Here is a 144,179-nt window from a genome sequence, read left to right as displayed (position 1 = left end):
TGGAGTTCAGAAGAATGAGAGGTGATCTTATTGAAACATGTAAGATTGTGAAAGGGTTGGATCGGGTGGATGCGGGGAAGATGTTCCCGATGATGGGTGAAACTAGAACTAGGGGGCATAGTCTTAGAATAAGGGGCTGCTCTTTCAAAACTGAGATGAGGAGGAACTACTTCACTCAGAGGGTGGTAGGTCCATGGAATATGCTGCCCCAAAAAGCTTTAGAAGCTACATCATTACATAAATTTAAAACAGAAATAGACAGTTTCCTAGAAGTAAAGGGAATTAAGGGTTACGGGGAGCGGGCAGGAATTTGGACATGAGTCTAGGTTCAGAATGGTCATGGCCCTGTGGGTAGCAGAGCGGGCCCAGGGGCCGTGTAGCCTGATCCTGCTCCTATTTCGTGTGTCTAATTCTGTTAGATTCAGGAGATGGTTCTGTGATAGTGGATTGGCGGTTAGGATCAGATCAGCTATGATCTTATTGAATGGCGGAGCAGGCTCGAGGGGCTGATTGGCCTACTCCTGCTCCTATTTCTATGTTCTTATGTACATTTTAAGTGAGATGACAGAAAATTGTGTCCTACAAAACACCAAGTAAGTTATGTCCACTTTTACTTCACCTCCACATCACTGTAGTCCAGCAGCAGTTTTCATGAGACTGGAATGGTTTGGCATCAGAAGTTATACTGAGAACTGGGAAGCACGAGTGAAGCACAGGTGCAACGTGCCAACTGTACTTTTAGATTTCTCCCAGGCTGCTCGCTTACAGCAGTGCCCAGGAAATCATGGGTCCCCATTTTTGTCTGGGTCCCTGGGTGCGGGCATTATAGGCACGTGTGTTAATCCACCCTTACTCCCCTCTCTACTGGCCGCAGGGGTCCTATGTGAAAAGGGTTTGAGCAATCTCCACTAAGTCCTGAGTAGGTACGGGTTCCTACATTCAAAACAATCACTAATTCAGCACTAACTAGCAATATTATTCAGATTGTTGTAAAGGATAACTGGTGTGAGAAATGATAAACTACCACACTAGTGCAGTAGAATATGCACATCTGGGATTATTGTTGAGGCAAGGTAGAGAGAGCTTTACTTTGCATCCAGCTGTACTCTATCTGACTTGAAAGTGATGCGATCATTGGGACCTAGCTTTTCCTTTCCATGTGCTGAGATGCAGAAGTTTTATTGGATGGAAAATCATGAGCAGCTTGGGCCTGTTTTTATCATAAGGGTTTCCACCCCACCAAACCCTTACAATAAGAAGCAGAATCTTCCCATGTGTGCCTGAAATCAGCATGAACATCCCTCAAATTGATGAGCACGGAAATGTTTTTTTAAAAATTATATTTAAAATCTGCAGTCATGATGCCCATAGGTATGGGTAGCAAATTTAGAAGTTTACATGCATCTTCCAAATGCTCCTTTGAATATTCTATTTATGTCAAAAATGGTAGTGTCTAGTTAATATTTTTAACTTCAAAATTAACAGATATTTTAATTTAAAAAAATATTGCTGTAAGAAAACTTAGAGGTAAAGTAAATGATAAATATTCAGCAAGGCAATCTGGCCATCATATCCTGAAAAGTTACCTGAACAGTCATCAATTGAGACTACAAAAGTTATCTACATAGTATTTACAGCACAGAAACGCACCATTCGACCCAACAGGTCTATGCCGGTGATTATGCTCCACACAAGCCTCCTCCCACCCTTCTTCATCTCACTCCATTAACATATCCTTCTATTCTTTTCTCCCTCATGTGTTTATCTAGCTTCCCCTTAAATGCATCTATACTATTTGCCTCAACTACTCCTTGTAGTGCCAAGTTCTGGTATCATCTTAGTAAATCTTTTTTGCACCTTCTCCAGTGCATCTATATCCTTTTTATAATATGGAAACCAGAATTGTTCACAGTGCTCCAAGTGTAGTCTAACCAAAGTTCTATATAAGTTTAACATAACTTCTCTGCTTTTCAATTCTATCCCTCTAAAAATGAACCCCAATGCTTTGTTTGCTTTTTTATGGCCTTATTAACCTACGTTGCTACTAATAATGATTTGTGTATCTGTACCCAAGATCCCTCTGCTCCTCTACCCCATTTAGACTCTAATTTTCCAAGGAGTATATGGCTTCCTTATTCTTCCAATCAAAATGTACCACATCACACTTATCTATATTGAATTTCATTTGCCAATTACATGCCCATTCTGCAAGTTTATTAATGTTTTCCCTGTATTTTGTCACAGTCCTCCTCTATATTAACTGTACCACCCCCCAGGTGTCGTCTGCAAATTTTGAAATTGTACTTGCGATTCTGGAGTTCAAATCGTTTATGTAAGTAGTGAAAAACCGTGGTCCCAGCACCGATCCCTGTGGAACATCACTTCCCACCTTTTGCCAGTCTGGGTAACTACCTTTAACCCCTACTCTCTGTTTTGTAGCCAGCTTGCTATGCATTCTGCTACTTGTCTCGTGGGCGCGGCGATATCAACGCCTCCCGCTAAATTCGGTGGGAGTTTTGCAACAGCGGTAAGACATTGCACCCCGATCTCCTGTGCCCAGAGATCGTGACATCATTGCCATGTGCAGCGTCCCGGTAGCGCCCCGGATGAGAAATTCCCTCTCGCCCCCTGCTTGTGCACCTGCCGTTAACAACGACAGGTAGAGGAGGCAGCTTTCAGTCGGATGTCCCCTGGAGGAGTGCTATTTAAAGGAGTCCACATACGGTTTCGTTTTCGTCGGCCGACAATGCTGCATTGTTAGTTTCACATAGGAAAAGAGGCCTTTTGACCGACTTGAGCATTTTGCATTTTAACAAGTTTCTGTCACAAAGATTCTTCAGTTTCATTGAGGGGAGATTTGAAAGTGCAATGTTTGGATCCTTTCATGGGGGCTGTACTGGCACTGGACCTCACCCTAAATGCAGCGTCAATGTCGGAGGCAACTGAGGCACAGAGAAAGAGTGCAAAATATGGCCAGAGGTAGAAGGGCCAACAGGGCTCTCAACAGGAGGCCTTACCCACCCAGGGTATTCCAGCACCAGTTTTCCTACATTAATTTCACTGATCAAATCAAATCAACTTTTATTGTCATTGTTAGTGCACAAGTGCAATACAACGAAATGTAGGCTTGCGGCTCCCGAGAGTGTACATTTAGATTAAGACATTTAAACATTCAACATACATTTGGCTTGTAATACATTAACATAAGCATACCATAATAAAGTGCATTGGCAGATGTGCAGGCTTTAGAGTTTATTTGTGGAGTTCAGTAGGATGACAGCCCTGGGAAAGAAGCTGTTCCTAAATCTGGTTGTACGGGTGCGAATGCATCTGTAGCGTCTCCCAGATGGCAGGAGGGTGAACAGACTGTGGCTGGGGTGGGTAGGGTCTTTGATGATGGACCGTGACCTCAGTGTATTAGAAGGCTCCACTTCAGCAAGGATGTGGTCACAGAGCTCTGCCACCTCCTGCAGCCAGACCTCGAGCCTTAGATCAGGACCACCACGGCTCTCACAGTGGCAGTCAAGATCACCGCCACCCTCAATTTCTACACCAGCGGATCATTCCAGTGTGCGACAGGCAACATCTCCAACATCTCCCAGTTTGCCATCCATTGCTTCATCCGCCAGGCCATAGATGCTCTGTACAGAAGGAGAAGGGACTACATTTCCATCCCCATGACCAGTGAGAAGCAGCGCGAGCATGCATGTGGCTTTGCCAGGATAGCAGGCTTCCCCATGGTGCAGGGCACCATTGACTGCACCCACATCGCTGAGGTATTCCGTAACTGCAAAGGCTACCACTCACTTAATGTGCAGTTGGTGTGAGACCTCACATGGCGAATCTTGACCATCAATGCTAGCTATCCTGGCAGCAGCCACGATGCCTTCATCCGACTCCAGACCGGCGTGCCAGACCTATTCCTGCCACCACATCAAGCTTGCGGCTGGCTGCTGGGAGGCAAGGGCTATCTGCTCTCCACCTGGCTCATGAGTCCCCCCACTGCAACCCCAGCACTCATATAATGAGAGCCATACTGCCACCAGGAACATCATCGAGCAGACCATCGGAGTGCTCAAGCAACAGTTCCACTGCCTTGACCGCTCGGGAGGAGCCCTCCAGTACTTGGCTGAGCAGGTGTCAGTTTTCGTCATCATCTGCTGCATGCTGCACAACTTGGCCATTATGAGGGCGCAGCTGTTGCCACCAAGCATAACTCCACCACCTCAGGAGGATGAGGAGGAGGAGGAAGAAGAGTAGCAGAGGGAGCAGGAGGATGAACAGCAGCGACGGAGGAGGCAGCCACTCAATCGGTGTTCTGCAAGGTCTGTCCGTGACCGTCTCATCAGACTTTGTTTCCAGTGACTTCGAATCCTCTTTCCGGTTGCTGAGCACGTCGCCATCATTCCATCACTTTGTGATTCCATACCACACCCCAAAACTGAAATGAGACACAGTACCAAATCTGCAACATTCCAGTAATAAATTTATCAAAAACCATTAACCACATATATACAACAACAATATGTGGGTGAGACATGCAGTGACGCGGTGCTTTGCTCCTCCTCCTCTTCTCCTTCCTCACTCTCGCTGGGAGGCTTAGGGATAGGCTGGTCATCTGGTTGCTGATTATCTGAAAGCATAAAGGCACAACACTCGTGTTAAGGTGAGGGCAGGGGGACAGGAATGGAGCAAGGAATGCAGACATTCTCAGGAGGTGGAAAGTGAGAAAGATTTGTGGTGTGAGGAGGAAATGTGAGGAAAGAAGGAAAGGGGCTGAAGATACCATTTTTGCCCCCAACAGGGTCAACATCGCTGACAGTCATGGCACCCACCACCTGCTGCCCAATGAGTCGCAGCACTCGCTCCTCAAGATCTGAGAGCTGCTGGAGCTGCGCATCACCCCCGTCTATTCTCTGCTGCTCCCTCTTATTGTGGGCCATCTTGGCCTGCAAGAGAAACAAATGTGTTTCAGTCAGAGTCCAGCTATGTGTTTGGGAGATATGCCTGCCGTCGTTGAATAGCTGTGATAGTAGGCAAGGCGTGAGATGTGGATGTGAGTTTGAGTAGGTGAAGATGTTTGGTGGGTGAGTGGTGGCTGTGTGGTTCTTTGTGCAGTGTGTACAGACTGAGATTCAGATACTGGTATGTAGGAGCTGTTGAAGCATGTACTCACCTTGACCACCCGACTGAGGTTGAATTTCTTGCGGCACGGTGTCAGGCTGCGTTCCACCACACTACTGGCCAAGACCTCCTGGGACACTTCCCTCCACATTGCCCTGAACACCTGAGGCGATGGCCTCCTTCTAGTGGCTGGGAACAGCATTGCCCTCCTTCGCTTCGCTCCACTCCAGCCACCAATGCCTCCGATGCCACGTCTGTGAACCAACGAGCTCTCTCTTCCTGGGAGTGGGAACAGCCATAGCCATCAGGGGATTCACTTGCTTGCAGGTTGCCTCAAAGCCAGCAATGCTGAAAATCAGCATCTGCACAATGATGCAACCTCCCCTTTAAGAGCTGGAAGGAACCAGTGTGAAGGATCATTGCTGAATGCATTGCACCTGAAATTCATTAGCGCTCTGCTGGTAGCACCCCACTGATGTAATTAGCGCTTGATTTAGCACCTCACTTCCTTCTCGGGGTGCTAACACCCAATTTAATAGAAGTTCAGAATCCTTAGTGCCTGATGCTAAATTTTCAAAATTTAAAAAGTTAGCGCCCCAAACGGGGCGATACCCAATTTCACCCCCTATATTTCTTGTACTGATCAATTGCTTCTTTCACCAAAATACTATTTCCTGAATTTGCCAACACTATTCATCTCCACTGCATCCTTGGCAACCTGTTCCACACTGTCACCAGTTTCTGGGTAAAGTAGTTGAATGTAACTTTGATACTTTATAGGATAAGTTACTTCCCCTAGTTACAAGCAGTAGTTATATCAAACTATTTATCACAGCTTCATTTATCTTTACTTTTTAGAATCTTGAAAACTCCATTAATGTATGCCCAGATCTTTTTTTCTCCAATGCAAACATTCCCAGATTCCTTAGTTACATAGGAACATAGTTCCAGGAGTAGAGCTTGAGTCTGTTCCAGCATTCAATTAAATTATGGCTGATCTGTACCTTAACTCCATTTACTCATCTTTGATCCATACCCCTGGCCTTGATTCTTTTACCTAATAAAAACCTATCAATCTCAGTCTTGAATATTTCAATTGACCCAGTATGCAAAACATTTTGGAGGAGAGAGTTCCATATTTTCACTACTCTTCATGAAAAAGTGCTTCCTGATTTCACTCCTAAATAGCCTAGCTCCAATATTAAATGTATAACTAATCTTTGTCAATGGCATATGATGCTTGCTATGTGAAATCTGCAGCCACAGAACACAATTAACACCTTAGACTCATTGGCCAGAATTTTAATCAGCAGGTGGGTTGCGAGGAGAGGGGGGTGCGGGTGGGAATCAGTGCGGGGAGGGGAGGGGTCTTCGGAAATGGTCGGGAAACCCAGGAGAACGGGTTTCTCACAGGCCCTGCTAAATTTAACAGCAGGTCCTGATTTGCATTTGAATCCTCTGTTTCCGGCCCGCAGCCAGCCAGTCTCTCTACCTGGCACTAGGCCACACAGAGGAGGGAGGGATCGAGTGGAGGTTGGGAGCGGTTGGGGGTCGGACTGGAGCACCAGGGGTCCAGAGGAGCAGCGGGGTAGGGGAGGCAGAGAACAACAGGGGGCCAGAGGAGCATCGGGGGGAGGCAGAGAACATAGGGGGGCCTGAGGGGTGATCGGGGGGAGAGAGATCATCGCCGGTCTGGAGGTGAACGGGGGGTGGGGTGGGAGGGAGAGAATCATCACCGGCCTGGAGGTGATCGGGGTGCGAGTGTGGGGTGGGGTGGGGGGGGGGGGAATGGAGAGAATCATCGCCGGTTTGGAGGTGATCAGGGGGTGGGGTGGGAGGGAGAGAATCATCACCGGTCTGGAGGTGATCGGGGTGCGAGTGTGGGGGGGGGGTGGGGAATGGAGAGAATCATCGCTGGTCTGGAGGTGATCGGGGTGCGAGTGTGGGGGGAGGGGAGAATGGAGAGAATCATCGCCGGTTTGGAGGTGAACAGGGGGTGGGGTGGGAGGGAGAGAATCATCACCGGCCTGGAGGTGATCGGGGTGCGAGTGTGGCGGGGGGGGGGGGGGGAATGGAGAGAATCATCGCCGGTCTGGAGGTGAACGGGGTGCGAGTGTGGGGGGGGGGGGGAATGGAGAGAATCATCACCGGTCTGGAGGTGATCGGGGTGCGAGTGTGGGGGGGGGGGAGGGGGGAATGGAGAGAATCATCACCGGCCTGGAGGTGATCGGGGTGCGAGTGTGGGGGGGGGGGGCGGCGGTGGGGAATGGAGAGAATCATCCACCGGTCTGGAGGTGAACGGGGGGTGGGGTGGGAGGGAGAGAATCATCACCGGCCTGGAGGTGATCGGGGTGCGAGTGTGGGGGGGGGGGGAGGGGGGAATGGAGAGAATCATCGCCGGTCTGGAGGTGAACGGGGGGTCGGAGGGAGAGAACATCTCTGGCTGGGTTGCGGCTGGGGAGCGGGGAGGGGAGAGATCATCGCTGGCCTGGAGGTGATCAGTAAGAAATAGCTGTTAGATTCAAAGATGGGTTTTAATTCTTAGAGCAGAGACTGTCAACATGCAGCCGGGAACAGATAGCAGAAATACCAGCAAGGTCAAATAACAAACATCAAAAGACAAATAGAAGTGATAAGGGAATCGTAAAATGCAAAACAACACAGGATGGTGGGATAATAGACAAAAATGGAGCCGAAAAGTCATAAAATGTCCTTAAAGGAACATAACAAAACATTCCTCAGAAAGGTAAGAGGGAGGCCTCATCAGTCATGCAGAAAGGGACGGTGAGGGTTGCCTTCTCGCTTCACAATTGGACAATAGGATGGGGGATCAAATGATTGACACCAGGTGATTACCAGCCCACCGAAATAACTATAAATATAGGCGACCGAGAGAGGAAATCAGGCAGTCGGGCGAAGGCTTCCCCGAGGTGGCTACGGCCTAACACCTTGGTCGGGTTTAGCCTCTGAGGTGGCTGATGGCCTAACACGTCCAACAGCTTGAGGGATGACCTAACGGAAGTTACCGCTGCAGCAGACTGCAGGAATCCACCCAATCCGAGACCACTGTACTGCCTCCCCATCCGTCCAGTCGTGGCATTCCAATTCGGGAGTCGTAGATCGCTTTCTATTGCCAGGGGTTGTATGACTATTATACTCAGCTTAAACCATATGTAATATCTGATTATGCTTTAAAACTGTAGCTCTTTAATAAAAGCCTTGCAACTCCTAAAACCCTTTGGGTAATGTGTGTGTGGCCTATGATCCTAATCTTACAGGGAGGAGAGGGAGAGAATCATTGGTGGCCAAGGAGTTACATGGGGGGGTGGAGGGCGAGAATGAGGCCGGCCTGGGTGTGGTCGGGTGGGGGGAGAGGCAGAGAATCATCACCGGACTTGAGGTGGTCGGTGGGGGGAGGGAGAGATTGGGCCGGCCTGGAGAATGATCGGGGTGAGGAGGGAGAAGGCCAGGTAGGCGAACGGAGGCCTGGGGGTGTGGGATCAGAGACCTCGTGGTAGGTCTCCGATCACGGGGGGTGGGTGAGGCAGGAACACTGGATCCAGGAGATAAGCGTAGAGGCACTTACCTCCTGGATCCAGCAGCCCTCACCTTCCATTAGCTGTTGGGTTTCCTGAGGCCTGCGAAACTTGACGAGCCACGGTCAAATTTAAAATGCTGGTTAAATCTGAGGCACGTCAGCCTCATTATAATATTTAAATGAGCGACTCGCCTCCTGGCAGTGGCTTGGCTGCCCGCCCCCATCCCGCCTCCGTTAAAACCGAAGTGGGTGGGTTAGAGGCGGGTTCTGGTCAAGATTCAGATTTTTAACACTTTATCTTCCCACCCGACCCCAACCCACCCGTTTTTTGGGGTTAAAATTCCCCCATTGTGTTTTCCAAAACACCTTGTGATGCCTGTCACAGTGAGCCTGTCAGGTCTCTGAACTAAAAACAGAAAATGCTGGAAATACTCAGCAGGTTAGGTAGCATCTGTGGAGAGAGAAACAGAGTTAACGTTTCAGGTCGATGACCCTTCGTCAGAACATCTACAGTATTTTGCTTTTGTATTAGGTCTCTGAACTCATTGCTTTTCTTTGAGAAATACCTAGGGTACGATTTTGCCAGTGTAGGCGGACTAGGGCGTGTCAGGTGGTTTTCGTGTCAGGACTCCGACTCCGAAGTGAAGTGGGGAAAAAGTGCGATTTTGCCCTAATTGGGCAATTGATTTCCAGCGTGTGAGAACCCCTGGCCCAATGAATCTTTTCATACAGAAAGTCGCCTCCGACGACATCATCAATGCAGCTGGATTTAAGGCCTGCAAGCAGCCTTGCTTCTTCTGGAGACTGCAAACTTTATGGTGATTGTAGTAAGGACTTCATTGATTGACTATGTCCACCAGCAGGCAAAAGTGTGCTCCACTCTTCGATGAGGCCTCCCTCCAAGCTCTGGTGGAGGGAGCAAGATCGAATTAGGAGGTGCTCTTCCATTCCTCAGGGAGAAAAAGCCACCCCAGCAGATTAAAGCTGTGTGGCTGCAAGTGGCCCAGGAGGTCAACTCCATATCGACGAGCCGCAGAACCTGGCTGCAGTGCAGGAAGAGGTTTCATGACCTTCTCCGCACAGGAAAAGTGAGTATGACTTTCCCACCACCCTCAATCTGATCCCCATCGCCTCTCCTCACCAGCACTCTGCTTTGCTAACCTCTTCCTCCACATCCCACTTGACACTTACATCACTGCACCCTTACCCATTGCCTCACTCTCTATGGTCACATTCACTTAACTATTCGACCATGTAGCTCTCACATTTCCTATCACTGTGATGCAACAACAACAACAACTTACAACATACAGGCAGGGCCCTTTGTATCCTTCTAAGCATCTATGCTATGCATTCTCTACACTCACTCCTTTATTCTCACTCAAACTCCACTTGTGTGTGTTGTGTATGTACCTTTAAGGGAATAACTGGTCTTAGACTGCAGTACCAGCAGTGACCACCCCTGTATAAAAGGCCCTAGCAGGCTTCTGTATTTTCAGTCTGACGCTGCCTCCTGTTCAGTAAAGTACCTGTTAAACTGTTCTCCCGAAGTCCGTGTATTATTGAGGCGCGGACTTTACAGTGGCGACGACTAAGTTCGAACTCACCTGCAGTGTGGCATCATCTCACGGGGATCTCGCCTGAAAGGAAGGTCCTGGAAGGTCGTAGTCTGAGCAACGGGCGTCGACCGAGGGCAACCGCCCAAAGAATCCATCGGTGTTTGGAGAATTGCGGGAGAGACTATGGTTCCAGCGAATCGTGCTGGTAGCAGGTAGCGCGCTGACCCTTCCGGACTGCGGCGGGCTCAAGCTCGATTGAGCGGCTCTGCAAAACGGGCCGCACAGCGTCGCTGGGAAAAGAAAACAAGAGAGAGAGGGTGGAGCGCACAGGGCGTGGTCGGTGCTCAAGAACAGGACAGCGGAGAGAAACTAGACGGGGGGGGTAAGGAAAGCGAGACGCGCCGAAGCTGCGGGTCGCCGCCATTACCCCGTAGAACGCTAGGAGCAGCGTGGCAGTAAGGGGAAGAAGCAAAAGTGCGGGAGGCGCCATTTTATCCCATTGGGGAAGAAGCAAAAGCGCGGGAGGCGCCATTTTAAATCGCCCAAGATGCCGAAAAGTGGCAGTATCACTGCTTTCGACAACGAGGTAGAAGACTGGACCACGTATGTAGAAAGAATCAAAGTGTACTGCAAGGCAAATGAGGTGGCCGATGGAAAGAGGGGGTCGGTATTATTAAATCTGATGGGTGCGAATACGTACGGCCTATTGCGGAATTTAATTACCCCAGCTAAACCAATGGAGAAAAGTTTTGAGGAGATTGTTCATATCTTACAGGAACACCTAAGCGCTACACCACTGCTGATAGCAGAAAGATTCAAGTTCCATAAAAGAAACCAGCACAAAGATGAGAGCAATGCTGACTATCTTACGGAACTACGCAAGTTATCGAAGCACTGCCAGTTCGGAGCAGGACTGGCAGACACCTTACGGGATAAGTTTGTCTGCGGGCTCCAGAGTGAAGGAACCCAGAAATGATTACTTTCAAAAAAGGATCTGACGCTAGAACAGGCTTTCAGCGTGGCAGTATCCTACGAAGCAGCAGCACAGGGAGCTGTGGAAATACAACAGAAACCACAAGAATACAGCGCTAACGAAATGGCGTATGGAGCCGAAAAGTGCTATCGCTGCGGCAGAACAACCCATGAGCAGAAGGACTGCTGGTTTAAAGACAAAATATGCAGGCAATGCGGAAAAATGGGACATATAGCAAGAGTCTGCAGGTCGGGAAAGAAGACCAACATGACAAGAACTACTAAGGAATAGTACAGGAAAGTAAAGAAACTGAAGATCAGGAGAGTGATAAGGACTCCGGGAGCAGGAGACTAAGTTGTTTAAAGTTACACAATGTGATCGCAAAGGAAGATCACCGAACCATTTGGGTCACCCTCATGATAGCAGGGTCCCCAGTAAAGATGGAATTGGACACAGGATCAGCCCTAACTGTCATGAATCGACGAGACTATGAGCGGCTATTCTCACACATACCCTTAAAGGACACGTCCATTGTATTGAAGACATACACGGGGCAAAAGGTCTACCCCAGAGGAAAAATAAGGGTGCCAGTTGAATATAACGGAAAGGAAACACAGAAACTATACATGTATATACTATGAGATGTAGGACCACCATTATTGGGACGTGAATGGATCCGAAAACTACAATTGGATTGGCATTCCATTCTGGCACTAACTGTGACTGACAAAAAAGATGATGACGTCGCACCTGGGCATCTGTCACAGATTCTATCTGATGCGGAAGAGGTGTTCCAACAAGGACTTGGGACTCTAAAAGGAGTAAAGGCAACCATAAAGATTGAGGATAACGCAACCCCAAAATTTTTCAAGGCCAGACCGGTGCCATACGCGATCCGCCCAGCTTTGGAAGCTGAACTGGAGAGTCTGGAGCGTTCGGGGGTGCTGTCTAAGGTGGACTGGAGCGAGTGGGCCACACCCCATCGTTCCTGTAATGAAGAAAGCATTGAGCAGCACGCCTGGGGAGCCAAGGAAGGTTCGCATCTGCGGGGACTTCAAGGTGACTGTGAACCCAGTCCTGCACACAGTACAGTATCCGCTTCCGCGGATAGAAGATATTTTCGCCTCACTATCTGGAGGGAAACGTTTTACGAAGGTTGATCTGGCCCAAGCGTATCTACAAATGGAGGTGGAAGAAGCATCTAGGAAATACCTCACGATAAACACTCACAAAGGCCTTTACCAGTACAATCGACTGGTATTCGGGGTAGCATCGGCCCCGGCTATTTGGCAGAGGGCAATGGAACAAGTCTTGCAAGGGATCCCGGAGACCCAGTGTTATTTGGACGACATCCTGGTTACGGGCAAAAATGACAATGAACACCTTGCCAACCTGGAACAGGTGCTCACGAGATTGCAGGAATATGGGCTACGAGCCAACCGTCCCAAATGCAAGTTCTTCAGGAGACAAATCTCGTATTGTGGCCACATGATTGATGAGGAAGGGTTGCATAAGTCGCCGGACAAGATTGAGGCTGTAGTCAAGGCTCCAGCACCGGAGAATGTGTCGCAACTGAAGTCGTTCCTCGGGTTGGTGAACTACTACCATAAATTCTTGCCGAATTTATCCACAATTCTGCACCCACTGAATGCCCTGCTTCAAACTGGTGTAACATGGAAATGGAGTGATGAGTGTAAGCGTGCCTTTCAGGAATGTAAATGCCTAATCACTTCAAAAGAAGTATTGGCCCACTACAACCCAACACTGCCGATTCGGTTGGCATGTGATGCGTCACCTTACGGCATTGGAACGGTGCTGTCACACAAATTCCGTGACGGTTCAGAGAGGCCAATAGCCTTTGCATCGCGCTCGCTAACCTCAGCCGAGCGTAACTACGCCCAGGTTGACAGGGAGGCCCTCAGCCTGGTGTAGGGGGTGAAGAAGTTCAATCACTATCTGCACGGGCAGAAATTCACCCTACTGACTGATCATCAACCCCTGGTCTCAATTTTTAACCCAAAGAAGTGCGTTCCAGTGATGACGGCGCAACGGCTGCAAAGATGGTCACTTTTTCTAGGGGCACATCAGTATGACATAGAGTACAAAGGTACAAAGCAACATGGAAATGCTGATGGGCTGTCGCGCCTACTGTTGCCTACGGCGGAAGAAGCACCTGCAGTGGACCCTGTGGAGATATTCCATGCGACCATAGTCGAATGTTTGCCTGTTACAAACGCAAGTATTGAGAAGGAAACACGAAATGACCCGACACTCTCTCGGGCCTATGATTTGACGGTGAAGGGATGGCCAGCATATGGTGACTCACTGTTGCCAGCATTCTCGCCAAGGAGAGAACAGCTGTCAGTGTGCCGGGGAACCTTGATGTGTGGATCCCGAGTGGTAATTCCACCCAAGTTGAGAGATAGAGTGCTCAATGAGCTTCACGAGGGTCATCTGGGAGGGGTAAAAATGAAGAGCCTAGCCAGGGTGTTTGTGTGGTGGCCGGGAATCGATAACGAAATCGAGGATATGACCAAGAGATGCACAGGATGCCAGAAGGCCCAAAACGCTCCACCACAGGCCCCGCTACATCCATGGGAGTGGCCCTCATCTCCATGGCAACAGGTACACATTGATTTCGCTGGTCCATTTATGGACTCAATGTTTCTAATCGCTGTGGACGCCCATTCGAAATGGCCAGAGGTCATAAAAATGTCCTCCAGCACCACGGAGAAAACTATTGCAGTCCTAAGGACCATCTTCACCAGGAATGGGTTGCCAGAACAGATTTGTTCCGACAATGGCCTACAGTTTGTGTCTGAGGATTTCCGGAGGTCCCTGAAGAATAATGGGGTGAAACATTACACATCTGCCCCATATCATCCAGCCACAAATGGATTGGCTGAGAGGTTTGTTCAGACCTTTTAAAAGGCCATAAAGGCAATGTATAATGACGACATACCACTGCAACACAAGGTGGATAACTTCTTGTTTGCTTACCGGAATGCGACACATGCAGTAACCAACCAAACTCCAGCCGTACTGTTTTTCAACCGGAGACTAAGATGTCGCTTGGATTTGCTCAAACCAAACATAAGACGAGATGTTGAGGATAAGCAGTTCCAGCACATAAATGGGAAGCCAACCAGGAGCTTCAAGATAGGGCAATCAGTCTTGGCCCGCGACTACCGAACAGAAAAATGGCAGCCAGGAACGATATGCACACAGCAGGGACCACTAATGTACACAGTGGACATTGGAGAGAGCATCGTGAGACGCCATGCTGACCAGATTCTAGAGTCACAGGAACAAGCCAAACCTATACCACAAGCATGTGCACCTGGTAATGAGCCTGAAGTACAGATTGCGTCTACCTCAGAAGCAGGGGTATTGGAAGCTGATGAACCAACCAATGACAATGAGCCAGAATTGACTCCACCGCCAGAACAGGATACTCGAGAAAGGCGCTATCCAGTCAGGATCAGGAAGCCTCCTCAAAGACTGAACTTATAAATGACTATTTCAGTTGGTGTATATATTACTGAGAAAATTGTAATTGTAATTAGTTATTATTTAGTTGTTACATGAATGTTATGTACTGTTTATCTAAAAGGGGAGGAATTGTTGTGTATGTACCTTTAAGGGAATAACTGGTCTTAGACTGCAGTACCAGCAGTGACCACCCCTGTATAAAAGGCCCTAGCAGGCTTCTGTATTTTCAGTCTGACGCTGCCTCCTGTTCAGTAAAGTACCTGTTAAACTGTTCTCCTGAAGTCCGTGTATTATTGAGGCGCGGACTTTACATTGTGTCCCTCATTGCAGGAAAAGAGAGCCCACAATAAGAGGGAAAGAGCCATGACAGGAGGAAGGCCAGCCTTAGTAGCCAAGCTCACCACCTCGGAGGAGGTGGCCTTGGTAATCGCCGGAATCGAGGAGGATTCCCAAGTGGGGGATGGACAGACGGGCACATCACAGCAAGCTGGTGACAGAATAGTTTGGCATCTCTCTCATTGACAATGCATGAGGCACTGATAATGATTCTGATGCTCCAACAGATTGACTTATGATCATCTGCACTATTCAATGTGCATGTAACCTTGACCACACATCTCTAACTCTTTCCTTTACTCCGCCACAGGACCATCGAGTGCCCCCATCCCCACTGTCCAGGAGGAACAGCCTGAGCTTCCAGACTCCTCTGAGGAAGCTACAACCTCTGAGGGTGCAGTGTCAGCAGAATCCAGCGCACCCAGCACCAGCGCAGACACTCACACCTCGGTGGGACCGTCGCAAGATAAGAGTATTGTTGGCATCTGGTATATCACAGCTCACAAGTGAGCATCAGCAGATGGTGGAGACAGGGACAGCAGTGGAGAGTCCTCGTTGGAGGGCGCAGGACTCTGCCAGCTCGGCTCAGCTGTATGTCGACCCTGTGCCTCCGGGTCCATCCAGAAGGAGAGCGGTGCTGGAACTCCAGGAACAGGTGCAGGAGTCTCTGGCAGGTTTTGTCTCCAGGGTCACTGCGAGTGTGGAGTGAATGGAAGAGTCCATTGCGAACATGAGCAGAGCCTTTATGGAGGCTTTGGCGCATGAACACATCACCACGGAAAGGATGGCAACCTCCGTGGAAAGGATGGCTACCTCTGTGGTAAGGCTGGCTACCGTAGAGGAGCGGATGGCTACGATAGAGGAGAGGATGTCTATGGCCATGGAGGAGCTTAGTCGCCAGGGTCTTGAAAACGTGGTGATTGTTCAGAATAGAATGCCATCTCTTGAGGAGCAATGGTCAGCTATTGAGTAGAGAAACCAGATCTTCATGGAAGTCCTCTGGAGTAGGACTTCCAGTGCAGAAACAGGTGCTCATGGCCCCCCTGAAGTGCAGCAAGGTGCTATCAAGCCACTTGCTAGCTCTGAAGTGGGGTTGACCCATGAGAGGGATGTTGGTGGCAGACAACAAAGAAGTGGGGTCTCCTCTCCAAACGCTCACACGACCATGCCACTGCAAAGCCCTCGGTCAGAGCCCCACCAGAATCCTCACCCAACTGAGATGGGCATCTCAGCCCCTGCACAGCTGCAGGAGCAGCAGACTGTTGGCGAGCCCTCACAGGCTCGCCACCCCAGAGGATGCTCACCAAAGGTGTCAAGGCAGGAGCAGCAAGAAAGTGAGCCATGTCTGCTGAAGCCACAGGGGACGCCCCACGTAGGAGCACGCGTAAGAGGAAGATAATGCACAAGTAGTTACAAGGGTAGTCACTTGGGTGCTGTGATGCATTGTATTTGGACCAGCCATCCTTATCATGGTATTGTGGCAGAGCCACTGAGGGACTCTGAACAACTGTACATAATTCCCTTTAACGATGTGTTAGCTACAGACTAAATCTGTACAATTGTATATATTGTTTGCATGTACAGTGCGCGGTCCCTTTAAGAGCGCAGGCAAACACGATGACGTCATGCCGCTAATCACGTGATCACCCAAACGCAGGAAAAACGTGATGACGTCATGACGCCATCCACGGGACCGCCCTGGAGCCTCCGACCTGTTAAGACCTGTATTCATAGTTCTCTCGCATCAATCTGTTTAAACTCATTAGTTTGACATTAAAAACCTTTTTGATTGATTGCTTGCGTCGAACTCAATCTCTAGATAGGAATTTGACCATTCCTACATTGGTGACCCCGACTTTTGTGAATGGATTTCGCAAAAGGAACACAGTATGGAGGCAAACGCCGTTTCATTGAAACTGCCGCAGTTCTGGGAGCAACAAGCGACCTCGTGGTTCATCCAAGTTGAAGCCCAGTTCGCCCTGAGAGGCATCGTTGAGGATCAGACCCAATACTTATACGTGGTCTCTGCACTCGACGGTTCTACCGCCTCGTGGATCGTCAGTCTTCTCGGGAACCCCCCAGCGGACCACAAGTATGAGACCCTCAAGGCGCGGTTGCTATAGGTTTTCGGGCTCATGAAATCAGAGCGCGCCCGTCGGCTGCTCGCTATGCCCGGGATCGGCAACTCCAAACCTTCCGAGATGATGAGCCAAATGCTCACACTTCTCGGTTCCGAACCGGAATGCTTTCTCTTTAGAGAGTTATTCCTCAGCCAATTACCGGAGCAAGTGCAAGCGGCCTTGGCGAGATCCGAGGTCGAAGACTGCGCAGCGCTCGCTGCCGAGGCAGACAAAATATTCGCTGTTACGCAACAGTACTGCGCTGCCACGAGGCGCCCATCCCCAACAGACGCCGCCCCAACTCCTCAGCCCGCGGGGCTGTGCTTCTACCACGCGCGGTTTGGCGTGAAGGCGAGATGTTGCCGCCCTCCCTGCAGCTTCTCTCAAAAAAACCCAACAAATACGTCCAATGAAGAACGGGTCTAACGGGTGCCCCGCGGCCGCGATGGCAATCGGCAATGCAGGCAAGCTGCTCTTCATCACAGATACCCTCTCCGGTCGTCGGTTCCTGTGCGACACCGGAGTGCAGTGCAGCATTCTACCCGCGTCAGCTCTTGATGTACAGGCTGGGAGGCACGGCCTCCCCCTCAAAGCGGCTAATGGCAGAGCTATTCGGACCTTCGGCAGACGGCGGGTCCAGGTGTGCTTCGGCGGCCAGCGGTTTTTCTAGGAATTCGTTACGGCCAAGGTTTCACAAGCCATTCTCGGTGCAGATTTCTTGTGCGCCAACGGCCTCCTGGTCGATGTAAGGAACCGATGGCTGATCAACGTGGCCACATTTCACTCTATCCCTTGCCACCGTAGTAACACCATGTCGCGCACCGTCTCCTGCGCTTTCTCCTCCACGGCCACGAAACATGGTGTAGAACACCACATCACCACCACCGGCCCCCCCCGTCCACGCACGGGCCCGGCGCCTCGAACCTGGCAAGCTAGCGGTCGCGAAGGCGGAGTTCGCAACAATGGAATGCTTAGGGATTATTCGCAGGTTGAATAGTCCCTGGTCTTCGCCTCTTCACATCGTACCGAAACCTGGCGGTGGATGGCGGCCCTGCGGCGACTATCGGCGCCTAAACGACGCGCCACTCCTGATCGATACTCGATCCCCCACATTCAGGATTTCTCTGCCCATTTGGCAGGAAACACCGTTTTTTCCAAGGTTGACCTTGTCCGAGGCTGTAGTGTATGTGCCTTTAAGAGCCCAATATGTGCTGTATTGCCGGTAATGGCCACTCGGGCTACATAAGCCTGTATATTGTGTTATATCCGTTAGTACCCCTCCAGACTTTGCTTAGTAAACACCTATGAACCAACTCCTGTCTTCAGTGTCTCTATCAACACACGGACACTACAGTGGCGACAAAGTGGAAACGGACTTACCTACAATTCGGCAGCACCTCAAGGACATCGATTCCTCTGACGTCCAGAAGAATCAAGAAGTGAAAGAAGCTGTTGTTTCACCAGCTGGCCAAGCTGGTGGCAGGTACTGCGGTAACCTTCCTGGGCGTCAGGCTGGGGCTCCAGCGGCTGGCTCTACAGCTGGGCCAAGCAGCAAAAGCGGAGGCAAGCAGTAACAGACTGGAAGGGAGCACTCGGGAGACGGCCACGGCTGCAAGCAGGTCGGCGTTCAGACCTACAGAGAGAGTCCGGCGGGAACGAGTCTCCAACTGTAAATAAATAAATAAATAAAAAGAGAACGGAAACCGTGGGAAACAGCGTTGTCATCGGCAGCAGCAGCGGGAAAGCGTGGGAGGCGCCATATCTTTTCTGCAGAAAAGAAAGAAAAGCGTGGGAAGCGCCATATCTTTTCTAAGATGCCTAATTCTGGCAATATTGATGCTTTTGATAACGAGATAGAGGATTGGACCACATATGTGGAAAGAGTGGAGGTATATTGCACCGCAAATGGAACAGAAGATGAGAAAAAAGCTTCAGTACTTCTGGATCTAATGGGCACAAAGACATACAAGCTGTTACGAAACTTAATCACTCCAGCCGAACCGATGGACAAGAATTTTGAGGAGATTGTTGATACCCTACACTGCCAATTCGAGGCAGGACTGGCAGATTCTCTGCCAGACAAATTCGTCTGCGGTCTCCTAAGTGTAGGAACACAAAAAAGGCTATTTTCTGAGAAAGATTTAACACTGGACAAGGCTTTCAGTGCAAGAGGAGCTGCAGAGATACAGCAAAGGCCACAGGAATTCGGCACCCATGAAATGACACGGGGTTTCGAGAGATGTTATTGCTGCGGCAGATCCACCCATGACCACAGGGACTGCTGGTTCAAGGACAAAGCATGCAGGCAATGCGGAAAGATGGGACACATTACACGTGTGTGCCGATCTGGAAACAAAAAATCCACTAACAGGAAAAGAATCAATAAGGAAAAGCACAGGAAGGTACAAATGATGACGGACAGTAGCTCCGAAGACCAGAAGAGTGATAGCGACTCCGGGAACAAGAGACTAAGCTCTCTCAAATTACATAATGTAATTGCCAAAGAAGATTACCAGACCATTTAGGTTACCCTCACAATAGCAGGGTCCCCAGTTAAAATGGAGCTAGATACAGGATCAGCTCTGACCGTCATAAATCGACGGGATTACGAGCGGCTATTTCCGCATATACCTTTAAAAGACACATCCATTATCTTGAAAACATATACGGGGCAGAAAGTATACCCCAAAGGAAAAATAAGGGTGCCTGTTGTATACAACGGCAAGGAAATACAGAAGTTGTATTTATACGTTCTACAAGATGGTGGTCCACCGCTGTTGGGACGTGAATGGATCAGGAAGATACGTTTAGACTGGCACTCCATTCAGGCACTGACTGTGACCAGTAAGGAAAAAAATGATGATGACGTCATACCTGAACGATTAAAAGACATCTTGGCCAACGCCAAGGAAGTGTTTCAAGAGAAACTAGGAACCTTGAAAGGCATCACCGCCTCAATAAAAGTGGAAGATGCTGCAATTCCCAAGTTTTTTAAGGCAAGACCGGTGCCATACGCAATTCGTCCAGCAGTCGAGGCAGAGCTGGCGAATTTGGAAAAGGCAGGCGGATTATCTAAAATAGATTGGAGCGAGTGGGCAACACCCATCATCCCAGTCATGAAGAAAGCATTGAAGAATGATAAATCTGAAGAACAGAGAAAAATTTGCATCTGTGGAGACTTCAAGGTGACTGTAAACCCGGTCCTTCACACGGTACAGTATCCTCTTCCGAGGATAGAAGATATTTTCGCCTCACTATCCGGAGGGAAACGTTTCACCAAAATTGACTTGGCACAGGCATATCTACAGATGGAGGTTGAAGAGGCCTCTAAAAAATATCTCACGATAAATACACACAAAGGTCTGTACCAGTACAATCGACTGGTTTTCGGAGTAGCATCCGCTCCAGCTATCTGGCAAAGAGCTATGGAGCAAGTCCTCCAAGGGATTCGGGGACTCAATGCTACCTAGACGACATCCTTGTAACAGGAGAAAACGACAACGAGCACCTTGCCAATTTAGAGCAGGTGCTCACTAGGCTGAGAGAACGGGGCCTACGAGCAAATCGCCCCAAGTGCGAATTTTTCCGAAATCAAATATCATATTGTGGCCGCATAATAAATAAGGAAGGGTTGCATAAGTCACCTGAAAAAATTGAGGCGGTCATAAAAGCCCCAGCACCTGAAAATGTTTCACAATTAAGGTCGTTCCTGGGATTAATAAATTACTATCATAAATTTTTACCGAACTTATCAACTCTTCTACACCCTCTTAATGAACTGCTACAAACAGGAGTAATTTGGAAATGGAATGAAGACTGCAAACGTGCCTTCCATAAATGCAAAGACTTAATCACATCCAAAGAAGTTTTGGCTCATTACAACCCATCACTGCCAATCAGACTGGCATGCGATGCATCCCCTTACGGCATAGGAGCAGTATTATCGCATAAATTCCCTGATGGCTCGGAACGGCCGATAGCTTTTGCGTCACGCTCATTGAACTCAGCTGAGCGTAACTATGCCCAAATCGACAGGGAAGCACTCAGCCTGGCATGGGGAGTGAAGAAATTCAACCATTACCTACACGGACAAATATTTACCTTGTTGACTGACCATCAACCCCTCATCTCCATATTCAGCCCTAAAAAGGGTGTTCCCATTATGACAGCGCAAAGGCTACAGAGGTGGTCCCTTTATCTAGGGGCACACCAATACAACATAGAATACAAAGGATCAAAACAGCATGGGAATGCTGATGGTTTATCGCGCCTACCGTTGCCAATGGTAGAAGAGGCACCAACAGTAGACCCAGTGGAGATGTTCCACTCTACCATAGTGGAATGTCTACCAGTAACAAATTCTGCCATTGAAAGGGAAACAAGAAATGACCCGACTCTCTCACGGGTCTACGATTTAACAGTGAAGGGATGGCCAGCACATGGCGAACCACTGTTGCCAGCATTCTCGCAAAGAAGAGAACAGCTGTCAGTGTGCCGAGGAACCTTGATGTGTGGATCCAGAGTGGTGATTCCACCCAAACTCCAGGATAAAGTGCTAAAGGAGCTTCACGAGGGGCATCTGGGTGGAGTGAAAATGAAGAACCTAGCCAGGGCGTTTGTATGGTGGCCAGGTATCGATGGAGACATCGAAGAAATGACCAAGAGCTGCCTAGGATGCCAGAAGGTCCAAAACGCTCCACCACAAGCCCCTCTACATCCATGGGAGTGGCCCTCATCTCCCTGGCAAAGGGTACACATCGACTTTGCTGGTCTATTTATGGACTCAATGTTCTTAATCGCGGTTGATGCACACTCCAAGTGGCCGGAGGTAATAAAGATGTCCTCCACCACCACGGAAGAAACCATCACAGTATTAAGGACCATATTTGCCAGGAATGGGCTGCCGGAACAGATCTGTTCTGATAATGGACCGCAATTTGTGTCCGAAGAATTCAGGAAGTTCTTAAAAAACAATGGGGTTAAGCACTACACGTCCGCCCCATACCATCCCGCCACCAATGGATTGGCTGAAAGGTTTGTCCAGACCTTCAAGAAGGCCATAAAGGCCATGGGTAATGAAGACATAAAACTTCAGCACAAGGTGGATAACTTCTTGTTCGCATACAGGAATGCAACACATATGGTTACCAACCAAACTCCCGCCATGATGTTCTTCAATAGAATCCTAAGATGCCGGCTGGATTTGGTCAAGCCCAACATCAGAAGGGACGTGGAGAACCGGCAGTTTCAAGGCATGAATGAAAGGCCAACTAGAACCTTCCAGATAGGTCAACAAGTTTTGGCCCGGGACTACCGTACCGAGAAATGGCAGCCTGGAACTATCTGCACACGACTAGGACCACTGATGTATACCATGGACATCGGAGAAAGCATAATAAGGCGCCATGCTGACCAAATCATAGAGTCATCCGAAAAGGGACAACCTACACCACAACTCTATACGCCGAACGATGAAGTAGAGATACCCATATCTACCTCCGATCCGGTGATACTGGAACCCGATGAACCCGACACTGGCATTCAAGCCGAATCAGCCTTGCCAAAAGAACCTACTACACCACCAGAAACTACTACACCACCGAGGCGTTATCCGGACCGAGTCAGGAAGCCTCCAGAGAGACTGACTTATAATTAATTAACTACAGCAATGTGTATATTATTTTTCTTATAACATGTAATTAATAATTACTTAAAATATGATGCACTGGTTAGCTAAAAGGGGAGGAATTGTAGTGTATGTGCCTTTGAGAGCCCCATATGTGCTGTAATGCCGGTAATGGCCACTCGGGCTATATAAGCCTGTATATTGTGTTGTATCCGTTAGTACCCCTCCAGACTTTGCTTAATAAACACCTATGAACCAACTCCTGTCTTCAGTGTCTCTATCAACACACGGACACTACAGAGGCTACCACCAGGTCCCGGTGCACCCGCAAGACGTCCAGAAGACCGCAGTCATCACCCCTTTCCGTCTTTTTGAATTTTTAAGGATGCCGTTTGGGTTGAAGAATGCCGCCCAGGCTTTCCAGCACCTCATGGACTCCGTGCTGCGGGACCTCAAGTTCCTTTTCATCTACTTAGACAATATTCTCATCGCCAGTCCTAATAAGGAGGAACACATCTCTTATCTACGCACCCTCTTTCGACGCCTCAGCCAACACGGCCTGATTATCAACCCAGCCAAGTGTCAGTTTGGTCTGCATCAAATTGATTTCCTGGGACATCGCATTACCGCAGAGGGAGTGGTTCCTTTGCAAGCGAAGGTGGAGGCGGTGACATCCTTTCCACGCCCGCAGAACATAAAGGCCCTGCAGGAAATCCTCGGCATGGTAAACTTTTACCACCGTTTCATGCCTAAGGCAGCACTGCTCATGTAGCCCCTGTACGAGGCCCTCAAGGGCAAGTCTGGCAAGGATCCGGTTGGCTGGACGGGTGACATGGACCGGGCATTCACCGACACCAAGAGCGCCTTAGCCAACGCAACCATACTGGCGCACCCGCTACCAGGAGCCACCATTGCCCTCACCACCGATGTGTCAGATTACGCAATCGGCGCCGTTCAGGAGCAGTGGGTGAATGGGACATGGCAGCCGTTGGCATTCTTCAGCCGTCAACTGCGGTGTAACGAGCGGGCGTACAGTACTTTCGACAGGGAGTTACTAGCCCTTTTTCTGGCCATCCGCCATTTCTGGTTCTTGTTGGAAGGATGTCCTTTCACCGCCTTCGTCGACCATAAGCCACTGACCTTTGCCATGGCCAAGACCGCCGAACCGTGGTCATCTCGACAACAACATCAGCTGACATACATCTCCAAATTTACCACAGATATTCAGCACGTGGCCGGTAAAGACAACCTGGTGGCAGAATGCCTCTCCCGCGCGACCGTGCATGCGGTCCAGCTGGGCATCGACTACGCCCTCATGGCAGCAGACCAAGTCTCAGACCCAGAAGTGCAGACTTACCACACCAACACCACTAGCCTCCAGTTGGCCGACGTCAGATTTCATTCGGCGGGTACCACGTTGCTGTGTGACGTCTCCGTTCGGGACCCTCGCCCTATTGTGCCAGTCGCCTGGCGCCGCAAGGTGTTTGATGCCATACATGGGTTGTCACACCCAGGAATGAAGGCTTCTCAGAAGCTAATGTCATCTAAGTTCGTTTGGCGGGGCATGCATGAAGATGTCCGCGACTGGGCCAACACCTGCGAGGTCTGCCAAAAGGCCAAGGTACAGCGCCACATCAAGGCTCCATTGGCCACCTTTGCAGTTCCTGAGCGACGGTTTGACCATGTTAATGTGGACCTGGTAGGACCACTTCCACCTTCCCATGGTTTTACGCACATCCTGACCATAGTAGATCGCACCACCAGATGGCCGGAGGTGGTTCCCCTGTCATCTACTACTTCGGCGGACGTGGCCAGGGCGTTCATCTCTTCATGGGTCGCCCATTTTGGAGTGCCTGCTGACATCTCTTCAGACCGGGTACCGCAGTTTTCCTCCGAACTCTGGAATGCGGTGGCTCAACGACTCGGTGTCAAGTTACACTGCACCACAGCCTACCACCCACAAGTGAACGGTCTGTGCGAACGTTTTCACAGATCGCTTAAGGCCGCACTGAGGGCCAGCCTCCAAGACGCTGGATGGACAGACAAGCTGCCGTGGGTCCTGTTGGGCCTTCGCACGGCCCCCAAGGAAGATCTTCACTCTTCCGCGGCAGAGCACGTTTATGGTCAGCCGCTGCAAGTGCCAGGGGATTTCCTGCCAACACCAACGGAGCCATGGTCCGCCTCACGCCAGCTTATCAGCCACCAGGAAGCAGCCAGATGTTTCGCACCGGTTCCCACATCGCATCACGGGTTTCAGGGCTCTCACGTTCCAGCGGAGCTGAAACAAGCTGACTATGTGTTCATCCATCACGATGCTCACTGGGATCCACTCAAGGCCCCATACACTGGTCCTTTCTGCGTGTTAGAGGCAGGAGACAAAACCTCCAAGGTGGATGTCGGTGGTAAACCGGACCACATTTCGGTCGACCGTTTGAAGTCAGCACACCTGGACCTTGACCGTCCCGTCGAGACCGCACAGCCACCGAGATGAGGTCGGCCGCCCACCGTCGTCACGCCAGAACAAGTGCAACCACCCGCCAGACCGCCCGCCGCCCAACAGCTTCCGCTTCGGGAATACAGGAGTCGTTCTGACAGGCTTGTCAGACCCCCTCACCGTTTGACTTTTTCCGTTAAATACAATTCTGGGGGGGCGCATGTGGCAGAGCCACTGAGGGACTCTGAACAACTGTACATAATTCCCTTTAACGATGTGTTAGCTACAGACTAAATCTGTACCATTGTATATACTGTTTGCATGTACAGTGTGCGGTCCCTTTAAGAGCACGGGCAAACGCGATGATGTCATGCCGCTAATCACGTGATCACCCAAATGCGGGAAAAACATGATGACGTCATGACGCCATCCACAGGACCGCCCTGGCAGTCCTCGTGGAGCCTTCGACCTGTTAAGACCTGTATTCATAGTTCTCTTGCATCAATCTGTTTAAACTCGTTAGTTTGACATTAAAAACCTTTTTGATTGATTGCCTGCGTCGAACTCAATCTCTAGATAGGAATTTGACCATTCCTACAGTATCATAAACAGATCTGATGGTAAACTGTTGAAGTTGTGGCCTGTGTAATTTCGCAAATGGGACTTCCACAGTGAGGGCTTAGGGCGACTTGCAATTGTCAGTATGATGGTCAGAGTGATAGGAATCCGCAGGTTCTTGTCCATTGTCGATGCTCTGGTAAGAAGGTGCGAAACAAAAGCATTTGATTGTGCAGGCTAAGCAAATCTGGCCAACATGAGTGCATCCCTTGCATCCCGGGCAGCAATGTGGTCGTGCGCTGGAGCCTTCCGGCCTGTGCAGCTTCAGGTGTGTGAGCAGCAGCTTGGGCGCTCCTGCTGTTGGTGCTGCTGTTGTTCAGGGTTCTGCTGCTTCCACGGCTGGTCTTCGTCTGAATCTGATGTCCAGGAGGAAAGGAAATAAATGGTTCCCATGCTTCTACTATATACCTCAGTTGAGGAAACGCTAGGTCAAAGTGGGGAGAGGGGTTTCCGAGGAGGCCACACTGGAGATGGGTGTCAGGCTCCAAACTTCCATAACAATGAGTAGGCCTGCTAAAGCTTCCCCCAGACCTGAAAACAAAGTTCTGCCGCCTGCAAATGATGATTGCTGAAAACTCCTTTTTAATGCTGGAGCTGCAGCTGTTAGTAAGCAATCCACTTGTGAGGCCACCAAGATTACTTGGCACGTTCCAGAGGAGTTGTGTAGGATGGTGGAAATGTGTTAAAATCAGAAAGGCCTCTCAAAATGGGATTATAGAGGCAATTACGTGGTTGTTAAGGGCCTTTAAGGACCTTTCCCGCCTCTTGAAGGAGGGATGGAAACGGGGTCTGAAATCCCGATTCTGGGAAAATTGCTCCGAGGCGGGATGGAGGTGGGATTGGGCCCGCATGCCATTTTTTTGCGATTTTACCACCTCACATGCCTCCAAACCCTCCTCCAAACCCGCCTCCTCGTGCCTGGCAAAATCGAGCCCCCAGTGTTTAAACCCATCAAATGCTGTTTCTTGCATTAAAAATTCAACATAGATTAAATCCATATTCAATCACAACTACCAATTGAGATCCTCCCTTCAGTGTTTTATGTATTTATGTTTTTATTCCAATAGAAAAAAGGAATGGTGTGTATTTCTACTGCTTAGTCAGAAGGTTGTGGGTTCAAGTCCCACTCCAAGGACTTGTGCACATAAAGCTAGGCTGACACTCCAGTGAAGTGCTGAGGGAGTGCTGCACTGTCGGAGGTGCTGTCTTTCGGATGAGACGTTAAACCGAGGCCCCGTCTGCCCTCTCAGGTGGACGTAAAAGATCCCATGGCACTATTTCGAAGAAGAGCAGGGGAGTTATCCCTGGTGTCCTGGCCAATATTTATCCCTCAACCAACAAAAAAAAACAGTTTATCTGGTCATTATCACATTGCTGTTTGTGGGAGCTTGCTGTGCGCAAATTGGCTGCTGCGTTTCCCACATTTCAACAGTGACTACACTCCAAAAATACTTCATTGGCTGTAAAGTGCTTTGAGACGTCTGGTGGTCATGAAAGGTGCTATATAAATGCAAGTCTTTCTTTTCTTTCTTTTAGGTCACAGGACATATGCAACAACTTGTTTCCACATGTCAGGACTGGTTTTGAGTTGTGCTGTTACTAAGCAGGGTTACTCAAAAAGTGCATAAACTGTAGATTGAAAAACACAGCCACACACATCTTCTCTTCTTCTTAGGCAGTCCCTCGGAACCAAGGATGACTTGCTTCCACATTAAAAATGCGTTTGCAGGTGACTGATGAGTCCAATGCGGGACCTACAGTCTCTGTCACAGGTGGGGCAGATGGTAGTTGAAGGGGTGGGTGGGGTGCTTGGGTTGACGTGCACTCCTTGCGCTGCCTGCGCTTGGCTTCCGCTTGCTCCCGGCGAAGAGACTCAAGGTGTTTGGCACCTTCCCGGATGCTTCTCCTCCACTTTGTGCGGTCTTGGGCCAGGGATTCCCAGGTGTCGGTGGGGATGTTACACTTTTTCAAGGAGGCTTTGAGGGTGTCCTTGAAGCGTTTCCTCTGCCCACCTGGGGCTCTCTTGCCGTGCCGGAGCTCTGAGTAGAGCGCTTGTTTTGGGAGTCTCGTATCGGGCATGCGGACAATGTGACCCGTCCATTGGAGCTGATCACGCGTGGTCAAAGCTTCGATGCTGGGGATGTTGGACTGAGCAAGAACACTGTCGTTGGTGCGCCTATCCTGCCAATGGATTTGCAGGATCTTGCGGAGGCAGCGTTGGTGGTACCTCTCCAGTGCTTTGAGGTGCCTGCTGTACATGGTCCATGTCTCCGAGGCATACAGCAGGGCGGGTATCACTGCTGCTCTGTAGACCATGAGCTTGGTGCTGGGTTTGAGGTCGTGGTCTTCAAACACTCTCTTCCTCAGGCGACCGAAGGCTGCACTGGCACACTGAAGGCAGTGTTGGACTTCATTGTCGACGTCTGCCCTTGTTGACAGTAGGCTCCCGAGGTATGGAAAGTGGTCCATGTTGTCCAAGGCCTTGTCGTGGATTTTGATAATCGGGGGGCAGTACTGTGTGGCGGGGGCAGGTTGGTAGAGGACCTTTGTCTTACGGATGTTTAGTGTAAGGCCTATGCTCTCGTATGCTTTGGTGAAGGTGTTGACGATGGTTTGGAGTTCGACCTCCGAGTGAGCACAGACGCATGCGTCGTCTGCATACTGTAATTCAATGACAGAGGATGGGACGACCTTGGATCTGGACTGGACGTGACGGAGGTTGAACAGTTTCCCATTTGTTCTGTAAATTAGCTCCACTCCAGTGGGGAGCTTACTGAGGGCGAGATGGGGCATTGCAGCAAGGAAGATCGAGAAGAGCATTGGTGCGATGTCACAGCCTTGCTTGACCCCGGTTCATATGTGAATTGGGTCTGTGGTGGAACCGTTGGTCAGGACCACGGCTTGCATGTCGTCGTGAAGCAGGCGGAGGATGGTGACAAACTTTTGAGGGCAGCCGAATTTGAGGAGGACACTCCATAATCCCTCACGGTTGACAGTGTCGAAGGCCTTTGTGAGATCAAAGAAGGCCACGTACAGCGGTTGGTGCGGTTCCCTGCATTTCTCTTGTAATTGACGTGCGGTGAAGATCATGTCCATTGTGCCCCTTAGTGGGCGGAATCCGCAATGTGACTCTGGGAGGAGCTCTTCGGCCACTGGGAAAAGGCGATTGAGGAGGATTCTTGCGATGACTTTCCCTGTGGCAGACAGCAGGGAAACTCCTCTGTAATTACCGCAATCAGACTTGTCACCTTTCTTGAAGATGGTCATAATTACGGCGTCTCTGAGATCCCCTGGCATGCTCTCCTCCTTCCAGATACGAGAAATGAGTTCAAGAATTTGCGCCAGTAATGCTTCTCCACCATGCTTTAGTGCCTCGGCAGGGATTCCATCTGTTCCTGAGGCCTTGTTGTTCTTCAGTTGTCGGATGGCCTTTGCACTCGAGGCCTCCATAATCAGCACCTGTGAAGAGACGCTCGGCCACTCGACCAGGAAAATCCAAGACTGGTTCGACGCAAATGACCAGGAGATCCAGGAGCTAATAAGCCGCAAGCGCAAGGCATTCCTGATCTGGAAACAGCAAATGAACTCGAGAGCAAGAAAGTAGCTCTACAGAAGCCTGAAGGCCGAGGTCCAACAAAAAACTCGCGACCTAAAGAACAGATGGTGGGTGGAGAAAGCGCAGGAGATCCAGCAGCTAGCCAACAACCACGATGTGCGTGGATTCTTTAGCGCAGTCAAGACCATCTACGGCCCAAGCACCCAAGGCCGTTCCCCACTGTGGGCCAAGAATGGAGAGGTACTCATCAAGGACAGAGAGGCAGTCAGTGCCCACTGGAAGGAGCACTTCAAAGATCTCCTTGACCACAACTCTGTCTTCGACATGAGTGTCCTCAACACCATCCCACAGCATGCTACCCGCCACCATCTCAGCACAACCCCAGCCCGGCATGAGGTTGAAAAGGCCATCTGACAACTGAAGAACAACAAGGCCTCTGGAGCACACACATAAATGAAAGTGGGTTACATAACAGTACAGAACAAAAATACTATTTTGGCAAAGAATAATAACATTAAACTAAGGATTGATATAAAATGTGCATCAGGGATAGCAAATGTTGTGGAAGTTATGTAGATCATTGATTGCACTTTATTTTGGATCCAAAAAATGATGTTGTCGTCATTGGTTTCCAGTTGGAGTCACACTCTGTGAACCAACCGGACTGAGTGCAGTGGGGAAAGCCCGCCGGAAAGCCCGCTCCTATAAATGTGGCAGGATCGAGCTTCAAGTCAGGGAGTGAAAAGTCAGCTCGATTCCGCTGATCCTGTGCAGCCTGAAGTCCCGAGTCACAGCGGGTTCAACGCAAGTCACTGGGTCTGACAACATCATGGAGCTGAAGCTTTTCACCATGATCTGCGGCATCTTCCTGCTGGCCCCACAGCGTGGCACGGCGCTGAAAGGTAAAAGGTTCAAAGTAGTCCAGTGCGCAGAAGTTGAGTTTTTTTCTTTAATTTTTTTCCAATAACAATGCTAGGAACATTTGTAACGTTACTGGAAAAATTATGATGTGCCCTTGCGGGACAAAGCCAGGACCCAAAGTGACAAGTTTCGGAAGGTAAATAACACTTTTCGGAAGGTAAGTAACTGAATCCCAGCGGGGTCGTCAAGATTATGCTGCTCGAGGGCTGGAATTTATCGTCAGCGTTGCTGGGAAAGCCCCAGAAATGAAAAATGGACAAAAATGTGGAGTGTTCTTTAGTGCTTATTTATAACTTTTAAAACATGGTGAGACTTTACTTCTGTTTCATAGAACATGATAAGGATACTCAGAGGGCTGGCTAGCAGAATTACTGTGAAGTTCAGCAGCAGCACAGTTCTGCAATTTACATCCAGTAGGTTTACTCAGAATATTGGGAGAATGTTCAAGGAGGAAGAAAGTCAATTAACATCGTCCTTACTTGAATCCACAGTAGAGTTCATCTAAACTATGCCACAAAAATCTCCATAATCGGTGGAGGTTTTTGAGGCACAGTTCCGACTAATTCTATTGGCATGAGTTCACACTTGGAGAAGATTTCCTGTTTGTTATTTGTAGTTTTTTGTAGTAAAAGTTTTCACTGCTTTTCCTCACATTCCTTTTGGAATAATTTTCCCCATATCTTTTTTCTCTGTTTATTCACCCCGAAAATACTTTGTTCCACAGTGTGTATTAAGTTTCCTGTATTGGAGAGACTTTTCCCAGTGTAAATGCAGCTTTAACCAGTCATAAACAAGAAGGCACTTGTAATACAGCTAGTTTTAGCACCTGGAACAATGTTAGCTTGCTGATGTGATGAAACTTAGATTAAAAGCATTGCATTGATGGTTTTACTATTCTGATGTCTGCAGGACTTGTAGTTACAATTGCCTGGCCTACACGCCAGAAATTTCAGATGACCCATTTTAGATATCTACATCTTGACTCCAGAAGCTATAGCCATCATCGCCGATTCTAGCTCAAACTGCCCATGTTGGCTTTGGATGTGACTCAGAATAGAAGTCTGTCAACTCCATTCTGTGCTTGGTATTTTTTATTAGACTGGGACAGTATTGCATTAGTTTGGGACAAATCTAGAGGATGATTAATACAACTAAATTTAAATAAATTTTGTTATATTAAAATGTTTATAACTATTGTGTACCCTTTCCCAACAACTTGATTAAATATAACATAGAAATGATGGCCATAATACTCAATTTTGTAGTGGAAACATTTCTAAGTATCCTAACTGTAGGGTCAGTTAATGTATTTTAAGCAGTCATCCCTTTATTTCAGCCCTGTGTAATTAAAGGAAAGTGCCAGTTAAGTACTGTACAACCCACAATATATGAGGCAATGGGTGGAGTACTTATCTGATACTTCCTATCCTCAAAATTATTTTGTTTTGACTGTCCAGAGCAATCCACAGTGGAGGTTATAAATGCCCAGATTTTGCTGTCAAAGTAATGGTGCTTGCCGTTATTTATGAGCAAATGGTAATAGCAACTTCAGACCAGGAGCAGATACATGGTTAAACTCAAAAATCTAAAGTTGCTGTCCGAGTTGCGAATCTTCACTGTTAGCTTCATGAAAGCAACATCTCGCTGTCTGCCTCACCATTGAAATGCATTGAATGGTGCGAAGTTGCTGTATTTGCATGGTAGATACGAACTAAACCCATCACAAAAAGTTGTCAAGTCATTTCAAGTCTAAGTACCCTTTTAACAATGTGATAAGTGTTAATTACTGTCGGTCAACCTCTCTGGCACTGAAAATTAACTATTACAAGTGTGGCGTCTCATTCCTTCAGGTTTTAATTGTTGTAGGAGATTTTAAAAACGTAACCTCTCTACCTCCTCTCTCTCTTAATCCAATCTTTCTTTCCCTCTTTATTTCTCTTTCTGTACCTGATATGATATTGAATTCACCCCATCAAATTTACACTTCCCTCCCAGTCCTTGTGCTGTTAATTTCACAATCCTTCAATCTGATTGGTTAATGAGATACACAGTTGCTTGCTCTGTTCACTCAGGTTCTAGATGCAGCACATCTTTCAGTCTTTAGAATGCTTCCTTGAGCTCATTTGTGTTGGGAGCAGTGGCAGTAATGAGACATGGGTTAAAACAGAGAGAACTAATGGTAACTTGTTTGTATTCTTTACCTTTACATTATGCTTCTACAATTAAAAATAACAAGCAATGGCTTATAATGTAACATTTTTATTAAGTGGTAAAATACAGCAATGTATTGCATATTGTTTAACATATTTGCTTTGCTGATGCTGTGCCTGGCTAGATCAGCGATTTATTTCATCTAAAGAGAATGTATTCCTTAAGATTGTGAAGTCATGATGTGCACTGGATAATGAAAGATTGTATCTGTATCAGTATCAGCATTGTAGTCTACAGAATGTTACTGTACCATCTGACTTCCATTTTTTTGTAGGTGTCAATGGAGTTGACACAGTTAGAGCTACTTTGGATTAAACAGTTCTGTACTGGCATTTTTTGTGCTGCATTAAAAACATAAACCAGACACAACAAGCCAAATATAACAGGATTGCATAAATTCTGGGCTGAATGAGGAATTTGTAACAAATCAATTACTTCATTATCGTTTGATTGCATTTAAACAACACACAAGGAATAAAGGGTCATAAAACTTACCAAAATTAACATTAGATGCCCTGTTATAGAAAGAATGACTTGCATTTATATGGTACCTTTCACAACCTCAGGACATCCCAAAGTGCTTTACAGCCAATTAAGTACTTTTGAAGTGCTGCCAATTTGTCCACAAACACCAATGAGATCATGACTATATAATCTGTTTTAGTGATGTTGGTTGAGGGATAAATATTAGCTAGGACTCCCATGCTGTTCTTCGAGTAATGCCATGGGTTCTTTTACAGCCATCAGAGAGGGCAGACGGGGCCTTGATTTAATGTTTAATTATCAAGGCCCCGCCTGCCCTCTCAGATGGCCGTAAAAGAACCTCTCAGTACTGCACTGGAGTGCCAGCCTAGATTTTTGTGCTCAGGAGTTGTGCTGTTACTAAGCAGGGTTACTTGAGCCCACAACCATTTGACTCAGAGGAGAGTGCGATCACTGAGCCACAGCTGACACCTGTTTACACTAGATCTACAAGTTCATGTTTGTTTCATTTTTGTAGCTCAAATGGTCTAATGTTCCCAGTACGCAGCTATTTTGTTATGGTTGCTCAGATGTAAAAAGTTCAAATGCTTAACTTTAAAACTGAGTAGGGCTACAAAGCAGATTTGTGTCTAGATTGTATAAATGGCAGATGTAATCTCCTGCCATTTTCTAGGGTGAGGCGAGGCCATGGAGGCATTTCTACATTGGGATGAGGATTTTGAATTCAATTCATTGTGGAATGGGGAGCCAGTGGAGATCAACAAAGACAGAGGTGACAGCGCTGAACAGGTTGTGGATGGCAAGAGTTTTGGATGAGTTGATATTTATATAGCATGGAGTGTGGGAGGGCAGTGAGGAAAGCATTGGAGAAGTGGAACCTGGAGGTAACAAATGTATGGATACATTTGTGAATAGAGTTCCCATAATTGGAGCTGCTTGCGATTCAGCAGTATTTTTCTACTTTCAACCTAACAATAAATGAAGCACAACATTTCAGACTTAAGAAGGTCACTATGACCCACAGAGTCACATTCTAATGAGGTCTTCCTGAGATTTATAGTCAGACCTGCTGGATTCAGTTCATATCTCAGCAAAATGTATTAAATTACCTTCCAGAAATATCTTCTGATTTTTAGTATAAAAGGACATAAGGATAAATAGAGTGTTGCTAGCCTTCATAATGCTAATCTTTCTCTAATAGTTCATTTAACACTTATCCACTTATCCAATCAGAGCAAATGTGCAGCACAGTCCCTTTGGGCTCTGTCATGGCCACAGAAAATCTACTGTTTGGCCGTGTCTCTGATTTCTGAAGAGTTCATATTTGCCTGGATTCTCTGCTCTGTGTTTGTACAGTGGATTATATTGATGTTCATTATACTTACTCCAAGTTAGAAGATATTTTAATAATGCATCATTATTTTTATCAAACACTGTAGAACTGGAAATGTGATTTGTTGCTTAAAGCCTTATGAAGAGAGAAACTATTCCATTTGCAATCAATGTTTTGTGATTATGGTAAACCATCACAGAGCATTTGTCTTTGATGTGCCCTAACACCTTTTAAGGCAGATCGTTTTAGTACACACTTCCCTTCACACTTCAGCATCAAAAGCTATTTTCATATCATGCTCCAGTTATTCTGTCACAACAAGTTGCCTAACTGTTTAGTTTTACCCAGCATTGTTTCTCCAGCTTGTCCCTCAACTCCATGACCATATTTATGTTGCGAGCCCTGCATGGAAGTCAGAACATTGGAAAGACCAAAGCCATCTTATTCAGCTTCTACAGCTCTTGCCATAGGCTCCATCCTTCTCCTAGCTACTATTTCAAACCCCATATCATTCATCCCAAGATCACTTGCTTCCACAACCTGTGTCTGCTTTTACCTCAAGCCTTCTGCTGTTGAAACCCTTATCCACACTTTCGTTATCTGTAGACTTGACTTTTGCAATGTCCTAATCATCAGCTTCCCATGTTCTACATTTCACAAACTCCAACTGGTCCAGAACACTGCTGCCTGCAGTCTGTTTTTCACTAAGGCCTTTTCACCCATCACCGCCATTCTTGCTGACTTCCAATGTATTGAATTGAATTGAAAATCCTTGCCCTCTTTTAGAAATTCATGACCTAGCCTCACCCGAACTCTGCAACCTCTTATAGCCTAGTCCACACCCTTCAATTCTCTGACTCTATAGTGCAATCCCTTTAACCCTTTTCAGTCTGTTATCAATGGCAGAGCCTTCAGCTGTCTCTGGCCTACCCTTGGAACTCCCTCCCTAAACCTCAGTGCCTCGTTTCCTCTTGCCCCACTTTTAAAAACCTCTTCAAAACATATCTTATTGACCATGCTTTTGGTCATTTCTCCTAACTCCTCACTACTGCTTGGCATCTGTTTTACCTCTGTAATGTGCCTCAGAAAGTTTTCTACATTAAAGGCACTATACAAATACAAGTAGTTGTTGTTGCTTAATCAATTTGACCATCCGCTTGTGTATGTCTTCATTAATTTTTATAAACAAAAACTCTAGTCCCTTGAAATTATGCTGTGGAATTGTAGGTTAACATAATTGTCTGAAATTCCCCTCTCTGTTATTTAAAACAAATGGATTAATTAAAAATAGCAGAAAAGAAATTTCTAACTAGTTAAGCATTAGAACCTATTATCCGGCAGCTTAATTTCAAGGTGTAGATATAAAACAGATACTCTTGCCATTCCACATTTACATTTAGAGTATTTTAATTGTAGGTGATATTTTTCCATCGCCACAGTTTATTGTCTATTTTCTCCTTTTTTCTGCTCTGCTGAAAACGTTGACTGCTGCTGAGCTGTGGTTTCACACGTCAGTCACCGTCCAGCACCTCACCCGAGTAGCCATTTTTCATATGTGACCCTAAACAATGAATGTTGACGGGTCATTCAACCATAGGGGAGAACAGCATCACAAGCAAATTCAATCCAATCATGACCCAAAGTCCACACTCGTGCACCATCTATCCGGAGTCACTGGTGGCGATCAGAAGTGGAAACCTGGCTGATTTTCTTCTTCCCAGTTCTGCATGTTGAGGCAGTCATAGAACACTTGTACACTAGCTAAGGTCAGCCACCACATTTGAATTCTACATTCTGGAGGTACTTTTACTAGTCAGTAATGGTTTGGATTTCCATTGTTTCTTGTTTCTAGGCATCAAGGGGGAAAACTTGGGTTGATTTGCACCACTCGTTAGTGCCCCCGGGGGCGCAAATCCCCTAGTGCCCGGGCGCGGTGCCGCTGACGCCTCCCGTGAAATTCAACGGGAGGCTAGTGGCGGTGGTAGCCGGTAGCACCCCGTGGTGCTGTGCCGACAACAATGACATCATCGCAATGCACAGTGCCCCGGCTGCAAACTTCGCTTGCGCCCCCTGACCTATCGCCGGACGATATGTCCGACAGGGTCAGGGGGTGGATTTGCAGCGGCGGCAGCGCTAGTAAAAGGGGCAGGTGTTGGGCGGCCATTTTTTTGGGGCCAATTGCCAGCACCTGCCCCCTTCCCCTTTTTTCCTCAGGGTGCCAGCTGCGATTGTTCAGCCTGGCACTCCTCTTGAGTGCCGGGCTGTTTTAACGGCAGCCCACTCCCCGGTGGTCCAGCAGGGCCCTGGTATGTGCAGCGCTAGGCCCCTCCCCTTTAAATCAGGGGAGGAGACCTGCAATGACACGGGGCTACGTGCCGACACGCGTGGCGCTGTTGCATGTAGTGCCGCCTTATTCAGTTGTAGCACCCTAAGAAGGAGGTGGCATGCTTCCAGCAGCGCCCCACCTCCTGCTTGGGGCGCTACTAGTGAATTGCTGACGGAGGGGCGCTAATTTTTTCGGGGCGCTAAAATTAGTGCCCCGGCAACGTTGGTGCCCCAAAAGGGGCGACACCCAATTTCCCCCCCCCCCCCACCCAAGACTTCTGTTTACTAACTCAATTATCATGCAGTTTTACAAAAGTTACAACAACTTGTATTTTTCTAGACAACCGAGACGTCTGCCTACTGTTACCGGACAAAGGACCCTGTAAAGCCTTGATCACTAGTTTTTACTACAACAGATACACTCAGATGTGTGAGATGTTTCAATATGGTGGCTGCAGAGGCAATGAAAATAACTTTCAAACCCTGAGAGAATGCACATTGCATTGCCGAAGAATTAAAAGTAAGTTTCTATTCAAGCATTTTTCCTGTTTAAGTAAGGTGCGGCTTTGCCAAAGGGGCATGTTCACTTGGGAAAAAGAAAATGTGACAGGAAGGGTGAGAGTTCCTGCTCACTGGAACAGTTTTAAATAGAGTTTGAATAGCCGACAAGCTGAACTGTGCAACTGATGCTTACAAACTACCAATTACAAGAACAAGATATAATTTTGCAGTTATACTTGTGCTAAGTGGATTTCTGCTAATATTTAGATCTTTGCTGTTTTAAAAAAAGGAACTGCAAAATATTTTGCCAGATCATTCTATATAAAAGTTTATATCTAGTGATACTGCTTCAAGATGTTTTTTTTTTAGTTATTTTAGATTTTTTTTCCGAATTCACATTTCCAAGAATGACTCCAAATTTTGAAAAATCCCATCCTCTCATTGGGGCCTTCTTAATGGGAGTCCTTATTCCAACTCCACCTATATTTATGCTGCCTAGATACTATTTTGGTTTAAGTTGTTTTCACATGACTATTTATAAGAAAATGTTGCCTTTTTTTGCTGCAGCAGTTTTATTCCTTGCTCTCCTGAAGGCATTGATTCATGCTGAGGTGGGGCTCCAGATGTCCTCTGGGACCTTTCCCAAATAGCCATTCTTCATATGTGAACATAGACATGAATGTCAGTAGGCTTTTCAATTCTAGGAGGCTTCATCACAGTGAGCCTGATCTTGTCCTTACTTCACTGGATAACGATCAGGAATGGGAACCCTGGCATTCTTTCTTTCATATGCTTGAGGCCTGACACTAAAGCTGATTGTAGCAACCCTATTTTCACCCCAGCTGAGATTGACTAATTCAGCACTGACCAAAGATTGAATTTGTGACCTTCCTAGTTTGTATGGCTTGGTTTCACACAGGGCTGTGAATTTATCAACATAGCCACCAAGGAGTTCAAGTCAGTGCTTTTAATAAAATGTAGTATGTGAAAGATAATCAATTCCTTCAGACCTAATCGAAGAGAAAACTAAGATACTGCAGTTCTTGGTTAAACTTATTGAGAGGGAAAGTGAGCTTGGGCCATTCTCTGGTATAAAGAGGTACAACCTATAAGTAGAAATTGGGCTATTCAAAAATCACATGTAATTTAGATAAATTTATAAGATTGTAGGGAACAATCCATTTCACTCACTTAAGTGCACAAGGTATAGGGCAAACCAGAGTTGCAATGGTCAGTGATCATGGTATGTATTGCACAGTTCAGGCTCGTTTTATACTATTCCTGAAATTATTCAATAGTGAATAAATCAAAAAGGTGGAAACTGCTCCTATGCTAATTCTTTATATCTTGGATCTCATTAGAATGAACCTAACATGCTATATCTGCTGACACACGGGTGAATTTTAACCCGCAAAAATGGGTGGGTTGGGGTCGGGTGAGATGTAAAAATCTCAAACCCGACCCTAACCCACCTCCAACCCGCCCACTTTTGGGTTTAATGGCGGTGGGACAGGGGGCGGGAAGCCAACCCACTCCCAGGAAGTGGGATGGCCATTTAAATATGAGGCTGGGAGCCTCACATTTAACTTCCCAAACAGGTTTAACCCTGGCCGGCCAGGTTTCCCAGGCCTTGGGAAACCCGGCAGCTCAATGGAGGTGAGGACAGCTTCAGGAAAAAGATAAGTGCCTTTACAGCACTGCATGTGGGCCAGGAGGAGCAGAAGTGCTTCCATCGGTCCCCCAAGATAACCTTCTTCCCTGGGATTAGACCCCCCCTCCAATCCAAAGATGTCCCCCCGATCAGGGATCAGACCCCCAGTATCTGACCCCTCTGATGTCGGGGTTCGGACCCGCTCCCCCCGCTCCATGCTCCCATTAGCAGCTGCCAGCTCCCTACCTGGGAGAGCTTCCCACTCGACTGGAAGCCAAGCCTGTTAATCAGGCTGACTTCCAGGCAGGTGATCCTGTCAAAATATGCAGGGACTTCTGGGTTTCCCATCCGAAATGCTGCATAGGCCATTTTAACTTCTAGGCCTCATTTAAATATAGCAAGCCTAACTTGTACCTGAAGCCGGTGTCAGTGACGTCAGGCTGGCGGGTGGATGTCGGGCGAGGGCGGCACAGGACCATGGCTGTGGACCCGTGACCGTGGTGGTGAGAGAATAGGCGAATGTTGTCAGGGGAGGGAAGTCCGGGGCCTTCGGTCTCCTTGTGACACCTTGGCACTCCTGCTCCTCCTGGTCCAGAAAGAAATGTTTCAAAAATAAATTTATCTTAACTTTTCGACACTCTTCTGGTCCTGTTGCTGCTTTGCAGCCGGTCCTCCTGGCGAGGCCAGCACTAGGTGCCAAACACAGCTGTCAGCGATTAAAATATAGTTGGGATCTGAATTACATCATCAAAGTCAGACTTTTGAATTTCACTGAAGCCCTTGCTTGCCTGGTGCAAAGCTAGAATACGCCTGTTAAAGCAGCATGCAGAGTTAGGCCAGTGAGAATTCCCCATTCTCATTGGACGTGCAGGGGGTGGGGGGGATTTAAAATTGGGAACTGAATTCCTGGAACTATCTGATCAGTTAAGTGAAAATCTATGTTCTTTACATTCTCATTTGTCTCACATGTGAGTAGCTGGCTTGGGAATCCAGGTTGGAAAAAAAAGTTCAGATAGGGAATACATTCACAGTGGCTAAGGGCAGGATTTTCATTGTGTCGTGGAGTCGGGATTGGAGGTGTGCGGGGGCTTAAAATCCCGAAATCAGGGGTCCCGACCCCAGCCCGTACCCAAACCCGCCTCTGTAATGTATGTACCTTTTTTAAGGGAGAGAACTACTTTTTACAGCTCCTGTATACTGTAGTACCGGCAGTGACCACACCTGTATATAAACCCTGAGTAGTGATCTGTATAGTTAGTTCTAGAGTAACCCTCATTCAGTAAACACCTGTTGATCGTTCCCTGCAGTCTGTTGTCTGATTATTGAAGGACACAACATTAAGATACACGGATCTAACATTGGCGACGTGGCAGATTCGAACCTACCCGCAACTCTGCATCACCTCCCAGGGATTCGCTCCTGGAGAACAGTGGAAGAAGGTCGCGTCCAGAAGCACGGGCGTCGACCACGGGCAACCGCCCAGTCATCCAGCGGAGATTTGAGCATCGCAGGGGAGGCTGTCGAGAGCCAGGCTTGGCTTTCCAGTCACAGTGGTCCAGCGAAATGGGCTGGCAACAGGTACTGCGTAGACCCTTCCCGGACAGCGACGGGCTAGAGCCCGACCGAGCGGCACAGAAAAAGGCCGAGCAGCGTCGATGGGGAAGAGAGAGAGGGCAGAGCGCAGCCGGTGTTCAAGGGCCGAGCAGCGTCAACGGGGGAGAGAGGCGCGCAGGAAAACGCGAGGCGCTTCCATTGCCACGAGCACCGCAGAGAAAAGCGTTGGCAGCAACTCAGGAGCAGCGCACGAAACCCACAAGGCGTCGCCATTTGCCACGAGGACCGCCGAGAGCGGCGTTGGCAGCAGCGCGGGAGATGCCATTTTAAGCCGCAGCGGGGAAGAAAGGAAAGCGCGGGAGACGCCAGTCTAACCACACCCAGGGATGCCGAAGAGTGGCAGTATCACAGCGTTCGACAATGAAGTCGAAGATTGGACGACATATGTCGAATGCATAGAAATATACTGCAAGGCGAATGAAGTGCCAGATGACAAGAAAGCGCTGGTATTGTTGAATTCAATGGGTGCAAAAACGTATGGCTTACTGCGAAACCTAGTAACCCCAGAGAAGCCAGTAGAAAAGGATTTTGAAAACATAGTATCAATCCTACAGGACCACTTAAACCCCACACCGCTGCTGATAGCAGAAAGATTTAAGTTTCACAAAAGGAACCAGCATAAAGATGAAAGTAATGCTGAGTATTTAACGGAACTGCGCAAGCTATCGAAACACTGCCAGTTTGGAATGGGACTAGCAGATACTTTAAGGGACAAGTTTGTGTGTGGGCTTCAAAGTGAAGGAACCCAGAAATGGCTTCTATCAGAAAGGGATCTTACGCTGGACAAGGCTTTCAGCATAGCAGTATCACACGAAGCAGCAGCATGGGGTGCTGCAGAGATACAACGGAGACCGCAAGAATATGGCACAAATGAAATGTCATATGGAACAGTGAAGTGCTATCGCTGCGGCAGAACAACACAGGACCATAATGATTGCTGGTTCAAGGACAAAGTGTGCAGACAGTGTGGAAAAGTAGGACACATAGTAAGAGTTTGCAGGTCAGGAAAGAAAACCAGCAGCAAGAAATCTCCACAGGAGAAGAACAAGAAGGTACATAAGGTGATGGAGAGTAGTTCAGACGAACAGAAGAGTGATACAGACTCCGGAAGCAAGGAGCTGGGTTGTCTGAAACTACATAATGTCATCAAAACAGAGGATCACCAAACTATCTGGGTCACGCTCAAGATAGCAGGAGTCCAAGTGAAAATGGAATTGGACACAGGATCAGCCCTAACAGTCATAAACTGAAGGACTATAAGCGGCTATTCTCACATATACACTTGAGAGATACAAAGATTGTCTTGAAGACGTACACGGGGCAAAAAGTCTACCCCAAAGGAAAAATAAGGGTGAACGTTCTATATAACAGCAAGGAAACACCAAAAATGGACCTATATGTATTGCCAGATGGAGGACCACCACTACTAGGACGTGAATGGATCCGGAAGATACAGCTAGATTGGCATTCCATACAGGCACTGACTGTGGCTGACAAAAAGGATGACGACGTCACACCTGGGCAACTGTCAAAGATCCTAACTGACGCGAAAGAAGTGTTCCAGCAAGGACTCGGAACACTAAAAGGCGTGACAGCGACGATTAAAATTGAAGAAAACGAAAGCCCAAAATTTTTTAAGGCCAGACCGGTACCTTATGCGATCCGCCCAGCCGTCGAAGCAGAGCTGGAGAGTCTGGAACGTTCAGGTGTACTGTCCAAGGTAGACTGGAGCGAGTGGGCTACACCCATCGTCCCTGTGATGAAAAAGTCGTTGAGCAGCACGCCTAGGGAACCAAGGAAGGTTCGCATCTGTGGGGACTTTAAGGCAACAGTGAACCCGGTCCTTCACACCGTACAATATCCACTTTCGCGGATTGAAGATATTTTCGCCTCGCTATATCTGGAGGGAAACGCTTCACTAAGATTGATCTGGCCCAGCGTATCTGCAAATGGAGGTAGAAGAAGCATCAAAAAAATACCTCACAATCAACACCCATAAAGGTCTCTACCAATACAACCGGCTGGTATTCGGGCTAGCATCAGCTCCGGCTATTTGGCAGAGGGCAATGGAACAAGTCCTGCAAGGGATCCCAGGGACCCAGTGTTATTTGGACGACATCCTGGTCATGGGCGAAAATGACAGTGATCACCTTGCCAACCTGGAGCAGGTGCTCACTCGATTGCAGGAATATGGGCTCCGAGCTAACCGCCCCAAATGCGAGTTTTTTAGAAAACAGATCTCGTATTGTGGCCACGTTATCGATAAAGAGGGGTTACATAAGTCTTCAGAGAAGATTGAGGCAGTAGTCAAGGCTCCAGCACCGGAAAATGTGTCACAACTGAGGTCGTTCCTCGGGCTAGTAAACTACTACCATAAGTTCTTGCCAAATTTGTCTACAATACTACACCCACTGAACACCCTACTGCAAACTGGGGTGCCATGGAAGTAGAGTGACGAATGTAGACGAGCTTCCCAGAAGAGCAAAACACTAATCACATCGAAAGAGGTATTGGCCCATTACAACCCAGCATTACCAATTCGGTTGGCATGTGATGCATCACCCTACCGCATTGCAGCGGTGCTCTCGCACAAATTCTCAGACGGCTCCGAGAGGCCAATAGCCTTCGCGTCACGATCACTAACCTCAGCCGAGCGCAACTACGCCCAGATTGACAGGGAGGCCCTCGGCCTAGTGTGGGGAGTGAAAAAGTTCAATCACTATCTGCACGGGCAGAAGTTCACCTTGCTGACTGACCACCAACCACTTGTCTCCATCTTTAATCCAAAGAAGGGCGTTCCAGTGATGATTGCGCAACGGCTACAAAGATGGTCACTTTTTCTAGGGGCGCACCAATATGAAATCGAGTATAAGGGCACGAAACAGCATGGAAACGCTGAGCTATCACGCCTGCCACTGCCTACTGCGGAGGAAGCACCAGCAGTGGATCCTGTCGAAATATTTCATTCGACTATAATTTAATGCTTGCCAGTAACTAACGCTGGTATAGAGAAGGAGACCCGAAATGACCCGACACTGTCTCGGGTATATGATTTGACGGTGAAGGGATGGCCAGCACATGGCGACTCACTGTTACCAGCATTCTCATCCAGAAGAGAACAGCTGTCAGTATGCCAGGGGACCTTGATGTGTGGATCCCGAGTGGTAATTCCACCCAAGCTTCACGAAGGTCATCTGGGAGGGGTGAAAATGAAAAGCCTTGCTAGGGCTAATGTGTGGTGGCCGGGGATCGATCAGCAAATCGAGGACCTGACCAAGAGCTGCTCAGGATGCCAGAAGGTCCAAAATGCACCACCACATGCCCCTCTACACCCATGGGAGTGGCTCTCATCTCCATGGCAACGGGTGCATATTGATTTTGCTGGTCCATTCATGGACTCAATGTTTTTAATAGCCATGGATGCGCACTCAAAATGGCCTGAGGTCATCAAAATGTCCTCCACCACCACGGAGAAAACTATTGCAGTCCTACGGAACATTTTTGCCAGGAATGGCTTGCCAGAACAGATTTGCTCCGACAACGGACCACAGTTTGTGTCCGACGAGTTCCGGAGGTTCTTGAAAAAGAATGGGTTAAGGCATTACACATCCGCCCCGTATCATCCAGCCACAAATGGATTGGCTGAGACGTTCGTACAAACCTTTAAGAAGGCAATAAAGGCTATGTACAATGACAACATTCCGCTGCAGCACAAGGTGGACAATTTCCTGTTCACTGACCGGAATGCGACACATGCAGTCACCAACCAGGCCCCAGCCATGATGTTCTTTAACCGAAGGTTAAGATCTCGCCTGGATTTGCTCAGACCAAACGTACGAAGAGATGTTGAGAGTAAGCAATTCCAGCACATCCATGAGAAGCCAACAAGGAGCTTCAATGTCGGGCAACCAGTCTTGGCCCGCAACTACTGAACAGAAAAATGGCAGCCAGGAACGATATGCACACGGCAGAGCCCACTAATGTACACAGTGGACGTTGGGGAGAGCATCGTGAGACGCCATGCTGACCAGATCCTAGAGTCACAGGAACAAGTCAACCCCATGCCTCGCCCATACGTACCTGGTGATGAACCCGACGTACAGGTCGCATCTACCCCAGAAACAGTGGCATCGGAAGCTGATGAACCAACCGACGACAGGGGGCCAGAATCGCCTCCGCACCAAGAGCAAGACACTCGGGAAAGGCGCTATCCAGAAAGGATCAGGAAGCCTCCCCAAAGACTGAATTTATAAATAGACTATTTTCAGCTAATGTTGCATGTTAAAAGTGTTAATTGTAATTAGTTTGATATTTAATTGTTAAATGAGTGTTGTGGTACTGTTAATCTAAAAGGGGAGGAATTGTAATGTATGTAATGTAATATATACCTTAAGGGAGAGAACTACTTTTTACAGCTCCTGTATACTGTAGTACCGGCAGTGACCACACCTGTATATAAACCTGGATTAGTGATCTGTATAGTTAGTTCTAGAGTAACCCTCATTCAGTAAACACCTGTTGAATCATTCCCTGCAGTCTGTTGTCTGATTATTGAAGGACACAACATTAAGATACACGGATCTAACAGCCTCCATGCCAGTTTCAAAGGAGTCGGGTACCCGCCCCACACTGGGACCCACCTACCCAAGGCGGGAAGGGATTAGTGCCAATTAACTGCCAGTTAACAGGCAGTTTTCAGCCTAATCCCTATTTTGAAGGTTGAAGTGTGGGATTCTCGACGCTCCAAACCACGCCAAGTTAGAGGAGGCGAGCCGTCGGGTTGAAGGACTTGGAGGGGTCGAGATGTTGGTGTTCAGGTGAGTGATGTGTGCAAAGGTAAGTGTGTTTGGTGTGTCTAAAGTGATTAAAAAAGTGTAAATTACCTTTTCAGCCTTCCTTCCTTTAGGTCCCGGGAGTCCCTCATGTCACCGGCACAGAAAGCAGAATGGCTGCGAACTGTCAAAAGTGACAGCCTTCAGCTTTCTGTGCAGGAGAGATTTCTAACTGAGTCTGTGGAGAAGGACTCAGGTTAGAAGTAAGACTGTCAGTGTTTGACAGCTTCAAACAGCTGTGAAACGCTGATATTTCAGCTGTCAAAAGGTCTTGACAGATGAAATGTCAATCTGTGACGTCACCTGTTGCCGGGTGGCCCTTAATTGGCCTGCTGAGCCCGCTGGGCGGGCTCAACAAGGTCAATCAAGTTAAAATCGTGTGGATTGGCCGCATCTCGATGGAGGCGGGACTACAACCCCGAAAGTTGTAGTCCCGCCTCCAACCCGACTCCTGAGTTAAATTCCTGCCCTAAGTGTCTGGAAAGTGGAAATGTCCAGCTTACAGGTGTTACAAAAACTTTATCTGTGGGATAACCTGATGTATTTTAGACATAAGAACATAAGAAGTAGGAGCAGGAGTAGGCCATACGGCCCCTCGAGCCTGCTCCGCCATTCACTAAGATCATGACTGAACTTCTGCATCAATTCCACTTTCCCGCCGTATCCCTGTATCCTGTCATAACTGTTCTACTGGCTTTTTTGAAGTAGTTGTATGAAGTTGATGGCAATCACAAATGAGTAACTTCTTTAAGCTACATTTTAAATAATATATTTTTTTATCTGGTGGTAATATTGCCTGTGATTTATTATAGATAGGAAACAATGTAAATAGATGTGCTGTATAATGCATTTAACAAAGTCCCTTTTTTAATTGCAGAGATTCCCAAAATGTGCCGGGTGGAGGCAGATTCAGGACCGTGCCGTGCTTCCTTTACCAGATATTTCTATAACTTCACAACAGGACAGTGTGAGGAATTTGTGTTTGGTGGTTGCTATGGAAATGGTAATAACTTCAGGGACGTGACTTCTTGCCAGCAAGAGTGTGAACCAATTTCATGTAACTCTTTTAAAATATATTTTTCTTTATTTTAAGTCATTTTAAGTTGAATAATAGTTTTCAATGTATAAAGGTAGATAGTTTCAAAGCTATGATTTCTTTACAGTTTCGCCCTCATTTTGTACCAAGCCCAAAGACAAAGGAACTTGTGCAGCGGATATCCTACGGTATTACTACAAGCAAGAGACCTGCACTTGTGAGACATTCAGTTACACTGGCTGTGGCGGAAATGACAATAACTTTGTTTCTCTTAGAGCTTGCCAAAAGATTTGTCAACCAGGTAAGTCATGTAATCCCTAATACGCATTGGCCCTGATATTTATGGGGAGGCGCATTCAGAGTGGGGAGAAGGAGTTCTGGACGGGAAACCTGGAAGATATTAACCTGTCAAATGTATGAAGCAGATATTAACCTCAGGATGTCTTTTAAATTTTGTCTGCGGGTTTCCCGCCCAACAGGCTGGCTGCTTGTCAGGCGGGAAGACCCGTGGCACAAGGCCACAGCCGAGGAGCAGAGAACAGGTCGGGAGGGAGGGAGAGATCATGCTCGGGGGCGGGGGTAGAGATTACAGGGGGCGGGGGGAGGAGATCGGGGCAAGTTGGCGATCGTAGAGCTGGAAGCAGGTTAGCTTGCTGGGCTGGGAGGAAACACTCCTGCTCCTCCTGGCCCACAAGCAGTGCTGTAACTTCACTTACCTTCTCGCTTCCTTTTACCTGCCGGGTTTCCCGAGGCCCGGGAAACCTGGCTGAAATAGGTAAAAAATAAAAAGCATGCAAAAATGGAGGCACGCAGCCTCCTTAAAAGCGGTTATGGACCAACTCGTCTTCTGAGAGCGGATTGGTCGCCTGCCCTTTTCAAGCCTCCATTAAAGTTGGAAGTGGGCGGGTTCAAGGTGGATTGGGGTGGTTTGAAATGTTAAAATTTTTAACTTCTCACCCGACCCAAACCCTCCAATTCTTGGGGGGTTAAAATTACCCCCATAGTGGCTGTAGCATTTTCCAGTAATCAACTGCAATTTACTTCTCAATAAATATGCAACATCAAATTGCATTGTTAATCCTTTAGCGTGACCAGAATTGCACTTCAGTGACAGAGCACACTAGTGGCCAGTGTCTGGACTGATACCTAGCTGTAGCACCATCTCCTTCCTTCCCATCTTTTTTCTCCTTGTACAAACACACTTATACATACAATCATACAGAGAGCTCTTATACATTAACACTTAATCTAAGAGTTTTGATATCTAATGTAATAAATGTCAATTTTTACTAACTATTACATTTAAAACACCATTTTCTTATACCTAGAATCTCAAATGAACCTCCTCACTTTTGACATTAATCAATCTGAATGACCTATGTATTGCAAGATTTATTTCCTTTAGGTGCAGTCACGTTAAACATCCATGTTAAGGAATCATGATGACCTCATGTTTAACTGTCGGGGGGGAAAAGCAGACGTCATGTGGCAGTTACAACCCCCATAATTTTACAGTTTTTAAAGAAAGAATCTACACAAATTCAGATAAAAGTTACATTCTTAGCTTCCCAACAAGCTATCTCTGAGCTGTGGCCTTGACAGCTTGGGCCTACCAGTTCTTGTAAGGGTTGCTTTGTTTCACATAAGCTTTTCGGTTTCCCAGAGTTAAGCTTGACTGCTGAAGTTCCATTTTGAGGGCGCATTTAAGGGGCACTTTTAGGGCATTTTCACACCATGGCCCAGATATTCCGATCGCAGGCCTCCCGTGGGCGCAGGACTGCGATCTGGAAAAATCTGTGCCCTTACCTGAGAGGTCCCAGGAGGCGCACAATTCCGGTGCTGGGCCTCTCCAAACTGCCAGTGCACAGAGCCCACGTATCCCAGAGGCGCAGGTAGTTCGCAGCGTCCCTAGGATCACGTGTGCCATGGGGAACCAATTAAAGAAGGGAATCTCCCTTCATACATTTGACAGGAAGACCTGTCAAATATATGAATGGAGATCAGCCCCAAAACATAGTAAAACTTTAAATAAATTAAAAGAAAAAAAATCACATTTTAAATTACTTGAAAGTACAATAAATTAACTATTTTAAACAAAACTTTAAGTTTTTGAAAAAGATAATTAAATTTTTTTACGGGGCTAAAAATAAACGTACCTTTTAAAAAAAAAAAAAGTATTTTTAAATGATAAATCAGTGGAATTAAAAAAAAAAAAAAAACTTTTTTTCAACTCTTATGGTGGGAAAAGCAGGCCTTACGCCTGCTTTTACCAGGTGCAAGAATTGTAAGGGTTTTCTGCAGGCAGAGGGGCTCCAGAAAGTGGAACTATCCACCCGCAGAGGCCCTTCTCCCGAGCAGCCGGAGGATCTGTCAAGAGCTTTCTTGACAGATCGGAAATGCCGGTTTCCAGTGCATGCACAGTGAATGCCTGAAACGGGCATTTCCGATGTCCCTATGGGTGGGTACACAGCGTGTACCCACCCATAGGGATCGGAATATCTGGCCCATTATCCCCCGCCATGCCCCACATAGACAAGAAATTATATATCCTTCTTTGTAAGCAGTGTAAATAAAATATGTAATCCCTGGTACCTGTATCACCATCATCAATCGTATGCACAATACATGAACATAAATGGAGTAAATACAAAAGAACACTAAAACATTCAATTAAATTAAAATTCATATACTTTTATGTTGGGAATATATAGGCTGAATATAATAACCAAGTTACTTCTGACCTGCAATCAGAAGTATATTAAAACTACACAGAATGTAAAATATTAAATTATCAGTAAGATTATTAATCAAAGATTACATCAGTGTGCATCAAAATACATATAACCAGCTCACACTTATAAAAAAAAAAATAGATTAAGTATTAACACGTAAACAGCTAAAATGAGAAGACCCATAAGGTATATGGCGAACAAAGGATGCTTCGGAAACTTTTTTTTAACAGCAGTCTGTTTCAAAAATGAGAAACAAGCCTGTGCGAGCGTTTGGATATTGATAAGAGAGGCCTACACATTCCTTAGTCCGGAACAAGTGAGATAAGAAGCAGGCAGCTGTGGACAATCCACTCGAGTATACATGACAGGTTTGCTATAAGACAATGGCCCCGATATTAATCAGAAGGCGGCTTCCGAGTGGGGGGTTGAAATTGCGTGTGCGAAACCTGGAAGTCAAGTCAGTGGGTTGTAATCTGCGATCGCAACTCAATTGAAGCGATAAGTTTCGACTTCCGGGTTTCCTGTCTCCAAGCTGTGCAGAGGGTGTGATGTGCACCGCACGACGCAATCTCAGCTTTATTTAAAGGGACAATGTACAAATGGAATTTGGAGGAGCCAGGAGTTGTTCACGATGGATTCTGTACACCGAGCAAGGCCAGCACCCAGGGTCAATGATGCATCACTAGAATTACTGCTGGGCAGTCAGGAGCAGGAGGGACATACTTTTTCCCCAGGAACGGGAGGAAGAAACCTGCGGCTCTCACCAGGAAATCATGGTTGGAGGTAGCCGAGGAGGTGAGCAGCAGGAGTGTTGTGCTCCGGTCTTGAATGCAGTGCAGGGAGCAGCTTAATGACCTAACCAGGTCAGGAAAAGTAAGTAGGTTTGCTGATTCTCCTACATTAAGCCCCCACCTTTCACTCTGTATTGCCAAGTGTTCTCCCTCACATCACTGCTTGCACCCTTTCAACTTTCAGCACCACTCAGCCTTCACATTCTATGCACTTCATCACTTCCCCATTAATCCATCCACCATTGCAATTCATTCCAATCTGTATGCAATACAATGCATATGCCTCATAGTCACCCTCACTGAATGCATTGCATCGATCGGGTGAATACCTCATTCACAGGTCTTCCATGCGTACAGCAAGTGTTGCACAACATGTATGAGGATGATTCCTCGAAGGACCTCATCCCTTCTGAAGGTGCACAGGACGTACAGCTGTGCACCACTGTAAATACCCGCACTTAAGTGGATCCAATTCCTTCTTAGATAGTTGGGTTTTCACCTGGTGTTTCACAACTCATAAGTGAGCACGAGCAGACACTAGTGGTAGGGACAGCCGTTGAGAGTTCGTGTCGGGGGGCGCAATCCTCTCCAAGCTCTGCACAGCTGGACACAGATGCTGAACCCCGGGGCTATTGCTGAGAAGGAGAATGCTAGAGGTGCATCAGCAACTTATCCAGGTACTGGCAAACATGTCACACACATTCTGCACAATAGCAGAGAGGATGGAGGAGTCCAACTCGATCACTAGTGGATTGGTGGTGCAAGGAATTGCGAAAATGTCTGCCACGGAGAGAGTGGCCGCCACCATGGAGCTTCAAGCACGGCTCTCAAATGAGTCCATGCAGGCCATGACCACGGCTGTGCAGGCTTTGGATGCCAACTAGTCTGCTGTCTTAAACAGCATGACGGATACCTTATCCGTGGCCTTACAACGCTTCATTAATCTTCACCAATCTGGTCTACAGCAGAGTGGTAGGAGTGATTTGGTGCTGGCCCAGGAGAGAGATGATGGTGAAAGGGGACATGGAAGTGGGAATGCCACTCAAAGCGCTCCCACTTCTCGCGGGTTGCCACCCTCTCAGCCAGTACCCAATATGCTGATTCGTCTCCTGATGGCCAAGTCTGCCCTGAACTGGTGCAGGGGGAGCAGTCTTTGACGGGGCCCTTAGGGGCTTCAAAACCCAGAGGGTGTCGGCCAAAAACATGTCGGCAGTCAGGGCAGGGATCTGAGCAGCCTGCCTCTGCTGAAGCCACATGGGAGGCACCACATAGAAGCAGTAGGAACTGCAAGTTAAAGAAATTGTAATTCACCAGCGGTATGCATGTGGGTGTTTGACAAAACATTGTTAAGTTTTCTTCTTTTATAATGCCACATAAAATTTATTGCTTAGCACCACTTCCATGTCTTGCCCATTATTGCGTCCAGAGTGTCAACTCATCCTTTCACTTGTTTCATGATGAATGTCAATACCTGACGGGATCCATTGGACGGATGTGTAATGGGTGGAGATGTGGTTGAAGGACTGTTTAGTGCAAAAAAGGGGGGGGGTGTGGTCCTGATGGTGGGAGTGGGCCAGAGGATTTAATTTGTTATGTTTTCCTGTGAGTCGACACTAGCTGAACCTTCGGGCTATTAGGGCAACCTGAGCAGCAATGTACACGACTGGTCTGGCGATGGGTACCCCATTTTCATCCTCCTCCTCTATGTTCTCCTCATCCAAAGATGAATGATGAGCCGCTTCATCCTCCTCTGCTTGAAATCCTCTGCTGCGCAATGTTGGGCAGGATGCAGCAGATTACTGTCATTCTGGACACCGGCTGGCGAGTACTGAAGGGCACCTCCAGTCCTATCTAGACACCTGAAGCGCATCTTGAACATTGACCAAAGTTGGGAACCAAATATTCCAGGATAATTGACTTTTAGAAGAGATAGGCAAAATGGAAAAGTCGGGGGAGGGTAGCCCTGATGATCCCATCCTTTATTAAGACAGTAGAGAGAAAGGATCTTAGCTCCGAAAATCAAGAAGTAGAATCAGTTTGGGTGGAGCTAAGAAACAGCAAAGGGCAGAAAACATTGGTGGGAGTTGTTCACAGGCCCCCAAACAGCAGTTGTAATGTAGGACAAAGCATAAATCAGGAAATTAGAGGTGCATGTAACAAGGGTAATACAGTAATTATGGGGGGACTTTAATCTACATATAGACTGGGCAAACCAAATTTGGAGTAATAGTGTGGAGGACGAATTCATGGAATGTATGCAAGATAGTTTTCTAGATCAGTATGTTGAGGAACCAACTAGGGAACAGGCTATTTTAGATCCAGTATTGTGCAATGAGAAAGGCTTAATTAATAACCTTGTAGTAAAGGGGCCTTTAGGGAAGAGCAACCATAATATAGAATTTTATATTCAGTTTGAAAGTGATTTAGTTAAATCCAAAACTAGCGTCTTAAATCTAAACAAAGCAAATTACGTAGGTATGAGGGGCAAGTTGGCTATGGTAGATTGGGAAACTACATTAAAAGGTATGACAGTAGACAAGCAATGGCTAGAAATGAAAGAATTAATACATTGTGGGGGACTACGGTCTCCCGCGTAAAGAAATAGGCAACACAGCGAGCTACAAGAAATAGGTCTTTACTCCAACTCTCAATACAGTACTCAATTCGTGAAGCCCGCGAACCTTTGATGACTCACGTATTGGTCACCTGCTGGAACCTGATTGGTTTTCCTTCTCTAAGCAGCAGGCAAGTCTGATCGTGCCTTATTCCTCTCAGCTTGCAACTGTCTTGCGGGGGGAGGGGAATACAGCAGTTAAAAGGGGATTATACAGGTTTATCTACATACACGCAGTGTTTCCCCAATGTGGCAACGCCACAACATAATTTACAACAAATATATATTCCTTTAAGGCACAAAAACCCCACAGAAAAAGTGGTCCAACCGTGGCTAACGAGAAGTTTAAGATAGTATTAGATCAAAGGAAGAGGCTTATAATTTTGCGAAAAAGAGCAGTAAGCTTGAGGATTGGGAGGATTTTAGAATTCAGCAAAGGATGACCAAGCAATTGATAAAGAGAGAGAGAAAAGAGAATATGAGAGTAAACTAGTGACAGACATAAAAACAGATTGTAAAAGCTTCTATAGCTATGTAAAAAGGAAGATATTAGCGAAAGTAAACATGGGTCTTTTACAGGCAGAGACTGGAGAAGTTATAATGGGGAATAAGGAAATGGCAGAGACATTCAATAATGCTTTGTATCTGCCTTCACAAAGAAGACACAAAAAACATTTCTGGAAATAGTGGGGAGCCAAGGGTCTAATGAGAGTGAGGAACTTAAAGTGATTAATATTAGTGAAGAAGTAGTACTGGAGAAGTTAATGGGACTAAAAACCGACAAATCCCCTTAACTTGTGTGGCCATGCAACGCTCTGCAGGTCTCATGCAGCCAGTGAGCCGGCTTTTAAATAGAAAAATCGTGCATGCGAAGAATTTTGAATGGCCCGCACAGTGCGTTAACGGGGCTGTGCGGGCCAAAAAAAAATTAGAGGGAATATTGCCTGGACCTGGTGACCTACATCTCAGGGTTTTAAAAGAGGTGGCTACAGAGATAGTGGATGCATTGGTTTTGATCTTCCAGAATTCTCTAGATTCTAGAACGGTCCCCGTGGATTGGAAGGTAGCAAGTGTAACCCTGCTATTCAAGAAAGGAGCGAAAGAGAAAACCGAGAACTGTAGACCAGTTAGCCTGACATCAGTAGTAGGGAAAATGCTAGAATCTATTACTAGGAACGTGGTAACCGAACACTTAGAAAATCATAATATGGTTGGGCAGAGTCAACATGGACTTATGAAAGGGAAATCCGTGAGAGAGGTGATCTCATTGAAATGTCTAAAATTCCTATAAGTAGATGCTGGGAGGATGTTTCCCCTGGCTGGGGAGTCTAGAACTAGAGGTCACAGTCTCAGAATAAGGGATTGGCCATTTAGGACTGAGATGAGGAGAAATTTCTTCACTCAAAGGGTTGCGAATCTTTGGAATTTTCTACCCCAATGAGTTGTTGAGTCTATTCAAGACAGAGAACGATAGAATTTTGGATACTAAGGGAATCAAAGGATATGGGGATAGTGCGGCAAGGTGTTGAGGTAGAAGATCAGCCATGACCTTATTGAATAGCGAGCAAGCTCGAACGGCCGCATGGCCTACTCCTGCTTCTATTTCTTATGTTCTTATTCCAATGGATTACTCTATGACACATCTGGTGGTCATGTAGCTCTGGTTGTAGCGCACCTGCGCCTCAGTGGTGGGGTTTCTCACAGGTATCATGAGCCAAGTTTGAAGGGAGTATCCCTTGTCTCTTATGAGCCAGCCTTTAAATCTGCTTCCTGGAACTAAAAGGTCTGGAATGTTGGACTGCCACAGTATGAAAGCATCACAACAGCTCCCAGGAAATCTGGCGTAGACTTGCATGAATGTCTTCTTGTGGTTGCACACCATCTGGGCAATGCTAGAAGAGATTTAGTGACCTCATGAGGTCAAGAAAGGTGAGTACAATGCCACACTCAGCTACATCCGAATGTGCGTGTCACCCCAACCCTCTCACTCTGCCTTCGCAAGCCTACTCCTGCACATCACTCCTCACACCAACATACCTTGCAGGTGCACCCATCCCTCTCTATGCACTTCCTTACATCCCCATCTGACCACCACTGACACTCTCCCTCATCTTAAAGCAATGTCACACCTCTCCCTCATAGTCACCCTCTACAGATGTTGCCCATCTATTCCTTGCAGTCATTCTATGACTCTCATCCAAAGGTCTCTTGTTTCCCTCCTTGCAGGAGAAGAGAGCACAAAACATTCGGGAGAGGCAGAGAACCAGAGGTGGCCTCCAGTCATCGCTACACTGACTGCTGCAGAGGAGGAAGCATTTGAGATAACTGGAGTATCCACATTGATTGCGGTGGGAGATGGAGAGACAGGGAGCTCCCAGCTACCTGGCGAATATCACAAAGCCACATGGCATACAAAGTTCACTAATGTTGACTTGATGTCAGCAGCCAGTGAAATATGATCATGTGCCTAATGTTCACTTAAAAGATTCTTACCATGACAGTTCTAATTCATGTCTTTACTCTCCCACAGGCCCATCAAGTGTCCAATAGCCAGTGGAGCCAGAGGGGGAAGACGACGACTCAGGAGTTTGTTAACTCTGAGGGTGCACCGTCTCTGGAACAATGCATACCAAGCACCAATGCAGATACACACATGTCAGTGGGACCATTAAGTCAGATAATTAGTGTTGTCACCTGGTATCTCGCATACCACATGTGAGCAAGAGCAGATGGTGTAGTCAGGGACAGCAGTGGACAGCCCTTGTTGTAGGGTGCAGGACGCTCTAAGCTCAGCTGGACACAGATACTGAACCTCGGGGGTCATCGACAAAGAGGATCATTCTAGAGGAACAGCAAAAAAATGTGCGAGGCTCTGGCAGGATTTCCAGCTGCGATGTGCTCACTTGCAGAGAGAATGGAGGAGTCCATCTCAAGCACGACTGGCATGATGTCGCAGACCTTGGCTATGATGTGTTCGTCCACGGAAAGGCTGGCTACCTGCAAGGAGTGCATGCTGGCTCTCACCAACAGCTTGCACACTCTGAATGCCACCTTAACAAGGGTGGATAAAAACCAAGACTTGGCCATTCATTGCCCCACTGATGTGCAGCAAAGTGCTCTCCAGCTCATTGCTAGCAGCGAAGTGTGGGTGGACCATGAGAGGGATGATGATGAAAGGGGACATAGAAGTGGGGGCTCTGCTCAAAGCACTTGCACTTCTCACCCATTGCTCCCCCCACCTCAGTCAGAGCACCACATGCTGCCTCCTGTTCCGATGGCTGAGTCTGCCCCTGCACAGATGCAGGAAGAGCAGGCTTTGGCAGGGCCTTCACGGGGTCCAAAATCCAGAGGACATCGGCCAAAAGCATCTCAGCAGTCAGAGCTGGGAACAGCCTGCCTCTACCTCTGCGGAAGCCACAGGGGTTGTACAAGATAGAAGTGGTAGGAAGAGGAAGATGAAAGAATTCTATATGCACAAGAGTATGCACGTGGGTATGTTAAGCAATGTTGCACCATGAAGGTTATGTTGATATTTGAAGGCACATAAAATTATTTCTTTGCACCACTTTCCTGCCTGTCGTGTGTGCTGTGAGGAGGATGCCGAGAAACTCCAGGATGATTTGGACAGGTTGGGTGATTGGGCAGAAGCATGGCAGATGCAATATAACATGGATAAATGTGAGGTTATCCACTTTGGTAGCAAAAACAGGAAGGCAGATTATTATCTGAATGGCAATAGATTGGGAGAAGGGGAAGTGAAACGAGACCTGGGTGTCCTTGTGCACCAGTCGCTGAAGATAAGCATGCAGGTGCAGCAGGCGGTTAAGAAGGCAAATGGTATGTTGGCCTTCGTAGCGAGAGGGTTTGAGTACAGGAACAAGGATGTCTTGCTGCAGTTGTACAAGGCCTTGGTGAGACCACATCTTGAATATTGTGTGCAGTTTTGGTCGCCTTATCTGAGGAAGGATGTTCTTGCCATGGAAGGAGTTCAGCGAAGATTCACCGGGCTGATACCTGGGATGGCAGGAATGACGTATGAGGAGAGATTGGGTTGATTGGACTTGTACTCACTGGAGTTTAGAAGAATGAGAGGGGATCTCATCGAAACTTACAAAATTCTAACAGGACTAGACAGACTAGATGCTGGAAGGATGTTCCCGATGGTCGGGGAGTCCAGAACCAGGGGTCACAGTCTAAGGATAAGGGGTAAGCCATTTAGGACTGAGATGAGGAGGAATTTCTTCACCCAGAGAGTGGTGAACCTGTGGAATTCTCTACCACAGAAGGCAGTAGAGGCCAATTCATTAAATATATTCAAGAAGGAGTTGGATATATTTCTTAAGGCTAAAGGGATCAAGGGGTATGGGGAGAAAGCAGGGACCGGGTACTGAATTTGGATGATCAGCCATGATCGCATTGAATGGCGGAGCAGGCTCGAGCGGCCGAATGGCCTACTCCTGCTCCTATCTTCTATGTTTCTATGTCTGGCCCATTGTTGCCTGCTGCCTGGAAAGTGACTTAACTGTGAGCAATGGGCATCTGTGAAAGGAATGGTTCGGTCATTGTTGGACTGCTTTGTGTTTGTGGGAGGGAAAATGATTTCAGCATCTGGGTGCCAGATGGGTGCAACCCAACTAAATCGTACCATTATGAGGCCATCCCGGGCAGCAATGTGCACCGCTGCCAGTGCCATGCCCACATCAAGTTCCTCCTCCTCCTCCTGTTCCTCCTCTGAAGAGGCTCTGCACCTTGCTCCTCCAGCAGCTCCCATCCTCGCTGCTGCGCTCTGTTGTGCAGAGCACAGCATACCACGATCTTCTGGAGACCCTGGCTGGTGCTTATTCAAGAGCTCCTCCAGATCTGTCCAGGCATCTGAAGCATGTCTTCAGCATACTGATTACTTGCTCTATTACACATTTTGTTGTCATTTGGCTTTGATTGTAGCACTCTTCGGCCTCATTGCTTGGCACCCTCGAAGGTGTCATCAGCCAAGTCTTCAGTGGATACCCCTTGTCTCCAAGCAGCAAGCCGGTAAGTATGGTCAGAGGTGCGAATAGCTGAGGGAGGGTGGACTGGTGCAGGACAAATAAATAAGCTCTCTCGGAATCTGGCACACATCTGCATGAAGATCTTTTTGTGGTTGCAGACAAGCTGCACATTGATGGAGTGGGAGAAGCTATCAAGAAACGGCTGCGCGCACTGAATATAGCAAAGGCTATTGGCCCCGAGAACATTCCGGCTGTCATGCTCGACCTGTGCTCCAGAACTAGCCGCGCTTCCAGCCAAGCTGTTCCAGTACAGCTACAACACTGGCATCTACCCGACACTGTGGAAAACTGCCCAGGTATGTCCTGTCCACAAAATGCAGGACAAATCCAATCAGGCCAATTACCGCCCCACCAGTCTATGCTCAATCATCAGCAAAGTGATGGAAGGTGTCATCGACAGTGCTATCAAGCTGCACTTAGTCACCAATAACCTGCTCACTGATGCTCAGTTTGGATTCTGCCAGAACCACTAAGCTCCAGACCTCATTACAGCCTTGGTCCAAACATGGACAATGGAGCTGAATTGCAGAGGTGAGGTGAGAGTAACTGCCCTTGACATCAAGGCAGCATTTGACTGAGTGTGGCATCAAGGATCCCTAGTAAAATTGAAGTCAGTGGGAATCGGGGCAAACTCTCCACTGGCTGGAGTCATACCTAGCACAAAGGAAGATGGTTGTGGTTGTTGGAGGTCAATCATCTCAGCCCCAGGACATCGCTGCAATTATTCTTCAGGGCCTTGTCCTAGGCCCAACCATCTTCAGCTGCTTCAGCGATGACCTTCCCTCCATCATAAGGTCAGAAGTGGGAATGTTCCCTGGTGATTGCACAGTGTTCAGTTCCATTCGCAACTCCTCAGATAATGAAGCAGTCCATGCCCGCATGCAGCAAGACCTGGACAACATTCAGGCTTCAGCTGATATGTGGTGCGAATGTTACTTGTCACCTAAGTGACAGGCAATCTCCAACAAGCGAGAGTCTAACCCCCGCCCCTTGACATTCAACGGGATTACTGTCGCCGAATTCCCCACCATCAACATCCTGCAGGTAACCATTGACCAGAAACATAACTGGACCAGCCACAATAAATATTGTGGCTACAAGAGCAGGTCAAAGGCTGGATATTCTGTGATGAATGTCTCACCTCCTGACTCCCCAAACCTTTCCACCATCTACAAGGCACAAGTCAGGAGTGTGATGGAATACTCTCCACTGCCTGGATGAGTGCAGCTCCAACAACACTCAAAAAGCTCGATACCATCCAGGACAAAGCAGCCCACTTGATTGGCATCCCATCCACCATCTCAATAATTCACTCCCTCCACCACCAGCGCACCATGGCTGCAGTGTGTACCATCTACAAGATGCACTGCAGCAACTCGCCAAAGCTTCTTCGACAGCACCTCCCAAAGCCGCGACCTCTACCACCTAGAAGGACAAGGGCAGCAGGCTCATGGGAACACCATCACCTCCATGCTCCCCTCCAAGTCACACACCATCGTGACTTGGAAATATATCGCTGATCCTTCTTCATCGCTGAGTCAAATCCTGGAACTCCCTCCCCAACAGCTCTGTGGGAGTACCTTCAACACACAGACTGCAGCGGTTCAAGAAGGCAGCTCACCACCACCTCTTCAAGGGCAATTTGGGATGGGCAATAAATTTTGGCTTTGCCAGTGATGCCCACATCCCAGGAATGAATAAAAAAAAATGTACTCTGTGTTGGGGGTATTGCCTCAGATGAGGTGCACCCCTGTGCTCATCCCCTCTCTCCTGTGGAGCAGCAGGTCGTTGAGGAGAAGGCTGCTGTTGTTCCAGCTGTTGCTGCTGGTGCTCATCTTATTTCTCATCTGAGGTCCAAAGTGAAACAGCATAAGTGGGACCCAAGCTGATCTGATATAAATCAGATGTAAAGTGGAGATCAGAGGCACAATCCTCCAATGTAGTGAGAGTGACCCCCAATGTAGTGAGAGTGACCTCCAAAGTTGTAGAAATCATCTGCCAAGTACTGAATGCAAACTCTCAGAACAAGTGCTGTGAGCAAAAGCCTTTCACTTAAGCAAGAAAGCAGATGTGAGGTCTCAGTACTTATCCGATTTTTTGCCTGTCATTTGTTCAGTCCCCTCAATTGCTGCTATGCTCTTGCCTTGCTTTCACTGGTGAGGTCTACGAAACCCGCGAATCCTGTGCACACACAGTTAGACTTGAAACCTCAGGTAAACAAGGCTCTTAATAGCGTCTTAACTAGCTCTAAATTGTTTTAAATTGCTAACCCGCCTCTCCTGAGGGGGTTTCTCACTCACAGCTGAATGCACTCGAGTTAAATGCGGAAATCGGCAGGTTGGAGCTGGCTTCCCAATGCACTGTCAATTTCAGCACATTTAACCACCCACCTGCTCCCAAACCCACTCACTCTTTCCTGTTAAAATTCCGGCGATAGTCTCAAGAGTTTAGAAAAAGCTGTGTCCACACGAGAATTCTCTGCCAAACGTTTGCCAGAGGGAACTGAGCCACCAGCTGTAATAAGTGAGCTTTTATTCAGATAAGAAAGAAAGAAAGACTTGCATTTATATAGCGCCTTTCATGACCACTGGACATCTCAAAGCACTTTACAGTCAATTAAGTACTTTTGGAGTGTAGTCACTGTTGTAATGTGGAAAACGCGGCAGCCAATTTGCGCTCAGCAAGCTCCCACAAACAGCAATGTGATAATGACCAGATGATCTGTTTTTGTTATGTTGGTTGAGGGATAAGTATTGGCCAGCAGGGATAACTCCCCTGCTCTTCTTCGAAATAGTGCCATGGGACCTTTTACGTCCACCTAAGAGCAGACGGGACCTCGGTTTAACGTTTCATCCGAAAGATGGCAGCTCTGACAGTGCAGCACTCCCTCAGTACTGCACTGGAGTGTCAGCCTAGTTTTATGTGCTCAAGTCCCTGGAGTGCTACCAGCTGAGCCACAGCTGACACATAAGGCAATCACAAGTTTAAATACCCACCTGACCTGCATCTCAGTCTCGCCTCCGTTTCACTGGTCAGTTTCCCGAGCCCCGGGAAACCCGTACTGGACATGTTAAATTTAAAGCTAAGTAAAATTCAATTGAAAAATACCTCATTAATGCCTCTAAAGGACGTTAATTGCTGCAATAAGTACCCACCCGCACTAATTAAAGCCCTGACTTCTGCGAGTAGGTTACTCGCAGGCATCCAACTGCGCCGTTAAACCCAGAAGTTGGAGCCGGGTTGCGGTCATGATCTACAAATTCAGTTATTTTAACTAGCCACCCACCCAAACACCACCCGTTCTTGGGGGTTAAAAATCCCCCCAGTGTGTTTAAACTCTTGAATTCTTGTGAAGGTTCAGGATGCGGCTCCATGAGGTGACTTCCCTCTACCCGAGGAAAGAACAGGGTACTTTTCGTTACTTTCTGCTGTTGCTCGAATATTGTGCATACTAGGACCAACGTTAAGACTTGTTGTCACACAATACATGGATTAGTTGCAACCATCTTTGGTGTCAGATTTGAATTATCTTACAATCACTAGTTGTAAGGTTGAAGTCAGTGACTTTCAATTTTTGCTAATTAGCCAGATATAGAGTAAGGTGGCATACATATTAGACAGTGCTATTCCACTTCATGTCAATAATGAAGGGATGGAGGTAGTTTCTCTGATGAATCGACCCTATATTAAACCCGTGAATCCTTACCATGTTAAGATGGTTCTCAACATAAGCATATGGCATACAACACCTTTTGTAAGGGTAGAAACCCAACCAATTATTACTTACCAGGATCAACATCCTGGAGAATATCTGTTTAATTGCAGCATCTGTTCAATGTAATACTGATGCCACTGTTGCATTTCCTGTGGGAAGTTCTCAGTATCCTTTCCAAGGTATTGGTGAATGGTGGCCTGAGAGTCGAGCATAATATAGCTTCATTTGGATATTACCTGGGGTTCAGTAATCAGCACACCCAGTATTTCCTGTAGCATGACTCCAGATGGAGGGCTGGGCATCACAATTGCTGACTCATTAGGTAATTTGGGTAGATTGAAAATAAGCCGTACGAGCATGTCAAGTTGCTCCATCTATAACAAAGACAGCATGATTAATCTCCCTTCTTGATTACCTAGTTTGTTTCTTCTAACACCTGACTCACTTTTGGTTCATAAAGGTTTTAATTGATTAATATGAACCCACTTGTACCACTTTTTCTTTCCTGTCATAGGTCTTTCTAATTGATTAACCAGTGGTGACAACAGTTTTGAAAAAGGGTTAGACCCGAAACGTCGACTCTAATTTCTCTCCACGGATGTTGCCTGGCCTGCTGAGTTTTTCCAGCATTTTCTGTTGTTATTTTGGATTTCCAGCATCTGTAGTATTTTGCTATCTAACTAAGTAAGATCCTTCCCAGATTGGTAAGAACTTCTTGACTGCATTGTTTCGTTGACTATACTCAAAGTAGCACACCTTGGAGGTGATTTTTGTCTTCAGGTAGAAGCCAGTTTGGTTTACATTGCTATAAGACCTACCAGAATCTCAAGTACTAATAGCACTCAATTTTCTGGTCTAACTTCATTTGCATAATTATTCACAACTTCAGTTGCAAGCTCAGGTGTGTAATGGGATAACACCACTTGTAGGAGAGGAAAATTCGGTGCATCAACACGAACAGTTTGCATTTGTTTAATGTCATTAACAGAAAAATGCCCCAAAGTGCTTCACAGAGGTGTATGGAAAAAACTGAATGCCAACCCAAAGAAGGAGATATTTACAAGAGTAATTAAAGAGGTGGGCTTTAACAAGGACCTTAAAGGAGGAGAGGGATGTAGAGAGGTGGAGAGGTTTAGGTACAGAGCAAGAGGCCTAGGTGGCTAAGGCGTGGCTGCTAATGATGGGGCAAATGGTGGGGGAACGCACAAGAGACAAGAGTCAGGAATGGCGAGCTGGTGGCAGGACAGTGGGAGAGATAGGGTCGGAGGAGGTTACAGAGATTGGGAGGGGTGAGGCCATGAAGGGATTTAAACAAAGGATGAGAATTTTTAATTTGAGGCATTGTGGAACTGGAGCTAATGTAGGTAATGGAGGTGAGAGATCATGTGATGAAACCTCCCAGTATACGTCCAGCCAGAGTTGGCCTAATTAATACCAGAGGTAATTTAACCTTTAGTCCTTTCCACAAGAGCATATATTTTTTAAGAAGGCTGATTACTGCACAATTAGCTCATACTACCTGTCTAGAGAAGTGACAATGGTATGCAACGTAAAGCTTTTGTTTTACCTTTAGGGTATCCCAAATCTTCTGTATCAACTTTGATGAAAAGTGGGAGCCCCTATCAGATTCTATGAGCAGGGGCAGCTCCCACCTCCTGAATATATGATTACTCAGCAGGAAGTAACCTCTGCAGAATCTTTAGATGCAGGCAAACATTCTACCCATTTGGTGAAAAGGTCCATGACCACAAGAATATAATTATTCCCTTTTGCAGATTTGGTCACAGGTCCAACCCAGCTCATCTGGATGTCTGACCAAAGTTGAGTTACTGTCCTGTAAAGGAGTCCTATGATAAACTGGCTGGTCAAAATTTACAACCTACCCGTCACCCATGAATGTGGGTCTCCATGTCTTGGCAGATGTAGGGCCAATATGCAGTTCATTTTGATGTTTGATAAATGTCTTTGACCTCTCCATGTGCTCTGCTCATAGTGGGAATCACGTATGTTATTCCCCTATGGCACAAGGGAATTACTTATTTACTTGCCCTGTCTTCCTTTGGGGCATAAGCTAGTGGTTTTGTATCTGGAACCCGTCTTTTATTTGTTACATTATTTGTAATTCTCGATTGACTTCTAGATCATCTGCCGTAATAGGGCATAACTCAGGATCTTGAGCCTAGAGGTCTATTTTACCTACAGTTTTGTACCCTTTCTGCATTTCAACTAATGCCAGGTTGTCACCTTCACTTTCACAACTATGTTCAGCCTCAACTCTCAATTGATTCCTCTTAAAACACCCATTTTAGCTAGTTCTTTAGTGTCATAGTTCCCATCTTTGTGTAACCTGGGAGCCTTTGAATGATCTTTAACATTTCTCCAATAATCCTTCATTTAAGACTCCCTGGCTAACCTGTCAACTTTCAATGTTATCTCTGGATTCTTAATGACTTTCCCTTTTGCTATTTTCACCTCCTTGATCTTTCAATAGGACAAGAGTTCAACAAAGTTATCACATGCATAGTTAGAATCCGCACATATCACTTTTTGAGTCACAGCTTGGATCACCATCAGAATCCTGGCGATATCTGCTAGAAATCACAGCCTAGTGACGGGCCCCCAGGATGACTTTTTGTCCATGGACATAATTGCAGAAATGTTTAATGGTCCAGAAAACAGTAACCAGGGTCATCTCAGAATCCTGAGGTATTTTTGGTCCACTTCACTCAAGGTGTTGCTGGTATAAGCAATTACCTAATAGATTTTGTTGCATCTTTAGTATAAAATGATGCTGATACTCTTTGTGATACAACCTGCCTCAACATAGGTTTCCTTTATGGGGTCATAATATTCCAAACAAGGAACACTGCTAAGATTACTTTTTAACTTTTTTTCAGACATTGATCTGCTCTAATAAAAACATAAAATGCTGGAAATAGTCAGCAGATCTGGCAGCATCTGCAGAGAGAGAAACAGAGTTAATGTTTCAGGTCAATGACCTTTCATCAGAACTGGAAAATGTTAGAGATGTAACAGGTTTTAAGCAAGTACTGAGGCAGGGAAACGGGTGTGAGTGTGGGGGTTGGGGGGGTATAGAACAAAAGGGAAGGTCTGTGATAGGGTGGAAGGCAGGAGAGATTAACTGACAAAAGGGATGATAATGCAAGGCAAAAAGGGAAAGGAACTAGGACAAGTAAAGAAACAAAAGATGGGTCTAGTGGAGCTGTAAATGGGAATGCTCACTACCCTAGCTCCAAGGTGCACTTTTCTTTATGAACAAAAAGCAAAAATACTGCAGATGCCGGAAATCCGAAATAAAAATAGAAATAACTGGAGACACTCAGCAGGTCAGGCAGCACCTGTCGAGAAAGCACAAGTCAGTTGACGATTTGGGTATGGAACCCTTCCTCAGAACCCAAAACCTTAGCTGACATGTTCTCTTAACAGATGCTTTCTGACCCATTGAGTGTCTTCAGCATTTTCTTTTTTGGTTTGCATCTTGCTTTAGTAGCTTATTGAAGAATTAAGTGGTTTCAGCACACTCCTCTATGAAATGGCAGAAGTAATTGCAAAAACCCGGAAAACTCCTCAGTTCTTTCATGTTGGTAGGCACCTGTAAATTCAGTACAATCTGAACATGGTTGTGCTGTGGCAGAAATCCACCCTGTCCAATGGCTTACCCTTCGTACTTCACTTGTCTACGACGTCACTGTTCTTTCATCATGACTCCATTTACCACAGCAAACCTTAGTTGACCCAATATGTGCTTCAGTTCTGCAAGCTGATCCGATCAGATCTGGCTATCTATCAGAATGTCAACAACACAAGTTAAGTAGAAAATAACTGAGAGTTGTGACTGCTGTGATAAATGAAGTAGTCTTGCATGGTGTTTTTTTTTTTCTTTCTAACTGCGCACTGAAACTATCTTGCTTGACTATTGTAATGTATATACCTTTAAGGGGGGAACTATCTTTTACAGCTCATGTATACTGCAGTACCGGCAGTGACCACACCTGTATATAGCACTGAGTAGTAATCTGTACAGATCAGTTCCAGTGTGAGCCACGTTTAGTAAACACCTGTTGTACCGTTCTCCTGCAGTCTGTGTCTTATTATACACAGACACAACATTGGCGACAAGGCAAGTTCGAACCCACCTGCAAATCTGCATCACCTCCCGGGGATTTGTTCCTGGAGATCAGTGGATTGGAGGTCAAGGCCAGAGAGTCGGGCGTCAACCACGGGCAACCGCCCAGTCATCCAGCAGAGACTCGAGAATTGCGGGGGAGGCTGTCGAGAGCCAGGCTTGGCTTTGCAGTTGAGGTGGTCCAGCGAAACGGGCTGGCAACAGGTAGTGCGCAGACCCTTCCCGGACAGCGGTGGACTAGAGCCCGACCGAGCGGCACAGCAAAGGGCCGAGCAGCATCGACGGGGGAGAGAGAGAGAGAGGGCAGAGCGCACAGGGCACAGCCGGTGTTCAGGGGCTGAGCAGCATCGGAGAGAGGGAGAGAGAGACGCATAGAAACCCGCGAGGCGCCACCATTGCCACGAGGACCGCCGAGAGCGGCGTTGGAAGCAGCGCAGGAGAAGCGCGCGAAACCTACAGGGCGCCGCCATTGCCACGAGAACCGCCGGGAACGGCGTTGGCAGCAGCGGGGAAGGAAAGCGCGGGAGACGCCATTTTAAGTCATTGGGAGACGCCATTTTAAACCACACCCAAAATGCCGAAGAGTGGCAGTATCACCGCATTTGACAGTGAAGTCGAAGATTGGACTACATATGTCGAACGAATAGAGGTATACTGCAAGGCAAATGAGGTGTCAGATGACAAGAAAGCGTCGGTATTGTTAAATTTAATGGGTGCAAAGACGTATGGTTTATTATGAAATCTAGTAACCCCAACGAAGCCAATGGAAAAGAGTTTTGAAGACATAGTAACGATACCACAGGAACATTTAAACCCCACACCGCTGCTGATAGCAGAAAGATTCAAGTTTCACAAACGGAACCAGCATAAGGATGAAAGCAATGCTGATTATTTAACAGAACTGCGCAAACTATCGAAACACTGCCAGTTTGGAGCGGGACTGGCAGATACCTTAAGGGACAAGTTTGTGTGTGGGCTTCAAAGTGAAGGAACCCAGAAATGGCTTTTATCTGAAAAGGACCTTACGCTGGAAAAGGCTTTCAGCATTGCGGTATTATATGAAGCAGCAGCACGGGGCGCTGCAGAGATACAACAGAGACCGCAAGAATATGGCACAAAAGAAATGTCATATGGAACAGAGAAGTGCTATCGCTGCGGCAGAACAACACACGACCAGAATGATTGCTGGTTCAAAGACAAAGTGTGCAGACAGTGTGGAAAAGTAGGACACATAGCACGAGTCTGCAGGTCGGGAAAGAAAACCAGCAATAAGAAACCTACCAAAGGAAAGTACTAGAAAGTACACAAGATGACGGAGACTAGTTCAGACGAACAAAAGAGTGATAACGACTCCAAAAGCAGGGAACTGAGTTGTCTGAAACTACATAATGTGATCACAACGGAGGATCACCGAACCATTTGGGTCACTCTCAAGATAGCAGGAGTCCAGGTAAAGATGGAATTGGACACAGGATCAGCCCTAACAGTCATAAACTGACGGGACTACGAGCGGCTATTCTCACACATACCCTTGAGAGACCCAAAAATTATTTTGAAGACGTACACCGGGCAAAAAGTCTACCCCAAAGGAAAAATAAGGGTGACCGTTATATATAACGGTAAGGAAACACCAAAACTAGACCTGTATGTATTGCAAGATGGAGGACCACCATTACTGGGACGTGAATGGATCCGGAAAATACAACTGGATTGGCATTCCATAGAGGCACTGACTGTGGTTGACAAAAAGGATGACGACGTCACACCTGGGCGACTGTCAAAGATCCTAACTGACGCGAAAGAAGTGTTCCAGCAAGGACTCGGAACACTAAAAGGCATGACAGCGATGATTAAAATTGAAGAAAACGCAAGCCCAAAATTTTTTAAGGCCAGACCGGTACCTTATGCGATCCGCCCAGCCGTCGAAGCAGAGCTGGAGAGTCTGGAACGTTCAGGTGTACTGTCCAAGGTAGACTGGAGCGAGTGGGCTACACCCATCGTCCCTGTGATGAAAAAGTCGTTGAGCAACACGCCTGGGGAACCAAGGAAGGTTCGCATCTGTAGGGACATTAAGGTAACAGTGAACCCGGTCCTTCACACCGTACAATATCCACTTTCGCGGATTGAAGCTATTTTCGCCTCGCTATCTGGAGGGAAACGCTTCACTAAGATTGATCTGGCCCAGGCGTATCTGCAAATGGAGGTAGAAGCAGCATCAATAAAATACCTCACAATCAACACCCATAAAGGTCTCTACCAATACAACCGGCTGGTATTCGGGGTAGCATCAGCTCTGGCTATTTGGCAGAGGGCAATGGAACAAGTCCTGCAAGGGATCCCAGGGACCCAGTGTTATTTGGACGACATCCAGGTCACGGGCGAAAATGACAGTGATCACCTTGCCAACCTGGAGCAGGTGCTCACTAGGTTGCAGGAATATGGGCTCCGAGCTAACCGCCCCAAATGCGAGTTTTTTAGAAAACAGATCTCGTATTGTGGCCACGTTATCGATAGAGGGGTTACATAAGTCCCCAGAGAAGATTGAGGCAGTAGTCAAGGCTCCAGCACCGGAAAATGTGTCACAACTGAGGTCGTTCCTCGGGCTGGTAAACTACTACCATAAGTTCTTGCCAAATTTGTCTACAATACTACACCCACTGAACACCCTACTGCAAACTGGGGTGCCATGGAAGTGGAGTGACGAATGTAGACGAGCTTTCCAGAAGAGCAAAACACTAATCACATCGAAAGAGGTATTGGCCCATTACAACCCGGCATTACCAATTCGGTTGGCATGTGATGCGTCACCCTACGGCATTGGAGCGGCACTGTCGCACAAATTCTCAGACGGCTCAGAGAGGCCAATAGCCTTCGCGTCACGATCACTAACCTCAGCCGAGCGTAACAACGCCCAGATTGACAGGGAGGCCCTCAGCCTAGTGTGGGGAGTGAAAACGTTCAATCACTATCTGCACGGGCAGAAATTAACCTTGCTGACTGATCACCAGCCTCTTGTCTCCATTTTTAATCCGAAGAAGGGCGTTCCGGTGATGACTGCGCAACGACTACAAAGATGGTCACTTTTTCTAGGGGCGCACCACTATGAGATTGAATATAAGGGCAAAAAACAGCATGGAAATGCTGATGGGCTATCACGCCTGCCACTGCCTACTGCGGAGGAAGCACCAGCAGTGGATCCTGTCGAAATATTCCATTCGACTATAGTTGAATACCTACCGGTAACTAATGCTTGTATCGAAAAGGAAATCCGAAATGACCCGACACTGTCTCGGGTATATGATTTGAAGGTGAAGGGATGGCCAACACATGGCGACTCACTGTTGCCAGCATTCTCGACAAGGAGAGAACAGCTGTCAGTGTGCCGGGGGACCTTGATGTGTGGATCCTGTAGTGTCCGTGTGTTGATAAAGACACTGAAGACAGGAGTTGGTTCATAGGTATTTACTAAGCAAAGTCTGGGGGGGGGGTTTCTAAAGGATATACACAATACACAGGCTTATATAGCCCAAGTGGCAATTACCGGCATTATGCACACCTGGGGCTCTTAAAGGCACATACACCACAATTCCTCCCCTTTTAGCTAACCAGTACATCATATTTTAAGTAATTATTAATTACATGTTATATGCAAAATAATATACATTGCTGTAATTAATTAATTATAAGTTAGTCTCTCAGGAGGCTTCCTGACTCGGTCCGGATAACGCCTCGGGGGTGTAGTAGTTTCTGGTGGTGTAGTAGGTTCTTCTGGCAAGGCTGATTCAGCTTGAATGCCAGTGTCGGGTTCATCGGGTTCCAGTATCACTGGATCGGAGGTAGATATGGGTATCTCTACTTCATCGTTAGATGTATAGAGTGGTGGTGTAGATTGTCCCTTTTCGGATGACTTTATGATTTGGTCAGCATGGCGCCTTATTATGCTTCCTCCGATGTCCACGGTATACATCAGTGGTCCTAGTCGTGTGCAGATAGTTCCAGGCTGCCATTTCTCGGTACGGTAGTCCCGGGCCAAAACTTGTTGACCTATCTGGAAGGTTCTAGTTGGCCTTTCATTCATGCCTTGAAACTGCCGGTTCTCCACGTCCCTTCTGATGTTGGGCTTGACCAAATCCAGCCGGCATCTTAGGTTTCTATTGAAGAACATCATGGCGGGAGTTTGGTTGGTAACCATATGTGTTGCATTCCTGTATGCGAACAAGAAGTTATCCACCTTGTGCTGAAGTTTTATGTCTTCATTACCCATGGCCTTTATGGCCTTCTTGAAGGTCTGGACAAACCTTTCAGCCAATCCATTGGTGGCGGGATGGTATGGGGCGGACGTGTAGTGCTTAACCCCATTGTTTTTTAAGAACTTCCTGAATTCTTCGGACACAGATTGCGGTCCATTATCAGAACAGATCTGTTCCGGCAGCCCATTCCTGGCAAATATGGTCCTTAATACTGTGATGGTTTCTTCCGTGGTGGTGGAGGACATCTTTATTACCTCCGGCCACTTGGAGTGTGCATCAACCACGATTAAGAACATTGAGTCCATAAATGGACCAGCAAAGTCGATGTGTACCCTTTTCCAGGGATATGAGGGCCACTCCCATGGATGTAGAGGGGCTTGTGGTGGAGCGTTTTGGACCTTCTGGCATCCTAGGCAGCTCTTGGTCATTTCTTCGATGTCTCCATCGATACCTGGCCACCATACAAACGCCCTGGCTAGGTTCTTCATTTACACTCCACCCAGATGCCCCTCGTGAAGCTCCTTTAGCACTTTATCCTGGAGTTTGGGTGGAATCACCACTCTGGATCCACACATCAAGGTTCCTCGGCACACTGACAGCTGTTCTCTTCTTTGCGAGAATGCTGGCAACAGTGGTTCGCCATGTGCTGGCCATCCCTTCACTGTTAAATCGTAGACCCGTGAGAGAGTCGGGTCTTTTCTCGTTTCCCTTTCAATGGCAGAATTTGTTACTGGTAGACATTCCACTGTGGTAGAGTGGAACATCTCCATTGGGTCTACTGTTGGTGCCTCTTCTACCGTTGGCAACGGTAGACGCGATAAACCATCAGCATTCCCATGCTGTTTTGAACCTTTGTATTCTATGTTGTATTGGTGTGCCCCTAGAAAAAGGGACCACCTCTGTAGCCTTTGTGCTGTCATAATGGGAACACCCTTTTTAGGGTTGAATATGGAGATGAGGGGTTGATGGTCAGTCAACAAGGTAAATTTTTGTCCGTGTAGGTAATGGTTGAATTTCTTTACTCCCCATACCAGGCTGAGTGCTTCCGTGTCGATTTGGGCATAGTTACGCTCAGCTGAGTTCAATGAGCGTGACGCAAAAGCTATCGGCCGTTCCGAGCCATCAGGGAATTTATGCGATAATACTGCTCCTATGCCGTAAGGGGATGCATCGCACGCCAGTCTGATTGGCAGTGATGGGTTGTAATGAGCCAAAACTTCTTTGGGCGTGGTTAAGTCTTTGCATTTATGGAAGGCATTTTTGCAGTCTTCATTCCATTTCCAAATTACTCCTGTTTGTAGCAGTTCATTAAGAGGGTGTAGAAGAGTTGATAAGTTCGGTAAAAATTTATGATAGTAATTTATTAATCCCAGGAACGACCTTAATTGTGAAACATTTTCAGGTGCTGGGGCTTTTATGACTGCCTCAATTTTTTCAGGTGACTTATGCAACCCTTCCTTATTTATTATGTGGGCACAATATGATATTTGATTTCGGAAAAATTCGCACTTGGGGCGATTTGCTCGTAGGCCCCGTTCTCTCAGCCTAGTGAGCACCTGCTCTAAATTCGCAAGGTGCTCGTTGTCGTTTTCTCCTGTTACAAGGATATCGTCTGGGTAGCATTGAGTCCCCGGAATCCCTTGGAGGACTTGCTCCATAGCTCTTTGCCAGATAGCTGGAGCGGATGCTACTCCGAAAACCAGTCGATTGTACTGGTACAGACCTTTGTGTGTATTTATTGTGCGATATTTTTTAGAGGCCTCTTCAACCTCCATCTGTAGATATGCCTGTGCCAAGTCAATTTTGGTGAAACGTTTCCCTCCGGACAGTGAGGTGAAAATATCTTCTATCCTCGGAAGAGGATACTGTACCGTGTGAAGGACCGGGTTTACAGTCACCTTGAAGTCACCACAGATGCGAATTTTTCTCTGTTCTTCAGATCCATCACCCTTCAATGCTTTCTTCATGACTGGGACGATGGGTGTTGCCCACTCGCTCCAATCTATTTTAGATAATACGCCTGCCTTTTCCAAATTCTCCAGCTCTGCCTCGACTGCTGGACGAATTGCGTATGGCACCGGTCTTGCCTTAAAAAACTTGGGAATTGCTGCATCTTCCACTTTTATTGAGGCGGTGATGCCTTTCAAGGTTCCTAGTTTCTCTTGAAATACTTCCTTGGCGTTGGCCAAGATGTCTTTCAATCGTTCAGGTGTGATGTCATCATCATTTTTTTCCTTACTGGTCACCGTCAGTGCCTGAATGGAGTGCCAGTCTAAACGTATTTTTCTGATCCATTCACATCCCAACAGCGGTGGACCACCATCTTGTAGAACGTATAAATACAACTTCTGTATTTCCTTGCCGTTGTATACAACAGGCACCCTTATTTTTCCTTTGGGGTATACTTTCTGCCCCGTATATGTTTTCAAGATAATGGATGTGTCTTTTAAAGGTATATGCGGAAATAGCCGCTCGTAATCCCGTCGATTTATGACGGTCAGAGCTGATCCTGTATCTAGCTCCATTTTAACTGGGGACCCTGCTATTGTGAGGGTAACCCAAATGGTCTGGTAATCTTCTTTGGCAATTACATTATGTAATTTGAGAGAGCTTAGTCTCTTGTTCCCGGAGTCGCTATCGCTCTTCTGGTCTTCGGAGCTACTGTCCGACATCATTTGTACCTTTCTGTGCTTTTCCTTATTGATTCTTTTCCCGCTAGTGGATTTTTTATTTTCAGATCGGCACACACGTGGAATGTGTCCCATCTTTCTGCATCGCCTGCATGCTTTTTCCTTGAACCAGCAGTCCCTCTGGTCATGGGTGGATCTGCCGCAGCGATAACATCTCTCGAAACCCCATGTCATTTCATGGGTGCCGAAGTCCTGTGGCCTTTGCTGTATCTTTGCAGCTCCTATTGCACTGAAAGCCTTGTCCAGTGTTAAATCTTTTTCAGAAGATACCTTTTTTTGTGTTTCTACACTTAGGGGATCGCAGATGAATTTGTCTGGCAGAGAATCTGCCAGTCCTGCCTCGAATTGGCAGTGTAGGGTATCAACAATCTCCTCAAAATTCTTGTCCATTGGTTCGGCTGGAGTGATTAAGTTTCATAACAGCTTGTATGTCTTTGCGCCCATTAGATCCAGAAGCACTGAAGCTTTTTTTTCATCTTCTATTCCATTTGCGGTGCAATATACCTCCACTCTTTCCACATATGTGGTCCAATCCTCTATCTTGTTATCAAAAATATCAATATTGCCAAAATTAGGCTCTGTTTCGCTATCAAAAGCATCAATATTGCCAGACTTAGGCATTTCAGAAAAGATATGGCGCTTCCTGCGCTTTTTTTTTCTTTTCTGTAGCAAGATATGGCGCTTCCCGCGCTTTCTCGCCGCTGCTGCCGATAACAACGCTGTTTACTGCGGTTTCCGTTCTCTTTATGTTTTTTTAAATTAACTGTTGGAGACTCGTTCCCGCCGGAGGTCTGAACGCTGACCTGCTTGCTGTGCCGGCCGTCTCCCGAGTGCTCCCTCCCAGTCCGTTATTGCTTGCCTCCGATTTCGCTGCCTGTCTCAGCTGTAGAGCCCGCCGCTGGAGCCCCAGCCTGACGCCCAGGAAGGATTAGCGCAGTACCTGCAACCAGCTTCTCTCACTTCCTTGAGTCTTCTGGACGCCGGAGGAATCGATGTCCTTGAGGTGCTGCCGAATTGCCGGTAAGTCCATTTCCACTTCGTCGCCACTGTAGTGTCCGTGTGTTGATAAAGACACTGAAGACAGGAGTTGGTTCATAGGTATTTACGAAGCAAAGTCTGGGGGGGGCTTTCTAAAGGATATACACAATACACAGGCTTATATAGCCCAAGTGGCAATTACCGGCATTACGCACACCTGGGGCTCTTAAAGGCACATACACCACAATTCCCGAGTGGTAATTCCACCCAAGTTAAGGGATAGAGTGCTCAATGAGCTTCATGAGGGTCATCTGGGAGGGGCAAAAAAGAAAAGCCTAGCCAGGGCTTGTGCGGTGGCCGGGAATCGATAAATAAATCGAGGAACTGACCAAGAGCTGCTCAGGATGCCAGAAAGTCCAAAATGCACCACCACAGGCCCCTCTACACCCATGGGAGTGGCCCCCATCTCCATGGCAACGGGGACATATTGATTTTGCTGGTCCATTCATGGACTCAATGTTTTTGATAGCCGTGGATGCGCACTTGAAATGGCCTGAGGTCATCATAATGTCCTCCACCACCACGGAGAAAACTATTGCAGTCCTACGGACCATTTTTGCCAGGAATGGCTTGCCAGAACAGATTTGCTGCGACAACGGACCACAGTTTGTGTCCGAAGAGTTCCGGAGGTTCTTGAAAAAGAATGGGGTAAGGCATTACACATCCGCCCCGTATCATCCAGCCACAAATGGATTGGTTGAGAGGTTCGTACAAACCTTTAAGAAGGCAATAAAGGCTATATACAATGACAACATACCGCTGCAGCACAAGGTGGACAATTTCCTGTTCGCCGACCGGAATGCGACACATGCAGTCACCAACCAGGCCCCAGCCATGATGTCCTTTTAACCGAAGGTTAAGATCTCGCCTGGATTTGCTCAGACCAAATGTACGAAGAGATGTTGAGAGTAAGCAATTCCAGCACATCCATGAGAAGCCAACAAGGAGCTTCAATGTAGGGCAACCAGTCTTGGCCCGCGACTACCGAACAGAAAAATGGCTGCCAGGAACGATATGCACACGGCAGGGCCCACTAATGTACACAGTGGACGTTGGGGAGAGCATCGTGAGACGCCATGCTGACCAGATCCTAGAGTCACAGGAACAAGTCAACCCCATGCCTCGCCCATACGTACCTGGTGATGAACCTGACGTACAGGTCGCATCTACCCCAGAAACAGTAGCATCGGAAGCTGATGAACCAACCGACGACAGGGGGCCAGAATCGCCTCCGCACCAAGAGCAAGACACTCGGGAAAGGCGCTATCCAGAAAGGATCAGGAAGCCTCCCCAAAGACTGAATATATAAATAGACTATTTTCAGCTAATGTTGCATGTTAAAAGTGTTAATTGTATTTAGTTTGATATTTAATTGTTAAATGAGTGTTGTGGTACTGTTAATCTAAAAGGGGAGGAATTGTAATGTATATACCTTTAAGGGGGGAACTATCTTTTACAGCTCATGTATACTGCAGTACCGGCAGTGACCACACCTGTATATAGCACTGAGTAGTAATCTGTACAGATCAGTTCTAGTGTGAGCCACGTTTAGTAAACACCTTTGTACCGTTCTCCTGCAGTCTGTGTCTTATTATACACGGACACAACTATCACTTTCAGAAGGCTTGACTATCACTTTCAAAAGGCTTCAGAGAGAGATGCTAATTTGAATGAGCCAGGCTGAGAAAAACTTTATGGGAAATGGTTGGAACCAAACAAATTTAAATAACTGTTTAATTAAAAAAAAACTGCCAATCAAACACCTGTATAAACAAATCCCACAAGATGTTTGCATTTGAATTCACTGGCTTAGTTCCTTCCTTCAATACCTGGTTGAAATAAAATGACCAAAATCTGTAACATTTACATCGAAGTAAGCTAGAACATTTTTTTGAGAGTGAAGATGTTTTTTTTAAACTCCTTATACACCATGACAGAATTTTAAAAATTCAATTCCATGTTAAACAAGAAACATTTCATTCTTGTCCCAGGATTGTTATATGGCTATATAGAGCATTGCAATATATTTTTTTTACTTGACATTTTGTTTCCTTTTTAGCAGGTGACAGAAAAGCAGTGAAAAACAAGAAAGTTCCTGTTGCTCCAGCGTATAAGACACTTAGAAAAAATCGAAGAAGAATGCAGTTTTTAAAAAATCCAAAGATGATAAATTAAAAGTTTATCATTCTTAATAAGAAGTTCCAGGTCTAGAGTTCCTACAATTTTTTAAAAACTTGTTAAAAATCTAGACTGAAGCCAACTTTTTCTCCACATTTTTTCAGCATGAAAAGAGGGGATACAATCTATATATAAGCCTCCCTAAGTATTCCTAGAGTAGAGATCCTTTCAGATTATGCTTTTGTTACATTTATATAGGTGTCATTAATTTCACTTAAGAAATGTCATAAAAGGAGCAGGAAATTAAAGAATGTTCTTGAATTATATGGTTTGCGGAAAGATTCCATAGAATCATAGAAATTTACGGCACAGAAGTAGGCCATTCGGCCCATCGTGTCTGCGCCTGTCGAAAAAGAGCTATCCAGCCTAATCCCACTTTCCTGCTCTTGGTCCGTAGCTTTGCAGGTTACAGCACTTCAAATGCATATACATAGAAACATAGTACTTTTTAAATGTGATGAGGGTCTCTGCCTCTACCACCTTTCAGGCAATGTGTTCCAGACCCCCACCACCCTCTGGGTGAAAGAATTTCTCCTCAACTCGCCTCTAATCCTACCAATTATTCAAATCTATCCCTCCTAGTTATCGACCTCTCTGCTAAGAGAAATAGGCCCTTCCTATCCGCTCTATCTAGGCCCCTCATAATTTAATACACCTCAATTAAATCTCCCCTCAGCCTCCTCTGTTCCAAAGAAAATAACCACAGCCTATCCAATCTTTCCTCATAGATAAAATTCTCCAGTCTTGACAACACCCTTGTAAATCTCCTCTGTACCCTCTCTAGTGCAATCACATCTTTCCTGTAATGTGGTGGCTAGAACTGTATGCAGTACTCTAGCTGTGGCCTAACTAGTGTTTTATACAGTTCTAGCATAACCTCTTTGCTCTTAAGGAAAGTATCCCGTATGTCTTTTTAACGACCTTATCTACCTGTCCTGCTACCTTCAGGGATCTGTGGACATGCACTCCAAGATTCCTCTGTTTCTCTACATTTTGCAGCGTCCTATCATTTATTATTCCCTTGCCCAGTTAGCCCTCCCCAAATGTATTACCTCACACTTCTCCAAATTGAATTCCATTTACCACTTTTCTGTCCACTTGACCAGTTCATTGAGATCTTCTTTTAGTCTATAGCTATCTTCCTCACTATCTACCACATTGCCAATTTTTGTATCATCTGCAAACTTCTTAATTACGTCCCCTACATTGAAGTCTAAATCATTGATATATACCACAAAAAACAAGGGACCTCGTACTGAGCCCTGCGGAACCCCGCCGGAAACAGTCTTCCAGTCACAAAAACACCCATTGACCTTTACCCTTTGCTTCCTGCCACTGAGCTAATTTTGGATCCAACTTGTCACTTTCCCTTGGATCCCATGGGCTTTTACTTTTCTGACCAACCTGCCATGTGGGACCTTGTCAAAGGCCTTGCTAAAATCCATGTAGACTACATCAAATTCGCTACCCTCATCGACAATCCTCGTTACCTCCTCAAAAAATTCAATCAAGTTAGTCAGACACGACCTTCCCGTAACAAATCCACGCTGACTGTCCTTGATTTAATCTGTGACTTTCTAAATGATGATTTATACTGTCCCTCAGAATTTTTTCCAATAATTTTTTCCCCCACTGAGGTTAGGCTGATTGGCCTGTAATTACTCAGTCTATCTCTTTCTCCCTTTTTAAACAATGGCACAATGTTAGCAGTCCTCCAGTCCTCTGGCACCATGCCTGTAGCCAGAGAGGATTTGAAAATGATGGTCAGAGCCTCTGCTATTTCCTCCCTTGCTTATTGTAACAGCCTGGGATACATTTCATCCGGGCCTGGCGATTTATCTACTTTCAAAGATGCTAAACCTCTTAATACTTCCTCTCCCTCTATATTTATCTCATCTAACATTTCACATCCTCCTCCTTAACTACAGTGTCTGCATCGTCCCTCTCCTGTGAAGACAGACGCAAAGTATTTATTAAGAACCAAACCCACGTGTTCCGCTTCCACACACCGGTTACCTTTTTGGTCTCTAATAGGCCCTACTCTTTCCTTGACTTGTCTATATTTTTTCATGCCCCCCGTTTGCTTTTCTAATTTCCTTTTTAATTTCACCCCTGCACTTTCTATACGCCTCTCGGCTTTCTGTACTATTGAGTTCTCGGTATCTGACAAAAACGTCCCTTTTTTTTCCTTATCCTACCCTGTATGCCCTTTGACATCCAGGGGGCTGTAGATTTGGGAGTACCACCCTTTTTCTTTGTGGGAACATATTTGCTCGGAACTCTGACTATTTCCTCCTTGAATGCCTCCCACTGCTCTAACACTGATTTACCTTCAAGTAGCTGTTTTCAGTCCACTTTTGCTAAATCACATCTCAGCTTAGTAAAATTGGCCTTTCCCCAATCAAGAACTTTTACATCTCGACTATCTTTGTTCTTTTCCATACCTATGCTAAATCTAACTGAATTATGATCACTACCACCAAAATGCTCTCCCACTGATACCTTTTCCACCTGCCCAGCTTGATTCCCTAAAACTAAGTCGAGAACCGCCCCCCTCTCTTGTTGGGCTTGTTAAGTACTGGCTAAAAAAGTTCTCCTGAATGCATATTAAGAACTCTGTGCCCTCCATTCCTTTTACACTAATTGTATCCCAGTTCAGATTAGAGTAGTTGAAATATCCTACCATTACTGCCCTATAGTTTTTGCACTTCTCAGAAATTTGCCTACATATTTGCTCTTCCTTCTCCCTCTGACTGTTTGGGGGTCTATAGTACACTCCCAGCATTGTGATTGCCCCTTTTTTGTTCTTCAGTTCAACCCATGTGGTCTCATTTAATGATCCTTCTAACATATCATCCCTCCTCACAGCTGTAATTGTTCTTTTAACCAATATTGCGACCCCCCCTACCTTTTTATCCCCCTCTATATCTTATCTGAAAACCCTGTAACCAGGAATGTTGAGCTGCCATTCCTGACCTTCCTTAAGCCATGTTTCAGTAATAGCTGTGATATACTTCCACATGTCTATCTGTATCTTCAGCTCATCTGCCTTGTTACTAGACTCTTTGCATTGAAATATATACCATTAAGCACTGCCAAACCCCTTTATTGTCTATTTTCTAGCCTTTGTTTCCTCTGCCTTCCAAACTTACTTACTAATTTACTGCCTTCTATCTCCAGCTTTGCTTCTCTCCCTGCTAAATCTATGCTCAGATTTCCATCTGCCTGCCAAACTAGATTAAACCATCTCCAACAGCACTAGCAAATACCACCCCCCCCCGCCCCCGCCACCCACCCACCACCACCATGAGGATATTGGTCCTGGCCCTGTTGAGGTGCAACCTGTCCAGCTTGTACAGGTCTCACCTCCCTCAGAACAGGTCCCAACACCTCAGGAATCTAAAGTGCTCCCTCCTGCACCATCTCTCCAGCCACACATTCATTTGCTCTATCCTCACTCATGTGTGGCACCGGGAGTAATCGGAGATTACTACTTTTTGAGGTCCTGCTTCCTAATTTTTTTCCTATCTCCCTAAGTTCTGCCTGCAGGACCGCATCCCTCTTTCTACCTATGTCATTGGTACCGATGTGGACCACGACCTCTGGCTGTTCAACCTCCCACCTCAGAGTCTCCTGCAGCAGCTCAGTGACATCTGTGACCCTGGCACCAGGGAGGCAACATACCATCCTGGAGTCACATCTGGGGCTGCAGAAACGCCCATCTGTTCCCCTAACTATTTAATCCCCTATCACTATTGCATTATTGGACTTCCTTCTCCCCTGCTGTACAGCTGAGCCACCCATGGTGTCGTGGTCTTGGCTCTGGCTGCACTCCCTAGAGGAACCATCACCCTCACCAGTATGCCGGTTGGAGAGCAATATGCATTCAGGTGACTCCTGCACTACCTGCCTGGTCTTCCTTTTCTCTCTGGCAGTCATCCATTCCCTATTTGCCTTAAGCTGCGGGGTAACCACCTCCTGAAACGTGCTATCCACGTAGCTCTCAGCCTCGCGGATGCACTGCAGTGACGCCAGCCGCTGCTCAAGCTCAGAAACCCGGAGCTCGAGCTCCTCCAGCTGTTGACACTTCTTGCACATGTGGTTGTCCAGGACACGAGAAGCATCCTGGATGTGCATTCGACAGGACTGAGGTGCCCTGTCATGCCTCTATTTATTAGACAACTAACTAAACTTCTTAGCTAACCCACTGACCTAACTTAGAGAGAAAAGGACACAGGTAATATTCACCAACCAATCACCTACCTTTTGTCCTGTGACGTCACTCCTTGATTTTTTTGTTTGTTTTGGTTTCGCCCAATATATGCTGCCGCCGGCTCCCGCCCAGATCCATGCTCTCCCCTGGGCCTTCTCCACCGCTCGCTCTATACTGCCAGCTCCCGCCGAGGTCCATGCTCTGCCCTGGGCCTTCTCCACCGCTCGCTTTATACTGCCGGCTCCCGCCCAGGTCCATGCTCTCCCCTGGGCCTTCTCCACCGCTCGCTTTATACTGCCTGCTCCCGCCCAGGTCCATGCTCTGTCCTGGGCCTTCTCCACCGCTCGCTCTATACTGCCGGCTCCCGCCCAGGTCCATGCTCTGCCCTGGGCCTTCTCCACCGCTCGCTTTATACTGCCGGCTCCCGCCCAGGTCCATGCTCTGCCCTGGGCCTTCTCCACCGCTCGCTTTATACTGCCGGCTCCCGCCCAGGTCCATGCTCTCCCCTGGGCCTTCTCCACTGCTCGCTTTATACTGCCAGCTCCCGCCCAGGTCCATGCTCTCCCCTGGGCCTTCTCCACCGCTCGCTTTATACTGCCGGCTCCCGCCCAGGTCCATGCTCTCCCCTGGGCCTTCTCCACTGCTCGCTTTATACTGCCAGCTCCCGCCCAGGTCCATGCGCTGCCCTGGGCCTTCTCCACCGCTCGCTCTATACTGCCGGCTCCTGCCCAGGTCCATGCTCTGCCCTGGGCCTTCTCCACCGCTCGCTCTATACTGCCGGCTCCTGCCCAGGTCCATGCTCTGCCCTGGGCCTTCTCCACCGCTCGCTCTATACTGCCGGCTCCCGCCCAGGTCCATGCTCTCCCGTGGGCCTTCTCCACCGCTCGCTTTATACTGCCTGCTCCCGCCCAGGTCCATGCTCTGCCCTGGGCCTTCTCCACCGCTCGCTTTATACTGCCTGCTCCCGCCCAGGTCCATGCTCTGCCCTGGGCCTTCTCCACCGCTCGCTTTATACTGCCTGCTCCCGCCCAGGTCCATGCTCTGTCCTGGGCCTTCTCCACCGCTCGCTCTATACTGCCGGCTCCCGCCCAGGTCCATGCTCTGCCCTGGGCCTTCTCCACCGCTCGCTTTATACTGCCGGCTCCCGCCCAGGTCCATGCTCTGCCCTGGGCCTTCTCCACCGCTCGCTTTATACTGCCGGCTCCCGCCCAGGTCCATGCTCTCCCCTGGGCCTTCTCCACTGCTCGCTTTATACTGCCAGCTCCCGCCCAGGTCCATGCTCTCCCCTGGGCCTTCTCCACCGCTCGCTTTATACTGCCGGCTCCCGCCCAGGTCCATGCTCTCCCCTGGGCCTTCTCCACTGCTCGCTTTATACTGCCAGCTCCCGCCCAGGTCCATGCTCTCCCCTGGGCCTTCTCCACCGCTCGCTTTATACTGCCGGCTCCCGCCCAGGTCCATGCTCTCCCCTGGGCCTTCTCCACTGCTCGCTTTATACTGCCAGCTCCCGCCCAGGTCCATGCTCTGCCCTGGGCCTTCTCCACCGCTCGCTCTATACTGCCGGCTCCTGCCCAGGTCCATGCTCTGCCCTGGGCCTTCTCCACCGCTCGCTCTATACTGCCGGCTCCTGCCCAGGTCCATGCTCTGCCCTGGGCCTTCTCCACCGCTCGCTCTATACTGCCGGCTCCCGCCCAGGTCCATGCTCTCCCGTGGGCCTTCTCCACCGCTCGCTTTATACTGCCTGCTCCCGCCCAGGTCCATGCTCTGCCCTGGGCCTTCTCCACCGCTCGCTTTATACTGCCTGCTCCCGCCCAGGTCCATGCTCTGCCCTGGGCCTTCTCCACCGCTCGCTTTATACTGCCTGCTCCCGCCCAGGTCCATGCTCTGTCCTGGGCCTTCTCCACCGCTCGCTCTATACTGCCGGCTCCCGCCCAGGTCCATGCTCTGCCCTGGGCCTTCTCCACCGCTCGCTTTATACTGCCGGCTCCCGCCCAGGTCCATGCTCTGCCCTGGGCCTTCTCCACCGCTCGCTTTATACTGCCGGCTCCCGCCCAGGTCCATGCTCTCCCCTGGGCCTTCTCCACTGCTCGCTTTATACTGCCAGCTCCCGCCCAGGTCCATGCTCTCCCCTGGGCCTTCTCCACCGCTCGCTTTATACTGCCGGCTCCCGCCCAGGTCCATGCTCTCCCCTGGGCCTTCTCCACTGCTCGCTTTATACTGCCAGCTCCCGCCCAGGTCCATGCTCTCCCCTGGGCCTTCTCCACCGCTCGCTTTATACTGCCGGCTCCCGCCCAGGTCCATGCTCTCCCCTGGGCCTTCTCCACTGCTCGCTTTATACTGCCAGCTCCCGCCCAGGTCCATGCTCTGCCCTGGGCCTTCTCCACCGCTCGCTCTATACTGCCGGCTCCTGCCCAGGTCCATGCTCTGCCCTGGGCCTTCTCCACCGCTCGCTCTATACTGCCGGCTCCTGCCCAGGTCCATGCTCTGCCCTGGGCCTTCTCCACCGCTCGCTCTATACTGCCGGCTCCCGCCCAGGTCCATGCTCTCCCGTGGGCCTTCTCCACCGCTCGCTTTATACTGCCTGCTCCCGCCCAGGTCCATGCTCTGCCCTGGGCCTTCTCCACCGCTCGCTTTATACTGCCTGCTCCCGCCCAGGTCCATGCTCTGTCCTGGGCCTTCTCCACCGCTCGCTCTATACTGCCGGCTCCCGCCCAGGTCCATGCTCTGCCCTGGGCCTTCTCCACCGCTCGCTTTATACTGCCGGCTCCCGCCCAGGTCCATGCTCTGCCCTGGGCCTTCTCCACCGCTCGCTTTATACTGCCGGCTCCCGCCCAGGTCCATGCTCTCCCCTGGGCCTTCTCCACTGCTCGCTTTATACTGCCAGCTCCCGCCCAGGTCCATGCTCTCCCCTGGGCCTTCTCCACCGCTCGCTTTATACTGCCGGCTCCCGCCCAGGTCCATGCTCTCCCCTGGGCCTTCTCCACTGCTCGCTTTATACTGCCAGCTCCCGCCCAGGTCCATGCTCTGCCCTGGGCCTTCTCCACCGCTCGCTCTATACTGCCGGCTCCTGCCCAGGTCCATGCTCTGCCCTGGGCCTTCTACACCGCTCGCTCTATACTGCCGGCTCCTGCCCAGGTCCATGCTCTGCCCTGGGCCTTCTCCACCGCTCGCTCTATACTGCCGGCTCCCGCCCAGGTCCATGCTCTCCCGTGGGCCTTCTCCACCGCTCGCTTTATACTGCCTGCTCCCGCCCAGGTCCATGCTCTGCCCTGGGCCTTCTCCACCGCTCGCTTTATACTGCCTGCTCCCGCCCAGGTCCATGCTCTGTCCTGGGCCTTCTCCACCGCTCGCTCTATACTGCCGGCTCCCGCCCAGGTCCATGCTCTGCCCTGGGCCTTCTCCACCGCTCGCTTTATACTGCCGGCTCCCGCCCAGGTCCATGCTCTGCCCTGGGCCTTCTCCACCGCTCGCTTTATACTGCCGGCTCCCGCCCAGGTCCATGCTCTCCCCTGGGCCTTCTCCACCGCTCGCTTTATACTGCCAGCTCCCGCCCAGGTCCATGCTCTCCCCTGGGCCTTCTCCACCGCTCGCTTTATACTGCCGGCTCCCGCCCAGGTCCATGCTCTCCCCTGGGCCTTCTCCACTGCTCGCTTTATACTGCCAGCTCCCGCCCAGGTCCATGCTCTGCCCTGGGCCTTCTCCACCGCTCGCTTTATACTGCCGGCTCCCGCCCAGGTCCATGCTCTGCCCTGGGCCTTCTCCACCGCTCGCTTTATACTGCCGGCTCCTGCCCAGGTGCATGCTCTCCCGTGGGCCTTCTCCACCGCTCGCTTTATACTGCCGGCTCCTGCCCAGGTCCATGCTCTCCCGTGGGCCTTCTCCACCGCTCGCTTTATACTGCCAGCTCCCGCCCAGGTCCATGCTCTGCCCAGGGCCTTCTCCACCGCTCGCTTTATACTGCCGGCTCCCGCCCAGGTCCATGCTCTACCCTGGGCCTTCTCCACCGCTCGCTTTATACTGCCGGCTCCCGCCCAGGTCCATGCTCTGCCCTGGGCCTTCTCCACCGCTCGCTCTATACTGCCGGCTCCCGCCCAGGTCCATGCTCTGCCCTGGTCCTTCTCCACCGCTCGCTTTATACTGCCGGCTCCCGCCCAGGTCCATGCTCTGCCCTGGGCCTTCTCCACCGCTCGCTTTGTACTGCCGGCTCCTGCCCAGGTCCATGCTCTGCCCTGGGCCTTCTCCACCGCTCGCTTTATACTGCCGGCTCCCGCCCAGGTCCATGCTCTGCCCTGGGCCTTCTCCACCGCTCGCTTTATACTGCCGGCTCCCGCCCAGGTCCATGCTCTGCCCTGGGCCTTCTCCACCGCTCGCTTTGTACTGCCGGCTCCTGCCCAGGTCCATGCTCTGATTTGATGGACCAAATTATCATTTCTTACTCCACCCTTACTCCACAATATTCTCGTGGAAAAGAATGAAGTTATTAGGTAAGTGTAAAATTTGCATACATTTAAAATGGAGAAATTTAAGATGCGAAGATTATTAGCTAAGTTTTGGTTGCTAAAATGTGCGCGCCATTTTCTTAAATCATCCTTTAGTTGGAACAGGCTTTCCCTCGTAGCGCCATTTCTTATCTTTTATTCAGTCACTTATTTCAGTTAATATAAATGTAAAACTCCTGATTTATTTATTCCTCTCATAATTGTGACTTAAATTCAAAAACACCAGTAATGTAATTCCTCTAACAGATGTTATTGTAGCTAAATGGTGCTAACCTCTACTTTGGGCTATTTGTGACTGCCAGTGACCGAGCCAGGACATAGAGGTCAGCACCATTTGTGAGCAGAGTTATGGAAGGAGAACTTGAACTCTGCTTCAAAAGGAAAGTCTTTGCAAAACCATTGATGTTTTAGGTAGGTAAAATTACATTGTTGCTTTAAATGGTTAGACTCCTTTTAAATCCTATAATTCTTTAATGACAACTGATAATTTTAATATACCTTTTTATTAATATTAATAGAATACATTAAATGAAAAAATATGGAGTGTAGAATTTATTCTTAAAATAAGGGAAATCTGATAAGTAATGCATAAATTCCAAAGATTTTGCCCTGGTTGAATAAATTCTGTATTGCAACACTGTTGTGAGCTCTATTTATAAAATACATTTATATTTTATGTACTGAAACCTTAAAAAAATTAAATGAATTTCAAATGATGCAAAGTGTGAATGTATTTATATCTACAGGTTATATGATTACATTTCTGAACCTCTTATGCACAACATTTATAACTCTACACTAGAATTTTGTGGAGCAGTGTTTGTTCTGAATGGTTTCACAGTAGCTCCAATTTCCTGTAATCTGGAAGTTGCATTTTTATTGATAATCTGCCCTTCACAGAGTTGCACGACCAGAGTGTTAACAGTTACAGTACTTGGAGTAAACTGATCTCTGGATTATGAATACTTTCATATTGAAATTTGAGTCAGTTCAGGATAGTGTACATTGACCACAGTCCCACTTTTGCAGGCTAAAACAACTGTTGGCCGGAATTTTCCTTACCTTGGCAGGTCTGGAGCGGCCAGTGTCTGTGGCGGGTCCCGACCCCGTTGCTGGCTCCATCGTGCTCTGCAGAATTAATTTACCTTAATGGGGCCTATTAAGCCCTGCCCAGCGCATTACCCGGCCCAATTAGATGGAGCGGGTCTAGTAACATAGAAACATAGAAGATAGGAGCAGGAGCAGGCCATTCGGCCCCTCGAGCCTGCTCCGCCATTCAATGCGATCATGGCTGATCATCCAAGTTCAGTACCCTGTCCCTGCCTTCTCCACATATCCCTTGATCCCTTTAGCCTTAAGAAATATATCCAACGCCTTCTTGAAATTATTTAACGAACTGGCCTCCACCGCCCTCTGTGGCAGAGAATGCCACAGGTTCACCACTCTCTGGGTGAAGAAATTCCTCCTCATCTCAGTCCTAAATGGCTTACCCCTTATCCTTAGACTATGACCCCTGGTTCTGGACTCCCCGGCCATCGGGAACATCCTTCCTACATCTAGTCTGTCCAGGCCTGACAGAATTTTATAGGTTTCGATGAGATCCCCTCTCAATCTTCTAAACTCCAGTGAGTATAAGCCCAATCGACACAATCTCTCCTCATACGTCATTCCTGCCATCCCAGGTATCAGCCTGGTGAATCTTCGCTGTACTCCTTCCATGGCAAGAACATCCTTCCTCAGATAAGGCGACCAAAACTGCACACAATACTCAAGGTGCGGTCTCACCAAGGCCCTATACAACTGCAGCAAGACATCCTTGTTCCTGTACTCGAACCCTCTTGCTACGAAGGCCAACACACCATTTGCCTTCTTAACCGCCTGCTGCACCTGCATGCTTACCTTCAGCGACTGGTGCACAAGAACACCCAGGTCTCTTTGCATTTCCCCTTCTCCCAATCTATTGTGTAAGGGGTTCTCCTCTTTGGATCGCAGAGGTTTCTCTCTCTAGAGGCCTCTCTCTCCCTCTTGCACAGTAAAACCTTGAGTGGTTCGACCCACTCACCCCTTAGGTTCTAGACACTGGACTTAGATGCAGGAACTACAATGCAGAGAATACTCTTATAGACCAAGTTTAATGAAACAAAATGAAATTTTATTGCATAAGGAAAAACAAATCAAATGCAAGCAAATAAGAGGGTACATGGGAGGGAAAAACAAATCAAAATACAGTACTAACTAAAATAGATACAGGCATATTATACTTTACAAACGTCATCATGAAATGGGGAAACACACGGAACATCGAGGGACAACAACTCATGTTAATTATACCCAAAATGCACACCCACTTAAACCTATCTAGATCCGATTATGAAGGGCCAGAAACATACTCACCAATCCAGTTGGAAAAATATAGGGCTGAAAATTCAGTAGGGTTAGCGCCCATTTTGCGGCGCTAGAGGGCCTAGCGCCGCAATGATAGCCGTTTCTGAAATTCACTTCGGCGCTGCCATCGGCGTTAGCCGGTTGCGCTGCGCCGGCACCGATGACGTCATCGGTGTGCGCAGCGTCCCGGTTGCCGTGGCAACACGCCCGAACGCCGAAATTCAGTTGCGGCCGCCTCGCCCGTGGCAGCCGCAACTAAGACTCTGGCAACCGAGTCTTACACAAGTTAGCACCGGCGCATTAAGGTCGCGCGGCGGCCGGCCGCTTTCCCGCCGGCCGCCTGCCCGCACCTCCCTCCCCGGACTCCTCCACCCCCGCCCCCCCCCCCCGCGGAACAGATGCGTCTGGCCTGCAAGCCCAGCACTTGTCCGAGGTGCCGGGCTCATTTTTGAAAAAATCAAACGGCCAGCGATCGGGTGAAGGCAGCGCCTCCTTAACGGGAGGAGGAGGCCTGCACTTCCCCAGCCTGCCGCACCGCATCGGGTGCCGCAGCGCCGGATTAGCGCCGCAATGCGGCACTCAGTGCCCATTGGGAGGCACTCACGCCCGCCAGTAGCGCCGGCAGCCGTCTGGGCGCGGCGCTACTGAATTTTTGGCGCGCACAAGGGAATTAGCGCCGGCGCTAAATTTCCGGCGCTAAAGCCCTGGTGCGGAGTCAACTCAATTTCTAGGCCATAGAGTTTTGAAACAAGTCTGCGTTTTGATCCCCTCAGGCGTCCTGTTTCCGCGTGGTCAGTGGAGCCACAGCGAGCTGCGCCACACTTCTCTCTCTCTCTCTCTCTCTCTCTCTCTCTCGAGGTGAAGGTCACGGGCAGGCTGGACACTGGCAGGCCTGGACGTCGGCGGGGACGGAGACCATCTGTTTGACCACGGTTGGAGAGGTCTCTAGCTGGTTACCATTTTCATATGGGTTTCTTCTGTAGGGCTGCTGCCCTTTTGTCTCGTCAGTGGCCCGGGGTTTGTCGACGATCTCCCGATGGTTACCCCGGGGCAGGACGCAGACTCGAATCACCTTCTTGATGGCTGCCTCGTTCTTCTTAAGAAAAGACATACTTGCTCTTGAGTCAGTACAAAGAAGGTTCACTCGATTAATCCCGGGGATGAGGGGATGGACATATGAGGAGAAGTTGAGTAGATTAGGACTCTACTCATTGGAGTTCAGAAGAATGAGAGGCGATCTTATTGAAACATATAAGATTGTGAAGGGGTTGGATCGGGTGGATGCGGGGAGGATGTTCCCGATGATGGGTGAAACTAGAACTAGGGGGCATAGTCTTAGAATAAGGGGCTGCTCTTTCAAAACTGAGATGAGGAGGAACTACTTCACTCAGAGGGTGGTAGGTCCATGGAATATGCTGCCCCAAAAAGCTGTAGAAGCTACATCATTACATAAATTTAAAACAGAAATAGACAGTTTCCTAGAAGTAAAGGGAATAAAGGGTTACGGGGAGCGGGCAGGAATTTGGACATGAGTCTAGGTTCGGATCAGTCATGGCCCTGTGGGTAGCGGAGCGGGCCCAGGGGCCGTGTAGCCTGATCCTGCTCCTATTTCATGTGTCTAATTCTGTTAGATTCAGGAGATGGTTCTGTGATAGTGGATTGGCGGTTAGGATCAGATCAGCCATGATCTTATTGAATGGCGGAGCAGGCTCGAGGGGCCGATTGGCCTACTCCTGCTCCTATTTCTTATGTTCTTATGTTCTTCTTCAATCCTTCCGAGCTGGTGATCTGTGAAGGAGGATGATGAGCCTCCTGATAGCTACCGATGGCTACCCCGGGACTCCAAATATACTTCTCAAGAGAAGCCTTTATCTCCCGCCAAATCAAGGTTAGTCTTTGTTTAACTTTTGGCGGGCTTGTATCACAACGGGGTAGTTATATTTAAACAGCTTTCGAGATGGCCGGTGATGGCCATCTCTGGTCTGGAATGACCCTGCATTGTTTTGAATGTCTTCTTGATGTCTTTAATGGGTCTTTGATGCTCCCCTTATGAATATAAAACTGTTTCCCTTTGTCTGGGTAAACATTTAGATGGCCTTTATCTACAGGCCGATCTGACTGGACCTGCATCCAATCCATATGTATGTGTTTGTGTCTGGTTTCATTTACTCAGAAACGGCTTCCAGAACTTACTGTGGGTTGAATCCACAAAGGCTGTCTGGGGACTGCAGCAACCATTTTAAAGTGTCCAAAAAGCTAGTCACGGGGTCTGGCGGCCATTTTATATGCCCCTTTTTCCTGGGCTTCTTTTTAAAACAGTCTTTAAAACAAGGCATCTTCTGCCAATAGACCCTTATAATACAATGTTCAATTTTGCAGATCTTACAATTGCCATTCAAATAATAATCTGCCTTCCTGTTTTTGCCACCAAAGTGGATAACCTCACATTTATCCACATTATAGTGCATTTGCCATGTTTCTGCCGAATCACCCAACCTGTCCAAATCGTACTGGAGTTTCACGACATCCTCCTCACAGCATACCCTCCCACCCAGCTTTGTGTCGTCTGCAAATTTGGAGATATTACATCCAATTCCCTCGTCCAGATCATTAATATATATTGTGAACAGCTGGGGTCCTAGGACCGATCCTTGCGGTACCCCACTAGTCACTGCCTGCCACTCGGAAAATGACCCGTTTATTCCAACTCTTTGCTTTCTATCTGCCAACCAGTTCTCTATCCAAGTCAATACCTTGCCCCCAATCCCATGTGCCTTAATTTTGCATGCTAATCTCTTATGCGGGACCTTATAGAAAGCCTTCTGAAAGTCCAAATACACCACATCCACTGGTTCTCCCTTATCTATTTTAGCAGTTACATCCTCAAAAAATTCCAGTAGATTAGTCAAGCATGATTTACCTTTTGTAAATCCATGTTGACTTTGTCCGATCCTGTCACTGCTTTCCAAGTGCTCTGCTATTACATCTTTTATAATGGACTCTAGCATTTTCCCCACTACCGATGTCAGGCTTACCGGTCTATAATTCCCTGCTTTTTCTCTACCACCTTTTTTGAATAGTGGGGTAACATTAGCTACCCTCCAATCCATGGGTACTGTTCCAGAGTCGTATTGAGTTCTGGAAGATGACCAGCAATGCATCTACTATCTCCAGGGCCACTTCCTTAAGTACCCTAGGATGTAGATTATCAGGCCCTGGGGATTTATCAGCCTTCAATCCCGTCAACTTCCCCAATACCATTTCCCTACAAATACTGATTTCTTTCAGTTCCTCCCTCTCATTAGTCCCTATGTTCCCCGACATCTCTGGGAGGTTATTTGTGTCCTCCTTTGTGACGCGTTTTAATCCAGGATCCTTAAAGGGACCATGGCCACATTAAATTTTAAGTTCAATCTAACATAGTGGGTGTTGAATCTTTACTGTACACTCGTATAATAAAATTTATATATGAGTGACAAAGAAATATTTATATAAAATCATGATTAAGTAATATGACTCCATCTACAAATACGATCAAGAACATAATTACGAAAAGTACACTAATTGTGAAGTTATTGGTGCTTTAGTCACAAATCTATAGACTTTTGTATCAGTAACTGGTACAAATAAAAGGTGCATCTATAGGTAATACATAAAATTAAGCAGATTTTAAATGTAATTGTAAAGGGGTGGATTTACAATCTTATTCAAGTTCAGCGGAAGAGCTGCGGAAACCCTGACAAACAGTGTAAGTGGTGCTTACAATGTGTTTCTGGGATTTCTGCAGCTCTTGCGTTGAAGTTAACAATGGACAAGTGAGAGAATCTCCGCAGAAATTCACCCTAAAGTCTCAGACTGAAAATTTAAATTAGTCATATTCAGGGACTGAAAGCAAATTGAACCAGTGGAATGAGTGACGAGAATGAAATTGTTACAGTTGATGACTTGATTTAATGTAACTGGACAGTCACAGTATACTGTGAGAAAAACCTGACCAGAAATAACACAAATTTATTTATATGGTATATGTCATTTTTTATAGTGCAGATCAATTCATTGCAATTACTGTTCAGTTGGAAGGCAACAGCTGAGAATGGCCAGTGAAAAATTAACATTTACCAGTAGCTTTTCAAGTAGAACAGAATCTCCATCAATCTGTTAGCTGATGTAATCAACATGTTTTTATTTTGGTTTGTTTTTCATGCTGTTAAGTAATCAGCTGGAGAAATGGCCACGGAACTCACGCATCAGGTTGACAGACATGGTTCCCGAGCTGTGTGAGTCCCGCGGCCATGCAGGGAAATTTAAAAAGCAGGGGGATAAAGGCTCTTAGGTATCTGTAAAGTACCTCATAATGATTTCAATTGGGACTCCACTACTGCCGGTCGGGTTGGCTCCATGCTGACAGATGGGCCTGGGGGAAAGGTGCTTGGGGGCGAGCTGATAGCAGGTTCCTGACCCGCTGTCAAAAAAAACAACTTTCCCACCTGACCCGCCACCGGTCGCGCCCGCTACCACCACAGAAAATTCAGCCCAATGTGTTTATTTATAGCTAAGTACAAGTATGGAACATAATGGTTCACCAAATATTAATGGCACAGTATCAACATAAATATTTAACTATTAAGAAAAGTTAGCAATAGATAAACACTTCTGAAGAAATATGCAAAAATTTGGAGTAGTTTTGTCTTCTCACACCACTACTGTCATCAGCATATTGTTCAAGTAGGGAACTTAAAGTGAGGCTTCCAGCTGACCGCACTTGAAATCGCACGAACTACAGAATGGAAGCAAGTTTTTGTTTTTATCCATTCAATTCCTTTGAAATCATACTTTAGCCAAATTAAAGGGTTACTTCTGTAATTGGGCACTTCCTGTTAGGAACGGTGTTCGCAGAGAGCCCAAATCAGGCAATCGTGGGTACCACAGCCGATGATTTTTCAGGCTGCAGGCCCATGATATCTTGACCTGCGCTCCCTTTGAGCATTGCTCCTCACTGGAAGCACCCAGTTGCAGAATCAGCACTTAATTATACTTACATTCATAAATACAATGTAACAAACACAAATATATAAATTAATGCATTTGTATAAGCCACAGGTTTCCAAAATGGTGTCCCAAGTCTCTAGGAGTCCGCAATGGGATTTCTTGCAGTCAGTGGGGCCGCTGAATTCTGTCCATGTGAACTAGATTTCTGATCTCCTCTTTATGTCCCCGTGAGTGTATCGCTGTTTACACAAATAACTTGAAAGTCACTGATGTAAGTGGAACTCAACAGGATTCACAAATACAATCAGCAGGAATACAACCTTTGCATCTGCAAAGCTTCAGACACCTGCAAAAATTTCCCATCAATCACTCAATCCATTATTGAAAGAAACCTCTTTGAACTTGGGAAGAGAATGTGTTGCCTTTCATTGACAAGGAAGCTAAGCAATTTAAAGCATCCAACACCATTTGTAATGCATTATGACTTTCTTGTACATATAATAAAGTAGAAATATATATCTAATAGTTTGTAATAATTTTGTCTTCCCATTGGTATGTGTTTTTTTAAAGTTGAATAGAAAGGCACTGCAGAATGTAATAACTTAAGATGTGGTTGCCTCACCAACCTCACTCAGGAAGAAACTATCTGAATAAATCAGTGCGTTACCACTCCTCCTTACAGTTGTGTCTTAATTGAGAGATCTGTGGCAGTACACGTGACAGATATTCTGGCACTTATTCTCACTGACTTTCAATTATCTCTCTCCGTGTGATGTGATCCTGGAGAATTCTAACCATTTAACCAGTCTTTTTAACCTGTCATGACTAGAATAGCTAAGGCTGTTATAGCAAACATTGACTGGCTATCTTTGTGTTTTTTTCATTTATCTGATTTTGATACCATTATTTTGATATGTTAAAGATTTTGTTTCCTTTCCAATATATCACTTTTGAACTTAAGAATTACAGAAGAGGTATTTACATTTTGTTACTCAACAATGAACCTTTTGAAGACAAAAACTTCTTAGGGGTCCGAGTTTAGCTTTCACAGGATTATAATGCACTGTAGGATTATAATGCACTGTAATAAATGCTGAATGCCAAAAAATAACTAAATTAAAAATTAATGGTTTTATTTTAAATACACTGGAAATTGGAATTTTACCATGTTCGTGAAATTGTCAGGAATTATTATTATAATTCTCTGATGAGAGAACCAACTCTCCCATTTCTGGCTCCACCTTATAAAAATTCAATTTCATCCAGAACTTCACAACTTGAATCCCACCTCATACCAAGTCACCCATTAGCCATGTTCTCATAGAGCATAGAATCATTGAAATTTACGGCACAGAAGGAGGGCATTCGGCCCATCATGTCTGTGCCGGCCAAAAAAGAGCCATCCAGCCTAATCCAACTTTCCAACTCTTGGTCCGCAGCCTTGCAGGTTATGGCACTTCAAGTACATATCCAAGTACTTTTTAAATGCGATGCGGATCTCTGCCTCTACCATCCTTTCAGGCAGTGCGTTCCAGACCCCCACCACCCTCTGGGTGAAAACATTTCTCCTCAACTCCCCTCTAATCCTTCTACCAATTACTTTAATCTATGCCCCCTGGTTATTGACCTCTCTGCTAAGAGAAATAGGTCCTTCCTGTCCACTCTATCTAGGCCCCTCATAATTTTATACACCTCAATTAAATCTCCCCTCAGCCTCCTCTGTTCTAAAGAAAACAACCCCAGCCTATCCAATCTTTCCTCATAGATAAAATTCTCCAGTCCTGCCAACATCCTTGTAAATCTCCTCTGTACCCTCTCTAGTGCAATCACATTTTTCCTGTAATGTGGTGACCAGAACTGTACACAGTACTCTAACTGTGGCCTAACTAGTGTTTTATACAGTTCTAGCATAACCTCCCTGCTATTCAATGCCACGGCTAATAAAGGAAAGTATCCCGTATGCCTTCTTAACCACAACAACAACAACTTATATTTATATGGCACCTTTAACATAGTAAAACATCCCAAGGCGCTGCATGGGAGTATTGTGAGACAAAAAATTTGAATCCAAGCCACATAAGGCTAAATTAGGGCAGGTGACCTAAAGCTTGGTCAAAGAGGTAGATTTTAAGGAGTGTCTTAAAGGAGGAAAGAGAGGTAATGAGGTGGTGAGGTTTAGGCAGGGACCTAAATCTACCTTATCTACCTGTCCTGCTACCTTCAGGTATCTGTGGACATGCACTCCAAGGTCATAAGAACATAAGAGAACATAAGAACATAACAAGAACATATGAAATAGGAGCAGGAGTCGGCCATTTGGCCTGTGAGCCTGCTCCGCCATTCAATAAGATCATGGCTGATCTGATCGTGGCCTCAACTCCACTTTCCTGCCCGCTCCCCATAAACCTTGATTACCCTGTAGCTCAAATATCTGTCTATCTCCGCCTTGAATATATTCAATGACTCTGCCTCCACAGCTCTCTGGGGTAGAGAATTCCAAAGAGTCACGATCCTCAGAGAAGAAATTCCTCCTCATCTCCGTTTTAAATTGGCGACCCCTTATTCTGAAACTATGCCCCCCAGTTCTAGATTCCACCGCCCCCCCGCCGAGGGGAAACATCCTCTCTGTATCTACCCTGTCAAGCCCCCTCAGAATCTTATATGTTTTAATAAGATCACCTCTCATTCTTCTAAACTCCAATGAGTATAGGCCCAACCTGCTCAACCTTTCTTCATAAGACAACCCCTTCATCTCAGGAATCAACCTCGTGAACCTTCACTGAACTGCCTCCAATGCAAGTATATCCCTCCTAAAATAAGGAGACCAAAACTGTACACAGTACTCCAGATGTGGTCACACCAGCGCCTTCTGTTCCTCTGCACTTCTCAGTATCTTACCATTTATTGTGTATTCCCTTGCCTTGTTAGTCCTCCCCCAATGCATTGCCTCACACGTCTCCAGATTAAATTCCATTTGCCACTTTTCTTCCCCCCTGACCAGTCCGTTGATATCTTCATGCAGTCTTCAGCTTTCTTTCTCACTATCAACCACACGGCCAAATTTTTTATTATCTGCAAACTTCTTAATCATGCCCCCTACAATTGAAGTCTAAATTATTGATAAATACCACAAAAAGCAAGGGACCCAGTACTGAGCCCTGCAGGACCCCACTGGAAACAGCCTTCCAGTCACAGAACACCTGTCGACCATTACACTTTGCTTCCTGCCACTGAGCCAATTTTGGATCCAATTTGTCACTTTCCCTGGGATCCCATGGGCTTTTACTTTTCTGACCAGCCTGCCATGTGGGACCTTGTTAAAATCCTTGCTAAAATCCATGTAGACTACATTAAACGCACTACCTGCATCGACCCTCCTCGTTACCTCCCAAAAAAATTAAATCAAGTTAACACCTCCAGAAGTGTGATTGCCCCTTTTTTCCTTCAGTTCAGCCCATATGCCCTAATTTGATGATCCTTCTAACATATCATCCCTCCTCACAGCTGTACTTGTTTCTTTAACCAATATTGCAAGCCCCCCTCCCTTTTTATCCCCCTCTCTATCACATCTGAAAATCCTGTAACCAGGAATGTTGAGCTGCCATTCCTGCCCTTCTTTAAACCATGTTTCAGTAATAGCTACAATATCATACTTCCATGTGTCTATCTGTGCCCTCAGCTTATTCACTAGACTCCTTGCATTGAAGTATATACCATTAAGCACTGCCAAACTCCTTTGTTGTCTATTTTTTAGCCTTTGTTTCCTCTGCCTTCCAAATCCCCTTACTAATTTTCTGCTTTCCATTTCCAGCTTTGCTTCTCTGCCTTCTGCATCTACACTTAGATTCCCATCTGCCTGCCAAGCTAGTTTAAACCTTCCCCAACGGCACTAGCAGCCCCCCTCCCCCACCCCCCATGAGGATATTGGTCCTGGCCCTGTTGTGAAGCAGTGGACCCTATATTTACAGGGAGGCAGGGTGGGTATGAGGGAGCGTGGTAGTATGGGGAAAACCCTGCAAGGTCAGGGACACCGAGGTCCTGCCACATTATCATTTATTCTTCCATTTCCCGTCCAGCAGCTGGCCAAATTGACAGGCTGGCCAGCTGCCGGGTGGGAAAACCAGCAACAGGAGGCCACTGCCGGGGAACCTTGGGGATAGTCCCCGGCAATCGGGAGGGGGGGCGAAGGTCGGCATTCATGGCTCGGTGGGGAGGGGTCAGGTTGGCCATGATCGTAGCATGGAGAGGTTGGCTTTTGGGGCTTGGAGGGGGTGAGGTCGCCGATCGGGGCTTGAGGGGGGAGAGAGGCCATCATGCAAGGGGGGGGGAGATTGGGACTGAGGGGGGTGGAGTGAAGCCATCACTGGAGGGGGAAGATCAGGGCTGGGGGGAGGGGGTGGAGAGAAGCCATCACTGGAGGGGGGAAGATCAGGGCTGGGGGGGAGGGGTGGAGAGAAGCCATCACTGGAGGGGGGAAGATCAGAGCTGGGGGGGAGGGGGTGAAGAGAAGCCATCACTGGAGGGGAAGATCAGGGCTGGGGGGGAGGGGGTGGAGAGAAGCCATCACTGGAGGGGGGAAGATCAGGGCTGGGGGGAGGGGGTGGAGAGAAGCCATCACTGGAGGGGGGGAAATCAGGGCTGGGGGGAGGGGTGGAGAGAAGCCATCACTGGAGGGGGAAGATCAGGGCTGGGGTGGAGGGGGTGAAGAGAAGCCATCACTGGAGGGGAAGATCAGGGCTGAGGGGGAGGGGGTGGAGAGAAGCCATCACTGGAGGGGGGAAGATCAGGGCTGGGGGGGAGGGGGTGGAGAGAAGCCATCACTGGAGGGGGGAAGATCAGGGCTGGGGGGGGAGGGGGTGGAGAGAAACCATCACTGCAGGGGGAAGATCAGGGCTGGGGGGGGAGGGGGTGGAGAGAAACCATCACTGGAGGGGGAAGATCAGGGCTGGGGGGGAGGGGGTGGAGAGAAGCCATCACTGGAGGGGGGAAGATCAGGGCTGTGGGGGGAGGGGGTGGAGAGAAACCATCACTGGAGGGGGAAGATCAGGGCTGGGGGGGGAGGGGGTGGAGAGAAACCATCACTGGAGGGGGAAGATCAGGGCTGGGGGGAGGGGGTGAAGAGAAGCCATCACTGGAGGGGGAAGATCAGGGCTGGGGGGGAGGGGGTGGAGAGAAGCCATCACTGGAGGGGGGAAGATCAGGGCTGGGGGGGGAGGGGGTGGAGAGAAACCATCACTGGAGGGGGAGATCAGGGCTGGGGGGAGGGGGTGAAGAGAAGCCATCACTGGAGGGGGAAGATCAGGGCTGGGGGGGAGGGGGTGGAGAGAAGCCATCACTGGAGGGGGGAAGATCAGGGCTGGGGGGGGGAGGGGGTGGACAGAAGCCATCACTGGAGGGGGGAAGATCAGGGCTGGGGGGGTGGGGGGGTTTGCGGTGGAGAGAAGCCATCACTGGAGGGGGGAAGATCAGGGCTGGGGGGGTGGGGGGGGTTTGCGGTGGAGAGAAGCCATCACTGGAGGGGGAAGGGCGACAATCAGGGCTTGGGGGGCATGGGATCAGCCGCGATTGGCTGGATGGAGAGAGAGAGACCATTGGGGCTGGAGGGTGGTGGGGGGAGAGGTCTGCAATCACGGCAGGGGGAGAGAGAGTCCATGATCGGTAGAGCGGAAGCAGAAGGTTTCCTTGAGGGGAGGTTTGCTAGCACTGTTGGGGGGGGTTTAAACTAACTTGGCAGGGGGATGGGATACAGAGGGGAGCTGAAATAGGGGGTGATGTGCTGCCAATTATAGAGAAAAAAACAAGTCAGCTTGGTAGACAGGGCAAATATATAAGGGCAAGGCTGGATGGCATATATTTTAATGCAAGGAGTCTTGCAAATAAGGTGGATGAACTGAAGGTGTTGATAAACACATGGGAGTATGATATTGTTGCTATCACGGAGACATGGTTGAGGGAGGGGCAAGACTGGCAGCCCAATATTCCGGGGTACAGAATCTTCAGGCGAGACAGAGGGGGAGGTAAAAGAGGAGGGGGTGTCGCAATATTAATTAAGGAGTCAATTACTGCAGTAAGGAGGGATGATATATTAGCAGGTTCCTCTAATGAGGCCATATGGGTGGAGCTTAAAAACAAAAAGGGGGCAAGCACTTTGCTGGGAGTGTACTATAGGCCTCCAAACAGTCAGGGGGAGATAGAGGAACAGATATGTAGGCAAATCTCAGAGAAATGTGCAATTAATAGGGTAATAGTAATGGGGGATTTCAACTTCCCCAATATTAACTGGGATAGTCAAAGTGTGAAAGGCTCAGAGGGTGTAGAATTCTTAAAGTGCATCCAGGAGAGCTTTTTGAGCCAGCATGTAGAAAGTCCTACAAGAGAGGGGGCAGTACTGGACCTAATTCTAGGGAATGTGGCCGGCCAAGTGGAAAAAGTGCTAGTAGGTGAGCACTTTGGTGACAGTGACCATAATATGGTGAGATTTAAGGTGGTCATGGAAAAGGACAGGGATGGGCCGGAAATAAAGGTTCTAAATTGGGGGAAGGCCAATTTTAATAGGATAAGGCAGGATCTGGTCAAAATGGACTGGGATCAGCTACTTGTAGGAAAATCCGCATCGGAGCAATGGGAGGCTTTCAGAAGGGAGATTGAGATCATACAATGGCAACATGTTCCCGTAAAGGTCAAGGGTGGTTCCAAAAACCACAGGGAACCTTGGATGTCAGGGGATATACGAGAATGGATTAGGAAAAAAAGGAGGGCTTTTGGCAGATACAAAAGGCTAAAGACAGAGGAAGCCCTAGAGGAGTACAAAAAGTGCAGGGGGATACTTAAAAAAGAAATTAGGAGATCAAGGAGGGGCCATGAAATAACACTGGCGAGCAAAATAAAGGAAAATCCTAAGATGTTTTATAAGTATATTAAGGGTAAGAGGATAACTAGGGAAAAAATAGGGCCCATTAGGGACAAAAGTGGCAATCTGTGTGTGGAGCCGGAAGATGTAGGAGGGGTTCTAAATGAATTTTTTGCATCTGTTTTCACTATGGAGGAGGACGATGTAGACATAGAAATAGGGCGGGGGGACTGTGATATGCTCGAACATATTAACATCGAGAGGGAGGAGGTATTGGCGGTTTTAGCAGGCCTAAAAATGGATAAATCCCCAGGCCCGGATGAAATGTATCCCAGGCTGCTGTGTGAGGCAAAGGAAGAGATTGCAGTGGCTCTAACACATATATTCAGGACCTCTCTGGCCACAGGGGATGTGCCAGAGGACTGGAGAACCGCTAATGTAGTACCATTATTCAAGAAGGGAAGTAGGGAAAAACCGGGGAACTACAGGCCAGTGAGCCTAACATCAGTGGTAGGAAAATTATTGGAAAAAATTCTGAGGGACAAAATTAGTCTCCACTTGGAGAGACAAGGATTAATCAGGGATAGTCAACATGGCTTTGTCAAGGGAAGATCATGTCTGACTAATTTGATTGAATTTTTTGAGGGGGTGACTAGGTGTGTGGATGAGGGTAACGCAGTGGATGTGGTATACATGGATTTCAGTAAGGCCTTCGATAAAGTCCCGCACAGGAGACTGGTCAAGAAGGTAAGAGCCCATGGAATCCAGGGTGCCTTGGCACATTGGATACAAAACTGGCTTAGTGGCAGAAGGCAGAGGGTGATGGTCGAAGGTTGTTTTTGTGACTGGAAGCCTGTGGCCAGTGGGGTGCCACAGGGATCGGTGCTGGGTCCCTTGCTGTTTGTGGTCTACATTAATGACTTGGATATGAATGTAAAAGGTATGATCAGTAAGTTCGCGGATGATACAAAAATTGGTAGGGTGGTAAATAGCGAGGAGGGTAACCTCAGTCTGCAGGACGATATAGATGGGTTGGTCAGATGGGCGGAACAGTGGCAATTGGAATTTAACCCGGAAAAGTGCGAGGTGATGCGCTTTGGGGGGACTAACAAGGCAAGGGAATACACAATGAATGGTAAGACCCTAGGCAAGACGGAGGTGCAGAGGGATCTGGGTGTGCAAGTACACAGATCCCTGAAGGCGGCGGAACAGGTGGATAAGGTGGTAAAAAAGGCATATGGGATACTTGCCTTCATTAGCCGAGGCATAGAATATAAGAGCAAGGAGGTTATGATGGAGCTGTATAAAACACTGGTTAGGCCACAGCTGGAATACTGTGTGCAGTTCTGGTCGCCACACTACAGGAAGGATGTGATCGCTTTGGAGAGGGTGCAGAGGAGATTCACCAGGATGTTACCAGGGCTGGAGCGCTTCAGCTATGAAGAAAGACTGGGCAGATTGGGTTTGTTTTCCTTGGAGCAGAGGAGGCTGAGGGGGGACATGATTGAGGTGTACAAAATTATGAGGGGCATAGATAGGATGGATACTGAGGAGCTTTTTCCCTTAGTAGAAGGGTCAATAACTAGGGGGCATAGATTCAAGGTAAAGGGCGGGAGATTTAGAGGGGATTTGAGAAAGAACTTTTTCACCCAGAGGGTGGTTGGAGTCTGGAACTCACTGCCTGAAAGGGTTGTGGAGGCAGGAACCCTCACAACATTGAAGAAGCATTTGGATGAGCACTTGAAATGCCATAACATACAAGGCTACGGACCAAATGCTGGAATATGGGATTAGATTAGACAGGGCTTGATGGCCGGCACGGACACGATGGGCCGAAGGGCCTCTATCCGTGCTGTATAACTCTATGACTCTATGACTCTATGACTCAGGGAAGCACTCCTGGTCGTCCTGGCTCACAAGGAGTGCTGATAAAGGCACTTTCCTTGTGGAGCTGGCAGCTCCCACCATGGAGCAGATGGATGAAGACGAGAAGGCCTACTATATAAAAGGACAGAGAAGGACCCTGACAATGATCCAGAGAAACATCGTTCCTGAAATACCTTTGCAGCCAGGGAGATTCATGCACCAAACTCTCAAAGATAAACGGGGTGAAATTCCATAGCGCTGAAAAACGGGCGCGGGCACGCGATGTATGAAACGCTCGTGTCTGTTCAAGGAGCACAGGCAGCACGTCAACTTCGTGCTATCTGCTAATTATAATGATTGTAGCGCACAGCCCAGCACTGAATGCACTGCTGACAGGCTTGGCGCTCAGCAGGGGGCAGAAGTTTGCGTTGTTTGAGCAAGGCTAGCATTACATAAAGCTAGCCTGCACCTCTTAAAGGTGAGCTGCCTTCTGCTGATCAAAGATGGTAAAAGTGCTTCAGCACTAACCCAAATGGCTCAACAGGCCAGGGAAAGGGCACCCAGGGTGTTGGACGTAGCACTCGAGCTTTGTGCAATGGGTGCACACTAAAAGAGAGGTCCTCTACCCACAGGGGGCCAGGTGTCACCAGGACCTGGCTCCAGTGCCCAAAGAAGTTTCATTTCCACAGACTAGTGGAATGCACAAATACCCCATCACTCACCTACCAACAACCTCTACCAAACACGAGGCACACCTCACATTCCCAGCTTCACCTCACCCCCTTGCAGAAGACAATGCTGGCCATTTTTGGCAGGGGCATATGTGAGCCCCTGGCTAGCGGCAGGGCTGAAAGAATGCAAGATGCCGGTATCCTCATATGGTACCCTCCTTCTCACATCCCTCTTTTCCTCATCCCACAATATCTTCTGATTTACAAGCTTCACATGATGTAAGCTCTCACCTTTTGCTTTACCCCCCCCTTCCCTCACCACAACTAGACCCTTGTGCCTTCCTCATTTCAGACACTCAAGAAATCCAGCCTGCCCAGTCAGTAGGTCAACAAGAAAAGGGAGAGGAGAGTGAAGAAGAAGAAACATCATCACTCGATTTCACACTCCCAGCCACCAGCTCCTTGAGGTCGTCTACAAAGGCCATCTGCAGTTCCCCCCACTGAAAGTCAGCAGCCTTCCATCAGCCATGCTGCAGCCACTGGGGTAGCACTGCATAAGAGCATTGAGATACGCAAAGGCACATGCAAGAACTCACTAAGGGAATGCACAAGGGTGATTAGTTGATTTTTTTGATGTAATATTGGATGCATATATGGATAAATTTGGATTGGAAAGTTTGCTTTGTGGTGGCTTTTATTTCAGCATTGTGGCCAAGAGGACACAGTGATGGTCAGTAACAGAGGGAAGGTAAGGTGTGGGACAAATGTTGAAAGGGGAATTGGGGTTGTGGTCACTGGAACTGCAAGCGAATGATTCGATCCCGGATATCCTGGCCAGAAAGGGGCTGTCTGGGTTGCCTCCTTCCTTCTGCTTCCTCCTCTTGAGCTTCCTCCTCCTCCCTCTGCGAGCAGCTTGTCCCCTTTGGTGCCTCTGCTCCATCTCCATGCCATGCTGCAGCCCAAGGGGGACTGTAACTAGAGCCCCCAGGACTGGGAGCGAATGGTGTTCTCAGAGGCCTTCCTTTAAGAGCCAAAGCCTTGCAAATGTCTGCCAGCACTCCCTTCACACTTTAACAATGTTTTAAATGTCTTACACCAAGCCACTACTCTAATGAAATGTAAAGAAACCAGTACAAAAGCAAAAATCTAAACTTACCTGAAAGCCCTTTAAGAAGCGCTGGTAGGGGGTCGTCGTACAGCTAAACACACGTTCTGCTGTGCGTGCTTTGGAGAAGATGTTAAAAGGAACAGCGACATCCAACATAACCGTGCGTCAATTCAGAGTCGCACGCTGATTGATGTCATTATCTGACTAATTTCCATATCTGGAGCAAATGCAGGCAATGGCAGCACTGCCGACCTGCCCAAAATGGCAGCCACTGCGTTCCGTGCAGGAATTGGGCAGAAGCGAGGCGGCAGCCATTTTTTCACCCAAACCGACCTTATCAGCTGGGGCTAACGAGCTGAATTTCACGGCCAAAATATTCACCCAAAATGCTTGATCCGCCAATGCATTAATAGTTTTGTCCATGTTTGCAATACAGTGTTACAATACATCTTCAACAACATTTTCTGTAGCACAAACTCAACAACCATATTCTGCAGCATCAGCTGAAAATGCTCTACATGCAATTGAAATAAAGTGCAACCAAATTTAATAATTTAAAAATGATAAGTGTATGTACCTGTTGTCTTTTACCCTCGTGTGGAATATATACCTTGTAGAACCTAAACTAGTATTCCTTATAGGTCCTTACCCAGTTGGAGGTAGCTGGTGGCTGCATCTCGGTAAGATATTCTTGAGATTTATATGCTCCCGTGCCCCTATGCACTGGGTCATGAGATGAACCCGTGGAAACTCGATTTGTGCTGAATGCAATTTGCACTTTAAATTCTGTGATTTTTGTGCTGGTTACACCGATTTCTGCCGAATCATGCGAAAAAAACAGCACAACCGAGAGGAAACTCCAGACCAGATGTTCAATAAATTTGTCTGTTGGATTACAGCCTGAGCCACAGTCTGATAGAGTGTGTATTCTTCTGCCCTACTGAAAGTGAGAGCATATGGTCGTGCATGATATATTCCAGTAAATTAGGTATATTGATAAGAATTCTCTGTTCAACTCTTGGACCTCGCTACATTTACCGATATATTGAACAGCGTTTTCTAGTACATCGGGGATGAAGGTCTATTCACGGGAGTAGTCAGTGGTGCTGAACCCCAGGATATCTAGCACAAAAAAATTAAAATGCAACAGTAGCTTTATCATGTTCAAGAAATGGTACAAGTTCTTCCCAAGTAGCCACGCTATTTTTCCACTGTGAAGCAACTCTTCATCAACTGAATAACCTTGGGCCATTTTGTCAAAATTATAGTGACAAGCTGAGAGTGTGTCTGACAAGTGCTGAATTATAAATGTAATTTAAAAGGATTGCAACATCACATTGCAGCAAATTAAATATTTAAGGGGTTTAGTGAGTTATATGTTCACACCCTATACAAGAAACTTAGAGCCACATTAATTTTACACAGCAGAGCGAACAATCACAGCTCTAAAATGAAATTGCTAAAACCATGATCTATCAATGTAATAAATGTTAATGCATTTATTCTTTAGTCAGATGTACCAGGGGCAAAATAGATTATTACACCAAGATTCACTCAGCTGTGATGAGAATTAAACACCTAGCTGAAATCTTCAATTAAAATTGTAACTAATGCCATCAAACTACACACTTAGGACGTCATGTTAGCCTACCCGCCGGGTGTGAAATGGTCGGATTCGGGTCGGCCGCTGGTTTTCCCGCTTGCCTGATCTTACACTCTGTTGAAATCAATGGAGAGTCAATCCAAGCCGATAAAAATAGGTGGCGGACCCGGACCCGGACCTGACTGTTTCCCACCCGTAGGTTTGTTTAAAATTATCCTGTTGTTTGTAGCGATGAAAGGAGATTTTGCCAGCAGAATTCATAAAAATAAATAGAGATCATGGCTATAATCTCTTGGGTCATATGTCTGTTAATTAGATCTGTTTGAAATATGTTTCAGTGGTTATGTAACTGGGCTAATAGGAGAGTTCAAATCCCACCATTCAATTTTAAAATCTGGAAATAAAAAGCTGGTATCAGTAAAAAGTGACCGTGAAGCTGTGATTGTTGTAAAAACCCAACTGGTTCACGGACATCCTTTAGTGAATGAAACTTGCCGTCCTTACCCGGTCTGATCTATATGTGACTCCAGTCCCACACCAGCGTGGTTGACTCTTAACTGCCCTCTGAAGTGACCTAACAAGCCACTTAGTTGTCTACATGGACTGTAGCGATTTAAGAAGAAAGCCTACTACCGTCTCACGGCAACTAGGAGTGGGCAATAAATGCCGGCCTTGGAAGAAATGCCAACATCCTCAGAATAAATTTTTTTTAAATTCTTTCAGAACTGACCTGACTCTAGAGTCTATTTTAACTGCCGGCGGAGAATGGGTGGGCAACAGACAGAGCACGCCCACCACCCAGCCATTCTTGCCAGCAAAGAGAGACTCATTTACATTGTGCTAGCAAGCTGCACATCCCGAATAAGGGCCAACACATTGTCAGATGGCTTGCAGGTAGATCCTGGGAGGGAATGGTGTTGAATGTGGAGGAAGGGGTGGGCAGGGAACACCCTCACTCCTCATGGCTCCACAAAAACATAACCTAAAAACATTCTAGATGATCTTTGGCCCTTTAGGGACCACTGCTTCCATTTGTTCCTGGAAATTGCATTGGGGTCCTATGTCCTGTATGTCAATAAACCCTGATTTTCACACAGCAATGAGGCTCCTGCCTGATTCAGGCAAGCACTTGGGCCACCCTTGTAAAGGCTCTGGCCATAATGGCAGTGGATGGGATCAGAAAAGGAATGGGGTAGTAAGTGCAGTACTCTGATTCAAGAGCCTCGCTCCCGCCAGACAAAGCAAGTTAAATTCAGCCCTAGAATCTGTCTCTTTCGGTTTAACATTAACCCCAAAATGAAATAATTCATGACAACATTTTTTTTCTGGAGTTTCAACTACTTATTTTATTCAGACTTTATACCTGTCTATGATTAATATTTTCTTCCATGACATTTGGCAATGTTAAACCTTGAATTGATGTTAAGTCTGGGAAAATCACCATGTCCCAGGGCTGGCTGCATTTGTAGGGTTTTCAGCATATTTACTGTGACACTATCCTTCATGTCCATGTATGTCCTGTGCAGTTATTTTATCTTGGTGCTTTTCTTTATGTCAGGCAGCTTTTTCTGAGCCTACAGCCTGGTCCCGAGAGTCGCTGAGACAGAGTTCACTCTGTCACTGCATTTTGCTTATTTAATGGCTATTTTCCCCACCAAAAATATGTTTGTGTTGCTTCATTACCGTGTTTACCAGCAGTTTACAGGTCTTGTTATTAAACTGGCTCTTTCTCAGTTGACATTCAGCCATTTTTACCAAAAATTGCATTTTCCACAGGTGAATTAACAAATTTCCTGACATTTTAAGGACACTAAATTCTAATCGGCTTGCTCTGCCATCCTTCTGCTGACAGAATTGATTGGATCACTTGTATAGCCAGAGTAGGTCACTGCACCTGCAAGAAGTGTTTTAGCAATGCTAGTCTTGATCCACCCTTGTAAGGATGGATCAGCCTATAGCTGTACCACTAGACACCACCCATTCCCACCCCCTGCCCCGAGGCCTTTCTGAACCAAAGATAAAATAATCTTCAGCAGATTGAATAAACGCAGGATGTGTTTGAAATAAGGTAATCAATGCCCTTGCCTCTGGCTGGCAGCATTTTGGGGCCTTTCCTAAAACTTTAGTGGCACTAATGCCAGCTCTCAGCTGACACAGATCCCGCTGAGACCTTTGAAGGGCATTGGACTGGGTGGAATTCAAAGGGAAGAGCAGGATCTGCTCAGATATGGTGGGGGTGGAGGGGAGGGTGCGTGCAGGGATGGAATATTCAACACCCCTCCTGGACTTTTCCTGAGGGCACCAATGGGGTGAAATCCTATTGGAACAGGGCCACCACCCCATTTTCTCATCCCCAACCGGAAATCTGCCCCACTTATTCTTTGACCCAATTGGAATTTTGGGGCCTAAATGATTAATTTTACTTAAATAACTAATGAGCCACTTGAAGGATCATTACCATGGGCGCTTAATGATTAATGTCAATTTTTCAATGCCATTAATGAAATCACATTCTCAGTTTCAGAGCCACAAATTTTCGTTAGCAATTCATTAATTTTGGAGAAATAAGAACATAAGAACATAAGAACATAAGAAATAGGAGCAGGAGTAGGCCAATCGGCCCCTCGAGCCTGCTCCGCCATTCAATAAGATCATGGCTGATCTGATCCTAACTGCCAATCCACTATCACAGAACCATCTCCTGCATCTAACAGAATTAGACACATGAAATAGCAGCAGGATCAGGCTACACGGCCCCTGGGCCCGCTCCGCTACCCACAGGGCCATGACCGATCCGAACCTAGACTCATGTCCAAATTCCTGCCCGCTCCCCGTAACCCTTAATTCCCTTTACTTCTAGGAAACTGTCTATTTCTGTTTTAAATTTATGTAATGATGTAGCTTCTATAGTTTATTGGGGCAGCATATTCCATGGACCTACCACCCTCTGAGTGAAGTAGTTCCTCCTCATCTCAGTTTTGAAAGAGCAGCCCCTTATTCTAAGACTATGCCCCCTAGTTCTAGTTTCACCCATCATCGGGAACATCTTCCCTGCATCCACCCGATCCAACCCCTTCACAATCTTATATGTTTCAGTAAGATCGCCTCTGATTCTTCTGAACTCCAATGAGTAGAGTCCCAATCTACTCAACCTCTCCTCATATGTCCATCCCCTCATCCCCGGGATTAACCGAGTGAACCTTCTTTGTACTGACTCGAGAGCAAGTATGTCCTTTCTTAAGTATGGACACCAAAACTGTACGCAGTATTCCAGGTGCGGTCTCACCAATACCTTGTACAACTGAAGCAATACCTCCCTATTTTTATATTCTATCCCCCTAGCAATGAAAGCCAACATTCCATTGGCCTTCTTAATCACTTGCTGCACCTGCATACTAACCTTTTGAGTTTCGTGCACCAGGACCCCCAGATCCCTTTGTACTTCAGTACTTTCCAGTTTCTTGCCATTAAGATAATAACTTGCTCTATGATTTTTCCTGCCAAAGTGCATAACCTCACACTTTCCAGTGTTGTATTCCATCTGCCAAATCTCTGCCCACTTACTTAGCCTGTCTATGTCCCCTTGCAGGTTTTTTTATGTCCTCCTCACTCACTACTTTCCCCCCCATCTTAGAAAAGAATGCATTTCCTTGTACTTCATGAAAAGAGGTATATTGGGGCTTTTTAACTAAGGCTTTGAATAGCCAAAGATTGAAGATTTGTGTGATAAATCCATGTAGTGGAACAAGAACTCGAAGAGGCGATATCTTGGAACTAGTATGAGTATTTTATTAAACAAACAGAGTAACAAACATCATGCCTGCATCCTGGCATTCCACCTTTGCTGACCTTGACAGGAAGCAAACCTCTGACCTTAACAGGAAGCAAACCTCTGACCTTAGCAGCAGCATTGGCTACAGCACCACCTGGTGGATAACCTTAATCATAACCTCCCAGACTACAATATCCCTCCCCCCTTAAGATTTCAGTATGAATTTCTTAACAGACAACCATTCCTGAGGGTCACATAAGGAGTCTCCATTCATCATGTTCCATACTTGACAAATCTAACAGTTCAGTATCAATCTCTCTGGTGGCTTGCGAGTCCTTTGTGAACGTCTGACAGTAAAGTCCCTGCTTGTTTGTGGTGAAGCCACCAGCTGCTCCTGAGCAGTGCTCGGAGTATCTGACTCTGCAATGATGGTTTCCTCTTGACGAATAGGTTCCTGTGGAATTGTCTCTGTCCCTGGGGGTGGCACCACAGATGCACTTGGATAACTGGGGGCAACCCTGTCTTCAGTCATTGCATCTGGAACCTTCATTTCAATTTCCCCTTGTCTGGGAAGTATATGATCTACATGTCTGCATACTACCCTACCATCTTCCAACATGACCTTGTATGATACTGGACCTGTCATTGAGTCTATGAAGCCAGGAATCCACTTTGGTCCATAACTGAAATTCCTGGTAAGGACCGCATCTCCTTCTCCAAAACTTCGGCTCTTTGTTCTTTTGTCATGGTTCTCTTTTTGTTTGTTTTGTCTGTTTTCCATTTTCCTTTTTAGGTCTGGGTGGACAAGGTCAAGAGCGGAGCATAGTCTACGACCTAATAACATCTCAGCGGGAGAGAGTCCTGTGGTGGATTGAGGTGTTATTCTGTAGCTGAACAGAACCCGTGACACTTTGGCTGCTAAACTCCCTCCTGCACTTTTTTTCATCATCTCCTTAAATGTTTGTACGGCTCTCTCCGCAAGTCCATTCAAGGACGGATGATATGGAGCTGAGGTCACCTGCACTATGCCATTTTTTCTCAAGAAGTCTTTTGTCTCTGTACTCACAAAACAAGTGGCATTGTCACTCACCATGACCTCCGGTAGCCCTTGATTACTGAAGCTCCGATGCAGGCAGTCTATAGTAGTAGTGGTGGAAGCAGAATTTACAGGATAAACATCCATCCATTTGGAATGTGCATCAATGATTATGAGGAACATCTTCCCCATGAATGGACCCGCATAATCTAAGTGCAATCTTCTCCATGGTTTATCTGGCCACTCCCAGGGGTGGAGAGGAGCCGCTGCTGGTGCCTTCTGGTGTTCCTGACAAGTGCTGCATGTCTTTACTAGATTTTCTATCTCCTCATCTAGCTTTGGCCACCACAAGTAACTCCTAGCCAAGGCTTTCATACGCGAGACCCCAGGATGACACTGATGTAGTTGCTCAAGGATAGACTGTCGTGCTGGCTGTGGAATAATCACTCGTGCTCCCCACAACACGCAACCATCCTGCACACTCAGCTCTGTTTTCCTGACACTGTAGGGTGTGAAGTCAGCCCCTTCCGGATGCTGTGGCCATCCCCTCACCACATATTCTCAAACTCTAGACAGTACTGGATCTTTACCTGTCCATGTTCTTACTTGCTCTGCAGTCACAAGTGCTGTGTTAGTGTCCTCCAACATCAAAACTCTGTCCTCTGGAGTTGCACGGATAGGTGTGCCTGGCAGTGGAAGATGGCCCAGGCATCTGCGTTCCCATGGTACTTGCCCGCCTTGTAGACGATGACATACTCATATGCCCTCAACGTCACAGCCCACCTCTGGATCCGGGGTGACACCATCTGTGGAACTGCTTTCATTTCATTGAAAAGAGAGAGGAGGTTTATGATTGGTGCATATGGTGAACTTCCTGCCATATATGTACTTGTGGAACCTCTGTAACCCAAACATTACTGCTAACCCCTCTTTGTCTAACTGGGAATAGTTTTTTTCTGCTGGTGTTAGAGTTCGGGACATAAACCCTATTGGTCTTTCAGTTCCATCTTCCATGCAGTGTGAAAGAACTGCCCCCACCCCGTAAGGTGAAGCATCACAAGAGAGAATGATGTCTTTCTCTGCATTGTAGTGAACCAACACATCCGACGACAGCATCAGTTTCTTGGACTGTTCAAATGAAACCCCCTGGCCCTCTCCCCACTGCCACTGTGTCTCCTTGCACAGTAATTTGTGAAGAGGTGCTAACAGAGTTGACAAGTTTGGTAAAAACCTGTTATAATAGTTCAGCAGTCCCAGGTAAGCTTTTAACTCAGCCACATTTGTAGGAGCAGGGGCATCCTGCAGTGCTTGTACCTTCTCCTTGAGTGGATGGAGCCTGGTGGCATCCACTCTGTGTCCCAGGAACACTGCCTCATTCCCCAGGAAAGGGCACTTACTCCTCTTGAGCAGGAACCCTGCCCTCTCCAATCTCTGTAGTACCTCTCTCAGACTGCTCAGATGCTCCTGGTTGGTTCTTCCTGTCACCAGAATGTCATCCAGATAGATGGAAACATGTGGAATCCCTTGCAGTACACCTTCGATTGTCCTCTGGAAGATAGCTGGACTAGATGAGACACCAAACGGTAAGCGGTTATGTGTAAACAAGCCCTTGTGTGTATTTATGGTGACATACTTCTTTGATTCGTCATCCAGTGTAATCTGCAAGTAGGCATGGCTCATATCCAACTTTGTGAATTTCTTTCCTCCAGCCAGGTTTGCAGAGAGATCCTCTGTTTTGGGAATCGGATACTGCCCTAGTTTGGACACCCGATTGACTGTCAATTTATAATCTCCACAGAGTCTTACCGAATTGTCCGGTTTCAAAACAGGTACTATGGGAGCTGCCCATTCCGAACATTTCACTGGCTCCAGTATGTTCTCTCTCAATAGACGGTCAAGCTCAGCCTCTACCTTTGGCTTCATGGCATAAGGCACAGGTCGTTGTTTAAAAACCTTGGCGGTGCCTCCTTGTCTACATAAATCTTAGCTGGGGGGCCATTAAATGTGCCAAGTTCCTTCTTGAACATATTCTCAAGTTCACTCACCACTTCTTGCAAAGTCAACTGTTTGCCCGCATCTATTTCATTTACTGCTCCCCAGTCTAATTTAAGTTATTTTATCCAGCCCCGACCTAACAGGTTTGGTCTGGTACCCGATATTATAACTACAGGTAGCTGTTCCACTGTGTCCCTGTGTTGCACAGTTACATTTGCTGTACCTAATGTCGCTACTCGTTCACCTGTATATGTTTTAAGATGCAGGGAGCAAGGCTTTAACTCTGGAACTTTTGCACGGTTCCACAATTTTGAGTACTCTGCCTTGTTCATTATGGTCATGCCACACCCTGTATCCACTTCAAAGTTCACCTTAGAGTCATTTACTGTCAGTTGCAATGTGATAGGAGCCACTTTTGGAATGTTCTCTAACATGCTATACATTATGAACATGTCCTCTTCTTCCTCAGCTTCCCCGCTGATGTAGTGTACTCCATGTTTTTTCACTTCTCTCCCTTGGTTTTGCTGTCCTCCCCCTTTTGGTTTGGATTCCTCCACAGGTGATTTTGCCCTGCAAGCTCATTTTATGTGTCCTTGTTTCCCACACTTGTAGCACTTTTCCTCAAGAAACCGGCATTCACTCGCCAGGTGATCGCCCTTGCATCTATAACATGCCTTCACATGCTCACATTGTGGTTTCTGATGCATGTTCAACTTGTGCACAACAACCTGACCTGCAACTTGCGTAGCATTAGCCCTGTCTGAACCCTGTATTTCTTTTACATCTTGGTTCGCTGTCTCTATGGCTTGAGCAAGTTCCAATGCTTTTTCATAAGTAAGCCCAGTCTCGGATAATAATCTACGCTGCATTCGGTCGTCCATAATTCCGCAAACTAGCCTATCTCGCAGCATTTCCTTCAGGTTGTTCCCATAATTGCAATCTTGTGCTAATTTACGCAACACCGCTACATAGTCCATTACACTATCTTCCTCTTTCCTGTTCCTTGAATTAAACTTGAACCGCTGTACAATCTCACTAGGCTTAGGGTTGAAATGTTCTTTTAGCAAAGCCACTAATTCAACAAATGATTTGCCTCCAGGCTTTTCAGGACTGAGCAGATTCCTCATCAAACTGTAGGCCTTGCTTCCCACTGAACTAAGCAGAATGGCTTTCCTTTTTCCGGCATCATTTATTTCATTTGCTTCGAAAAAATAACCCAACACTTCACAGTATTCCTCCCAGGTTTGTGCTTGACTATCAAAAGCAGAAACCGTTCCTACCATGGCAGCCATGCTCTCTTCCAACTGGTAGCTAACTCCAGCTCATGATTTTGTTGTTTAAAAGTCCTGGCAGACTTCTCTTCTTTATCCAGGGTCCTTTTTACCTCATCGCCAAATGTGATAAATCCATGTAGTGGAACAAGAACTCGAAGAGGCGATATCTTGGAACTATTACGAGTATTTTATTAAACAAACAGAGTAACAAACATCATGCCTGCATCCTGGCATTCCACCTTTGCTGACCTTGACAGGAAGCAAACCTCTGACCTTAACAGGAAGCAAACCTCTGACCTTAGCACCAGCATTGGCTACAGCACCACCTGGTGGATAACCTTAATCATAACCTCCCAGATTACTATAATTTGTATCATACATACGTGGATTGTGCATTTTATTCTGCTATCCCATCTGAAATTTGGCGGGATAGTAGTAGAAAATGGGATGAAATTGGGTAGTGAGGCCTAGTGTCTCCTAATCGCCCTGCCCTGTTGGGACCAACATTGGTTCCTTCTTTGCTAATTGCTACATGCAAATACCAGCTGGTGGTAGGGCCCGAGTTCACAGCCCATTTCCCTCCCATCTGCCATGTTTCCATCACTCCTGGGACAACCAGGAGAATGATGGTGATAGGCATGGGTCCGAAGTGGGAATGGCTCCAAATGCAGGGTGCAGACCTTATGGCAGTCACCTCTCCCTCCACCTCACCTCAATGCCTTATCTGCTGAAGGCCTCGAGCTTGGCTTGTAGGGGCAGGCTCAGGAAAATATAGCCCTCAATGTTTTGGGGGCCTGGTCAGCATATTTGATGACAAAAATCAGCTTGGATCAGGCCCTCTCCTCTCTGTCGTACTCCTACTGGCATTGCAACACAGCTGGAAGTAATTCGAGTCATGGCATATTGTAGATGGAAATTCTTTGGAGAAGAGGAATGCTCAACAAAGTATCCAACAGCTGGGATCTCTTCCATTAGCAGCAGCACTCGGGAAGGAATAACTCTTATTTTTTTTTATAAAGTGAGGAGTTCAAGTTCCTCTAATCTTTTCTCACAGCTCATCCCCTCCATATTTGGGATGATCCTTGTTGCTCTTCCCTCTCTAATGAATGCAAGTACTTTTTGAAGCATGGTAAACAAAACTGTACATAGTACTTCATGTGCAATCAGTGCATTTTAAAGCCTCAGCATAACCACTGTATATTTATACTCAGCTACTCCAGGGGGAGGCGCCTGGCCTTTGCTCAGGATTCTTCGCAATGACACAAGTGAAATTGAAAACTAGTGGAACATCTCAGTAGTCCAATCAACTGTACTAGTGAAGGGCAATACAGTAGCCCAGTACAGGTAGACTACCCTTTATCCGGACTTCCGAAAACCGAAACCCTCTAAAAACCGAAGGTTTTTTCGGTCAGCGTAAGTCGTGCGCACGACATGACCAGAGTGGCGCACGACTTACAGGCCTAGCCGGATAAGGGATAGTGTAGCATTTTTCCGCACTTCTGAAAACCGAAATCGCTCAGCGTAAGTGTACCAGCCTTTATCCGCACATCCGAAACCAGAAAACCTCTGAAAGCCGAAAGTGGAGCAAAGCATGACTTCTGAAAACCGAAATGCGCACGACCACGACCCCCGCCGACCCCCACCCCTGACCCCCCGGCCGAACCCGACCCCCACCGACCCCTGACCCCCACCGACCCCCGACCCCCTCGCCGTACCCCACCCCCGCCGACCCCCACCCCATTTTGGATAAGAGATAGTGTACCAGCCTTTATCTGCACATCCGAAACCAGAAAACCTCTGAAAGCCGAAAGTGGTGCAAAGCATGATCCGACGCTGCTGATGCTTGACCCACGCAGGTGTTATGCTGCTCTGTGTGATATTTGCTGCTCTCTTAGATATTTGCTGCTATTTGCTGCTCTCTTAGATATTTGCTGCTCTCTTAGATATTTGCTGCTCTCTTAGATATTTGCAGCTCTCTTAGATATTTGCAGCTCTCTTAGATATTTGCTGCTCTCTTAGATATTTGCTGGCTTTTAACAATTTGTGAAAATGCTAAAAAGAGCTGCAGATACCCCAATGGGTAACAGTGAGAAGCAGAGAAGGAAGCATCACTCATTATCGATATCGCAGAAAGTGGAGTTATTGCAGAAGCTTGATCGTGGTGTGTCTGTGCGACATCTTACTGAAGAATATGGTGTGGGAAGTACCACCGTATATGACTTAAAGAAACAGAAAGACAAGTTGTTGAAATTTTACACTGACAGTGATGACCATAAACTAATGAAAATTAGGAAAACATTGCATAGGGCAAAAAATGAAGATCTTGACCGTGTGCTGATTGAGTGGATTCGACAACGCAGAGGTGAACGTGTGCCACTGACTGGTTTGATGGTCATGAAGCAAGCTAGAATATACCATGAAGAACTGAACATTGAAGTTGAGTGTGAATATTCAGAAGGTTGGCTGCATAAATTTAAGAAGCGTCATGGTATAAAATATCTGAAAATCTGTGGTGAAAAAGCTTCTGCTGATCATGAAGCAGCTGAAAATTACATAGATGAGTTTGCAAAAATAATATCAGATGAAAACCTCGGTCCTGAACAAATTTACAATGCTGATGAAACAGCTCTGTTCTGGCGCTACGTTCCTAGAAAAACATTAGCAACGGCTGATGAGAGTGCACCAGCAGGTTTTAAGGATGCTAAGGACAGGTTGACTGTTCTTGGGTGTGCCAATGCTGCAGGCACACACAAGTTAAAGTTGGTAGTGATTGGAAAAAGCCAACATCCGAGATGTTTGAAAGGTGTATGCAATTTACCTGTGCATTATTATGCGAGCAGGAAAGCATGGGTAACCAGAGGAATATTTTCTCACTGGTTCAATAACCACTTCGTACCAGCGACACAAGCTCATTGCAGGCAAGTTGGACTGGAAGAAAACTGCAAAATTTTATTGTTCCTGGACAACTGCTCCGCACATCCCCCTCCTGAACTTCTTGTGAAAAGTTATGTTTTCGGCATTAACTTTCCCCCTAATGTGACATCTTTAATACAGCCTTGTGACCAAGGAATTTTACGCTCCATGAAGAGCAAGTATAAAGACGTTTTTTTGAACTCTATGCTTGATGCAATCAACAGAGGCGAAGGAATCCAAAGCTTCCTGAAAGAATTCAATGTTAAGGATGCCATTTATGCAGTTGCTAATGCTTGGAACGATGTTGACAAACCAACGTTAACAAATGCTTGGCACAGACTTTGGCCTTCAACGATGTTTCATGAAGATGGACCTGCAGATGATGAGTTTGAAGGATTTCCTGTCAGTCAGGAGAAGATGATGATATCAAACCTCCTCACTTACGCCAAAGGTTTATCATCCGAAAGTGTAAATACGTTAGAGGAAGCTGACATCGAAGAAGTGCTGAACATTGACAATGATGCACCTGTTGTGAATTCATTGAGTGATGGGGAAATTGCTGAAATGGTGTTAAATAAAGACAAGCATGAGGACAGTAGTGATGATGATGATGACATTGTGAACACAGGTGAAAAAATCCCCATAGACGATATGGTGACAATGTGTGATCAGTTCATTGCTGGCCTTGAAAAACGTGCATTTATCAGTGAGCAAGAGATTATGCAAGTTTACTCAATTAAAGAGAGACTGCTTAGACAGAAACCAATGTTAATGAGACAGATGACACTGGAAGAAGTCTTTAAAAAGGCCGTCTGTCGTAGTCATGCTTCATCACTTGAGAATCCTGTTCCTGGCCCATCTTCAGATGTCCAACTCCAACCTGATGACAATGATGACAACACTGATGTATCATCTTCTCCAAGATCCTCAAGCCAGATGTAGTGTACCTTTATTGCATGTTTATGTACAGGTATTTAGCTTAGTTTGTACCTGTACATGTTTGAAGTTTTACTGAATGTTTTCCTTACAAATAAACTGTACTACAGTATTTATCCCTGTAACTACAGTATTTATAGTCGTTATTTATCCCACCCTTTCGGATAAGGGATAGTGTATCCTTTATCCGCACTCCCGAAAACCGAATTACCTCTGAAAACCGAAGTGTTTTCGCGCACCTTCCGAAATCCGAAATTTTCCTAAAACCGAAACACGGCTGGTCCCGAGGTTTTCGGATAAAGGATAGTCTACCTGTACATTACTTAGTCACTTCATAATAGTATTCATGGACATGCAGTACTATTAAAATACTATAATACAACAGGATGAAAACTGTCCTGGGCACTTACTCAAGCTTTATCTTATTCTCATATTTCATCTGACTCCATCATCCTTGTACTGTCCCATCTAGCACTATAGCATGAGCCTGCAGGAGATGGTGACAATGAATGGCATGATTAATGATTCACAATTAAGGAATAATTGATCGCTAAATTAATTTTAACCAATGTGCACTTTTTGCATGATCATCATTACCAGTATCAATAAAATAGCACAAAGCAATCTTTCTTATGTACAACTTACTGATTTAGAGCAGTAATAACGAATGAGATAAACTACTAAATATTTTGGAGTTCATTTCAGGGTCGGGAAAGGTCAAATAACGTGCCATTTATTGTGATGGGTTTTCCTCATATTTAAAAGACATGGGGTGGATTTTCATCTTTACCACCTGATCGGAGCACAGAGAGAGATTTCTGGCAGGGAGGATTGCACATCCCTACCAGAACCCGCCCAAATTTCCTTCCATTTAAATTAATGGAAATTAAATTTGCTGGGTTCTGTAACAGGCGTGCCTCACCCAATGTTCCTCTCGGTGCTCCACCCAGGTGGTAAAGATGAAATTCTATCCCATAGTATGACTATGGCTTAGTTCAAATTAATGAACAAAAGTATTAGAAACATCCCCTCCTTGTAAAGGCTAAAGCTAACAGATTATTGTTCAGTTTGCAGTAACTTGCGCCGTGATCAAATGCTCAATACCCATGGGCAATTTCTTCAAAAATGAAGTACAGTGACACTTCTCAAGAGCACTCAAGACAATCTATTCTTTGTGACAATTATTCAATACTTATATGTACACTCAATGCTTTATCAACACTTGTGTTTGATTTGTGCAGCCTTCAACTAAATGGTAGCTTTTATCGCTGCATTAATGTTAAAAGTGTATAGAAACTCACAGCATCCAGAATACCCTATGAACTTGTGACACAATTTTACTGACATAAAATCAATCCTGAAACTTAAAAATAGTGAGCAAATCGCGGAACAGAAGCTAAAATCAGATTTAAAATTTACAGAAATAAAGTGTGCAGCAAGATACAATATCTACAAAATGTGATACTTAATTTTGAAACCATTAGGACAAGAATTTGAGAAACATCTGTATACTGTAGTATTAAAAGTCTTGCATTTGGTGCAAGCACATTACTTCCTATATCGCTTTTTATGTCAGTATTTAATATTGAAACAGCATATGTAAACATTTATAATGGGAATCTGTATTATTATAGGAACCTGAAATTCCTGGGGGCTCAGGAGGGAGCAATGGTAAAATTTTTGCAGGAATTTGGGCTGGGACCGGGAGTCGTCAGGTTTTTGCCTCGTTTAAAATGCGACCCGAATTCCTCCAGAAGTGAGGGCAGGAACAAGAAGCGCCCACCTAATTAAACAGTGCAAGCGTGCAAATGTCAGATTTAGGACTGGATGATGTAAGAACATAAGAACATAAGAAATAGGAGCAGGAGTAGGCCAATCGGCCCCTCGAGCCATTCAATAAGATCATGGCTGATCTGATCCTAACCGCCAATCTACTATCACAGAACCATCTCCTGAATCTAACAGAATTAGACACACGAAATAGGAGCAGGATCAGGCTACACGGCCCCTGAGCCCGCTCCGCTACCCACAGGGCCATGACCGATCCGAACCTAGACTCGTCCAAATTCCTGCCCGCTCCCCATAACCCTTAATTCCCTTTACTTCTAGGAAACTGTCTATTTCTGTTTTAAATTTATGTAATGATGTAGCTTCTACAGCTTTTTGGGGCAGCATATTCCATGGACCTACCACCCTCTGAGTGAAGTAGTTCCTCCTCATCTCAGTTTTGAAAGAGCAGCCCCTTATTCTAAGACTATGCCCCCTAGTTCTAGTTTCACCCATCATCGGGAACATCCTCCCCGCATCCACCTGATCCAACCCCTTCACAATCTTATATGTTTCAATAAGATCGCCTCTCATTCTTCTGAACTCCAATGAGTAGAGTCCCAATCTACTCAACCTCTCCTCATATGTCCATCCCCTCATCCCCGGGATTAACCAAGTGAACCTTCTTTGTACTGACTCGAGAGCAAGTATGTCTTTTCTTAAGTATGGACACCAAAACTGTATGCAGTATTCCAGGTGCGGTCTCACCAATACCTTGTACAACTGAAGCAATACATCCCTATTTTTATATTCTATCCCCCTAGCAATGAAAGCCAACACTCCATTGGCCTTCTTAATCACTTGCTGCACCTGCATACTAACCTTTTGAGTTCCGTGCACCAGGACCCCCAGATCCCTTTGTACTTCAGTACTTTCCAGTTTCCTGCCATTAAGATAATAACTTGCTCTACGATTTTTCCTGCCAAAGTGCATAACCTCACACTTTCCAGTATTGTACTCCATCTGCCAAATCTCTGCCCACTTACTTAGCCTGTCTATGTCCCCTTGCAGGTTTTTTATGTCCTCCTCACTCACTGGTAGGGGATAGTATCGTTTGGGGGATAGATAGAGTTCTTTGCAGCCGAGAGCGAGAGTCCCGAAGGCTGTGTTGCCTAGCCGGTGCCAGGGTTAAGGACATCTCCTCTGGGCTGGAGAGAAACTTGGAGTGGGAGGGGGAGGATCCAGTTGTCGTGGTCCAACGACATAGATAGGACAAGGAAGGAGGTTCTGCTGAGGGAGTTTGAGCAGCTAGGGGCCAAATTAAAAAGCAGAACCACAAGGGTAATAATCTTTGGATTATTACCTGAGCCACGAGCGAATTTGGCTAGGGTAAATAAAATTAGAGAGTTAAATGCGTGGCTCAAAGACTGGTGTGGGAGAAATGGGTTTTGCTTCCTGGGACACTGGCACCAGTACTGGGGCAGGAGGGAGCTGTTCCGTTGGGACGGGCTTCACTTGGCCAGTGCTGGGACTAGAGTCCTGGCGGATCATATAACTAGGGCTGTAGAGAGGGCTTTAAACTAACTAGTGGGGGAGAGGTTCCTAGAGAGCAAATAATAAAAATGACAACAGAGAAGGTCATAGACTTAGGTAGCAGTGGGGAAATTAAAAACCAGAGCATGTCAGGAAGGGGCAGAAGGTATGGAGTAAAAGGTAAAGTAATAAAAAGGGCAAAAGCAGGAACTAAGTGTCAAAAAACATCTTTGAAAGTTCTCTACCTGAATGCACGTAGCATTCGTAATAAAATAGACGAGTTAATGGCACAAATAACTACATATGGGTATGATCTTGTGGCCATTACAGAAACATGGCTGCAGGGTGACAATGCCTGGGAATTAAACATACCAGGTTATTTAACGATCAGGAAGGACAGGCAGGAAGGAAGGGGAGGTGGGGTGGCTATGTTAATAAAGGAAGGAATCACTGTAATACAGAGAAATGATATTGGGTCAAAAGATCAGGATAATGAAACAGTTTGGGTGGAGGTAAGGAATAATAAGGGGAAAAAAACACCAGTGGGCGTAGTCTATAGGCCTCCGAACAGTGGCAACTCTGTTGGATGGAGTATTAATCAGGAAATAGTTGAGGCTTGTAATAAGTGAACATCTATAATTATGGGGGATTTTAACTGTCATATTAATTGGACAAATCAAATTGGGCAGGGCTGCCTTGAGGATGAGTTCATTGAGTGTATTAGGGATGGGTTTCCTGAGCAGTATGTAACTGAACCGACCAGGGGGCAGGCAACCTTAGATCTGGTCCTGTGTAATGAGACAGGGTTAATTAAAAATGTCCTAGTAAAGGATCCCCTTGGAATGAGTGACCATAACATGGTTGAATTCCATATTCAATTAGAGGGTGAGAAGGTTGGATCTCAAACAAGCGTGCTAAGCTTGAATAAAGGAGACTATGAAGGTATGAGAGTGGAATTGAGTAGAGTGGATTGGGAAAATAGATTAAAGGGTAAGACGATACATGATCAGTGGTGTACATTTAAGGAGTTATTTTACAACTTCCAAAAAATATATATTCCACTGAGAAGAAAAGGGTGTAAAAGAAAAGACAGCCATCCGTGGCTAAGTAAAGAAATTAAGGATAGTATTTGACTAAAAACAAGGGCATATAAGGTAGCCAAATCTAGTGGGAGGATAGAGGATTGGGAAAACTTTAAAAGACAGCAAAAAATAACAAAAAGATTGATTAAGAAAGGGAAGATAGATTATGAAAGTAAATTAGCAAAAAATATAAAAACAGATAGTAAGAGTTTTTACAGTTATATAAAAAGAAAAAGGGTGGCTAAAGTAAATGTTGGTCCCTTAGAGGATGAGACCGGGAAATTAATGGTGGGAAATATGGAGATGGCAAAAACACTGAATGAATATTTTACATCAGTCTTTACAGTAGAAGACACTAAGAATATCCCAACACTGGACAAACAGGGGGCTAAAGGGGGGGAGGAGCTAACCACGATCAAAATCACTAAGGAAGTGGTACTCGGTAAAATAATGGGACTCAAGGCGGATAAATCACCTGGACCTGATGGCTTACATCCTAGGGTCTTGAGGGAAGTGGCGGTAGGGATTGTGGATGCATTGGTAATAATTTTCCAAAACTCCCTGGATTCGGCAAAGGTCCCGGCAGACTGGAAAACTGCTAATGTAACACCCTTATTTAAAAAGGGCAGTAGACAGAAGGCTGGACACTATAGACCGGTTAGCCTAACATCTGTGGTAGGTAAAATTTTGAAGTCCATTATTAAGGAGACAGTAACAGGACATTTGGATAATCATAACTTAATAGGACAAAGTCAGCATGGTTTTATGAAGGGGAAGTCATGTTTGACAAATTTGCTGGAGTTCTTTGAGGAAGTAACATATAGGGTGGATAAAGGGGAACCAGTGGACGTAGTGTATTTAGACTTCCAAAAGGCATTTGACAAGGTGCCACACAAAAGATTATTGCTTAAGATAAAAAATCACAGGATTGGGGGTAATATTCTGGCATGGATAGAGGATTGGCTATTTAACAGAGGGCAGAGAGTTGGGATAAATGGTTCATTCTCAGACTGGCAATCAGTAACTAGTGGTGTTCCGCAGGGGTCAGTGCTGGGTCCCCAACTCTTTACAATCTATATTAACGATTTGGAGGAGGGGACCGAGTGTAACATATCAAAGTTTGCAGATGATACTAAGATGGGAGGGAAAGTAGTGAGTGAGGAGGACATAAATAACCTGCAAGAGGGCATAGACAGGCTAAGTAAGTGGGCAGAGATTTGGCAGATGGAATACAATACTGGAAAGTGTGAGGTTATGCACTTTGGCAGGAAAAATCGTAGAGCAAGTTATTATCTTAATGGCAAGAAACTGGAAAGTACTGAAGTACAAAGGGATCTGGGGGTCCTGGTGCACGAAGCTCAAAAGGTTAGTATGCAGGTGCAGCAAGTGATTAAGAAGGCCAATGGAATGTTGGCTTTCATTGCTAGGGGGATAGAATATAAAAATAGGGAGGTATTGCTTCAGTTGTACAAGTTATTGGTGAGACCGCACCTGGAATACTGCGTACAGTTTTGGTGTCCATACTTAAGAAAGGACATACTTGCTCTCGAGTCAGTACAAAGAAGGTTCACTCGGTTAATCCCGGGGATGAGGGGATGGACATATGAGGAGAGGTTGAGTAGATTGGGACTCTACTCATTGGAGTTCAGAAGAATCAGAGGCGATCTTATTGAAACATATAAGATTGTGAAGGGGTTGGATCGGGTGGATGCGGGGAAGATGTTCCCGATGATGGGTGAAACTAGAACTAGGGGGCATAGTCTTAGAATAAGGGGCTGCTCTTTCAAAACTGAGATGAGGAGGAACTACTTCACTCAGAGGGTGGTAGGTCCATGGAATATGCTGCCCCAAAAAGCTGTAGAAGCTACATCATTACATAACTTTAAAACAGAAATAGACAGTTTCCTAGAAGTAAAGGGAATTAAGGGTTACGGGGAGCGGGCAGGAATTTGGACATGAGTCTAGGTCCGGATCGGTCATGGCCCTGTGGGTAGCGGAGCGGGCCCAGGGGCCGTGTAGCCTGATCCTGCTCCTATTTCGTGTGTCTAATTCTGTTAGATTCAGGAGATGGTTCTGTGATAGTGGATTGGCGGTTAGGATCAGATCAGCCATGATCTTATTGAATGGCGGAGCAGGCTCGAGGGGCCGATTGGCCTACTCCTGCTCCTATTTCTTATGTTCTTATGTTCTTATACTTTCCCTCCCATCTTAGTATCATCTGCAAACTTTGATATGTTACACTCGGTCCCCTCCTCCAAATCGTTAATATAGATTGTAAAGAGTTGGGGACCCAGCACTGACCCCTGCGGAACACCACTAGTTACTGATTGCCAGTCTGAGAATGAACCATTTATCTCAACTCTCTGCCTTCTGTTAGATACCAATCCTCTATCCATGCCAGAATATTACCCCCAATCCCGTAATTTTTTATCTTAAGCAATAATCTTTTGTGTGGCACCTTGTCAAATGCCTTTTGGAAGTCTAAATACACTACGTCCATTGGTTCCCCTTTATCCACCCTATATGTTACTTCCTCAAAGAACTCCAGCAAATTTGTCAAACATGACTTCCCCTTCATAAAACCATGCTGACTTTGTCCTATTAAATTATGATTATCCAAATGTCCTGTTACTGTCTCCTTAATAATGGGCTCCAAAATTTTACCTACCACAGATGTTAGGCTAACCGGTCTATAGTTTCCAGCCTTCTGTCTACTGCCCTTTTTAAATAAGGGTGTTACATTAGCAGTTTTCCAGTCTGCCGGGACCTTTGCTGAGTCCAGGGAGTTTTGGAAAATTATTACCAATGCATCCACAATCCCTACCGCCACTTCCCTCAAGACCCTAGGATGTAAGCCATCAGGTCCAGGTGATTTATCCGCCTTGAGTCCCATTATTTTACCGAGTCCCACTTCCTTAGTGATTTTGATCATGATTAGCTGCTCCCCCCCTATAGCCCCCTGTTTGTCCAGTGTTGGGATATTCTTAGTGTCCTCTACTGTAAAGACTGATACAAAATATTCATTCAGTGTTTTTGCCATCTCCATATTTCCCACCATTAATTTTCTGGTCTCATCCTCTAAGGGACCAACATTTACTTTAGCCACCCTTTTTCTTTTTATATAACTATAAAAACTCTTACTATCTGTTTTTATATTTTTTGCTAATTTACTTTCATAATCTATCTTCCCTTTCTTAATCAATCTTTTTGTTATTTTTTGCTGTCTTTTAAAGTTTTCCCAATCCTCTATCCTCCCACTAGATTTGGCTACCTTATATGCCCTTGTTTTTAGTCGAATACTATCCTGGAAGACGCTACAGATGCATTCGCACCCGTACGACCAGATTTAGGAACAGCTTCTTTCCCAGGGCTGTCATCCTACTGAACTCCACAAATAAACACTAAAGCCTGCACATCTGCCGATGCACTTTATTATGGTCATATTTATGCTAATATATATGTACAAATGTATGTTGAAATGTTTAAGTGTCCTAATCCAAATTGTACATTCTCGGGAGCCGCAAGCCTACATTTCGTTGTACTGCACTTGTGCACTAACAATGACAATAAAAGTTGATTTGATTTGATTGATTTGATTTGATTAATTTCTTTACTTAGCCACGGATGGCTGTTTTTTCTTTTACACCCTTTTCTTCTCAGTGGAATATATATTTTTTGGAAGTTGTAAAATAACTCCTTAAATGTACACCACTGATTATGTATCGTCTTACCCTTTAATCTATTTTCCCAATCCACTCTACTCAATTCCACTCTCATACCTTCATAGTCTCCAGGAAGCAAAACCCATTTCTCCCACACCAGTCTTTGAGCCATGCATTTAACTCTCTAATTTTATTTGCCCTAGCCAAATTCGCTCGTGGCTCACGTAATAATCCAGAGATTATTACCCTTGAGGTTCTGTTTTTTAATTTGACCCCTAGCTGCTCATACTCCTTTAACAGAACTGGCTTCCTAGTCCTATCTACATCGTTTGTACCAACATGGACCAAGACAACTGGATCCACCCCCTCCCACTGCAAGTTTCTTTGAATGGCCTCCCGTTCCACGGTGCTATGGCCAGGTTGCTCATCCTCCCTGCAGTCCCTGCTCCAGTCCCCACAGGGAGTAAGAACCTCGAACCTGTTGGACAAGAACAAGGGCTGCGGCTCCTCCAACTCTACCTCCTGGATCCCCGTACCTGCCTCACTCATAGTCACACTGTCCTTTCCCTGACTATGGGCTACATCTGAATTAATTAACTTCATAGGTGTGACCACCTCCTGATACACAGAGTCCAGGTACTTCTCCCCCTCCCTGATGTGTCGCAGTGTCTGAAGCTCAGACTCCAGCTCATCAACACGGAGCTGGAGTTCCTGTAGCAGCAGACACTTGTCACAGATGTAATCACCGTGAGCCTCAATGGGGTTCACCGGCTCCCACATCTCGCAACAGTAACACATCACATGCTCCATTCTATGTAATTCATTAAATTTTTTATTGTAAGTTATGGACACCCTCTGCCGGATTTTAGATGCTAGTATCCCCTTTAATTAATTGGATTTAAATTAAATCAATCCCTCTAGTTACACCAGTTAAATGGTTTACCAACAGTCACTCTGCACCAGAAACTCCTTATTAACTACAACCCACAGAGTTAAAGTTTGAAAAGAGCACCTAACACCCCACTTACCCTAACTCACACTTACCCAAACTCAGAGCACTCTTTGATGACTCGCACTCAGTGCTTGCTCGCACTAGGACTGGTCTTTTTATACTGTTTGTTTGTTTACAGCCAAATGAGTCACCCCTGCTGATTGGTTAGAAAACTGGTTTCCACTGCCTGCTGTGCCAATTTACTCCTACTGCAGTGTAACCTTGTTTTACTCTTCTTAAACCAGCAGAATCCCAAATATTTAACTTTTCCCCTTTACTGAAACTGCTTAAGTAATCTTATCAAGAATGATTTAAAGAGAAATAACAATTAAAGAACTCTCACACTTACCCAAACTCAGAGCACTCTTTGATGACTCGCACTCATCCTAACTGTTGTAGTTTGCACCCTGAACTGCACCCTTCTAAGGAGCACCTGTATGAAACAGGCCTAATTGCCTGGACCAGGTGATGAAGGTAGAAGTGGAGGTATACTGCAGATATTTTTTGGTAGGAAAACATTTTTGGCTATAATTTTGCTTTAGCTCCATATTCTGTAATTGTTTTTGTCCTGTTCATCTGAAACCTTCAGCTTCTAATCCAAATCCTCCTGGAGAGGTTTCTCTGGTTGGAGAATTTAGCTTAAAATCTGTGAAAGCTGCAACATTTATAATCTATATATATAAAACGGTATGTCTCTCTGTCTGTCTTTCTGTCTCTCTGTCCGGCTATACAATCAAAAGTTATAGAGCGTACCTACACGTGTGTTACATCAAAAGAAAGCTTACGATTCCAGAACGGTCATAAGCATATTTACGTTTTGGTGAGACAAAAATTGTGCCCGCGGTATCCAAAAAACGTTCAAAATTCCGCTCATTATCTGTTCATTAGCATTGAGTGACATCGAGGTCGACCAATCATACGGTCGAGCGACCCGACGGTCGACCAATCGCTGCGTGGCGGGGGCGGGTTCCTGGCGCGTGCGGGCGGGCCCTCCTAGAGTCGAGTGGCGGGACGATTGACCAATCCTACGCTTTGGTGACCTGACGTTCGACCAATCGGTGCGTGTGTGGGCGGGCCTTATCGTTCTGAACCAAGGTGAGTCGCCGCCATCTTGATTCCAAACTTTTCATTTCTTTTTCCCGCTTTCTGCGTCTTTAAAAAAAAAGTTGCTTTTAAAACACATCGGCCTAGAAATTCAGTATAGCCACGTTTGGGGTGCTAAAGTCGGGCGGCCGCTAAAGTTTGCGCCCGGTGCAAAGTCACGCCACCTTCGCCAATATTCAGTCGCATCGCCCCAAGAGGTTGCTGCTACGCTAAAACAGGCGATGCACGACTATCTTTAGGCGCTAAGCCGGCGGTGCTGAGCGATACCCCCGAGGCCGGGTGCAGCGCAGGTGCGGCGAGTTGTTGATTGACGGCAGACACTCTGGCGCCGGTCAGCTCTTAAAGGGGGAGGGTGGATTTGTTTGCCTGCCATGCCCTGCACACTGCAGCCCTCAACCTAGGCCTGACCACTTCTGCTTCATCTGTACAATGCCCAGGGCTATGGAGAAGGCCAGGGAGAGAGCGCAGCGCTTCAGCAACGGTGACCTGAGGGTGTTGGTTGGCGGAGTGGAGCGCAGGCGCCATGTTCTGTTCCCAGAAGGTGGCAGGAGGCCGCTGCCCAGCGCCTACCGGAAAGCCTGGAGGGAATTCTCAAACAGGGTGTCTTCCAACAGCGTGGTTGCCAGGACTCCTGTGCAATGCCGGAAAAAGTTCAACGACCTCACTCGGGTTGTCAGGGTGACTACCCTTTCCAGTGTCCTCCTCATCCCTGCATGTGCACATCACTTTATGGGCAAAGGGACCTGAAAGCCCTAATGGCCAGCCCTCATCCAGCAGCTATGGGACTGTCATGAAAATCACTTGCACATTCAGCACTTTACACACTGTACAAGCTAGTCGACCATGGGAGGCAGTGCAGACAAGATCAGGGCTTGACACTGTCAGGGCTATTCCACCATGGGAGGCAGTGCAGGCAAGATCAGGGCTTGACACTACTTAGAGGCCGTCCTTTCTCTTGCAGGCCAAGGTGGCGCACAACCGGCGGAAACGAAGTGAGACCGGGGAGGCCATCCTGACGTCAAAGAGCTCTACGACCTCGACCAGCGTGTGGAGCGCATTATGGCAGGCCGGCTGATTGGTCCCGTCGCCAGTGGAGATGCCGACCCTGTTCTGGGCACCAATGGTAAGGGCATCACCTTTTTGACCTCTCTCATTCCACTTGCGCCTCAGATCAGCATCCTTTGCCACTGTCCGACCAATGCAGTGAATGGCAGCACTCATGCCTCCCTCGCTGCTGCCCTGTCCTCACTCTAAAGCTACTCTTGTGCCTTCCTGCTTTCAGATGGTGAATCGCCAGGTGAGGAGGCGGGCCCTCAAGCTGCCACTGTCAGCGCTTCCGAATTCGAGGAGGAGGAAGAGGAAGCCGGCCCATCAGTGCCACCCTAAGCCGCGCCAGCTCATGGCGATGAAGGGGACACATCTTCCCTGGAGGGGAGCCGGGGGGAAGGGTCGGAGGAGAGTGAAGCTCCGGGGCCCAGTGGGCTGCAGCAACGCGGGAGGGTTGGGGAAGCTCGGCGGACTTCTCCCCAGAGGGTGAGTGCGGCCTCCAGTCCTGCGACGGTGAGCGCAGAGGAGGTGCAGCTCCTGGAGGAAATGGCCGTCCAGGCTGAGCGCAGGCACAATGAGCTCATGGCTGCAGTGGCAAGGATGCCTGACTCCATTGAGTCTTTGTCAAGGAGTGTGCAGCAATTTGGAGCAGCACAGGCCAGGAGTCTGGATCAATTCAGTGCAGCACAGGCCAGGAGTCTGCAGGACTTCGCGGCAGCACAGGCGGCTTCGAGCCAAGTGCTCAGTCGTGCCGTCCATTCACTGGCTGTTGTCATGCGGACACAGACCAGGGCCACACGGGCACTAACTGCTGCCACCCTCGCTGGATCAGCCAGGCATCGCCAGGGCACTCGCCGCGCAGCAGCAGCCCAGCAGTCTGTTCTTCAGCTGTTTGCTGCGCATGCTGCAGTGCTGGCCCGTGCGAGTGCCAATGTATCAGGCGACCAGGGAGCACCTGCAATCTGTCAGGTTGGCACCATTCCTGCAGCCGACACTGCCACTCCGCCATGGCAGCTGCCACGAGCCGCTGGACAGACTGCTGCCGCCCAAGCAGAGTTGGAGCAGTCAGCAGCCGGCCCCTCCAGGGCCAGAGCTGGTGCAGGCCGACCCCCAAGGGCATCTGCCGTCTCGCCATCTGCCCCTCAGCAGCCTTCCCCCAGCCTTGCTGCAGCCACTGGGCTCCCATTGAGGAGGAGCTGCAGGGCGGGCAGGGGCCAGGCAAGGATGCAAAAGGCATTGCCCTCGCAGGGCAAAAAGTAGAAGGTCTGCACAAATGCTTTGTGGTTGTTGAAAGGCCGAGACTGGTGTAGTTGTGTTTTTGTAAGGCCGAGACTGGTGTATTTCTTTGTTTTTGTAAGGCCGAGACTGGTGTCTTTCTTTGTTTTTGTAAGGCTGAGACTGGTGTCTTTCTTTGTTTTTGTAAGGCCGTGACTGTTAGTTTTGTGTTTTTGGAGGGGGCTTCTCCACATGAGTTTGTAATGTGGGAAGGGCAGAGGTTTGCAATAAATTAATGTTCTTAAATTGCACTGTGCATGGTTTTTTTGGCAAGTCCTGGTTGCCCTGCACGGCTGAGGGCTTGTGGAGCGGCTACATTCATCTGCTGACATTGGCACAAGCCATTCCCTGAGAGGGGGCCTAGAACCAACGTTCAATAAGCCGGCGACGGGCGGCCCTTGCACTTTCTGCCTCCCTCCTGTGCTGGTCCTCCTCCTCCTCCTCCTCCTCCTCCTCAGGTGGTCCTCCAATCTCTGGTGGCAGTGGCTGAGTCCTGCGGATAGCCAGGTTGTGCAGCATGCAGCACACGACCACGAAATGGGAGACTCGCTCCGGCGAATATTGTAGGGCTCCACCGGAACGATCCAGACAGTGGAACCGTTGCTTCAGGATGCCGATTGTTTGCTCAATGATGTTCCTGGTCGCTTGATGGCTCTCGTTGTATCCCTCTTCAGCAGGGGTGCTGGGCGCACGGAGCGGGGTCATCAGCCAGGTACACAAAGGATAGCCTTTGTCCCCGATAAGCCATCCTCGTGGGTGAGGCTGGGCCTGGAACATGTCTGCCACAGAAGTCTAGCGCAGGATGAAGGCATCGTGGCTGCTGCCTGGAAAGCGGGCATTGACAGCTAGGATGAGCTGCCTGTGCTCACACACCAGCTGGACGTTGAGCGAATGGTAGCCCTTCCAGTTGCGGTAATCCTCGGAATTCTCCAGAGGTGCCCGCAAAGCCACATGCGTGCAGTCAATGGCGCCCTGCACCATGGGGAAGCCCGCGAATGCTGCAAAGCCCATTGCACGCTGTTGCTGCTTGGCAAGGCCCATGGAGAAGGAGATGAACTGACATCTCCTTTTGAAAAGGGCATTGGTCACCTGGCAGATGCAGCAATGCACGGCAAACTGGGAGATGTTGGAAATGTCCCCAGTAGCGGATTGGAAGGAGCCGGTGGCATAGAAGTTGAGAGCCACCGTCACCTTCACTGCCACCGACAGAGACGTCCTGCTCCTCAGATGTGGCTGCAGATCACCGCCAAGCAGGTGGCAGATCTCTGTGACCACCTCCCTTCGGAATCGCAGCCTCTGAACACACTGCTCGTCAGACATGTTGAGATAGGAGAACTGCTGGCGGTATACCCTGGGTGGGTAAGGCCTCCGTTCCCGACGCCTGTTGCCCCCTCTCCGTCTAGCCAGGACTGTCACTCTCTCACGGCGTCTGTGAGCCCTTTGGATGCAATGGAGAAGGCCAGCGTTTGCACCCATTGCAGCCCCCATTATATGTTAGCAAACAATGATATGTCAATGAAGGCAAAGACAAGTGGAAAGCTATGGCCTGAAGCCACAAGTACCTGTCCGAGTGTTGAGCCAAAGCAGAAACCTCTCTACCTTAGGTCTCTCTGCAAAGATCCGTCTCTCAAGAAGGAGTGCTGCGAAATGGCAGCCTTTTATAGTGCAGGAGGAGTGCCCTTTAATTTGCGCCCCCCGCGCCCCGCATCGACTGAGCACCGTTCCACTCTACCAGTCCCTAGGGGCGCCAGGCGCACAAGAGGGCGTCGCGACTGAATTTCCGGTTTGGGGCGCACAAAGGGCGTTGCACGAGGAAATGACGTCAGGATCTGCGCGCGCAGCTGAGCGTGCGCAAAGACTTTGCGCCGCCGCTAAATCGTGAGTGAAGTTGGGGAGAGGCGCAGATCGCGCTGCGCCCGGCCGCTTGCCGCCTAGCGCCCGACATCTACTCCTCCTAAGGCGCTACCGGCTGGCGCAACCAACTGAATTTCTAGGCCATATTGTTTTTAAAAAAAGTTAATTACTTTCTAAATCTTTTATCTAATCTCATTAATTTTCCTACCTTTCCCCGTTTTTGCAGGTAGGCCTCGAAGCCTGGGCGTCTGTTGCCAGCCATGCTGAACCCTAGGCAATTGTTTTGTGGCAAGCTCCTCCCACCCCTCACCCGCCACCCCCCCCACTGGGCCTGATTCCGAACCAGCGGCCAGCCATCTTGGTAAAGGCTGGCTGGGCTCACTGCAAGCTCCTCGCGCTTCATTCGCGCTAGCGCTGCACGGCGCATGTGCACCTCCACACAGAGCATGGCCAGAGGGAAGCGAGCAGGATGGGGGGGGGAGCAGAGCGGAGAGGGTTACCCCGGCAACCGGGCTCGACAGCCGCAATCGGCCATCTCAAGCCGCCTCAGGCCCGGCCTCGGGAGGGCGGGGCTCGGGCTGACCAGGGCGCTGCGCTCGGCATGTCAGTGCGTGGGGCGGCACGGAGCTTAGCGGAGCCATCGCTGGCAGAAGGGAGAGGGTCTGCTGGCTCCCCCCTCCCTTTCTCCCCCCTCCTCTCCCCCCCTCTCTCCCCCCTTCTCTCCCTCCCCCTCTCTCTCTCTCCCCTCCCCTCCCCCTCCCCCTCCCCCTTCCTCCCCCTCCCCTCCCCCCCTTCCCCCCCTCCCCCCTCCCTCGCCCCTCCTCTCCCCCCTCCCCTCCCCCCTTCCCCCACCCCTTTCCTCCCCCCTCCCCTCCCCCCTCGCCCTTCCCCCATCCTCTCCCCCTCCCCCTTCCCCCTTCCCCTCCCCTACCCCCCTTCCCCCCTCCCATCCCCCTCCCCTCCCCTTTCCCCCCTCCCCTCCCCTCCCCCCTTCCCCCCTCCCTCCCCTTTCCCCCTCCCCTCCCCCCTTCCCCCCCTCCCCCCTTTCACCCCCGTCTCCTTTCCCCCTCCCCTTCCCCCCTCCCCTTTCCCCCCTCCCCTCCCCGCTTTCCCTCCCCTTCCCCCCTCCCCTTTCCCCCCTCCCCTCCCCTTCCCTCCCCCTCCCCTTCCCTCCCTCCCCTTCCCTCCCCTTCCCTCCCCCCTTCCCTCCCCCTTCCCTCCCCCCTCCCCTCCACTCCCCTTCCCCCCTCCCCTCCCCCCTCCCCTCCCCTCCCCCCTCCCATCCCCCCTCCCTCCCCTCCCTCTCCACTCCCCCCTTCCCCCCTCCCCCCCTTTCACCCCCTCCCCTTTCCCCCCTCCCCTTCCCCCCTCCCCTTTCCCCCCTCCCCTCCCCTTCCCCCTTTCCCTCCCCTTCCCCCCTCCCCTTTCCCCCTTCCCCTCCCCTCCCCTTCCCTCCCTCCCCCCCTCCCCTTCCCTCCCCCCCTCCCCTTCCCCCCTCCCCTCCCCCCTCCCATCCCCCCTCCCCTCCCCTCCCCCTCTCCCCTCCACCTCCCCCCTCCCCCTCCCCCTCCCCTACCCCCCCATTCCCCCCTCCCCTCCCCTCTGCTCCCCCCCTTTCCCCCCTCCCCTTTCCCCCTCCCCTTCCCCCCTCCCCTTTCCCCCCTCCCCTTCCCCCCCTTGCTCCCCTTCCCCCCAGTCGCGCTCTCTCTTCCCCCCAGTCGCTCTCTCTCTTCCCCCCAGTCGCTCTGTCTCTTCCCCCCGTCGCTCTCTCTCTTCCCCCCTGTCACTTGCTTTCTTCCCCCCAGTCGTTCGCTCTCTTTCCCCCAGTCGCTCTCTCTGTTCCCCCCAGTTGCTCTCTCTCTTCCCCCCGTCGCTCTCTCTCTTCCCCCCAGTCGCTCTCTCTCTCTCTTCCCCCCAGTCTCTCTCTCTCTCTCTTCCCTCCAGTCGCTCTCTCTCTCTTCCCCCCAGTCGCTCTCTCTCTCTCTTCCCCAGTCACTCTCTCTCTCTCTTCCCCCCGTCGCTCTCTCTCTCTCTTCCCCCCAGTCGCTCTCTCTCTCTCTTCCCCCCAGTCGCTCTCTCTCTCTCTCTTCCCCCCAGTCGCTCTCTCTCTCTCTTCCCCCCAGTGGCTCTCTCTCTCTCTTCCCCCCAGTCGCTCTCTCTCTCTCTTCCCCCCAGTCGCTCTCTCTCTCTCTTCCCCCCAGTCGCTCTCTCTCTCTCTCTTCCCCCCAGTTGCTCTCTCTCTCTCTTCCCCCCAGTTGCTCTCTCTCTCTTCCCCCCAGTCGCTCTCTCTCTCACTTCCCCCCAGTCGCTCTCTCTCTCTCTTCCCCCGTCACTCTCTCTCTCTCTTCCCCCCAGTCGCTCTATCTCTCTCTTCCCCCCAATCGCTCTCTCTCTCTCTTCCCCCCAATCGCTAGCTCTCTCTCTTCCCCCCAGTCGCTCGCTCTCTCTCTTCCCCCCAGTCGCTCTCTCTCTCTCTTCCCCCCAGTCGCTCGCGCTCTCTCTTCCCACCAGTCGCTCTCTCTCTTCCCCCCAGTTGCTCTCTCTCTTCCCCCCAGTCGCTCTCTCTCTTCCCCCCAGTCGCTCTCTCTCTCTCTTGCCCCCAGTCTCTCTCTCTCTCTCTTCCCTCCAGTCGCTCTCTCTCTCTTCCCCCCAGTCGCTCTCTCTCTCTCTTCCCCCCAGTCGCTCTCTCTCTCTCTTCCCCCCAGTCACTCTCTCTCTCTTCCCCCCGTCGCTCTCTCTCTCTCTTCCCCCCAGTCGCTCTCTCTCTCTCTTCCCCCCAGTCGCACTCTCTCTCTCTTCCCCCCAGTCGCTCTCTCTCTCTCTTCCCCCCAGTAGCTCTCTCTCTCTCTTCCCCCCGTCGCTCTCTCTCTCTCTTCCCCCCAGTCGCTCTCTCTCTCTCTTCCCCCCAGTCTCTCTCTCTCTCTCTTCCCTCCAGTCGCTCTCTCTCTCTTCCCCCCAGTCGCTCTCTCTCTCTCTTCCCCCCAGTCACTCTCTCTCTCTTCCCCCCGTCACTCTCTCTCTCTCTTCCCCCCAGTCGCTCTCTCTCTCTCTTCCCCCCAGTCGCTCTCTCTCTCTCTTCCCCCCAGTGGCTCTCTCTCTCTCTTCCCCCCAGTCGCTCTCTCTCTCTCTTCCCCCCAGTCGCTCTCTCTCTCTCTTCCCCCCAGTCGCTCTCTCTCTCTTCCCCCAGTCGCTCTCTCTCTCTCTTCCCCCCAGTCGCTCTCTCTCTCTCTCTTCCCCCCGTCGCTCTCTCTCTCTCTTCCCCCAGTCGCTCTATCTCTCTCTTCCCCCCAGTCGCTCGCTCTCTCTCTTCCCCCCAGTCGCTCGCTCTCTCTCTTCCCCCCAGTCGCTCGTTCTCTCTCTTCCCCCCAGTCGCTCGCTCTCTCTCTTCCCCCCAGTCGCTCGCTCTCTCTCTTCCCCCCAGTCGCTCGCTCTCTCTCTTCCCCCCAGTCGCTCGCTCTCTCTCTTCCCCCAGTCGCTTGCTCTCTGTCTTCCCCCCAGTCGCTCGCTCTCTCTCTTCCCCCCAGTCGCTCTCTCTCTTCCCCCCAGTCGCTCTCTCTCTTCCCCCCAGTCGCTCTCTCTCTTCCCCCCCAGTCGCTCTCTCTCTCTCTTCCAACAACAACATGCCCTCAAAAGACCCTCCGCACCGCCGGGCACTTCAGCTAGTTCCATTATTAATGATATACATGTTGGAAGCTGTACAGGGCGCACATCTAATTAGGCAGTACCAGAAAGAACCAGACCATACTGCCAATACCCTTCCAAAAGGGGGCATAGATCTAGATGCTCCTTCTTTGATTTCTCTCGAGTTATGTCAGAGGAAGTTACAGTTCATTCCAGAAGCCCTGGAGGAACTCTACTCACTGTTACAGCCAGAATTGCAGACCAGACCTGGAGCAAAGCCTGCACTTACCATTGGAGAGAAGGTGACTATAGTACTGAATTATTTTGCCACTGGTTCATTACAAGGTGTGACAAGTGACTTCTGCCACAATAGCCAATTTGCAGTTGATACAGCAGAAGGCAAGTTACTAATTAACTATTTGCCAGGGCTGCCCATTTTATCAAGATTGATACTGGTCAGAGGCACAGGGACTGTGCTACAGAGACTGGGGCTCGATTTTTAATAGCCCTGAGGAGGCAAGTTTGGAGGCGGGTCTGTTGGGAAAATCAGGAAAAATGGCTTCAGACATCCAACCTGCCTCCATCCCTCCCCCACCCGATTTTCCTGAGTGTCTGTTTAGCCACTCCCAAACTGACCCATCTCCAACCAGTGGGACGGGTAGTTAAAGCAGTTAACAGCCTGTTAACTGCCTTGCTAATCCTATTTTCATCGTGGTTTCCCATTTTCCTGCTTCTGGCTCCTGTTTCCCAACTAGTCAGAAACAGGCCAGGTTCAAGGAGACGAGTTGCTGGAGGACATGATTTGTTTGGCTTGGTGGAGCACTTTAAAAGTGTCCCTGAAACATGGCTGACATTCAAATGCAACAACTTTGCTGTTGTAGGTTTGGGATAACATTTTGCACATCTACTGACCTTCTGACTGTTCGTGCTGACACTCATCTGCAGTGTGTCATGAATGGAAATATTTCAGGCCACTTTGACTGTGCGCTTGCAAGATTGTCACCTCAAATGAAATCTATAGCAAGGGGATGGGAAACATTTATGCCCTCTCATCCTGGTCATCATAATCGGGGGAGTAGCAGTCATGTGGCTCACCACATATCTTCCTGGGATGAGGAGTAGGAGGAGGACGAGGGGAGCTTTGTATGTCCTGTTGTGACCAATGCAGCATCCCTTGTAGGATCGATTCCTCCCCCCCAACGGTAAAAATACTGGACTATGAAATATAAAAACCCAGAACTGCAGAGCCCGCAAAAAGGGCTCGGCAATAAAGGGTTAATTCAAACATTGCAGCCGAAACTACGACTGGATCACAGACAATCTAAAATCTGAACAAGAACATTCGCATATTCTTGTACCTTAAGGGGTTACATTGTTCACCTTAAACCATGGCCCCCGAATAACTAGTATCAGTGAAGGCCTAGACAATGGGCCGGGCCTTGAACCTTTTGAATACGAATGCTAACAGAAACCAACAACTTCGCATATGCAGTCACTTTGGGAAGGTTGCATTTTAAAAAGGTATCTCTAATCAATGGACAATACCAGGGAAAATTCACACATTTTGAAATGGCCATCGTATGCTCAGGAGGGGGCCAGGAAATGTGTGTCAAGATACTGCAAGTTGGTTTTGGCTTAAAGTAAGAGCACTTCGAAGACAGCGGTGTGGGAAGCCAATAGCAGAACAGCGAACAGAAGATTCGGGCCTACAATCAACTCCAAGAGACAGCCGATCGGGAGTGGTGATTGTATGTTTCAGTCAAATCATAGAGGGGCTTTTATGATTGAGTCTGAGTAAGTTTGTGAGTTTCAGTTAGATCACAATAAGGGCTTTGTGATTGAGTCTGGGTAACTTTATATGTAACAGTTAAATCGCAGACGGGTTTAACTGTGTCATATTGTGTCAATGCAAATGACCCTTGCGTAGGGGTTTGTATTTTGGAGTTGTTAGCCTGATATAAATCGTAGGGATTTATACTGGGGAAGTAATTGTGTGTGTGTATTCAATAAACAAGCAAATCAAAGGTTGAGCCAAAACCCTGTGCTGTGTGTATTTTGTTCTTATAAATCCTGACGTCCAAGAACTATGTATAACGGGGGACCAGTATCGGAGAAAATCCCTTACAGAATCTGGCGACCAGTGGCAGGACTTCAAGGTTTAGAACAAAATTATGGACAGGGTTAAGTGCAAGAAACCCGTGATGGAGGATAGGATATCCTCGTATGTGTTTGGGAAAGTAAACATTTCCGAGCACTGGGTGCGGGAAACGTTACACTCTGACAGTCTGTATGAGAAAGCGGTAGAGTGGATGTGCAATAGTATACATAAGAAATCGAAGGAAAAGGCGATTTGGCTAATATGTATGCAGAAGCAAATTCAGATGCTCATGGAAAAAGTTGAGCGTTTAGGAAAAGAGAAACAGGAATCAGAAAGTAGGGCAGGAGAGAGAGAGGCCATAATGAAATGGCTGACAGAAGATTTGAGCTTTGAAAGGCAGGAGAGAAAAGCGCGGGAAGAAACAGCTAGAAACATGTTAGAGTATCTGCAATGTCAGGTCACTGAAAGTAGAAGGCAGTGTCCGGCTCAGTGTGAGGAAGGTAATAGGAACTCAGAGGGCGCTGACAAGGCTGAGGAGCAGTTAAAAGATACAAAGGTGGCATACAGTGTAGCCAAAAACCGGGTACATGAAGAGGCCAATCACGGGCCCTATAATGAAAAAATCTGTAAGTTGACCCCAGCATTATCCAGGGCCGGGGTATGGTTTGTCTCATGGCACCAGGGGAAGTTGAGGTAGACTGGAATGAGGAAGAAAAGGAGCCCGATGATGGGATCCAGTATAGAGAGGTTTGACTGGCTCCCGAAGCACAGGAACCACCGGGACTGATGTGTCCCCTGCGACATCAAAAGTTCGGTCCACCCCCACAAGGCGGCGGTCAGGGGCCATTGCAAAGCGATTATATGCTTCCCTATACGTCCCTTCAGTTGCAGGAAATGCTGGCCAGTGTGCCGAAACTGAAGCATGGAGGGGATGCCTCTGTTCATTTTGCCAATGTAGAGCAGTTAGGAGGGATCAATAATTGTGACGACGATGAACAGAAAAAGCTGATACTGTTCTCTCTAGATGGGAAGCTGTACCAGGGTTTGTCAGCAGCCACTAACTTAGGAGGGGGTACCCTGGACGGGTAAAGGACGAAATTTTAATGGCGCTGTGTCATGGCCAGGGCAGCCCATTCTTGCAGGTCGAGTAGACCAGACAGCTGGCTGGCGAGGCACCGGATGCATTCGCAGACAGGTTGTGGCCCATGTATCTGAAAACGACGGGGGAACATCTAGCCCGAGCACAGTTGTTAGGGGCTCCCAGGAATTATTGGTTGAGGACCCTAGTGGCTAACAGCCTGCCACGGATCAGGGCTAGGGCGGAATCATGGTTCGACTCCGAGGATGTTAATAATACAGAGCCAGGCGTGTTAAGGAAACTGACTCTGGCTTTTAAATCTGACCGAGGGGAGTCCAAAGATGTGCGGGTTAGGTTGATTGGCTATGATAAATTGACCCTTAGTGTTAGGGGGATTAAATATGTGGGGTTACGGGGATGGGGTGGGATATGTGTTGGTGTAGGGGTTACGGGGATCGGGTGGGATATGTGTCGGTGCAGGCTCGGTGGGCCGAGATGGCCTCTGTCTGCACTGTGGGGTTTCTGTGATTCTGTGAATAAACAAAAGGGAAATGTGCATGAGATGAAGGAAAGTGTGGATGGTAGAAAAGAATGGAAGCAGGAGGCATGTAAGGTGGACAGATCCCAGGTGTGCTTTAACTGTGGTAGAATGGGACACAGGAACAGGGAGTGCAAGTTCCCAAAAAGGGAAAAACCAGGATATGGGGGTCCCTCAGGGTCAAAATCGCAGGTAGTAGAGGTGGAGAAAAAGAGGGTAGAAGACCCAGTGGAACTTCTAGTGACCACATTACGGCAGGTTATGGACAAAGACCAGGGAAAGCTGGACGCTGCCGTATGCAGTGAAAAGCCCAGCGCGCCCCGACTTCCCCCATGACTAGGGTGCACCCAGCCCGAGTACCTGTGCCTGCTCACCTATGATGAGTGGGGCAGACCTTGTGTAGAGATTAGGGTAGAGGCCGTTCGGGGAAAGTATCTAGGGGACACCGAGCTTCCAGTACGGTGGTTCACTCACCAAACCCGACCACTTCTCCATGGTCGAGCAGGGTCCCGTTTAAGTTAGTGGGTTTCACAGAGCATTAGGAGACTGGGGCAGTATCGAAACCTTTGCCTATAGGGTTAGGACCCCTTGTCACTAAGTGAGAATGCGTACTGATGCAATGGGATCAGCCCGGCGCGGGGGACCTCGGAGCTGATTTTATGCTTCCCCACTATGTGATCGTGGATATGAGAAACCACTGTCTATGGGGGGCGGTTGAACATAAGAACATAAGAACATAAGAAATAGGAGCAGGAGTAGGCCAATCGGCTCCTCGAGCCTGCTCCGCCATTCAATAAGATCATGGCTGATCTGATCCTAACCGCCAATCCACTATCACAGAACCATCTCCTGAATCTAACAGAATTAGACACACGAAATAGGAGCAGGATCAGGCTACACGGCCCCTGGGCCTGCTCCGCTACCCACAGGGCCACGACCGATCCGGACCTAGACTCATGTCCAAATTCCTGCCCGCTCCCCGTAACCCTTAATTCCCTTTACTTCTAGGAAATTGTCTATTTCTGTTTTAAATTTATGTAATGATGTAGCTTCTACAGCTTTTTGGGGCAGCATATTCCATGGACCTACCACCCTCTGAGTGAAGTAGTTCCTCCTCATCTCAGTTTTGAAAGAGCAGCCCCTTATTCTAAGACTATGCCCCCTAGTTCTAGTTTCACCCATCATCGGGAACATCCTCCCCGCATCCACCCGATCCAACCCCTTCACAGTCTTATATGTTTCAATAAGATCGCCTCTCATTCTTCTGAACTCCAATGAGTAGAGTCCCAATCTATTCAACCTCTCCTCATATGTCCATCCCCTCATCCCCGGGATTAACCGAGTGAACCTTCTTTGTACTGACTCGAGAGCAAGTATGTCCTTTCTTAAGTATGGACACCAAAACTGTACGCAGTATTCCAGGTGCGGTCTCACCAATACCTTGTACAACTGAAGCAATACCTCCCAATTTTTATATTCTATCCCCCTAGCAATGAAAGCCAACATTCCATTGGCCTTCTTAATCACTTGCTGCACCTGCATACTAACCTTTTGAGTTTCGTGCACCAGGACCCCCAGATCCCTTTGTACTTCAGTACTTTCCAGTTTCTTGCCATTAAGATAATAACTTGCTCTACGATTTTTCCTGCCAAAGTGCATAACCTCACACTTTCCAGTATTGTATTCCATCTGCCAAATCTCTGCCCACTTACTTAGCCTGTCTATGTCCCCTTGCAGGTTTTTTATGTCCTCTTCACTCACTACTTTCCCTCCCATCTTAGTATCATCTGCAAACTTTGATATGTTACACTCGGTCCCCTCCTCCAAATCGTTAATATAGATTGTAAAGAGTTGGGGACCCAGCACTGACCCCTGCGGAACACCACTAGTTACTGATTGCCAGTCTGAGAATGAACCATTTCTCCCAACGCTCTGCCTTCTGTTAGATAGCCAATCCTCTATCCATGCCAGAATATTACCACCAATCCCATGATTTTTTTTATCTTAAGCAATAATCTTTTGTGTGGCACCTTGTCAAATGCCTTTTGGAAGTCTAAATACACTACGTCCACTGGTTCCCCTTTATCCACCCTATATGTTACTTCCTCAAAGAACTCCAGCAAATTTGGCAAACATGACTTCCCCTTCATAAAACCATGCTGACTTTGTCCTATTAAATTATGATTATCCCAATGTCCTGTTACTGTCTCCTTAATAATGGACTCCAAAATTTTACCTACCACAGATGTTAGGCTAACCGGTCTATAGTTTCCAGCCTTCTGTCTACTGCCCTTTTTAAATAAGGGTGTTACATTAGCAGTTTTCCAGTCTGCCGGGACCATTGCCGAGTCCAGGGAGTTTTGGAAAATTATTACCAATGCATCCACAATCCCTACCGCCACTTCCCTCAAGACCCTAGGATGTAAGCCATCAGGTCCAGGTGATTTATCCGCCTTGAGTCCCATTATTTTGCCGAGTACCACTTCCTTAGTGATTTTGATCGTGTTTAGCTCCTCCCCCCCTTTAGCCCCCTGTTTGTCCAGTGTTGGAATATTCTTAGTGTCTTCTACTGTAAAGACTGATACAAAATATTAATTCAGTGTTTTTGCCATCTCCATATTTCCCACCATTAATTTCCCGGTCTCATCCTCTAAGGGACCAACATTTACTTTAGCCACCCTTTTTCTTTTTATATAACTATAAAAACTCTTACTATCTGATAAACCTGAGGAAGTTCCAATTATCCCCAAGACGGAGAAAGTGAAAGGTAGTGCCTGCACTATGAAACTGAAGGGTAGCTATGACTTGGAACAATTGGTCCGTAGCACCCCAGAAAGGTATCGGGGGTATGTGAAAAATAATCTCGCAGTGTTCGCCACTCACCGACATGACTGTGGTAGGGTAACGGGGGTAGAGGTGGAGGTACACGGGGACCCAATGTCGCGACCTCAGAAACAGTATAGTTTTCCCCGGGAGGCAGAGAAGGATGTGGAAACTGCACTGAGCTCCCTCGTGGAACAAGGGGTACTGAGGCCGATAGCGACCCACGTAAATTCACCCCTATGGCAAGTTAAGAAGCCCGATCAGTCATGCAGAGCCGCAGTAGACTACCAGGCTCTCAATAAAGGCATTCCAGCATGCGCGCCCACGGTAGCAGCAGTAGCCGATCTAATAGGGAATATCCCTGCGGAGGCAATGACGTTCACTGTATTGGACATAGCTAACGGGTTCTGGTCTATCCCAGTAAGATGGGAGGATCAGTATAAATTTGCCTTTACATTCAAAGGGCAACAGTATATGTGGACGTGCCTCCCGCAAGGGTTTCATAACAGTCCCTCAATTTTCCATCAGTGTATGGCTAATGATTTAAAGAATTTCAGTCAGCCTAGCCAGTTGATCCAGTATGTGGATGACCTATTATTATTCTCAGAATGTGCAGAGGACCACGGGCCACTACTGGACGAGCTTCTAAAGCTGTTGGGGGAGACAGGGTTTAAGGCAAAGCCCAAGAAAGCCCAAATAGGACAGGGGGAGGTGAAATTCTTAGGATTGACGATTAGGGCGGGGGAAAGGGCTATAGACGAGGCAAAGAGGAGGGCAGTACACGAACTACCCACTCCAAAGAGTGTAACTGCAGTGAGATCTTTTCTTGGTATGACAAGGTATTGCAGGGATTTTATTGAAGGCTATGCAGCCACGGCAGCCCTTTTATTTAGGCTCCTTAGGAAAGGAGTAGGATGGGAATGGGATGAGAGTTGTAAGGAGGCATTTAATCACCTAAAGGAAAATTTACAAACTGCACCCGCACTAGGAGCAATAAACGGGAACGAAGATTTTTATCTGGAGGTAGCAGCTACTGGGGATAGTTTGAGTGCAGTGTTGCTCCAAGAACGGCATGACAAGTTGAGGCCAGTAGCTTATGCCTCCCAAGCCCAGACAGATGTAGAGAGGGGTTACTCAAACTGTGAAAGACACCTTTTGGTGAGCTATTGGGCCATCAAACGTTTCCAATTATTTACGGGGTCATCTTTAATAACCTTACTGACATGTCATACCCCGACACAGATGCTATTGGACGGGAGGATAAAAGATGTGACAGTGAGTAGCAGTCGTATTGGCCGTTGGACATTGCTACTCTCCCAGATGAACCTGAGGGTGGAAAGATTGGCGGAACCTAAGCTGGCCTTGAACATGATTTATCCAGGGACGAATCACGTGTGTATGGTAGCAGGGGTATGGGATGTAGATGTGGGATTCTGGGCCGAGCAACATCCGACAGGGAGAGATATATATGTGGATGGGTCCAGCTCAGTGACAAACGGAGAGCGTAAGACAGGGTGTGGAATTTATGACCTAGGGGCTGGGATAGAGAAAGCCATCAAACTCCCCAGTACACTGAGTGCACAGCAGGCTGAGCTGAAGGCTGTAGCTTATGTGGTCACGCATCCCGAGGAATTCCCAACCCCCTACACAATATGCTCAGACTCGAGGTTCACGTACAATTCTTGCACTGAATATCTGGCAATATGGGCTAGACGAGGATTCAAGTCCACCGACGGGAAACCGTTAATAATCGCCCCACTGCTGAACACAATCCTGGCCGTTATGGGCAATAAAGGGGAGTATTACATTCAAAAAGTAAAGGTGCACTCAAAAACCTAGCCAAAATGGAAAGGTAACCAGAAGGCCGACGAGTTGGCAAAAAAGGGGGCCAGGGAGAGAGTACTTTGGGACCCGTAAGGGATAAGGGATCGCAGCCATAAGGGATATGGAGGGCCCACAGGAGGTGCAGTTGCCCCCAGACCTGACCCAGGTTCAAGCACAAGATATGGTTTTAAAAACCATGATTAAGAAAAGGGTAGATGGGGAACCAATAGAGGGTCCTTTTGGAGCAGCAGATATAGTGGTCAAGGAGGGGATGCTGTTTAAAGGGGAAAGGTGGATCGTGCCTGTTAGATCCGGGTATCTTAATGTGGTGTCCTTCAATAATCAGACAAAGACTGCAGGGAACGATCAACAGGAGTTTACTGAATGAGGGTTCAAACTGCAACTGACTGTACAGAGCACTACTCAGGGTTTATATACAGGTGTGGTCACTGCCGGTACTACAGGATACAGGAGCTGTAAAAAGTAGTTCTCCCCCTTAAAGGTATATACATTACAATTCCTCCCCTTTTAGATTAACAGTACCATAACACTCATTTAACAATTAAATATCAAACTAATTACAATTAACACTTTTAACATGCAACATTAACTGGAAAAAGTCTATTTATAAATTCAGTCTTTGGGGAGGCTTCCTGATTCTTTCTGGATAACGCCTTTCCCGAGTGTCTCGCTCTTGGTGCAGAGGCGATTCTAACACCCTGTCGTCAGTTGATTCATCAGCTTCCAATGCTATTGTTTCTGAGGTAGATGCGACCTGTACGTCGGGTTCCTCACCAGGTACGTATGGCCGAGACATGGGGTTGACTCGTTCCTGTGACTCTAGGATCTGGTCAGCATGGCGTCTCACAATGTTCTCCCCAACATCCACTGTGTACATTAGTGGCCCCTGCCGTGTGCATATTGTTCCTGGTTGCCATTTCTCTGTTCGGTAGTCGCGGGCCAAGGCTGGTTGCCCTACATTGAAGCTTCTTGTCGGCTTCTCATTGATGTGCTGGAATTGCTTATTCTCAACATCTCTTCGTACATTTGGTCTGAGCAAATCCAGATGAGATCTCAACCTTCGGTTAAAGAACATCATGGCCGGGGCCTGGTTGGTGACTGCATGTGTTGCATTTCTGTAGGCTAACAGGAAATTGTCCACCTTATGCTGCAGTGGAATGTCATCATCGCACATGGCCTTTACTGCTTTTGTAAAGGTTTGTACGAACCTCTCAGCCAATCCATTTGTGGCTGGATGATACAGGGCGGATGTATAATGCCTTACCCCATTCCTTTTCATAAATCTTCGAAACTCTTCGGACACAAACTGTGGTCCGTTATCAGAGCAAATCTGCTCTGGCAAGCCGTTCCTGGCAAAAATGGTCCGTAGGACTACCATAGTTTTCTCCGTGATGGTGGAGGACATTTTGATCACCTCAGGCCATTTCAAGTGCGCATCCACGGCTATTAAAAACATTGAGTCCATGAATGGACCAGCAAAATCAATATGCACCCGTTGCCATGGAGAGGAGGGCCACTCCCATGGGTGTAGAGGGGCACGTGGTGGTGCATTTTGGACCTTCTGGCATCCTGAGCAGCTCTTTGTCAGTTCCTCGATTTACTGATCGATCCCCGGCCTAGCAAGGCTTTTCATTTTCACCCCTCCCAGATGACCTTCGTGAAGCTCATTGGGCACTCTCTCCCTTAACTTGGGTGGAATTACCACTCGGGATCCACACATCAAGGTCCCCTGGCATACTGACAGCTGTTCTCTTCTGGATGAGAATGCTGGCAACAGTGAGTCGCCATGTGCTGGCCATCCCTTCACTGTCAAATCATATACCCGAGACAGTGTCGGGTCATTTCGGGTCTCCTTCTCTATACCAGCGTTAGTTACTGGCAAGCATTCAATTGTAGTCGAATGAAATATTTCGATAGGATCCACTGCTGGTGCTTCCTCCGCAGTAGGCAGTGGCAAGCGTGATAGCCCATCAGCATTTCCATGCTGTTTCGTGCCCTTATACTCGATATCATATTGGTGCGCCCCTAGAAAAAGGGACCATCTTTGTAGCCGTTGCGCAGTCATCACCGGAACGCCCTTCTTTGGATTAAAGATGGAGACAAGTGGTTGGTGGTCAGTCAGCAAGGTGAACTTCTGCCCGTGCAGATAGTGATTGAACTTTTTCACTCCCCACACTAGGCTGAGGGCCTCCCTGTCAATCTGGGTGTAGTTACGCTCGGCTGAGGTTAGTGACCGAGACGCAAAGGCTACTGGCCTCTCCGAGCCGT

At 47.6% G+C, this 144,179-nt stretch overlaps 2 protein-coding genes across 5 annotated transcripts; both read left to right on the top strand.

Annotated features, from left to right (window-relative positions):
* The first annotated feature begins 30,055 nt into the window (after positions 1 to 30,055).
* Positions 30,056 to 101,628, top strand: tfpi2 (tissue factor pathway inhibitor 2). 4 transcript variants are annotated; one of them, XM_085988288.1, is made up of 5 exons: positions 30,056 to 30,278; positions 36,990 to 37,169; positions 46,125 to 46,304; positions 46,411 to 46,584; positions 101,309 to 101,628. In XM_085988288.1, the coding sequence occupies exons 1-5, from the start codon at positions 30,206 to 30,208 to the stop codon at positions 101,458 to 101,460; spliced, it is 759 nt and encodes a 252-aa protein (XP_085844414.1). In that variant the 5' UTR covers positions 30,056 to 30,205; the 3' UTR covers positions 101,461 to 101,628. The 4 variants fall into 4 exon arrangements, with proteins under 4 accessions (XP_085844414.1, XP_085844416.1, XP_085844417.1 ...); XM_085988290.1 differs by lacking the exon at positions 101,309 to 101,628 and adding an exon at positions 75,371 to 75,506 and having other exon boundaries at positions 30,060 to 30,278; XM_085988291.1 differs by having other exon boundaries at positions 30,061 to 30,278; positions 46,125 to 46,250.
* LOC147117358 (uncharacterized) lies at positions 75,642 to 84,911 on the top strand. Its single transcript, XM_085988286.1, has 2 exons — positions 75,642 to 80,251; positions 80,432 to 84,911. The coding sequence occupies exons 1-2, from the start codon at positions 79,808 to 79,810 to the stop codon at positions 84,107 to 84,109; spliced, it is 4,122 nt and encodes a 1,373-aa protein (XP_085844412.1). The 5' UTR covers positions 75,642 to 79,807; the 3' UTR covers positions 84,110 to 84,911.
* Positions 101,629 to 144,179: the final 42,551 nt, after the last annotated feature.

Source organism: Somniosus microcephalus, chromosome 5, assembly GCF_052327205.1.
Source record: "Somniosus microcephalus isolate GS21.2 chromosome 5, FLI_Smic_1.0, whole genome shotgun sequence".
NCBI classification, from domain to species: domain Eukaryota; kingdom Metazoa; phylum Chordata; class Chondrichthyes; order Squaliformes; family Somniosidae; genus Somniosus; species Somniosus microcephalus.
The sequence above is the reverse complement of the archived record's forward strand: the minus strand, read 5'-3'. Positions and strand labels throughout refer to the sequence as shown.

Coding starts and splice junctions, on each gene's coding strand:
- tfpi2 (XM_085988288.1), top strand. CDS start 30,206: ATGGAGCTGAAGCTTTTCACCATGATCTGCGGCATCTTCCTGCTGGCC. Junction 37,170..46,124: donor GCATTGCCGAAGAATTAAAA/GTAAGTTTCTAT, acceptor TTTTAATTGCAG/AGATTCCCAAAATGTGCCGG. Junction 46,305..46,410: donor AGAGTGTGAACCAATTTCAT/GTAACTCTTTTA, acceptor ATTTCTTTACAG/TTTCGCCCTCATTTTGTACC.
- LOC147117358 (XM_085988286.1), top strand. CDS start 79,808: ATGCTGCCGCCGGCTCCCGCCCAGATCCATGCTCTCCCCTGGGCCTTC. Junction 80,252..80,431: donor TACTGCCAGCTCCCGCCCAG/GTCCATGCTCTC, acceptor GCTCCTGCCCAG/GTCCATGCTCTGCCCTGGGC.